The sequence below is a fragment of the Gossypium hirsutum genome, chromosome A04 (genome assembly GCF_007990345.1).
Source record: "Gossypium hirsutum isolate 1008001.06 chromosome A04, Gossypium_hirsutum_v2.1, whole genome shotgun sequence".
Taxonomy (NCBI): Eukaryota; Viridiplantae; Streptophyta; class Magnoliopsida; order Malvales; family Malvaceae; genus Gossypium; species Gossypium hirsutum.
In genome coordinates, this window is record NC_053427.1 from 1,589,113 (window position 1) to 1,714,737 (window position 125,625).

The 125,625-nt window shown below is 33.8% G+C and overlaps 12 protein-coding genes and 2 long non-coding RNA genes across 24 annotated transcripts; 2 read left to right on the top strand and 12 right to left on the bottom strand.

Moving 5' to 3' along the window:
- Positions 1–2,459: 2,459 nt before the first annotated feature.
- LOC107932710 (ribonuclease 3-like protein 2) lies at positions 2,460–5,763 on the bottom strand. Its single transcript, XM_016864796.2, has 4 exons — positions 5,133–5,763; positions 4,369–4,521; positions 3,893–4,266; positions 2,460–2,881 (listed from the first exon to the last, which is right to left on the bottom strand). The coding sequence occupies exons 1-4, from the start codon at positions 5,442–5,444 to the stop codon at positions 2,707–2,709; spliced, it is 1,014 nt and encodes a 337-aa protein (XP_016720285.1). The 5' UTR covers positions 5,445–5,763; the 3' UTR covers positions 2,460–2,706.
- Positions 5,471–11,112, top strand: LOC121227843 (uncharacterized). Its single transcript, XR_005925362.1, has 3 exons — positions 5,471–5,603; positions 10,480–10,535; positions 10,936–11,112. It is a non-coding gene; the product is annotated as an uncharacterized lncRNA (long non-coding RNA).
- An 11,839-nt stretch (positions 11,113–22,951) lies between these two features.
- LOC107932751 (uncharacterized) lies at positions 22,952–30,727 on the bottom strand. The gene is made up of 4 exons (XR_001693480.2): positions 30,589–30,727; positions 30,033–30,114; positions 28,183–28,642; positions 22,952–23,189 (listed from the first exon to the last, which is right to left on the bottom strand). It is a non-coding gene; the product is annotated as an uncharacterized lncRNA (long non-coding RNA).
- Positions 30,728–32,415: 1,688 nt separating this feature from the next.
- On the bottom strand, positions 32,416–41,030 carry LOC107932778 (1,4-alpha-glucan-branching enzyme 3, chloroplastic/amyloplastic). 2 transcript variants are annotated; one of them, XM_016864874.2, is made up of 20 exons: positions 40,591–41,030; positions 39,967–40,103; positions 38,406–39,083; positions 38,142–38,314; positions 37,962–38,051; positions 37,687–37,762; positions 37,170–37,277; positions 36,780–36,870; positions 36,535–36,636; positions 35,945–36,047; positions 35,428–35,565; positions 35,095–35,166; positions 34,882–34,986; positions 34,488–34,565; positions 34,304–34,414; positions 34,003–34,083; positions 33,799–33,903; positions 33,113–33,198; positions 32,987–33,041; positions 32,416–32,751 (listed from the first exon to the last, which is right to left on the bottom strand). In XM_016864874.2, the coding sequence occupies exons 1-20, from the start codon at positions 40,878–40,880 to the stop codon at positions 32,719–32,721; spliced, it is 2,712 nt and encodes a 903-aa protein (XP_016720363.2). In that variant the 5' UTR covers positions 40,881–41,030; the 3' UTR covers positions 32,416–32,718. The 2 variants fall into 2 exon arrangements, 1 of the variants encoding a protein (XP_016720363.2); XR_001693488.2 differs by lacking the exon at positions 32,416–32,751 and having other exon boundaries at positions 32,982–33,041; positions 33,799–33,848.
- A 329-nt stretch (positions 41,031–41,359) lies between these two features.
- On the bottom strand, positions 41,360–44,400 carry LOC107932740 (pyridoxal phosphate homeostasis protein). Of its 2 annotated transcripts, none has more exons than XM_016864827.2 (7): positions 44,047–44,400; positions 43,897–43,963; positions 42,651–42,697; positions 42,452–42,539; positions 42,154–42,287; positions 41,902–42,000; positions 41,360–41,652 (listed from the first exon to the last, which is right to left on the bottom strand). In XM_016864827.2, exons 1-7 carry the CDS (start codon positions 44,266–44,268, stop codon positions 41,572–41,574), a joined length of 738 nt encoding a protein of 245 aa, XP_016720316.2. In that variant the 5' UTR covers positions 44,269–44,400; the 3' UTR covers positions 41,360–41,571. The 2 variants fall into 2 exon arrangements, with proteins under 2 accessions (XP_016720316.2, XP_040966635.1); XM_041110701.1 differs by having other exon boundaries at positions 41,360–41,686; positions 44,047–44,352.
- A 4,288-nt stretch (positions 44,401–48,688) lies between these two features.
- LOC107932747 (cytochrome b561 and DOMON domain-containing protein At4g12980) lies at positions 48,689–52,541 on the bottom strand. Of its 2 annotated transcripts, none has more exons than XM_016864834.2 (3): positions 51,807–52,541; positions 49,320–49,586; positions 48,689–49,199 (listed from the first exon to the last, which is right to left on the bottom strand). In XM_016864834.2, exons 1-3 carry the CDS (start codon positions 52,518–52,520, stop codon positions 48,843–48,845), a joined length of 1,338 nt encoding a protein of 445 aa, XP_016720323.2. In that variant the 5' UTR covers positions 52,521–52,541; the 3' UTR covers positions 48,689–48,842. The 2 variants fall into 2 exon arrangements, with proteins under 2 accessions (XP_016720323.2, XP_016720324.2); XM_016864835.2 differs by having other exon boundaries at positions 49,329–49,586; positions 51,807–52,539.
- Positions 52,542–62,247: 9,706 nt separating this feature from the next.
- LOC107932739 (probable disease resistance protein At5g63020) lies at positions 62,248–64,519 on the bottom strand. The gene is made up of 2 exons (XM_016864826.2): positions 62,935–64,519; positions 62,248–62,792 (listed from the first exon to the last, which is right to left on the bottom strand). Exons 1-2 carry the CDS (start codon positions 64,517–64,519, stop codon positions 62,248–62,250), a joined length of 2,130 nt encoding a protein of 709 aa, XP_016720315.2.
- An 8,321-nt stretch (positions 64,520–72,840) lies between these two features.
- LOC107932738 (disease resistance protein SUMM2-like) lies at positions 72,841–74,570 on the bottom strand. Its single transcript, XM_016864825.1, has 3 exons — positions 74,381–74,570; positions 74,062–74,281; positions 72,841–73,975 (listed from the first exon to the last, which is right to left on the bottom strand). Exons 1-3 carry the CDS (start codon positions 74,568–74,570, stop codon positions 72,841–72,843), a joined length of 1,545 nt encoding a protein of 514 aa, XP_016720314.1.
- Positions 74,571–74,581: 11 nt separating this feature from the next.
- Positions 74,582–75,556, bottom strand: LOC107932737 (probable disease resistance protein At5g63020). The gene has a single exon (XM_016864824.1). It carries the CDS (start codon positions 75,554–75,556, stop codon positions 74,582–74,584), a length of 975 nt encoding a protein of 324 aa, XP_016720313.1.
- Positions 75,557–80,296: 4,740 nt separating this feature from the next.
- Positions 80,297–81,595, bottom strand: LOC107932736 (disease resistance protein SUMM2-like). The gene has a single exon (XM_041111014.1). It carries the CDS (start codon positions 81,593–81,595, stop codon positions 80,297–80,299), a length of 1,299 nt encoding a protein of 432 aa, XP_040966948.1.
- Positions 81,596–81,691: 96 nt separating this feature from the next.
- LOC107932735 (probable disease resistance protein At5g63020) lies at positions 81,692–83,063 on the bottom strand. Its single transcript, XM_016864821.2, has 3 exons — positions 82,851–83,063; positions 82,637–82,786; positions 81,692–82,558 (listed from the first exon to the last, which is right to left on the bottom strand). Exons 1-3 carry the CDS (start codon positions 83,061–83,063, stop codon positions 81,692–81,694), a joined length of 1,230 nt encoding a protein of 409 aa, XP_016720310.2.
- A 16,994-nt stretch (positions 83,064–100,057) lies between these two features.
- Positions 100,058–104,862, top strand: LOC107932757 (protein suppressor of white apricot). 8 transcript variants are annotated; one of them, XM_041110702.1, is made up of 4 exons: positions 100,058–100,451; positions 101,534–101,694; positions 102,174–102,971; positions 103,281–104,862. In XM_041110702.1, the coding sequence occupies exons 1-4, from the start codon at positions 100,175–100,177 to the stop codon at positions 104,682–104,684; spliced, it is 2,640 nt and encodes an 879-aa protein (XP_040966636.1). In that variant the 5' UTR covers positions 100,058–100,174; the 3' UTR covers positions 104,685–104,862. The 8 variants fall into 8 exon arrangements, with proteins under 8 accessions (XP_040966636.1, XP_016720333.2, XP_040966639.1 ...); XM_016864844.2 differs by having other exon boundaries at positions 103,299–104,862; XM_041110705.1 differs by lacking the exon at positions 100,058–100,451 and adding an exon at positions 101,846–101,906 and having other exon boundaries at positions 100,526–101,694.
- A 7,129-nt stretch (positions 104,863–111,991) lies between these two features.
- LOC107932777 (dihydrolipoyllysine-residue succinyltransferase component of 2-oxoglutarate dehydrogenase complex 2, mitochondrial) lies at positions 111,992–116,776 on the bottom strand. The gene is made up of 15 exons (XM_041110708.1): positions 116,593–116,776; positions 116,375–116,434; positions 116,214–116,288; positions 115,881–115,944; positions 115,762–115,789; positions 115,060–115,130; positions 114,584–114,658; positions 114,427–114,482; positions 114,303–114,347; positions 113,873–114,145; positions 113,709–113,803; positions 113,515–113,605; positions 113,297–113,407; positions 112,954–113,148; positions 111,992–112,399 (listed from the first exon to the last, which is right to left on the bottom strand). The coding sequence occupies exons 2-15, from the start codon at positions 116,423–116,425 to the stop codon at positions 112,208–112,210; spliced, it is 1,422 nt and encodes a 473-aa protein (XP_040966642.1). The 5' UTR covers positions 116,426–116,434; positions 116,593–116,776; the 3' UTR covers positions 111,992–112,207.
- Positions 116,777–123,563: 6,787 nt separating this feature from the next.
- LOC107932734 (glycine-rich protein 5) lies at positions 123,564–123,911 on the bottom strand. Its single transcript, XM_016864820.1, has one exon. It carries the CDS (start codon positions 123,909–123,911, stop codon positions 123,564–123,566), a length of 348 nt encoding a protein of 115 aa, XP_016720309.1.
- Positions 123,912–125,625: the final 1,714 nt, after the last annotated feature.

Consider the following 125,625-nt stretch of genomic DNA (forward strand, 5'->3'; position numbering starts at 1 on the left):
GTAAGACTTGTTGGATCGAGAATCGATCAAAGTATTAATTCATGGAAAGACATCAGATTGATTGCCCTCTAAATTGAGTTTAAAATCATTTAAATTGCTTTTTAGAAATATTTTTATTTTTAAAAATCTATTTAATTAAATCAATTAGATCAATAGAACAATGACTTGATTAATTCATCCATCGAGTTCGATTCTAAAACCTTGGTGTAAAAGGACATTGGGACAATTTTTAAATTGAAATATAATCTATTTTTTTAATATAAAGAAAGTGTAGAGTTGCAACTATTAATACATACTATAATTCTAATAAAAAATTACGAAAACTGGTCACTTTATGATATATTTAGAGAGTCAATTTTAGAAAATAAGAGCGAAACGTAGGAGAGGAATCGAACCAAGACTTAAGTATAAAACCACTAATATTTAACTATTTGATCAAAGGAAATGATAAAAAAAAGTCAAAAAAACATATTCTATAGGACGCATTTTTACTTTCTCTCTTTAAAATCGACCTATTTTGTTAAATATCCAAAAGGTGACCAATTTTCTTAATTTTTTCTATTTTGACATTTTCAGCAATTTTAGCCCAAAAGATTGGGTATATTTTAAGCTTTTAAAAAATGGAATTATGGACCACAAAAACACTAAATTCAAGTGGGGAAATATTCTTTAGGGATCCAAAATTAATTATTTCCTGATCTCGAATATCCTTTAAATAAAAAAAACAAAGGCAGTGGGTCCAAATTTATGCATATAATTTATTTATTTAAATTGGTATAATATCAAATTTAGCTCTTAATATTTATATTTTTTTGTTAATTTGATTCTTATTTTTTAAGTTAAATTCGACCCTCAATCTTTTAAAAAAAAATCAAATTTGATCATCAACCTTTTGAAAATGAGTCGAAATGATTTTTTTAACAAGAAGACAAACTAAAATGTTAAATTTTTAAACACGACAACTTGCATGACTATCAACGTGTACTCCATACTTTTTTATTTTTATGAACTTTTTATATTTTTATAAAATTATTTTTTGACATGACATATAACACAAATGATGTTATCTTACCATGACGTGCACATGGACTGCCATGTTTAATGTTTTAGTCATCATTTTCATTAAAAAATAATTTTACTCTTTTTTGAAAGGTTAAAGGCCAAATTTAGCTCAAAAAATAAACAAGGGTCAAATTGACAGAAAACGTAAACGTCGTGAGCTAAATTTATCATTATGCCATTTAAATTTATATCTATACTTAACATAGCTGGTGTCACGAGCTAACAGAACACCAACTTGATTTAGGAATTTACGAAAATGTCATCTGTAATAAAAATAAATTATATTATTTGAAGATATTTTAATTTTTTTATCTTTTAAAAAAACTAATAAAAAATTTGCATTTGGTGAGATTTAAATCGGTGCAATTTACATCAACAATACATTAATTTTACAAGTGAACTAAAACTTTATTTTAATATAATATTTACATTTTAATTGTTTTACGTATGCTTTATTATTTTCATCATTGTATATCTATATTATTATTGTATATTAGTGTTTTTTGAACAATCTCATTATAGGTTCTGATCATATCTACTCTTTTTGACATAATACCTATAACTACCCATAACCCCTCCTCAAGTCATAAATTGGAAGATAATATGCTTCAACGTATTCGAACCCACATCTTCTTGGATTAGAAATAATATTCATGCCAATAGAGATAAGACTCAACCGGCACACTCCACTAATAATTTAATATAAATTAAGATAATAAATAATTGTCTTAGCGCGCAAATTTTTTACAAATTACCAATGACATGTCATTTTTCAATTGGGCTATACAGTGGCAGAGTCAAAATTTTTTATAACTTTTAAAAGGTTAGATTAAATTTTTATTATTTTTTAAAGGATTAAAGTATAATTCTACTATTATTATTATAAATTATAAAGGGTATAAATTAAAAATTTACCATTTTAAGTGAGGTCATGATCTCCTGATTCTCTTAGTGGCCCCCGCCCCCGCCACTGGGGCTGTAACTCTGACTATATTAAAATAATAAAAATATTGAGCTTTTTAAAAAACTAAGAATATTTATTATTTAATATTTGATTAAGTTAAATTATGATTTTTGACTCTGCTTTGATTAAATAAATTATTAAAAATTTATAAATAAAAAATTCATGTCTTTCTCTAAACTGATTTGTCAATCAATTTCCTATCTAATGAGTCGGTTTTGGGTTTGGATCAAGAACCACCCAAATTATTGGTCCGGAAAAAAGCTTTGAACTAATTGAGCCGAGAATTTAGTTAAGAAATTAATTGAATCAGTTTTTATTTTTATTTATTAATTTTATAATATTTTATTTAATTAAATTGTTCGGACTGATCGGACCGGCAAACTGATGGCACAATCAATTCGACCACCGTTGTAGTAGATTCAAACATATTAAATGCAACATTCAAACTGATATAATTAATATATGAAAACTTGAAAATGTGCTTCCAGACAAAATAAAACATAGAACACATTGTTGGCTCTTTGGAACACTTTGTGTTCCGGCACCCGACCATCGAGATCTCGACAGTCAACTATGTTTTAAGTTCCGGATCCAGAGATGTCGAATACAATCGGAGATCGACAACAAATATAACAAAATTTACCCGGTAACTAGAGATCGTCGGAAAGTGAGGACCCGAATCACAGATATCTCAGTTCTTTAAGGGATTGAATCATACACGAAGCCGCGGAGTTGTCCGCTTCTTTTACTCTCGACTTTTTGTCCCCGGTGATATAAAAGATGCCATCTTCGGTCGGAATTTTAACTGCAGATACGAATTTCTTCTCGTGTGGGGGACCTTCGTCTTTCTCGAGCCTGAAAGTTGAAGCAATAAAGGGTTAAAGGATTAGATATTATCACGAAACGGATTCGACAATGGCCGAGAATATCGTAACAGAGGCAAAACATGGAATGAACATCTATATCATACACTAGGTTACTTGGAACCCGTAATTGTTCTTCGGGATTTCGTCAAGACAATAACAATACAAAATCTATTAACATAGGCAAAACATCATATGAAGATATGTATCGAGAACGGTATCTAAACTCCGAACCCGGATTCGTCCTTCAATATTTTAACATGGGAGAAACAAGGAACGGACATATGCATCAAGAACGGAATCTGAACTCGCAACTCGGATTTGTCCTTTGAAACTGCATCATGCCAATAAAAAGACTCGATATCTTAACATAGGAGAAACAAGGAACAAACGTAGGCATCGAGAACGGTATCTAAACTCCGAACCCGGATCCGTCCTTCAATATTTTAACATAGGAGAAACAAGGAACGAACATATGTATTGAGAACGACAACACAAGACATTTTAAGATAAGCAAAGTATGAATATATGTATCGAGAACAGGATCTGAACTCGCCACCCGGATTTGTCCTTCGAAACTCTGCATCATGTCACATATTTTAACATAGGAGAAACAAGGAACAAACATAGGCATCGAGAACGGTATCGAAACTCCGAACCTGGATTCGTCCTAAAAAGTCGCAATATGACAATAACAATACAAGACATTTTAACATAGGCAAATGTATCGAACACTATCTGAACTCGGAACCCGGATTTATCCTTCAAAAACAGCATCATGACAATCACAAAAACATCGGATGAACATTCGCATTAAGAACCGTATCCGAACTTGGAACCTGGACTTGTCCTTCAAATTTGCATCATGAAAAAAAGAGCACAAGACATTTTAACATAGGCAGAACATTGAATGAACATATGTATCAACAACGGTAGTTTTGGAACTCAGAACCCGGACTCGTGTTTCGAAATTGCATCACGACAATAAGAATAAAAGCCTTACTCGTAGATAGGTTTGGGCCATTTCTTTTTCATGCAAAGCTTGTGCAGTTTTTGCTTCGCTTCTTTGATTTCTAAAGACCCATTAATCTCGTCGATTCCGAGTGAATCAACATCAACAACTATGGATGTCGATAACCTTTGCAAAGCTTCCCTCACCGCATTAAGCTTCGCAATGTCTTTTCGATCCGAAGAACCGGAAGCAATAAACTCCCCGTCAACAAATACAGTAGCAATGTTTTTTACGCCATTATTCCAATGCTTTATGTCAACGTACTTCCCTTGCTTTTGACATATCTCGAACAATAAGCTAACCGGTTGAGGTTGTTGTTGTAAAGCTTCTGGCGTAACTATCGGCTCTAATAAACCTCTAAAGATCTGCAACATATACTTAGAAGGATATCATCAGCATCGACGTCATAAATACCAACCGAATACGAATCATAACAACGGAAAACGTTGAACTACATAATAACATACCACCCAGAGTGATATCAGATCAAATCTGATGTCAATGTAAACGGCCGCAGCCAGAGCTTCGACAACGTCAGCTAAAACCTTGGGTGCTTTCATCGATCCACCATGAGCCACCAATTCATTTTCTTTAGTAACAGCCTCAGCAAATTCTTTAACCTTACATTAGAAAAGAAAAACCAGTTGAGAGGAGGTCAGGCTCGTTCCAGGAGAAAGTATTTACTAAAAGGTATGCATATTAATCCCTATACATTAAATCAAATAGGAAATTGGGTCCTTTTTTATAAACTTTTTCTTCATTTCAACCATTAAAAATTGTTAACAAAAGGACCACTTACATTTCTATAGTTAAAAAGTAATCACCGAATGTAATTATCTAATTATTTTGTCAATCATAATCAATTTATTCTTTTATCTTATATAAATGGACTAATTTATTCATTTATTTGACATCCCACATACTCTTTTCACAAATATTCACATATATAAGTGAAGTGGTCCTACTCTGTCAACCTAGGCTCTCTATGACTAGGAAAACAAAACCCAAGTAGGCAGAATATTGATCACCATTGAGGGATCACCAGCTCGACAACTCGAAGACTAGAACCTCCACTAAACAACATTCAAATAATTTCTCATTCACATGCTTGAAGTTCTGGATATTGTACGGTCTCTTTTCCACAGTATTTCAATCTCAAATTTCTACATTAAAAAAGAAAAACAGAAGATTGAAACATAAAAAATAAAACAGAACATAAACGATGAGTTACCTTTTGTGCAAGACCCACAACATTGTGTCTTACAAACTGAAAAAGGCCATGTTTAACGGCAACCCGAGCAAGTTTCTCGGTACTAATATTTGCAGCTCGGATCAAGGACAGTTGACCGGGGTCAAGGTTGGGGTAAGCCAAGAAAACATGGTTGGTAAACGCAAGGCCAAGAGCGGCGTCGCCGACGAACTCAAGACGCTCATACGACGTCGCGTCGGTGTACGATGAGTGAGTCAGGGCGTCTTCGAGGAGGCGTTTGTCTCGAAACCTATAGTTGAGTATCCTCTCGACGGCATCTAAGGAAGCTCTCATGTCGGAAAAGGAAGTGGCGGCGTTGGCGGAGTATGTAGCGGCGACACGGCGGAGTAAGAAGAAAGGTCCGGGCAAAGAAAAGAAAAATGAAAGCAGAGTTCGAATAAGGAAACAGAAGAGTAAAAACAAGTAAACGTCACATCGAAATCACGTAATAAAGTAAGTATTTTTTATTCTCATGTCTTGTTGTATCGTATTATTTTATTTTTTAAAATTATAATATTTTTATATTATAAATTTCGGAGTTCAAAACTGTCATTCTCGATAATATTGTTCTCAATATTTAAATTATAATATTTTATCATTATACCCAACTATTTATTAATAAATTATAATATTTTTTTATGCTGGTGCTTATCTCGAGCTTGACTCAATAGTTATATAATCAAGTTTCAATTATTTTGAAGTATAACTCAAATTGTTTATGAGCGTTGATATCTCATTTACACCAATAATATAGTGACAACGCTACTCCCTCTGGAATAACTATTTATAACCATTGCCAACTTGCTTTCCTTCTCTGTCGTTCCAAGTTTATTAACTTACGCACTTTCTATTTACGTGCACAATTTATACAAATCTTAAATATATTATATTAATTTTTTATCCATACGATGTGTAGAGGCCCAAATTTACCCGAGGCCCAATAAACCTTAAAACCCAAAATAAAAACCTAAAACTCAAATTATAACCCAATTACAAACCCAATCACCTAAACCCTAATGACCCATTTATGAAATAAAAAAAACTAAAAATAAATAAAGTCCAAATATTTTTACAAACCACCAAATACCACCCCACTAATTCCAACAACCCACTAAACCACTCCACTTGCCACTAACTCCATCTCCCACTAAACCATCCTACTAACTCCAACAACCCACTAAACCATCCCACTAACTCCAACCACCCCACTTAACCACTTCACTAAACCACTCCAACCACCCCACTAAACCACTCCACTAAACCACCCTAACCACCCCACTAAATTACCCCACTAACTTCATCACCCCACTTGCCTACAAAAAAAAAAAAGAGAATCAGTTGTAAAATTTGGCTATAGAAGCCATTCAAGACTATTGTAAAGAGAGTAGTTTTTGGAGAAACTAGTTTTTGGAGAGGAATTTTTGGAGAGGCTAAGATTTGGAGAGATTAATTAAAGATCAAAGTAAAAGAGGTTTTTTTGTCTATTCTCGTTTTAAGTTCTTTGTTTGTTTATTGTTTTTCTTTCAATTTTATTTTGTTTTTTATACGAAAGTAAAAATAAAAGTAAGAAGTTTACTCATATTTTCATTACTGAAAAAGTTTTTTTTGAGGCCCGGCCGCAGTGTACGGTGGCACCGACGGCGGCCTGTGGGGGTCCGGGACCGGAGCAAAGCCGGACTGATGGCCGGATTTAGAAGGGAGGGGGAGAGTGTTATTTTTAATATTGTTATTATTTTCTATTATTATTATTATTACTAATACCACTATTATCATCATTATTACTATTATATTATAATACCTTTTCATTATTATTACTATTGTGTTTTTACTATTATTATTATATTTTCTTTTTTTGTATTTACTTATACGTTATTATTTTTTACATTAACTAATTTAATAAATATATATTTTTTAGCATATTTATTTTATTTACATATCATTACTCTTATTATTATTATTTCATCATCTATTCTATTTATAATTTTTTAAATAATTTCAAACATTTAGCTTATTCATTATTTCCCTTTTTTATTATTTGTTTGACGCATTTATCTTACCTTCGTATTTATCGTTATTATTCATATTTGTGTTTATGTTTATCTTGTTATGGTTATTGATTTTTATTTGTTATGCATTCTTTATTATCTCGTTCCATCACGAATTTAGGTTTTATCTAACCCAATAATAATTCTTTCATAAAAGTAAATATTCCGTATTTGGTAATTCGAGATAATCGTGCCCTAACTTACTGGGTTTTGACTTTTCTCATTTAACCTAAATACGGAATACTCTTTTAAATCGCAATACGAGTTTTGAAAAATTCTTATTCTCGGAGATACGAGGTGTTGTGCCTTAACTTACCGAGTATGACATTCTGTTATCTCGAGATAAGATTTTTGCTAACAAATGCAATATTCGGCATTTGAAAATTCGAGATATCGTGCCCTAACTTACTGGGTTTCAATTTTTCTCGTTTACACTAAATGATCGAATACCCTTTTAAAAAGGGTTAAAACACATGAATTTCAAATAAAGGCAAGCTCATTCTCAAAGTTCGAAATGCCGTGTCCTAACTTACTGGGCGTGACGTTTTATTACTTTGAAATGAGGGAGCCCTTAACATCCGTTTTAATTTATTCAATCATTTTTAAATTAGCATTAATACAAAGAAGGATCGTATTTTAAATTCTTTCAAGTTTTCAAATTTTCGACACTAAGACACTAATTAATCAACTAGGTACCAATTTTGGGCGTATTGAGGGTGCTAACCCTTCCTCGTGCGTAACCGACTCCCGAACCTGTTTTCTTGATTTGCGTAGACCAAAATCGTTGTTAAAATAAATCAAACTATTTATTAAAAACAACCACTTTACTAGGTGACCCGATCACACCTCATCAAAAAGGATTGGCGGCGACTCCTCTAATCGTTTTCATTTTCAAAATCTAAGTCGATCCCCGTTTTTCAAAAAAAAAGGTTTCGACACTATGCACGAATATTAATAAAATATATTATGATATATTATAGATTTTATTAATTTGTAATTCAACAATTTTTTTAATATTAAAATATAAAAAATTAACTTTAAAATTTCAATTTAAAAAAAATCATTCCAAGTGTTTTAATTTTAAAACATACTAATTTTAAAAAAACTATTTTAAAATTGAAATATTTAAAAAATAATAATATTTTAAGAAAACATTATTTAAAAAAATATTTATGGTATTACAATATTTATTTAATTTAATATATAATTACAATTACAATATTTATTTGATATACGATTTAAAAATATTTAAATAATGAAAAATGTCCCTTAAATTATATTGAAAAATAAATGAATAAATGAAGACATGAAATCATTTTTGTGAAAATTGTTTCATGATCTACAAGGGCGAATTTGGGGGTAGTAGGTGCCCGGTCCCCCTCAAATAAAAAAATTTGACCCTTTAAAATTTTTAAAATTTTAAATCAGTAAAGGTAAAATTATACTTTGGCTCTTGTAAAAATGATAAAATTTTGATTTAATATTTTAAATATTACATTTTTACTATCGTAAAAATTATAATTTAATTTCGATCCTTCTAAAAAATTTTTTTGACTTCACCCCTGATGATCTACTTAATAATAACCCTTAAAACAATGAGTTTAAATTTTTTTTTTACATTCTCATTATAAATTTTAAGAAATTTTTTTATGTTATAAAAAATTTTATTTTATTTAAAAACAGTAATATATATATATAATATGGCTAGAAAGTAAAGTCTGAATACACTTTTTTTGTTTTTAACCAACATTATATAACTGCTAAATATCATTTAATTAGAAGGTGTAATTCGATAAGAATCGTTTACCTTACAGTTACATTCGTTAAAAAAAAATTGTTTCAACCAATTAAAAAGTATCACATCGGTATTTTTAAAAACTTTTTTTGACAAAATAAAAGTTTAAACTTATGGTTAGACCTATTAATGGGCTGAACTACTCGTCTTGACTTGAAGGTAGAGTGTTCAATCGGTTAACCAACCCGAACTAGCATTAACCGAATTAACTGGCTCTTTTAAACCCTTATCCGTTAAGCGAATCGAAATTTTTTTTAAAAAATTTAACCGAACCGACCTTTTTTGGTTAATTTGGTCGGCTAACCGAAATTTATATGTTTATTGATTTTTGGTTAAAACAAGTATAAAACATATAAAAAATTAACCGATGGATCAACTTTAGTTAGTAAAAAACTTCAATCACCGAATTGCACAAAATTCTAACTTAAATTCAAATGCAGCAATCAGAATTAACAATTAAAAATCAGAACTCACCGGAATGTCTACTCTTTTTGATTTGAACAAACTCTACAATCACTCATTGCTCATGGTCATCAATGTGACAGCCCTAATTTGACCCTAGTCGGGAAGTGGTTTTGGGACCACAAAATCGAGTCACAAAAATAATTAAATGTTAAATTCTATGCCTATTATAAGTGAAAATGTATGTGTGAAAATTTCATGCTTTGATTTTGTCATTTGAATGTGAAATTAATTAAAAAGGACTTATGTAAAAAATATTGAAATTGTGATAGGTTGAAGTGTAGTGGTCAAATATTGCATGGCTTAAAATATGGGGATTTGCATGTCAAATTCCCCATTTTTATGTAAGCGGCCGGCCATGATGATGGTTGAATAGCCATATATGCATTATATATTATATTATAATAGTTAATGGTTTAAATTATGAAAAAAAAAAAGGGAAGCCATACATCCTTGTCTTGTTCTTGCCAAATGTTGAGAAAGAAAGAAGAAATATAATTATTAAATGATTTTTGGCCACTATATAGGTAAGTGGACGGTAATGGACCACCATTAAAAGGTTTTGATATTAAATTACAAAGATTAATTTAGTAATTGGCTTATTAAAATGAAATATAATAAAACAAAGCCACATTAGAGTTCATCTTTTCTTCATTCTTTCCAACAGACAATAAGTGAGAAAAGGAGATTATGGGCAGTTTATGGGTTATTTATTACAACAAGAGAAAAAGATGATAATAATGCTGATTAATGTTGTTTATTAAAGAGTATCTTAATGCTATCCAAATATGTAATCTTTGTAACTTTAAGTTTCATGAACAAATATAAATTCCTATTGTATTCATGTTGCCCAAATTGAAACGAATTGGATAATGGTTGTGTTTGTGTTGACCATTTTTGAGTAATAAAGATGTTTTTATTTATTTGTAATTAAATGATAGGATGGTTTGAGTTTGAACTTGATTTGATATTTGAGTTAGTTAATATATATTGATTTATTATTATGTTTTAATTGTGAAATAAATAGATCGGTTATAAGCCAGGGATAAGAGAAGGTCGTGGAATAATCATCTCTGACTTGAGGTAAGTTCACATGCAATAAGCATTGTTAAATTTATGTTTCTAATGCTTTAATATCGTATAAATTGTATATACATGAATATTTTAATGTCTGACGACATATCGACAAAATGTGGCATTTAGTGTGAAGGGTAATCAAATATGGTACTCAGTGTACGAAATATTGAGAATGACACTTAGTGTGCGAGATATTGAGAATGACATTTAGTGTGCAAAATATCGAATGATTCAAAGGGCAATTATAAATTGTGATTTGAATGACTAAATAGAGCAAAGTGAACATGTATGCATGCTATATTATATGAATTGTTTATGAGACGACTTTATAATGGTGATATTCGGGCTTTGAGCCTAGCAAAGCTTTAAACTGGTGAATAATATTATCGGGCTTTGGGCCTAGCAGGCTATAATGCTGGTGAAATGATATCGAGCTTCAAGCCTAGCAGCCGAAATGTCGGTGAATGAGTTCAGACTTAAAGTCTAGCAGGCTTCGTGCCGGTGACGAATTCGGGTTTAGAACCTAGCAGGCTAAATGATGATGATTTGATAAAAGTCTAAGACTATGAGACCTTGTGTTAAATCGACCATTGAATTCGTTCAATACATTAAGTTGGCCAGGTATGTGATATATACTTATGCATGTTAGATCGATTGGAATTGAACCATGAAGGTGAAATGAGAAGCATAGGTGAAAATGCCTATGTCATATATGTGAGTAAGGGTAAAACCATCGTAAATTATCGATAAGGGTGGGCTATGTGCGGAACCATCTTATAATTGCTAATTTGAACGGTTGTGTACGAATCATTGAGCATGATGTATTGTATTGAGATTATGCTTAAGTGAAATTATAGATGTGATGAAATTGATTGGTGATATACATGTTTAAATAATGTGAATGCAAAGAATGTGTGAAAGAGTAAATTTGTAATAAATCTGCTTAAGACAGCAGCAGTAACGTGATTTTGGAAAATCACCATAAATTGTGGGAGTTGAGTTAGAAGCTGAATAAATTATTCAATTAAAGCTTAATGAGTCTAGTTTCTTATAAAAGAAACCGTGTAAGCAGATAATGAGATATTTGAAGTGGCGTGGGATAGAGTCAAATGACTTCGGGGTCCCCTGTTCTGTTTTTAGAAAATCATTATAGTTTCTACAAAAATAGTTAATAGATAAAATTTATATTATTAGACTCCTTAATGAGTCTAGTTTCAAATGAAATCAACGAGAACATATTTTGAATTCTGTACAATGAGAAATTTGATTCATAGTGAAGAGTGGTCAGATTAGTCAAACAGTGAAACAGGGGAATTTTTAAGAAAAATCTGGTATTGATTGGCCAAACCAAAAATTCTGAAAATTTTATGAATAGAAGATATATGAGTCTATTTTCAGGGAAAATTAACGGCAATTGATTTGGAGTTTCATAGCTCCAGTTATAAATAAATTAGTGACTGTTGCTCAGGAAGACAGCTTGTTGTGAACTTGAGTATATGTTGTAAACATTGATAAAACATGTAAATGAGCTGCTAATTGTTTTCTTAAGAACTTACTAAGCATAAAGCTTACCCCCCTTCTTTCCCATGTTCTCTAAGGTTGCCAGGTTTGCTCGGGTTGGAGTTCGCCGAAGATGTTATCACACTGTCGAGCTAACGCTATGGGTGCAGTGATTTCAAATACTTTGAGTCTATGGCATGTATAGGTGTGTAAATATTAGAGTATGTGATCTGACTTTAACCATATGTGTTGGCTTATTTTGATTATGGGGTTGTAAATCCATTTTAATTATGCATGAATGTGCTATGGTATTACGTGATGAGTTTATAATGATTAAAGTATGAATTTTCCAAGTTTTTCTTAAGTTCTCGGTTTAGTCCCAAACCACCCCAGATGTATGTTTTGGGTCTCGTGAACCCATTTAAGGGACACAATTTTTGTGAAATGAAAAGTTAAAAATTGATCAAAATTTTATGGCTCGATTTTTTTTAATATATAGAGTTGATTGAGTTTAAGTCAGGTGACACCTCGAACCCTGTTCTGGCGAGGGATACGGACGAGAGGTGTTACATTTAGTGGTATCAGAGCTATGGTTTAGTCGATTCTCGGACTAACATGGCAAGTATAAGAGTCTAGCTATACATGCCGTAAGTAAAGCGTGATAGTGTGATATCTCCCGGCTCTTATAAATTGTTTTGCTCAGGTAATGATGTATTCCAACCGACCTATTATTAATTGATCTGAAAATGCTATTAAACTGATTGTAATATATTTGTGATATGACGGAATTGGAAATGTATGAAAAGAAGTTTATGATATGTGTGCATCAGTGTAAAGATATGTATGAGATTGTATAAAGTAAATGGTAATGAAAGATCAAATTGGGTGGAACGCAGGGAATGAGTATGATCGTTCACTAATGAATTGACGGAAAAGACCATGGTTGGACCATGACACTACATGAAATATTTAAGCTAGTGTAAGACATGTCCGGGACATGCATCGGCCTCGTAGGTGCAAGGGTAAGACCTGTCTGGGACAGGCATCGTCACCGAGATAGAGGAGCTAGTGTAAGACCCGTCTGGGACGTGCATCGGCTCAACTTGTGCTAAACGTAAGACTTATCTGGGATAGGCATCGGCACGACAATAGCAGAGCTAGTATAAGACCATAGTTGGACTATGTCATCAAGTAGGCGGTGTACTCAAAACCATAAGACGTTCTTCAATTTGATAAATAGTGACAAGTGATCAAGATTAGACGTGGAAACTTGATAAGAAATTTTTGGTAATTTGGGTAAAAGAAATGAAAGTTTGAATTGTGATAAATTCACTTATGTTTTATTGACATTCACAGGAAATAAAGTTGTATGTATTACTGAGATGTATGAAAACGTGTTCATAATAAGTTGGAAATTTGAAATGTTTGAATCAATGTGCGTAATGCTATGTTGTTTTTGAATGTGCACTTGCTTGAAAGTCAAAAGTTTAAAGGCTTTACAGTTTTCACCCCTTACTAGAATAGAGTTATACGATGAGATTCTCGAGAGATATATTGCATGAGTTTGCAAAAGTGAAATTAAAGAGTACAATAGTGTAATAGTATGGGATTAGTGAAAAGAGAATTAGACGGTTGAGTCATGATTGAATTATATTGATGATTGAGTGCAGTAGTTATAGTCGGGCAGTTACTATGACTTCTTCAGGGCATTCTATGTGTACGTTTATCTTCAGAAGTATATGTGATGGTTTAATTTCAGAAGGAATTTTTGTCATAAGAGAACATTAGTTCAGCATACTAATAAAAGAAAGTATCGTTGGTTTGTTTGGGTTATGTTCGACATTGCTATGTCATTCTTTGGTATTTATTCCTATATGTGAATATGAATATATATATATATATATATATGTGTGTGTGTGTGTGTGATGCTAATACTCTATTTCTACTGATTATTGTTCGGTTGAATATTCGTGAAGAGTATATCGTCTTTGTTATTATGGATTTCAGTAATTATGAGTGATATTGTTCTTTCTGGACGTTTTCTGGGATATTATCGGAATTGATATCATTCTATATGGGTGGTAATTTACTGATATTCTGTGTAACTACAGACATTGAAATTTTGCTATAGCGGTTTCTTATGATTTCATGTGATTATCTGTAAGAAATATTTATTTGATAGAGTTGATTATGTTTATTATGATTATAATTTCTGGCTTGAAAGGTGAGAGTATAGTGGTACCGTTATCGGAGCTATAGAAGTTGTGATTCTGCATTGGTTGCTGTTTAAACCATATTTGATTCTCTTCTCTGTTCAAATGTTTCATTAACAATCTGGATAATATCTATTATAGGGTGGAGACAGTTTTATTATAAACTTTTTCCTAGTTATTTTGAAAGGTTCAACATCATTTAAAGTGAAAATGATAGAAGATCAAGATTAAATCTGTATAGTGATATTTCAGAGGTTATCTTTTTAATAAGAAGAAAGATGTGATTTGAGGGATAGTCTAAAAGAAGAATCTTAATTCATGAAGATTTGGTACAAACTATCGAAGCAATTCTATGAGAAAAGTTAAAGTTAGTTCGATTGTTGAAGCTTCTTTTTGCACGAAGGTATTATCAACCGAAATGTCAGTGTAACAGCTCAATTTTGGGCCTAGTCGGAACAGTGGTTTCGGGACCACTATTTTGAGGCCAGAGAAAATTATTTTAGTATTATTTTATGTGTTATAATGTGATTTTATAAGTGCATGTAAATTTTGGTAAGTTAATTTTAGCAATTTCTAGTCCAATTTTGAAAAAGGACTAAATCGCGTAAAAGGTAAAAGTTGTGTTTTAATACCTAAAGGTGTTAAATTGCCTTTTATCTTAAATTGGGGGTCTTTAAAGTGAAATTAGGCCATTGAAAGTGTGATGGCAGGGCCATGGGAGACAAAATTGTTGAAAAGTCAAAATCAGCCCGATTTTAGGCCTAGTCAGAACAGTGGTTTCGGGACCACTATTCCGAGGCCAGATAAAATTATTTTAGTATTATTTTATGTGTTATAATATAATTTTATAAGTGCATGTAAATTTTGGTAAGTTAATTTTAGCGATTTCTAGTCCAATTTCAAAAAATGGCTAAATCGCGTAAAAGGTAAAAGTTGTATTTTGATGCCTAAAAGTATTAAATTGCTTTGTGTATTAAATTTGGGGGTATTTAAAGTGAAATTAGGCCATTGAAAGTGTGATGGCAGGCCATGGGAGACAAAAATTGTTGAAAAGTCAAAATTAGGTGAACTTGGTCACCAATTTTGACTAGTTTTATTATTAATAAATCAAAAAGAAAAAGCTATCATTTCTCTCTTCTCCTCCACCGAAAATGGAAGCAAAGAAAGGGGTTTTGAAGCTCTAAAATATCAGCCACTTACATCCCTTGCTAGTAAGTGATTTTTAATGTTTTTCTTGATGATTTTTACATTTTTGGAACCCCTAAAGCATGAGTTGTCATAAGAGGGGACTATTTTGCAAAATGATGAAGAGTATAGGGTTTTTCCATGAGAGTAAATGTGTTGTTTTCTGTGTTTTTATGGAAGATTATGAGTCCTAGTTGTCTAATAAACAACTTTTATGAAAGATATTGCATGAAAACACCTTAAAAAGGGCTAGATTGCTAAGTTGTAAAATGAGTTGTAAATGTGTGAAGTAGTTAAAATTATGAGTTGCTATAGTTATGAAAATGGTTCATCTAGACTCAAGAAGTAAAGAAATGTGATAAAAATTATTTTACGAGCCTAGGGGTAATTTGGTAATTTTGGCAAAATATAGGGGAAAAATTGTAAAAATTGCCCAAGTGTGTCAATGGACTAATTTGATCAGTACATTGTTTTAATAAGTTGAATGTGATGTTTTAGATGATGAAAATTGAGATTTGGACTTAGAACGGAAAGAAATCGATTAAGGGATAATTACGTCTTTTTCATCTTTGTGGTATCGAGGTAAGTTTGTATGTAAACAATACCATGCTATACATGTATTTAAATGTTATAATTACATGAATTGTACAAATATTAATGTGTATGTGATTAATAGAAATATGATACGACAAAGCCTTAATAGACGAGGAAAAAATCCCGTTTGAACCTTAGGAATAGAATAGGATACGAGTGACATGTCGCTAGGAATTATGAGTCTAGATGACTAGCTCGAGAGTGAGCATTGAAATGTCATGAGATATGAGGTAGCTTTAGCTACAATTGAGGCACTTATGTGCAAATGCTTTTCCGAGTATCCAATTAGTATTCCAAGTGTTCAACGGGTAATCCAAGGAAAGAGTTGATGATGGTCCCAATGAGGTAAGTCATTGGTGAGTATGCACTTGAGTTATGTTACGAGTTGTGCAACTATGTATACTAAGCCTATGAGAATGCCTTGATATGTGATGATCTATGATGCATAATATGTGTTCTTACCATGATGGATGAAATGATGTTGTATTAATTTTGTAAACAATGATAATGAATGAGTAACTTAGCCTTGACAGATTTGAGTTACTGCAGTAGTGTAACTTTGAAAATACACTAAAAATAGTGGAAAATGAGTTAGAGGCAAAATAAAATATGAGATTAAATTTTAATGAGTCTATTTTCACATGAAAGAAACAGGGGAAGAAAAAGAATTCTATATCGTGTGATATTTGAATTCTTGTGAAATAGGGTCTGAATGAATTCGAGATCCCCTATTCTGACTTTATAAATTCACCATAAATTGTAAAAAAATTAAGAGTCATACATTACATTCATGGATTCCTTATTGAGGCTATTTTTAAGGGAAACAAACGTCATGGTCGTTGGAATTCTGTACAGGGAGAATTTCAGTTTGTAGTGCACATGGGTCAGAGTAGTCATACCCTGAAACAGTGGAGAATTTAACTAATAAGCTGTACAAAATGGCCAGCCAAAAATTCTAGAAAGAAATTATTAAATAGACATATAAGTCTAGTTTCAAGAGAAATAGACAAGAACATTATTCGAATCTTGTACAATGAGATAATTGAACTTTAGTGCAGAAGGGTTGAAACTGTCAGACAGTGAATCAGGAGCAAACTTGAGGAATAAACTGTACTAATTGGCTAAGCCAAAAATTCTGGAAATTTTTTGGAAGAAAGATAAATGAGTCTAGTTTCAGGAAAAATTTACGGAACTTAATTCGGAGTTTTGTGGCTCCAGAGATAAATAATTTAGTGACTATTGCTCAAGAAGACAACTTGTAGTGAACTTGAGAATATGTTGTAAACATTGATAAAACAAGTTAATGAGTTGCTTATTGTTTTCATATGAACTTACTAAGCAAAAGCTTACCCATTCTTCTTTCCCATGTTTTCTAGAGTTGCTAGGTTAGCTCAGGTTGGAGGCCGTCAGAGATATTATCACCCTGTCGAGTTAACGCTATCGGCGTAAGTAAACTCAAGTGATTCGAGTCTATGGCATGTATAGGCTTTTAATGTGAGTATGTAATATTATGATTTAGCCAAAGGCATTGGCTTGTTATTAAGTTAGTATTGTAATATTATGATTTAGCCAAAGGCATTGGCTTGTTATTAAGGTAGTATTAGTCATGTAAATTGGCCTATGTCGGCTAATGACGTTATGGGCCCATATGATTATTCTTATGCATGTATGTTATTATCTCTTGTGATGTGACTTACAACATGTATGCCTAGAGATTGAATTGAGATTCATTGATGAGCTAATAACTAATGCAGGATTAAGTGATTGGTAAATAGTTAATAATGCTTCATGAATGGTTTGTGGATATGATTATGCATGCTTTGTGATGGACATGAGGTTTGATGACATGTTGATAGCTATAGCATTAATGTGGTAAAGATGAAAGAAAAACTTATTGTAATGGTTGCATGTGAAATTACCATGGTCATGTCATGTTAGGAATGTTTAAGTGCCTAATTTTGTCATGTTGTATGCTATTGTATAAGTATGCGTGCATGTGTTGTGAGTGTGACAAAATGGCTTGGAAAATAGCCTTGTATTTGTCCAGGTTTTTGGACACGGGTTTGGGATACGGGCGTGTCCCTAGCACACAGGCGTGTACTCTGATGCAAAAGATTTCCTAAGTTTGTCATGAGTTTTCGGTTGGGTCCCGAACCACCCCGAATGCATGTATTGGGCCTCGTAAGCTCGCAAAAGGGACAGATTGCATGTGAAAAGAAAAGTTTTTAATTGTTTGAGATTTCTTAGCCATTTTTAGTATAGAAGTGTTAGTAAAAGTCAGGTAGCACCTCGAACCCCATCCCGGCGTCGGATGCGGGCGAAGGGTGTTACATTTAGTGGTATCAAAGCATGGTTTAGTCGGTTCTCGGACTAACCTAGCGTAAGAGAGTCTAGCTATACTTGCCATAGTATTACTCGTGATAGTGTGATATCTCTCGGCCCCAACAGAACTGTTGGTTAATACAGGAATGAGTTCTAACCGAGCAAATCTTGATAGAGATAAGAGTAAACTTGAGATTATTGAATCAAGCTTGTGATATGCTGAAAATGGGAAAGGTATGAAAAGAAATTCATGATTTTTGCATGACCTAGTATTCATTATGTGATACTCTTGAGTTAAAGAATGTGAAATAGTGGAATAAAACAAAGTTAAGTTGTGAAAAGCTCTTTATGCATGTTAGTATTCATACGATCTTAAATGTCCAACTTGATTTGGCCAAGTGTTTATGAAAAGAAAGAAATTTGCTTGAAGTGACAGAATGTATGTATGAATGCTTTTATTGCATGATTAGTAATCAGTATATACATGAGGTTGACATTTATGTCTAGATTAATGAAGTCAAGATACTGAAATGTTATGCCTTATAATTTTAATTACAGAATCATAAATGTCACAATAGCATGAAAGTTGTAATGAAAGATCAAATTGGGTGGAACGCAGGGAATAAGTATGATCGTTCACTAATGAATTGACGGAAAAGACCATGGTTGGACCATGGCAATACATGAGACTTGATAGCCAGTGTAAGACCATGTTTGAGACATGGCATCGGCATTGAGACGAGGGCTAGTGTAAGACATGTCTGGGACATGCATCAGCCACAGTATGAGAGCCAGTGTAAGACATGTCTGGGTCATGAATCGGCCTCGAGATGTTAGCCAGTGTAAGACATGTCTGGGACATGCGTCAGCACGGTTACATGTGTCAGTGTAAGACCTGTTTGGGACACGGCATCAACACAGATGGATGAGAGCTAGTACAATACCATAGTTGAACTATGGTATCAAGTAAGCGATGTACTCAAAACCATAAGATGTCCTTCAATTTGATAAATATTGGCAAGTGATTAAGACTAAATGTGAGAATTTGATAAAACATTAAGGGTAATTTGAGAAAAAGAAATGAAAGTTTGAGTTATGATAAATTCACTTATGTTTAGCTAATATTCGCATGAAATAAAGTTGCATGTATTACTAAGATATGTGAAAATGTATTTATAACAAGTTGGAAATTTGAAATGTTTGAATAGATGTGTGTAATGCTATGTTGTTGTTGAATATGTATTTGCTTGAGAGTCAAAAGTTTAGAGGCTTTACAATCTTCGCCCCCTTACCAGAATAGAGTTATACAATGAGATTCTCGAGAGATATGTTGCATAAGCTTGCAAAAGTGAAATTGAAGAGTACAATAATGGAATAGTATGAGATTAGCGAAGACAGAATTAGTTAGAGGAATAATGTCGGACTTGCACAAATGTCTAAGTATGATGGATTCAATTAAATAAAAGTTATGACTATCTTTCTCTTCTGAGTATTCTATGTTTTCCTCTATTCTGAGGAATATGTATGGTTATCCCTTTCGGGTGGGAATTCTATTGTATGAGGATGCTAGAGACTGTGATATTAGATGAAAAGTTCTATTGGTCTAGTTAGTTATGATCGACATTTCCCCATCTCTTCAGATTTCTATTCTGATATACTGGAATGAAGTTGACAGTAAAAATCTATGTAAGATTATTCTGATGTTCTATTGATTATGGTTTATATATGCGAGAATTATATTATCTCTGTTACGAGAAATTCTAGAGCGTACAGATAGTAGTTTCTTTCTGGTTTTCTCTAAGGGATTTTTCGGATCATCTTTATTATTTTCTTTTGGATTATATTCTCGGATTTCTGGTATAGTCTTATATCTTAGAATTTCTTATATTGGTTTTTCTCTTGTTCTTGTTTCGAGAATTATCGAGCTTGGCTTATCTTTACGAGTAATCTTTGACTTGCGACATTAGAATCTGTTATGATTATGCTTCTGACTCAACTATAAAAGTGTGGAGGTTTCAGTGTCGAGATTTCTTTAAAATTCTTGGGGTAAAGAATGGTTATTCTGCAAAAGTAAATCTGAGTTATGTGCATTTAAGTTTATTCTCTGGTTCGAGAATACCGTTACGTGTTCCTTGGTAAGTAATTGTACAGTCAGAAATGATGAGGTTTTATTCTTATAAGTATGATACGGAAAACATAATTAGTTGGATTTCTCTCATTCAATAGATGTTGTATAAGTGAAGTTGTCCTGATTAGTAAAGAGACCACATCTATGAAGTTAGAATCATTTGATTCATAGTAGAGTTTCTAAACAGTTGATGATCAGAGTATAGAAATGCGGCTATAAGTGATAAATTAAACAAGTATAGCATGATTCGACTTTTAATTTGGAATGGCAGGGAGGATTTGATTTCTGGTTTCTGTTACTATTATTTCAAAGTAAGATTTGAGTATTGAGAAACTCCAGGCTATGCAGAGAATTATGTACAGAGCTCAAAGCAGTCTTTTGTCTATTCTTCTAAAGGATGTTGAACTGTCTACAGAGTAAAGCTGAATATCAGATGCACCTGAGACTATTACTTTTGGTGATGATATTGGAAGGAAAATGAGAGAGTACTGTTATGAAATTTCGTATCAGGATATCTCTTATTCCCAAGAAAAAAGAGGAATGCAAGTTGAATTATGATAGATTGATGATAGTAGTCTGCATGACTATTGTGGTTTATACAGAGGTATTGTTAGACGGGTTTGGACAAGTTGTGCTTCAAAGCTTATAGTTCTTAGAATATCATTTTTCAGTATTTCGAATTGAGCCGAGAATTTTATGGTAATTGTGGAAAGATTACGGAAATCCTGAGTATGAGTTTCAGCTGAGTTGTTTTGTAAGTTTTGAGAAAAAGATATAAGTGACTCTTGAAAGTTGAGAGCAACTTTTTCTGGTAAGATTTTCGGGGACGAAAATCCCTAAAGGGGAAGAAATGTAACAGCCCAATTTTGGGCCTAGTCAGAACAGTGGTTTCGGGACCACTATTCCGAGGCCAGAGAAAACTATTTTAGTATTATTTTATGTGTTATAATATAATTTTATAAGTGCATGTAAATTTTGATAAGTTAATTTTAGCAATTTCTAGTCCAATTTCAAAAAATGGCTAAATCGCGTAAAAAGTAAAAGTTGTATTTTGATGCCTAAAAGTATTAAATTGCTTTGTGTATTAAATTGGGGGGTCTTTAAAGTGAAATTAGGCCATTGAAAGTGTGATGGTCGGACATGGGAGACAAAAATTGTTAAAAGTCAAAATTAGGTGAAGTTGGTCACCAATTTTGACTAGTTTTATTATTAATAAATCAAAAAGAAAAAGCTATCATTTTTCTCTTCTCCTCCACCGAAAATGGAAGCAAAGAAAGGGGTTTTGAAGCTCTGAAATATCAGCCACTTACATCCCTTGCTATTAAGTGATTTTTAATGTCTTTCTTGATGATTTTTACATTTTTGGAACCCCTAAAGCATGAGCTTTCATAAGAGGGGACTATTTTGCAAAATGATGAAGAGTCTAGGGTTTTGCCATGAGAGTAAATGTGTTGTTTTCTGTGTTTTTATGGAAGATTATGAGTCCTAATTGTCTAATAAACAACTTTTGTGAAAGAAATTGCATGAAAACACCTTAAAAAGGGCTAGATTGCTAAGTTGTAAAATGAGTTGTAAATGTGTGAAATAGTTAAAATTATGAGTTGCTATAGTTATGAAAATGGTTCATCTAGACTCAAGGAGTAAATAAATGTGATAAAAAATTATTTTACGAGCCTAGGGGTAATTTGGTAATTTTGGCAAAATATAGAGGCAAAATTGTAAAAATTGCCCAAGTGTGTCAATGGACTAATTTGATCAGTACATTGTTTTAATAAGTTGAATGTGATGTTTTAGATGATGAAAATCGAGATTTGGACCTAGAACGGAAAGAAATCGATTAAGGGATAATTACGTCTTTTTCACCTTTGTGGTATCGAAGTAAGTTTGTATGTAAACAATACCATGCTATACATGTATTTAAATGTTATAATTACATGAATTGTACAAATATTAATGTGTATGTGATTAATAGAAATATGATAAGACAAAGCCTTAATAGACGAGGAAAAATCTCGTTTGAACCTTGGGAATAGAATAGGATACGAGTGACATGTCACTAGGAATTATGAGTCTAGATGACTAGCTCGAGAGTGAGCATTGAAATGTCATGAGATATGATGTAGCTTTAGCTACAATTGAGGCACTTATGTGCAAAGGCTTTTCCGAGTATCCAATTAGTATTCCAAGTGTTCAACGGGTAATCCAAGGCACTAAATGTAACACCCCTCGCCCGCATCCGACGCCGGGACGGGGTTCGAGGTGCTACCTGACTTTTACTAACACTTCTATACTAAATAGGGCCAAGAAATCTCAAACAATTAAAAACTTTTCTTTTCACATGCAACCTGTCCCTTATGCGAGCTTACGAGGCCCAATACATGCATTCGAGATGGTTCGGGACCCAACCGAGAACTCATGAAAAACTTAGGAAATCTCTTGCATCAAGGCTGCACACGCCCGTGTAGGTATAGAGCACACGCCCGTGTCCTGAACCCATGTCCAAAAACCTAGACAAATACAAGGCTATTTTCCAAGCCATTTTGTCACCCTCACAACACATGCACACATACTTATACAATAGCATACAACATGGCAAAATTTGGCACTTAAACATTTCTAACATGACATGACCATGGTAATTTCACATGCAACTATTGCAATAAGTTTTTCTTTCATCTTTACCACATTAATGCTATAGCTATCAACATGTCATCAAACCTCATATCCATCACAAAGCATGCATAATCATACCCACAAACCATTCTTGGCCCTGTTTAGTATAGAAGTGTTAGTAAAAGTCAGGTAGCACCTCGAACCCCGTCCCGGCGTCGTATGCGGGCGAGGGGTGTTACATTTTGTGCCTTTGATTACCCGTTGAACACTTGGAATACTAATTGGATACTCGGAAAAGCCTTTGCACATAAGTTCCTCAATTGTAGCTAAAGCTACCTCATATCTCACGACATTTCAATGCTCACTCTCGAGCTAGTCATCTAGACTCATAATTCCTAGTGACATGTCACTCGTATCCTATTCTATTCCTAAGGTTCAAACGGGATTTTTCCTCGTCTATTAAGGCTTTATCTTATCATATTTCTATTAATCACATACACATTAATATTTGTACAATTCATGTAATGATAACATTTAAATACATGTATAGCATGGTATTGTTTACATACAAACTTACCTCGATACCACAAAGGTGAAAAGACATAGTCGTCCATAAATCGATTTCTTTCTGTTCTAGGTCCAAATCTCAATTTTCATCATCTATAACATCACATTTAACTTATTAAAACAATGTACTGATCAAATTAGTCCATTGACACACTTGGGCAATTTTTACAATTTTGCCTCTATATTTTACCAAAATTACCAAATTACCCCTAGGCTCGTAAAATAATTTTTATCACACTTATTTACTCCTTGAGTCTAGATGAACCATTTTCATAACTATAGCAACTCATAATTTCAACTATTTCACACATTTACAACTCATTTTACAACTTAGCAATCTAGCACTTTTTAAGGTGTTTTCATGCAATTTCTTTTACAAAAGTTGTTTATTAGACAACTAGGACTCATAATATTCCATAAAAACACAGCAAACAACACATTTACTCTCATGGCAAAACCCTAGACTCTTTATCATTTTGCACAATAGTCCCCTCATTTGAAAGCTTATGCTTTAGGGGTTCCAAAAAATACAAAAATCATCAAGAAAAGACATTAAAATCACTTACAAGCAAGGGAAATATGTTGCTGAAATTTTCCAGCTTCAAAACCCTTTCTTTGCTGCATATTTCGGTGAAGGGGAAGAGAAAAATGATAGCTTTTTCTTTTTGATTTGTTAATAATAAAACTAGTCAAAATTAGTGACCAAATTTCACCTAATTTTGACTTTTCAACAATTTTGTCTCCCATGGCCGACCATCACACTTTCAATGGCCTAATTTCACTTTAAAGATCCCAAATTTAAGATACAAGCCAATTTAACACCTTTAGGTATTAAAACACAACTTTTACCTTTTACGCGATTAGTAATTTTTCGAAATTGGACTAGAAATTGCTAAAATTAACTTACCAAAATTTACATGCTCTTATAAAATCACATTATAACACATAAAATAATACTAAAATAATTTTCTCTGGCCTCGGAATAGTGGTCCCAAAACCACTGTTCCGACTAGGCCCAAAATCGGGCTGTTACATTTTTTCCCCCTTTTAGGGATTTTCGTCCCTGAAAATCTTACCAGAAAAAGTTGCTCTCAACTTTCACGAGTCACTTATATCTTTTTCTCAAAACTTACAAAACAACTCAGTTGAAGCTCATACTTAGGATTTCTGTAACCTTTCCACAATTACCATAAAATTCTCGGCTTAATTCAAAATACTGAAAACTGACTTTCTAAGAACTATAAGCTTAGAAGCACAACTTGTCCAAACCCGTCTAACATTACCTCTGTATAAACCACAATAGTCATGCAGACTACTATCATCAATCTATCATAATTCAACTAGCATTCCTCCTTTTTCTCGGGAATGAGAGATATCCTGATACGAAATTTCATAACAGTACTCTCTTATTTTCCTTCCAATATCATCACTGACAGTAATAGTCTCAGGTGCATTTGATATTCGGCTTTACTCTGTAGTCAATTTAACATCCTTTGTAAGAATAGATAAAAGACTGCTGTGAACTCTGTACACAATTCTCTGCATAGCCTGGAGTTTTTCAGTACCTTAATCTTAATAGCCTGGAGTTTCTCAGTACCTTAATCTTACTCTGAAATAATAATAACAAAAACCAGAAATCAAATCTTCCTTGAAATTCCAAATTAAAAGTCGAATCATGCTGTACTTGTTTAATTTACCACTTATAGCCACATTTTTATACTCTGATCATCAACTGTTTAGAAACTCTACTAACATGAATCAAATGATTCTAACTTCATAGATGTGGTCTCTTTACTAATCAGAACAACTTCACTTATACAACATCTCTCGAATGAGAGAAATCCAACTAATTATGTCTTCTGTATCATACTTATAAGAATAAAACCTCATCATTTCTGACTGTACGACTACTTACCAAGGAACACGTAACGGTATTCTCAAACCAGAGAATAAACTTAAATGCACATAACTCAGATTTACTTTTGCAGAATAACCATTCTTTACCCCAAGAATTTTAAAGAAATCTCGACACTGAAATCTCCACACTTATATGGTCGAGCCAGAAGCTTAATCATAACAGATTCTAATATCGCAAGTCAAAGATTACTCGTAAAGATAAGCCAAGCTTGATAATTCTCGAAACAAGAACAAGAGAAAAAGCAATATAAGAAATTCCAAGATATAATACTATACCAGAAATTCGAGAATATAATCCAAAAGAAAATAATAAAGATGATCCGGAAAATCCCTTAGAGAAAACCAGAAGGAAACTACTGTCTGTACACTCCAGAATTCTTCATAACAGAGATAATATAATTCTCGTATATATATAAACCATAATCAATAGAACATCAGAATAATCTCACATAGATTTTTACTATCAACTTCATTTCAATATATCAAAATAGAAATCTGAAGAGATGGGGAAAATGTCAATCATAACTAATTGGACCAATAGAGCTTTTCATCTAATATCACAGCCACTAGCATCCTCGTATGATAGAATTTCCATTCGAAAGGGATAACCATACGTATTTCCCAGAATTGAGGAAAACATAGAATACTCAGAAGAGAAAGATAGCCATCACTTTTGTTTAATTGAATCCGTCATACTCAGACATTTGTGCAAGTCCGACATTATTTCTCTAACTAATTTTCTCTTCACTAATCCCATACTATCCCATTATTGTACTATTTAGTTTCACTTTTGCAAGCTTATGCAACATATCTCTCGAAAATCTTGTCGTATAACTCTATTCTGGTAAGGAGGCGAAGATTGTAAAGCCTCTAAACTTTTAACTCTCAAGAAAATACATATTCACAACAACATAGCTTTACGCATATTGATTCAAACATTTCAAGTTTCCAACTTGTTATAAACACATTTTCACATATTTCAATAATACATGCAACTTTATTTCATGCGAATATTAGCTAAACATAAGTGAATTTATCATAACTCAAACTTTCATTTCTTTTTCTCAAATTACCCTTAATGTTTAGATCAAATTCCCATATTAGTCTTAATCACTTGCCAATATTTATCAAATTGGAGAACGTCTTATAGTTTTGAGTACATCACTTACTTGATGCCATAGTTCAACTATGGTCTTGTACTAGCTCTCATCCATCTGTGTCGATGCCGTGTCCCAGACAGGTCTTACACTAACACATGTAACCGTGCCTATGCATGTCCCAGACATGTCTTACACTAGGACATCTCGTAGCTGACGCATGTTCCAGACATGTCTGACACTAGCTAACATCTCGAGGCCGATGCATGTCCCAGACATGTCTTACACTAGCCCTCGTCTCAATGTCGATGCTATGTCCCAGACATGGTCTTACACTGGCTCACAATCTCATGTATTGCCATGGTCCAACCATGGTCTTTTCCGTCAATTCATTAGTGAACGATCGTACTCATTACCTGCGTTCCACCCAATTTGATCTTTCATTACAACTTTCATGCTATTGTGACATTTATGATTCTGTAATTCAGATTATAAGGCATAACATTTCAGTATCTTGACTTCATTAATCTAGACATAAATGTCAACCTCATGTATATACTGATTACTAATCATGCAATAAAAGCATTCATACATAAATTCTGTCATTTCAAGCAAATTTCTTTCTTTTTATAAACACTTGGCCAAATCAAGTTGGACATTTAACATCGTATGAATACTAACATGCATAAAAGAGCTTTTCACAACTTAACTGTGTTTTACTCCACTATTTCACATTCTTTAACTCAAGAGTATCACATAATGAATACTAGGTCATGTAAAAGTCATGAATTTCTTTTCATACCTTTCTCATTTTCAGCATATCACAAGCATGATTCAATAATCTCAAGTTTACTCTTATCTCTATCAAGATTTACTCAGTTGGAACTCGTTCCTGTCTTAACCAACAGTTCTGTTAGGGCCGAGAGATATCACACTATCACGAGTAATACTATGGCATGTATAGCTAGACTCTCTTACGCTAGGTTAATATGAGAATTGACTAAACCATACTCTGATACCACTAAATGTAACACCCCTCGCCTGTATCAGACGCCGGGACGGGGTTCGAGGTGTTACTAACACTTCTATACTAAACAGGGCCAAGAAATCTCAAACAATTAAAAACTTTTCTTTTCACATGCAATCTGTCCCTTATGCGAGCTTACGAGGCCCAATACATGCATTCGAGATGGTTCGGGACCCAACCGAGAACTCATGAAAAACTTAGAAAATCTTTTGCATCAAGGCTCCACACGCCCGTGTAGGTATAGAGCACACGCCCGTGTCCTGAACCCATGTCCAAAAACCTGGACAAATACAAGGCTATTTTCCAAGCCATTTTGTCACACTCACAACACATGCATGCATACTTATACAATAGCATACAACATGGCAAAATTAGGCATTTAACATTCCTAACATGACATGGCCATGGTAATTTCACATGCAACCATTGCAATAAGTTTTTCTTTCATCTTTACCACATTAATGCTATAGCTATCAATATGTCATCAAACCTCATGTCCATCACAAAACATGCATAATCATATCCACAAACCATTCATGAAGCATTATTAACTATTTACCAATCACTTAATCTTGCATTAGTTATTAGCTCATCAATGAATCTCAATTCAATCTCTAGGCATACATGTTGTAAGCCACATCACAAGAGATAATAACATACATGCATAAGAATAATCATATGAGCCCATAACGTCATTAGCCGACATAGGCCGATTTACATGACTAACACTACCTTAATAACAAGCCAATGCCTTTGGCTAAATCATAATATTACAATACTACCTTAATAACAAGCCAATGCCTTTGGCTAAATCATAATACTACATACTCACATTAAAACCCTATACATGCCATAGACTCGAATCACTTGAGTTTACTTACGCCGATAGCGTTAACTCGACAGGGCGATAATATCTCTGACGGCCTCCAACCCGAGCTAACCTGGCAACTCTAGAAAACATGGGAAAGAAGAGGGGGTAAGCTTTCGCTTAGTAAGTTCATATGAAAACAATAAGCAACTCATTAACTTGTTTTATCAATGTTTACAACATATTCTCAAGTTCACTACAAGCTATCTTCCTGAGCAACAGTCACTAAATTATTTATCTCTAGAGCTACGAAACTCCGAATTAAGTTCTGTAAATTTTTCCTGAAACTAGACTCATTTATCTTTCTTCCATAAAATTTCCAGAATTTTTGGCTAGCCAATTAGTACAGTTTATTCCTCAAGTTTTCTCCTAATTCACTATCTGACAGTTTCAACCCTTCTACACTAAAGTTCAATTATCTCATAGTACAAGACTAGAATAATGTTATCGTCTATTTCTATTGAAACTAGACTCATATGTATACTTACTAATGTTTTTATAGAATTTTTTGTTGGGCCATTTAGTATAGTTTATTAGTTAAAGTCTCCCCTATTTCAGGGTATGACTACTCTGACCCCTGTGTACTACAAACCGAATTTCTCCCTGTACAGAATTCCAACAACCATGAAATTTGTTTCCCTTAAAAATAGACTCAATAAGGAATCCATGAATGTAAGGTATGACTCTTAATAATTTTTGTAAAATTTATGGTGAATTTATAAAGTCAGAATAGGGGATCTCGAATTCATTCAGACCCTGTTTCACAAGAATTCAAATATCACACAATATAGAATTCTTTTTCTTCCTATGTTTCTTTCATGTGAAAATAGACTCATTAAGCTTTAATTCCATATTTTATTCTACCTCTAACTCATTTTCCATTATTTTTAGTGTATTTTCAAAGTTACACTACTGCAGTAACTCAAATCTGTCAAGGCTAAGTTACTCATTCATTATCATTGTTCACAAAATTAATACAACATCATTTCATCCATCATGGTAAGAACACATATTATGCATCATAGATCATCACATATCAAGGCATTCTCATAGGCTTAGTATACATACTTGCACAACTTGTAACATAACTCAAGTGCATACTCACCAATGACTTACCTCATTGGGACTATCATCAACTCTTTCCTTGGATTACCCGTTGAACACTTGGAATACTAATTGGATACTCGGAAAAGCCTTTGCACATAAGTGCCTTAATTGTAGCTAAAGCTACCTCATATCTCATAACATTTCAATGCTCACTCTCGAGCTAGTCATCTAGACTCATAATTCCTAGTGACATGTCACTCGTATCCTATTCTATTCCCAAGGTTCAAATGGGATTTTTCCTCGTCTATTAAGGCTTTGTCTTATCATATTTCTATTAATCACATACACATTAATATTTGTACAATTCATGTAATGATAACATTTAAATACATGTATAGCATGGTATTGTTTACATACAAACTTACCTCAATACCACAAAGGTGAAAATACATAATCGTCCATAAATTGTTTCTCCCCGTTCTAGGCCCAAATCGCATTTTTCAACATCTAAAACATCACACTTAGCTAGTTAAAACAATGTACTGATCAAATTAGTCCATTGACACACTTGGGCAATTTTTACAATTTTGCCCCTATATTTTGCCAAAATTACCAAATTACCCCTAGGCTCGTAAAATAATTTTTATCACATTCCTTTACTCCTTAAGTCTAGATGAACCATTTTCATAACTGTAGCAACTCATAATTTCAACTATTTCACACACTTACAACTCATTTTACAACTTAGCAATCTAGCCCTTTTTAAGGTGTTTTCATGCAATTTCTTTCACAAAAGTTGTTTATTAGACAACTAGGACTCATAATCTTCCATAAAAACACAGCAAACAACACATTTGCTCTCATGGCAAAACCCTAGACTCTTCATCATTTTGCAAAATAGACTCCTCATATGAAAGCTCATGCTTTAGGGGTTCCAAAAATGTAAAAATCATCAAGAAAAAAAGCATTAAAATCACTTACTATAAAGGGGTTTCTTTGCTGAAAGTTTTCAGCTTCTAAACCCTTTTTTGCTGCCATTTTTCGGTGGAGAGAAGATGAAGAAAATATGATATTTTCTTTTCTTTATTTTATTACTTATTTGTCAAATAAGTCACCCAACACTTACCTAACATGTTTGACCATTTAATTCCTTGTCTCATGGCCGGCCATCACTCTTTAAATGGCCTAATTTCACTTTAAAAACCCCCCAATTTAAGATACAAGGCAATTTAATACTTTTAGGCATCAAAATACAACTTTTACCTTTTACGCGATTTAGCCATTTTTCGAAATTGGACTAGAATCGCTAAAATTAACTTACCAAAATTTACATGCACTTATAAAATTATATTATAACACATAAAATAATACTAAAATAATTTTCTCTGGCCTCGGAATAGTGGTCCCAAAACCACTGTTCCGACTAGGCTCAAAATCGGGCTGTTACATGTTCACAGAGGTGACAGTGCGTGATTTTTAGAATTTTTATTTTTATTTATTAAATTATTAAATTATTTAAATTATTTGTACTTTTTAAGATTGTGTTGAGTTTATATATTGGATTGGGTTAATATTGGGTAGGACTTAAAAGTTTTGGGGGTGAGTTAGTGGTTGGGGCCAGATTCGGCAGTGGGCTAATACTTATATATTATAATATTATTTATTAAGTTCGATTAATTTGGTTAATTCAATTAACCGACTAACTTTGAACTGAATTCGGTTAACTGAATTAACTGTTAACTGAATTTTCAAAAAAAATTTAACCGATCCCCGACCGAATTAATTCGGTTTTACCCGAAATTTGCACACCCCTACCTGAAGGTTCACCCGAAATTTAGGATGATTTGGATAAAAATATTAGACCCAAAAAATTGGCTTAGATAAAAAATTAGATCCATTTGAATATATGGGTCAGGATTAGGCTTTGACATTCAAGGCCCAAGCCCAACCCAACTCGATCAATTTTTAAGTTTATAGTACTTTATATTATGATTTTTAGAACACATTAAAAAAAACTCATACTAAATATATTGTACTATAATATAAAACATTAAAATAATGTTAAGATGACTATATAAAAAATTTTAATAAATAAGAATTGTATAAATTTATTAATATTAAAATAATATACTATAAATAATAATAAAAATAATATGGGCGAACCTAAAATGAATTTGAGTTAAGTCTTTTATAAATATGAGTGGGTTTGGCCAAAATTTTAAGCCCATATTTCGGGCCGAACTGGGCTTAGACAAGTATAAAGTATGTTAATATCATGCTTAGGTCTAACCCAAATACGATCCGACCCATGAGCACCTCTACTGACGATGAAAGTAATATGAAGATTTTTGTATTAAAAATCAGATTGTATTTTACCTTTTCTACTCACAAAATGACCAAATTAGTACCTATTTATTAGATCAAAGTGTAAACGAGTTAGTACCTTTTCTACTCACAAAATGACCCATGAGCACCTCTACTGACGATGAAAATTCATCCCTTTTGTTGTAAAAAATAATCCTTGTAGGTTACCATAAAGTACACATGGCAAGGCACATATCAATTACTTATTATTTTGTCAACGACACCAATTTCAACAACTGTACAAATAGATGAATATTTTAATAGAAAAAATCGCTTTGCTCCTTTTAACACTATGTACATGGATTAATTTTTTTTATTTTTTTAATAGAGGGACAAAATATAATTAAATAAAATATTTATATTAATTAGATCATGCATGATAAATTGATATAAATTAAAATTCTCTAACTATTTATTTTGCTAAAAACTTTCACCCGTTCAATAAATATTAATATTTATACTTTTTTATATTGATATGATAGACATTAGATTGGTTTGAAAATTTACATGTACAATCATATTGACACATTTAACAGTTGAATAGTTAAAATATTAAACGTACAAAAATATACGAAATGGTATAAAATTATACTTTTACATCGGTGTAAGTAGATTCCTCTTCTATATATATATATATGCTGAAATTCTACACTAACCCCTAACAAACCCTTCACGATTATAAACTATATTACTCATGGTACGTTCGTCGGATCAAGATCGAACTTCTTTCGAGAGTAAAAACCATCTTCATATTCTCAAAATCCGGCTTAACTTGTACACCTGCAAAAACCGGAATGCCGATTAAGATAAAAAAGAAAAATCCCCAGAACTTGACTGACATACTGGATTTGGTAGAACAACATTTGGTTCAATGAAGATTTCTGTTCAAATGAGTCCAAATCTTTGCTTGCACCAAGGTTAACAGCAGCAAATACATAAAGTCGGAAAGGTTTAGATTGAATTGAACTCATAAAAATGAGAAACAACACCATAATTTCATCCGAGTTTTACCGACCTGTGCAGTCCTACTTGGCAGTGAAACCTTGATGCAGTTTCGTAGACCATCAACCCTGCGAAAATTCAGATGATAGATTGTTACTATAAAATACAGTAAGATTATATCAGGGAAGTCGATAACTACCTTTTGCTAATGGTTCGTTGAAGATACTGTTCCTCTTTTACAATCCCCTGACCTCCATATCTTCTTTCATCGGTGTTCAGTATGACCTGTAACACCGTACGATATTTGAGCTCCATTTTGAAATGCATAGGATGGTTACTAGACCGTAAACTATTCATGCTGCATGAGCTCGAGAATTCCTCGAAACAAACAAACACTGAACTTACACGACCACAAACACAAAAGAAGTTATGTCCATTAGTTTAGATTTCCCTCTTCGTGTATCTGTGGTCATGCCTAGTTGTGAAGAGAAACTATTGTCTATTCATGAAGAAGAAATTTCATAACCCAAGAAAAGGGTTAATGTATCATTTGATACTTGAGTTTGGCTTCAAAGTTTAATTTCGAACTTGAGTTTTTCTTTTTGCTCCAATTTGGTACCTGAGTTTGATTTCAAGGTACAATTTGGTATCCAGACCAAATAGCATCACGTGGCCCAATAAATGTTTGTTACGTGTGCTTTAGTAAAAAAATATATAGGTACTTAATTGAGACAAAGAAGAAATTGTAAGTACCAAAGGTACCAAATTGAAAGCATTCAGGTTACAAAGTCAACATTGAAGCCGAACTCAGGTATCAAATTGAACATTAAAGTCAAATTTAGGTATCAAATAGTATATTAACCCCCAAGAAAACTTATTCTTTACCTGATACTCGCCGGCTTCGTCCACACCGATGCAGTATCTTTCATAAGAATCTGTGGGGTGAAAATTGAAAACGAAAAGAAGAGGACCTCTTAAGTAGGATATTACCTGTGTATATACGAGTAATTAAATTAATAAGAAAATTATATCGTATTAATCTGTCAAATAGCTGAGCTGAATACGGGAGAGGGATCGAAGGCATTATACCATATTAGTGTCTTTCACATGGTGGATGTTCGGCAATCCTCTCGAAAGTACCTTTTCGTTTTTGTCCAATTTCATCATGTCCTAAAAGTTGCAAAGAAAAAAGTATGATTTCGTGACCAATGCCTATTTTTGCTTGAAATTTGCAGCCAAAGGGAAAACGTAATCGAATTAATGGATACACATTAGTAGTTCTAGCACATTTTCTGATTCTTAAGTTGCAAGAAGCGTAAAGAAACCTGAGCTTAGAACACGCACGTGTCAATAAAAAGGGCTCTACCCTACAGTAATTGGGTTCTGTTACCTTATCAAACCGAAATAAATCCTGATATACTCCTTCCTTTTCTAGAAGATCCCAGCATCGGTTAGCCAGCGAAAATGAGAAGTTGTTGCTCGGCATTGGGAACTCAACCCTCTGGAAAATCGAAAGACCGTTAATCACAAGAAACAAAGTCTTCTAGGAAAAGTAGAAGGAAAATCATCCTCACTTTTGGATGCCCGAACTCATTCCCCATGAAGTTCAGATACCCACGGCCACCGATCGTGAATGTAATCAGTTTGATCATCTAGTTTAATGGAAACAAAACCGATTAGGAATCAACATACCAGATAAAATCACTGAAGTTACTCGTACTATGTTAAAGTTAAGTTACTTGGACTTCAGAGTGAGTGTCACATAGAGGTATATGTTTGGCAGAGATATACTCATTATAAAAAATCGTTCTAAAATAATGCTTGATGATTTAACCGGTACGTCTTATATTATGGAGACAAAAAGGGCTAGTTCTATAGACTGTCAAAAAGAAAATGAATACGAAAGATCAACAAAGATGACCCAAATATGTAGCAAAGAGTAAAAAAGCAAGTGGAAATATCGAATACCTTGAGTGACGAAGATCCTCTTAGCAATAATTCATTTGATTGAGGAGCTTTGTCATTTCCTTGACTCAGTAAAATCTCTGCCAATGACTGCCCTCCGGATATCGACTGACATACAAGATATTAATGGCTTGTTAGCATCATTCTAACATATTTATAGCTTGAGAACTTAATCCATTCAAATAAAGCTTTTGATGTATAAGAAAAGACGGGTACTTGGTTGTGATTTTCGGCATAGACAAGCATTTTATCTGCATAATTTTTGTTGCCTAGCAATGTGCTCGTGATCTGTTGCAAAAAGGGACATAGAGTTACTGCCGATAATAGAAAGAAAAATATATACTTGGAAAGAATGAACCCCCGCTGCCTCACGTTACTTGAACTTGGGTGTTAGTGTCATACATGAGTATGTTAAACTTTATCCAAATATGTATCAAACGCGGGTGTTGGAGATGAGTATTTCAAGAAAAATTAAGATTTGGAGTAACATAGGCGATAACAACATGATGCTGAGAATCTATACTAATCATATAAGACAACAAACACAACCTTGCTCATGCTCCACTCATGGTCAGGAGTGTTCTTGAGCAAAGACAACCACATTTCCGATGCAGAGAGATTGACATGATAATCGAATCCAAGACCACCTTGAGACGTCGGTTCACATAATCCAGGGTAAAACGTCACCTGAGCATTAAAGGAGATGGGAATTAATTTTTAAGTCCACAAATGAAATAAATAAAGCTCGATATGAAAATGTTCTCGAGAATAAACAAAGTTTCACTTAATGAAAGTCTAGAACAGCCTGGTGTTGAAAATAAGAAAGACCCGAGTTGATTGAAGCAATACCATATCCAAACATGTAGAAAATAAAGGTACCGGAGATAATATTAAGACCATACATTATGAACAATCAACCATGCCAAACATGGTTTAGCTAACAGAACAGTTTCGTAGCTAGTTCATTCTAGACGAAAATTTTGGTTTCCAAAGATAGTTTAGAGAAAAAACAGTGAAACAATTTGGCTTCTCTGGAAAAGGACAGCCGAAAAATCACGATACTTACATCTTCAGCAATGGTTATTATATTAGGATGTAGAGCATGAAGTATCTCATTTGCCAAAATGAGGTATTTTACAGCATCATTGTCAACATATTGATTACAGTACCTGCAATAAAGCACATAAATAATCAAATAATTCCTTCTAGAGCACGGGAAAGATTACAGAACAATGGATTAAATAGTGGACTTAAACTTCACCCAAGTTTTACATAAAATTTCTTTGGTTTAGGTGTATATGGTAATTTTCCAGAATGAATAATATGATGTTGATTGAACGTCAATAAACATACATAACATATCTTTTAATATTTACAAATATACTATTATATTTTTACTTTCCATATGATATAAATTACATAATATATAAAAAGAAAATTAAGATATTATTAAAGTGATAAATGGGTTAGGTTGGGCCGTGAAAGTTGGAGCCCAAGTCCAGCACATTTTAAATGGGCTTAAACTTTAACCCACACCCATTTTCAAGCCTAATTTTTTTTGCCTAAACCTTCCCGGATATCGGACAGTCTACATGCAACCAACTACTTTTAACTCAGGAAGGAGGTTGCTACAAAAGAAAGATATTGATATCTTACTCTTCCAAGTCACCGGTAAATGAAGCAAAGCCGTTGTGTGTATAAAGCATTGAGGCTAGCGAATGGAAATGGAAACCATCAATCTTATACTCGGAAATCCACCTGCTCAAGGATTATCTCATCGTCAATGCTAATATGGCCTTCCCAAAAAGGAACATAAGTTACTTCCCGAAAGATCAATTTACAATTCACGAAACCAAAAAGCCAAAAACAAAAGAAGAAAAAAAAACATTCACGACATTTACCAATTCAAATTTGAAAGGAGAAAATGCAGTACATCAAGATCACCGTATTTAAACATTCGGGTGCCCCAGTACTTGTGATGTCCTCGTTTACCTAGAAGTGCAGATGGTTGGAAATAATGAAAGGAACTGTCATACACCAAATAAAAGGCGATATTCTATCCATACTGCAGTTATATGCCAATCTATTTCATTCATATAAATTCCTACAGAAAAAGCCAGAAAAGAACTACGAAGATCATGAATATTATGTCTCATATCAACATCACAAACAAAAATCCCAAGATGTCTGAGAAGGCATCATACTAAATGCGAGTTTATTACGTAAACGAGATCAAGAACCGAATACCAAACACAGCTTGATTATTGAAAATGAAAATGAAAAATGTTTACCGGTATGAAAGTAACAATCATTTGATCCATCGAAACGTGATAGTCCGACCATCTCATCTGCAGCAGAGTAGGAATGAACTATGTCTAAAAAGACCAGCAATCCAAGCCCTGAAAAAGGTTTGAAAAGGCAAGGTATTACATTTATTAACCAGAAAAAAGATTACTATATGCTGAGAGAAGCAGTATTCATTCCTAATATAACATATAAGGAGACATGACAAATACCTATCTTATGAGTATTTCTATTATAAGCATAACTTGTATTTCTCTTCAGACTACCTTATGTCAATTCAATTCTACCGGTTTAACTTATGACATTCGGGATCTTTAACACTAAAGCTTATATCCCACATCATCTAAATTCCTGTCAGTCATTGATTCACTTTTTATGATTATAGTCATACGAGTTACTTCTAGTAGATAAAAGCAGCTTTAGATGCAGTTAGTTCATCACTTGCAAATACAACTAAAACTTTAAGATTGATGTAGAAACGAGAGAATTGAAGAAAATAGTGACCATGTGCTTCATCGACCAAACGCTTGAAGTCCTCTGGTGTGCCATATCGGCTGCTGACTGCGAAAAAGTTAGTGACCTGCATCGCCATAAAAATGTTAGACATCATATATAACTATAAAATAAAGATGAGAAGCATGAAACAAGAAGATTCTCAGTCCATAATTCGGAGTTTTGAAACAAAGAAGTGGAGATCAAAGTCAGCAACTTGGGAACTCAAATTGATAAAAATGTTAAATCTTAGAGAAGAAAGGAAAGGGGAAGAATGTTCAACTCACTCTATAACCAACAGTGAAATAATCTTTATGTTCAACGATCCCAATCAACTGGATTGCATTATATCCAGCTCTCTTTACATGAGGAAGAACCTGCAATTGAAAAGCATAGTGTGAACGAGAGGAAAACAACAACCAAATCACAACACATACATATGAAGAATTCAACAATTGGAGAGGCACCTTCTCTGTAAAATCATTGAAAGAAGATATTTTGGGCTCTGATCCACTAATTCCAACATGACACTCGTAAATGCGCAATGACTTTGGGGGTTTTATTGCTGTATGTTTCCACTTGTATGTGTATTCAGGTGGCGGTTCCCAGTGAATTGCATAAGCTTGCTTCCCCTCTGCATCTGAACATAGTAAACAAAGTGCATAAAAACTCATTTGGAACTGTTGGAATGTTGCTTTTCTGGTCAATTTTATCGATCCGAGAGTACTTACCTGGTTGAATGAAATTAGCCCAAGCTGGAACTCGTTCTAAGGGTCCATCAGGAGTATTGAAATACACCCTGTACTTGCTTCCATGAGGAATAGCTGGAGTGTACTTTTTCAACCATGCCTTTCTTCCTTTGCGAGTCTCGGTCCAGTATGCCAGGGGAGGCTTCTTATTTCGGAACTTCTCTTGCCAAGCAGGATCAACAACGACATTGAAAATATCATACTCTTTTCCATTATCAATCACATCAAACGGAGGTAAATTACTTGGTGGATCATCTTTATGCAGTTCCTTATGTGCCTTATATCTGGTTTCTGCATCTGGTATTTCTCCTAACTCCTCTATGGTTTGAGGTCCATTAGGCCCAAATAGTCGCTCATATAACTTAGCTGGCAATTCAAAACGGTTTTTAATAAAGCGGTCTTCACCAGGTTCCCAGTACTCATCATTTGCTCTCTGAAAAACCTCATCAATGGTAACACCACTATCTCCTTTATCATAATCATCAACATAGTTATATTGCTGAAAATACAGTTCATCTGGTTCTTCTCCTTCCCTCAATTTATCTTCAAGAATTATAAACCAGTATCCATAATCATCATGGCCATAAAGACCCTCTCTTGCAGCATTCGTTGTAGGTGACCAACCGTTGAAGTCACCAACTAGTGCACAGTACCGAGCACCTGTTTATAACACACTCAGTTTTTACCAATGACAAAGAATACAAGAATTGGCTTGAACACAAAAATGAGTAGGTTTATTTACCGACATTCTCAAGTACATACATGTTGAGAAACTAGCTATGAAAAGTCCCATCAGGTAAATACATAATCAAGTAAACTGAATTGTGACCAACTATTGATAAGATCTAAACATATGGAAAAGCTCATATGATCAAAACTAATGTAAACATATCGAAAAGCTTAGTAAAAGTACCACAGAGGCCCTTGTACTAGGGAGTTATATTGTATTTTGCCCCTTTTATTTAAAAAATGAGCAAAATAGTCCCTATAAGTTAGATCAAATGGCAAATTGGTCTTTTTGTTAAAAATATCATCCATTTATACTATTAAAAACTAACATGGCTGACGGAATAAAAAACAGTGACATGTGACGTGCCGTGTGTACCTCATGTTGACGTACAAGGACCAGTTTTTAACAGCAAAAACAATGTAAAATTTAACAAAAGGACCAGTTTGCTCTAAGGTATAGGGGCTAATTTGCCCATTTTCTGAGTAGAGGGTGCAAAATGCAATCCAACTCCTACTAAAGGGTCCACCATGGTACTTTTACTTGAAAAGCTCATATGATGGGAGTTATACAAAGAATCCCATCCAGTAACATACTTAATCAAGTAAACTGAACTTTCGACCAAAATTAAACAAGAGCTAAACATAATAAAAAGCTAATATGATAAAGACTGATATAAACTGAATGGTCAAAACTAATCTAAAGGTATTGAAAAGCTCATATGAAAAAAACTAATGTAAAATCATGGTACAAAGAATTCGATTCAGAGCTAAAATCTGGGTTCGAATTTGATAAGAATATAAGCTATGGCCAAACCTGGTGCCCAGTCCATATAGTCCACTCGATGCTCCTTGTGTCGATGCGTGCCCAATATCTCAAATCCAGAAGCCATCTCTTGAAGATTGAGGTGGCGTGTAAAGATTTCAGCTTTAAGATCCTTCAATGATTTATACCTACAAAACATATTTAAAAAGATAATAACAATAAAATGCAAAAACTATATAATCTAAATAGACAGTAAAAATAAACAACAATCCAATGCTTAAAGAATGGAAAATAAAGGGACTTAGATCTCTTTAACAACAAAAATAAGGGATAAATAGCAAAATTATTCATGAACTTCGATCCAATATGCATTATCATTAATGAACTTTGCTTCATAAATCACTAACAATATTATCGGATTAGCATCCACTTTGCCTTGATATATTACTTACCAAATAATTCAAGTTTCATGATATATATACGAACACAATTCAAGTTTCATGTACCAAATTACAGATTAGACCGAAGTTATTTGATATTTATCCCTAAGATTAATGATCGTAAACATACACCTCAAGCATTCCAAGTTTTTTCCTTATAAATTCTTTTCAGCGAATAAAACCATGCTCTTTTTTCCTTCACTTTCTTGCTAACCAAACACTAAAAAAACCATACCTTTCACGAAGAAATTGAGCAAAGGCCTTATGGGTAATTCCTAATTTCGTCAAAAACCCAACTGGGTCAACTCCTTTCTCAGTTTCAGTCACACTTTTCTTTTTCCTGGTGAAACTTTCTCGTTGCTTTTGTTGTTGTTGTTGGGGGTCTATAGAAGAGCATTTTGTTTTTGTCTTTATTTTTACTTTTCTGGTGAAGAAGATTATTTGAGGTTTGTTTTGGGGGTGGAAATGGAGAATTGAGTTGTTTGGATGTAGAGAAAATTTGGGTTGGAGAGAAAGTGAAGCCATTTCTGAGAAAATTTTTGGGTTTTGAGACAAAGCTAGAGAGTCGACAGAGTGTTTTAGTGAGGTTTAAGATAAGAGAAGTCGGGTACCGAGTTAAATCAGAGGTTTTTGAGTTGACTCAGGCAAAGAAATTCTCCCCGTCTCTTTAAAAATAAGGGCTTTTCAATGTGGTACCTTAATTTTACTTTAATATTTAAATTGATCACTGCTTTTTTTCCTGTTGTTTGTAAATTTAAAATTTAATTCTTATATTTTTACTATATTAAAATTATTTTGTTAAATTTAAATTTATTATTACGACATTGTTAACAATTAAACCCTCAAATTTAACAAAAATAATTAACAATGTTAACAATTACATGTGAATTTTAAAATCCGAAAAATAGATAAACTAAATTCGTAATAATAAAAATATAAAAATTAAATTTGAAAAGGGTATATTTGAACTTTAGACTCTGAAAACAAATGTACAGAAGAAATCATTAAAAAGAATAAAAACTTGATAACTTTGTTTATAATTTTCTCATTGGCATAAGTGTGATTGAAGTGAGTCCCATCATAAGTGAGCCAATAACTACAAAGGCTATACAATACACTTCATATAAGTAAAAAGTTACATGGATGTGGTAATTTTTGTCAATAAATGATAGAATGGAATTGGATATAAATATATATTCAACAAATTCTTTAGCCATCAATTTGGCTGCTTCTTTGAATAGTCCCTTGGTCCAAAAATGGTGGACCCAATCCTCACATTTGTACTCCCCATTTCAATCTGCAAAAAGACCAGTGAGTGACATTCACCAATGCTGCAATCAGCATAGAGATGTTTAATCAAACACGAAATGTATGTATCGACGACAACAGAACAGATGGTATCCACATTCTAGCTTTTTCTAAAGAGTTTTCAATCGATCTGAGTCATGATGAAATTTTTAGAAGACTTGTATCTGCCCCCATACCCCCCTGACCCGACTCAACTCGAACCAAACCGACTTCTACTTTTCTTAGAGGTATTCCTTACCGCTTGTTCAAAGTCACCGGACATGCCCATCGATAGCTCACATTGATCTTCTGTCATTCCGAGTGCCTTACAAACCTCAACTCTACACTTTGATAGTGTCTATTCATCACAAGATACAAAACAACGCCAAAGCATGTTATGCAATGATGGAATATATGAAAGGAAGGAATAGAAGAAAGCCTAATTCGGGTTCAGGAGTGCCAAAATAACGAACAACATCAGAAAACAAAGATATAGGGACTAATTCATTACCCTGAAGTTCTCCGGTGTTGATGTGTAGTCCGGCATCCCTATCGTCATTAAACCAGAAAACTCCAAATGCGGACAATGCGATTTAACATGTTCTGCAAGCCGAACACAACCTGATGGATCTATCCCAGATTTTGCTGAAACGACATCAAGGCAATCAATTGATTGGTCCTATCGGCTTTTAGACAAGGTTTACATATGGAAAACATATGATTTGAATACATAACGCTAAATGATATTCCTACAAAGGTCAAACAAAATCGAACTGAATATTCCGAATCTTAAAACTAGAGGGACTCACATGGTTCTCCACTTGTATTTACTTGTACAAAAATTTTCAAAGGGTTTCTCCCAAGGCTCGAAACTGCACGGTCAAGATGGTTTGCGATCTAAACACAAGATGTATGATTGCTCAAAACTCGGCCCAGACGAAAACCGAATACATAACTTTCCCTTACATACACAAAAAATAAAGAACAAAGATAGGGCTAAGTCTTCACCTTCTCATTATCAACACCCTCAAAAAAGGCTAGATTTGGCACTCCACCTGCATTTAGAGAAACAACAAACTTAAAGAGAATGAAACTATTATATTGATAAGCTAAGTTGCTTCGATTCTTCATTTTCCTAAACATACTCGAGTGTTTTATTGTGTATTCAGACATGAGTTTCGAGATATGATACTTCAAATATATATGGAGAAACAGAGGCAAAGACAAAGGGGGGCAGGCAGTGCCCAAAATGGTAGATTTGTCATTTAATCCCTTAAAATTTTATGAAATTATATGCTAGTATAATGGTAAAATTGCACTTTGGCCTAGCAATAATTTGTGATTCATCTCTACCCCTCCTAAAGCAATTTTTTGGCTTCGTCCCTGTGGAGAAACTAACTTAAAGTTGAATATACCTGTGCTGGGTACATATCAGCATCCAACACTCACATGTGAGTCTGAATAGCATAGCTAATAAGAGCTTCATGAAAATGCCTATAGGCAGCATTTAAGGATTGTTTAATTAAAATTTATTAAATTTTAACATGTTACTTTTATTATTATTATTTTTTGATTTCTCAAAGTATCAACCGGAGCGAGCTCGGTAATTAATCCTCCGTATTCTGTAGGCCCATTAAGGGGATAGATGTTGCTCCATACCCAATGCGAGAATTGAACTCTCGACTACTAGTTAAGGTAGGAGAGACCCTCACCATCTCACCTAACTCTCACCTTACTCCGATGGTTATATGTTACTTCTATTTGATTCAAGTAAAGAAAAAAAAAAAGCATTAAAACACCTTTCCAATGCTAAACATAAATGAAAATGGCAATCTTATGCTATTTTTACAGCTAAAACCAAAGCAGACAAGGAATTATCAGTAAAAAAATTATAAATAAATCCAAACATAAAATAAGTGTTTTACCGAGTTGATGTCATGAGTCAGCTGATATCAACTCATATATAAAATTACTAAAATACCTAATCATATACAAATTAAATTATATTTTATGAGATTGTTTCTGTCTTTTTTTTCATATAATAAAATCAATAAAAATTTGACCATTTAAACTAAATAAACAAATTACATAAAGATTGGAATTTACTTTCAAAATTTGTAGATACAAATTTCAATTTCACAATTTTATGTTATAAATTAAAGAACAACTTTAAATTAAATCGTAAAAAAATGCTTGCAAAAATATTTAAATTTAATCTCAATAAGAGAAAAAAATTTGGGAAATTTTACCATACCGAGAAGGGTTTTAACTTTGTTGCTCTGTAAATGTCCAATAAAATGCCACTCAATATCCTCAGGCAGCTGCCAAAAAAATTAATAATAAAAATAGAAAATTAGGAAGGAAATTTTTTCAAAATTGGATTTATATTTTCCCATAAAAATACCTGAGGGGCTTTTTGAACAAATTCTTGGACATAATTTTCGCCGAAACAGCGGTGACCGGCGTCGTAAATTTGGCGGATAAGTGACACGGGTTTAGTCTTCGAAACGGCCACGACCCGGACCCGTTTGGGTTGAGTACCCGCCCGTTCAGCTGCCTGTCGGACTCGGAATAGGACCGATCGGAGGGCCGTCACGGCTACTCCCTCCACTGCCGGAGCCGCCATTTTTGGATTTTGTTACTACCTTTTAAGTGGTTTATAGGCCCAAATCGAGAAAAATAATATATATATTATTATTTTCTTGGTTTTTATATGGACGAGGAAATTTAGAAATGGAAGCTTAATGTTTGGTCCATCAAAAAAGAAGATATGAATTTTATTAATTATTTTACTTTATTTTGATTGGTAAATTTTATTAAATTATTCGGAAGTTTACGTTTTAGTCATTTAATTTTAAAACGTTATAAAATAGTCATTAAATTATTCTAAAGTTTTCATTTAAGTAGTTGGACTATTAAAATTGTTGTTGTATAGCTTTTTCTGTTCACACCATTTGATTGGAACGTCATGAATGTGCGAAACAAAATCTAAATAGATTTCTTCTTGGATCTCCAATATTGTCCTCATATCAAATTATATCTAAGATATATTCTACTCGTCGATGGGTATTGTACCAATTGTTGAATTGTAGCTTAGAGCTCACTAGTCGGGCTTTAAAAAAATCTTAACAATCCAGTGACTTAAATAAAAACTTTTGAATGGTTTAACATCTATTTTGTAACTTTTAAAATTGAGTGACTAAAACGTAAATTTACTAATAATATAGTAACCTTAGGTGTAATTTACCCTATTTAATTGATATTTGCCACTATACTTTAAGAACACTAGTAAATTTACCACTTAACTTTTATATGATTAAATTTTGCCTTTAAACTTTGAACTTGATTAAATTTTACCACCAATTTTTATTTTTTTAATTTAAATTTACCATTTGATATTGATTTTGGTGGTTTGAAAATAAAATATAATGAAATAAAATATTCTTCAAATATTTTTATTTTAATAGTTAACAATAAATTAATTTATAAAAATTTCAAATTTGATAAATCAACTTCGAATTTTAATTTAAGCTAAGTTTGTTTCACTAAAAATAATTTTTGAAAAATGATTTTTGAAAATAGATTAATTTTCTAGAAAAGCCGATCTTTTCTAGTGTTTGAATGATTATGTGTGAAATATTTTCCGTTATTTGATAAAAAAATTTAAAATTATTTTTTAAAAGTTGTTCTTAGTGAAACAAATACAACAAAATTATATTTGTTACAAAATATTATAGTAGCATTTCTTTTTAACAATCGAAATTTATTTTATGATAAGATAATATTTTATAATAATTAATATAATATATAAAGTTAATAATAAATAATATCTAATTAAAACTTAATTTAATTAACATATATTACATATATCAGGGTAGATATTAATAGATTAGAGTTGGAATTGATAAATAAAACTAAACATTATTTAAACAAATATTCATATTTATATAATTAAAAAAATTAATATTTTACACTATAAAACATTTATTATTAATATATTCATAATTTTAATACATATCTAATATTAAAATATTAATATAAATATAAATATTTTCAACAATATATGAATAATATTATTTAAAATTTATTTTTAAAATAAAATTTTAAGATTAAATAATTTATTAAAATAATTAATTAAATTAATAATTAATCATATTATAAAATATAAATAATTAAATATGTATTTTTAATAATATTGGAAAATAAAATATTTGATATTAAAATATTATTTATTTTTTAAAATTAAAATTTTATTATTAATATAATAATATTAGACTTGATTCAAGTTTATTTTTATATAAAAATAAAAGTATTCATAAATGAGCTATTTTCTGAAAAATAATTTACGCTTTTCAAAAGGATAAGTAATTTTATAGGAAAAAATGGATTAATTTCCATTGACCTGTAAGTTTTTTTCTGCTGATCAAGTTGGATTTAGCTCTGAGTCTGCCTGGGTATATGTACAAAAGGAAGGTTTTGGGGGAAATAAGGAGGACAATAGGAAAAGTTGCTAAGCTCGATTTTAACAAGGATAACGGGGTTCAAGGGCGGTTGGCAGGGATGGCGGTGTACGTGAACTTGGAGAAGGCATTGATATCTCAAGTGCTGGTCAATGGGGTTTTGTAGTGGGTAAAATATGAGTATCTACCCATTGCCTGTTTCTCGTGTGGGCGTTATGGCCATGTGAAAGTGTTCTGCCCTAATAAGGTAAAGAGACTAGGGGATTCAGAAGGGAGGGGTGTAAATGGCAAGGAAGAACATATGACGAACGTAGCCTTGAACCCGGTTGAGTCGACGATAAACACGAGCAACTATGGCTCGTGGATGCTAGTGGAGAGGAAATGTAGGCAACCTCCTAGAATGGCGAAGGGAAACAACGGAAAAAATTGCGCGCCTCCAGGTTCCAAGCACTGAAAGCCTTAGTAGAGGAGGAAGGGGTGCAAGGGAAGGGGACTGGGTTGAGGACTGATAGGGGCCAAAGGAGAGCTAGCCCAGTAGTTCAGTCTTTAACAATAGTAACAGGCTCATCTCATTTGGGCCTGGAACAACAAAAGGAGGGTGAGGGTCGTTCAGCTGATGGGGTAAAGGGAATCCAGGGGCCTATAGATAAAAGTGGACATGGAATAATTATGGGCCAACAAAGGTCAGGCCGGTTGAAGCTGAGAATCGGAGAGGGGGTCAATATGTCGACTATAGGCCTTCAACAGTATTAGTTCGTAAGGAAAAGTCAGGTTTTTTAGAACTAGGACATCATTGACTCATTGGAAGGGAGGGGCCCAATGAAGCTTGCCCTAGGCCTCCGGTGACGGTAGTAGCGAGCGATACAAAGGCCTTGGTATTTTGAATAGACTTTGGCAATTTAAGGAGTGGAAAGGGGAAGATTAGTGAGATTAATAATAATAAAAGACTTAAAAAGACCATAAGAGAGAAATGGAGCCCCTTTAAGGCCTCATCCCCTAAAGTTCCCTAGACAGAGTCAATTAGAAACATTGTTGAACTTCTCCAAAGTTAGTTGCAGTAAGATTTGGTAACAGAAGTTCTTAAAAATGTGGGGTAGACCAAGGATGTGCAAGACAGTGCCCATCAATAAAAAGGAGTGCCATATTTGTTTAAATAAATGAATTCTGGAATTACTATATTTATGTGGAATTGTCAAATGTGCGTAAACGTAAAGTTTCCACATATTTTCAGAGAGTACAACATAGACCATAGGCTCAACATTGTTAGTCAAATGGAAACAAGAGTCAGCGGTGATAAAGCAGATGGGATAATTGAAAAATTAGGATTTCAATATTCGCAGCGGATCGAAGCAAGAGGCTTTTTTGGCATAATCTGGATTGGATGGAAAGATTTGGTGCGCCTCGACATTGTTCAGAATTTTGGGCTACTTGTTGATAGCTTTGGATTTTCCTTTCCCTCTCGATGAATCATATTCGAAGTTAACTATGGATTGACACAAAACATATAGCACTATCAATTATCAACCAATTCACAATTAATTGCGAACTCATACAATTTTTTTAGTTTAGTCCCTAAAACCAGGGTTAACATTTCTTTCAATTTAAAACTCCGGTTTGAAATCTGATTTCACAATTATTCATTAGGAGCCTTCTAGTTCTTATTCCTATCATCAATTTTACATTTTATTCAATTTGGTTCCTAATGTACAAAACTATCAATCAAACTTTACAATTTAGTCCTTTTCTTAAACTAAACTTAATTTCTATCGATTTAACACCTAAAACTTCAAGAAATCAACAATGAAATCTCATCAAAATTTTAAAAATTGATCCTTGGGTTAGCTTAATCAAGCTTCCAAGATAAAAAAATCTATAAAAATAAAAAATATAACCAAGGATTTACTTGAAATTTAAAGCTAAAAGCTTAAACCCTTACGAAGATGGCAGTCCCTTATTTTTTTTCTTTCTTTGCACGGTTTAAAAGTGAAAAAAATTTGATAACTTTCCTTTTAATTTATCTTTTATACTAATATTAACCACTAATTAATCTTAATTAATTTAATTAAACATAAGTTAATTAGTATAATTAACCTTTAATCATAATTTAGTGGTGTCATCATAACGAACTATCACCTATTGAAAAATGATTTAATTATCATTTTGGACGGTTAATTATAATTTAAGTCCTCAAGTCGTTTTATAATAAAAAATCTATAGCGATTAGATTTTATAATTTAGTCCCTAAGCCCTAATTAATCACAATTTCGGCTAAATTGATTATCCAAATTTCAATTCACTTATATAATAATTCTGTAAATATCTTTATTTAATATTTATGGACTCGTTTTACAAAAACAAGATCTTGAAACTATAATTTTTGGTACTACTGGAAATCGAGTCGTTACAAGTATGACATATAAGACAAATAGTGTCATGTTAACATGAAGTATACATGGTTTATCAGACAGGTTATCATGCCAACATCATTAAAAGATTATTGCTTCAATTAACATTTTCATCAAAAACGATTTGATTATTTTTGAAAAGTTAATAACTAAATTTAATTAAAAAATAAAAAACAAATTATAAAAAATTATAAATTACATATTATAGGTTTGTCAATCATGTAAACCAGACATTGGTTTCGAATCCCCAAAGAACTACTTCATTCACAAGTAAAAATCGGGTATTAACATTCTACATAGGACAAGGCATATAAGTGAAAGTCATGAATCAAAGCTCATTCTTGAACTTCAATTGTCCTTGAACTTGATCCTTCCTTAGTTTGCCCCTTATTATCTTCTTCAATTTCAACCCTTCTTGGACTTGATTCTTCCACCGTTTTTTTGCAACATTTTTTGTATAAGAATATAGCCCAAGTGACAATCTCAAGAGCCAAAACCACCACTCCTAACAACACTAAGATCCCATTGTATGTCCATTTCCAAGTTATATTATTAGGCTTTAGTAACTTAATCCCTTTATAGATATTCACTGGGATCATTACAAGTAATGCATACCCAAGGAAATGGTGATAAACATTCCAATGCTTTCGATACTCGTCTTCTTGGGTCGGCTTGAATTGAAATGCTAATATCTGCAACCGTTTAAAAAAAATCAATATTGATTTAATTCAAAATCAATTCGACTTACCCAATTAACAGATCTATTTGCATTTAATGAATCAAATGACGAAAAATAAAAAGAAAGAGGTTACTTGGGTTACTTGCAAGGTAGTGAACCCAAAAATGCAAATGCCGAGGACGCGGTGCGAATGGAAGGTATAGTATTTGGATTCATGTCCGAGGAATAGTCCAAGTCCCCAGCCAGCGGTTCCAAGGATGTAACCAACAACTTGGCAACAGTAATGAAAGTAGTACCAGCAAGGATCAAGTTTAATTGGAAATTGTTTGAAGTACCTTGCAACAATCACTCCAAGAGGCATCAATGTTCCCCATCCTATGATGTTCAAAATCCCATGGATCTATCAAATGAAAAAAAAAAGAATTAAAATCGATCAAAGTTTATTCATATGAGACATGTTCAAGGATCGAGTTCCTTGTTTAAGCGTAAAAGATTGCTCAACATTTATAGGGTTTGAAGTCGAAAAATGAGTTCGGATAAAAAAATTGTATATGTTTAAAATATGAGTTGAACTTGAACTCCAATATTTAAAGTTTCAACCTGACCCAATATGTTTTTAAAGTTTAAACTATGTTGTATTCTTTTACTTTATTTTTTGACACAATATTTAGAATTATCCATAGCCTCCTAACCCTTAAATAAAAGGATAATGTGTTTCAGCGCACTCAAACTCATGTCCTCTTGCATTGACAACAATATCAATGCCAACTGAGTTAATGCTCAATCGGCTGTTTTCTTTTATATTTATATAGGTATAATCATAAATTTAACCCTTAACGTTAACTTTTTTTGTCACTTTAGCCCTATTTTTTTATTACTTTGGTCTTCAGCCTTTAAATTTTAGTCACATTACTTCTTCTTTTTACGGGTCAAAGTAATTAAAAAAAGGGATTAAAATGATAAAAAAATAAACTTTAGGAGCTAAAACAATATAAATATTAAAAATATGTTAAATTGTTTATGTTTAAAAAATTAATAAAAAAAATGATGTTGGTAAAAAAAATAAAATTACTAAATATTAAATAAAAATAATATATTTTTCTAAAATAATTAAAAAAATGGATAGTCTTAAACAAATTTGGAGGGATTTGTGCAAAAATTGAAATCCATATTCTGAATCGAGTTTAAACAACTACGTGTAATATTAATATCAATAATATTAATACCATACATGTCTCAACTGATAAAGTATTTTGTGAAACTGTGATTCTACGTCATTTTTATTTCTTTCCAATAAGAAAATGACTAATTAGATTTTTTTCTCCTGATTTTCAGTTTTTTCCTTCTCAACAAATTTAAATCCAACTAAAAATACTAAAAATTAGGAGAAAAAATCTAATTTGTCATTATCTACTTAAAGATTTATTATCAATAATTTAACGATTTAATTAACATTTCCATTCCAAAAAAAATACAATTTGACTAAATTTTGAAGGTTGGGAGTCAAAATAATTTGAAAAAAAAAAGACTACACTAACTAAATAAATAAATATTAGAAGCTAAATTTATCATTATGCCTTTTTATAAATTATGTAATATATACTAAAATATAAATATTAAAAATATGTTAAATTGTTTATTTTTAAATTTAGTAAAAGAAAAAAATATATGAAAAAATAAAAAAATAAAAAAATATTTTTTTTAAATAATTAAAAAAAACCAAACTTAAGCGAGTTTAGATTGACTATTTGCAAATATAAATAGACTGTATAAAATTCGAAATCCATATTCTAAATCAAACTTAGACAACTATTTGTTATTGATACCATTCATATTCCAACCTGATCTCGACCCATTAACATCTCTAATACATTACCTATAAATTATTTTTTTATTTATCAAATTTGGGTTTTTGTCTCTATATTATATTCTACTTAAAGATTTATTATCAGTACTTAATTTAATATAATTTAGTCCTCCTATTATTATTAATCATGGTTGAATCTAAATCATTAACACCATTAGATGACTATTTAAAAAATTACATCTATATCAGTAATTGAGTCTTAACTCAGTTGATATCGATATTATTGTCAGTGCAAGAGAACGTAAATTTGAATAGGCTAAAACGCATTATTTTCTTTAAATTAAAGTAATATGAACTAAACCCATCCCCAAGGCAAGTATAGTTTTCCTTAAAATATTAATGTTCCTTTCGCACTCAAATTTGAATAATATAGAATAATGTAATATCTGTTAATTTTGAAAAACGAGCAATTAAGGATAATTAATTATAGTGTTAATATTTTTCGTCAATTGATCATAATTTTGATTAGTATAATAACAAATTTGGCTCTTAATATTTATATATTGTGTAAATATTGATAGAATGCGTTAATGTGATGTACTAAATTTGTTAAATTAAGACAAAATTAAGAAAACGTGTAAACTTTGAAAGTTAAATTTGTTGTCATATAAAAAATAGACAATTGACGAAAAAATATTAACAATGTAATTAATTTGTCCTTAATTACCCACTTTCGAAATCAACACGGATTAAATTGAAAGAGACAAATTTAATCAATATGAAAACTGAGAGGGACTAAAGTTTTGATTTTACCTTTCTCATATGTCGCCTATGTTGTCCAATGTTCTGACAATCCCCAGTCTCCAAATCCAAAACCTCTTTGCTGTCTAAATTCCCCAAACTCGTCTCATGCATCTTAGGTTCCAGTCCATCTACACAATACCCAACTTGCCACACATGGTTCAAACTCGAAACATTGTATCTTTGAGGTAGAACCAAAGTAGCAAACACAGAAAAAAACCCAACATCCTTATCATCAACAACCGTCATGTTTTGAACCATGAAATCAATCCCCGAAGGTTGAAATTTACACCCAAGTTGTATGTCTTTGGTGATATTATAAGTGTTCACCGATGGAGTAATTTGGTTTGGGACTTTAACAGCAATTATAGCTCTAGTCCCAACCATTCTTGGTAAGTCAGGGTTAATGCCCCATGCTAACCAACCCATGTTAGTGATCAACTTGGTGCCTATGAGGATGTTGAGTTGGGTTTGGTTGTGACTGGTTTTGTGGTAGTTCCAAGCGAATTGAGCTTGTAATGATGAGAGTTTTTTGCAGTGGGTGGTGTTTGTTTGGTTTTGCATCTGTCTGTAAGCTTGGGTGTGTAAGAAATCACCATTGCATGGATTCAAAGGTTTGGAACTAGAAACAACAATGGAAAGATGGGATAGAGAGATCAGTATGAAAATTGTATTCAAAGCAAAGGATTGCATTTTTGTTTTTCCTTTTTTGGATGGGTTGATCATGATAGCCCTTCCCTTTTATATATAAAAGTGTGTGAGAGATATATGTTTATGTACGTCATTGACATCCCATCATATCTTGTTGAAACAGTGGTTAAAGCTACCATTTGGCACTCAAATAACATAAGTCCAAAATTTTGGGAGGCCTTGGCTGCCACCAAGATTCGCCTGTGCCAGGTAACCCTCTCCCCCAATCATAAGATCCCAACATCCCTCCCTTGTGGTTGCTTCAATAGGCTATAGTAGAATCTTAATGTTACTATATCTTAATCTAAAATCAAATTCGATTAAATGAATCAATTAAAATGATTTGAAATTTTTAAAATTTAAACCGACCCAATTAAAATCGATTCGATCAAAATCAATTTGATTTATTTAATTGATATGTCTAGTTTCGTAGTTCCATCCTTAAGATGCATGATTCTAATGTTACTATATATTTTCACTGTTCGATCAATTCAAAATCAAAGTTGATCAAATGATTCGAATTGAATTGATTCAAAACTTTTAAAATTTAGGTTAACTCAATCTCGATTGATTCGACCAAAATCAACTCGACCTACTCAATTAACATGTCTAGTTTCACACCTAAGATACGTGGTTAGTATAATAGCTAAACTATTATGTTTAAGTTTAGGTTAAATTATTACTTGAACCTTGAATTTGGCAACAAATTTAATATTAGAGTTTGAACTTTTCTTTGTCCAAATTAGTCCCTGAACTTAGTATTTGTTCCCATATTGGGACCTGAACTTGGTAATTGTTTTCACAATAAGGCTTGAACTTTAGGGTTTTTAAGGAAATAACAGGGACTAACTTAGACAAAAAAAAGTTCAGATCCCATGTGGAAACAATTGTCAAATTCATGGACTCGATTTACAAAAAAATAAGTTAAAAAATTTGATTAAACACTAAATGGAATGATGAATTATCCCCAAAAGTTAAACCAAGTTTAATTCCACAACAAGAATCCATAAGTTTCGGCTGCCTTTAGTTTATATATGCTTTGCCCCTTAAACTAAGAAATCTCTTGAACGCTTTTGCTTTAATCACACAAAAAAAGAAACTGGGAATAGAACTTGCCTTTAGCCTTTAGCCTTTTTACCCTTTGTGGGTGCTTCTGAAGCTTAAGGCTATGAGTAGAGATGTTATTTTTCAATTTAATTTAATTTATATTTATATTTATTAATAAGTTAAAATAAATTATAAGTCATTGTACTCTTTGTAAATTTAAAATTTAGTCCTTTTATTTTTATTTTTAGGAATTTAATCCTATTTTTTAAATTTTTAAATTCAGATTCAACTGGTAATACTGTTATTATTTTGCTAAATTCAAATTCATTACAGTGTCATTTTTTTTAGTTACATGATTGCCAAGTAGATCCTAACAAAATTTTAGGCCCATTTGATAGGCTCATTCTGACCCAAAAAATGAGCAAAAAAATTTATTTAAGCCCTGCCTGGATAAAAATGATAAAACTTGAGTCCAACTCGGATTAAAATTTTTTATATAATTTTTTTAGAAATATAATACAAATCCTAAACCCTTTAATAAATTAATACAAACTCTAAAAGTAAAACGACTTAAATATATTTTGAATGAAAGTGTAATCATTAGGGTAGTAATTACATTCTCTTGTAATTGTCAAGAATTGTATTTCCTTAAACGTGTTTGACTAACAAAGTATAAATACATTGTAGTTCTCTAGGTCATGTTTGGCAGTACAAATTGTAATTACACGGTTACATCATTTATATTTTTTTAAAAATATTAATTATTATAGAAAAATATTAAACAAGTAAGAAAAAATAAAATTAAATCATTATATATATTATGTTAGTCCAAAAAAGTAGTTGATAATACGATTGCTACTAGAAATAACAAGAAAAATAAACATTATATGCAATTTTATCTAATTAGAACACTAAATAGTTTGTAGTTAGGGGCGAAGCCAGAAAATTTTTTTAGGGCGCCCAAAATTAAATGCTATATTTTACGATAGTAAATATGCAATTTCACCGTTTTAATATTTATATCTTTATAATTTTTAAAGAATTAAATCAAAATTTTATCATTTTTAAGGGGTCAAAGTGTAATTTTACTTTTACTAATTTAAATTTTATAAACTTTAAAGGGACCTAAATGAAAATTTTTCTATTTTAGGTGGCTACGCACCTATTTGTAGCTTTGATTATAAAAAATTATATGAACTTTGGAGAAAAAAATTATTAACTTTTTTATAATAAATAAATTAAATAAAAAATAATATAAGGTTTATAATATATAAGGTTTATAAATTTTTTTTATAAAGTGTAAAATACTACCTTAATTTTTTTGAAATAATTTTCTTAATAGATAGAATTACTTAAATTACTTCTAACATCTTTATTAATCAATTATTTTTTATGTTGTCGCATAGAAAATATGTTTTATGTTGAAAATCATCTTTTTTTACAAAATTATAATTATTATTTAATTTAGAAATAATAATTTATATATATGTTTTAAGAAGAAAAGTTTTAACCATAATTTAAAAAAACATATTACATAATTAAAATTAAATAAATTTCAAATAAAAAATATATATCAAATTTATATATGAACTTTGGTCCATTGTGCAATTTGATACATGAACTTTAATTTGGTGCAATTATACACGTGAAACTTGAACTATAGTTCACATATATTCTAAAGGTGCTCATGAGTCGGGTCGCGCTAAACTAAAAATTCAGACCCATTTACTAAGCCTGGGCCTGGCCCAAAAAATGGGCCTAAAATTTTGTCCAAGCCCGACCCAGATAAAAATGCTAAAACTCTGGCCCGACCTGGCCCACCCTTATTAATTTTTTATATTATTTTTATATAATTTTTAAATATATAAAATACAACAAAAATACCAAAAACATCAAAATAAATACTTAAATAACACTAAGATAAATGCAACTTAATAAGCAAATGCCTCTAAAATAATAACAAAATTAACAAATGCCTTTAAAATAATAGCAAAATTAACAATAAAATAAGTTTTATACAATATCCAAACAATAACAATAAAATAATAGCAACATAATAATAAAATGGTAGCAAAATAAAGAGAAAACAACAAGAAAATAACATTAAAAAAAAGAGCAAATTTTTTGTCCTTTAGTGAATTCGGGTCGTGTCGGGCCTAAGCCAAAAATGCCTTACTCGAGGCCTGGCCCTTTTTTGAACAGGTCTTATTTTTTTTATCCAAGTCCATTTTTGGGGCCTAGCCCAAATTCTCCCACATTTTGGATGGGTCTTTGGGTCGGGTGACCTGACCCATGATTAGGTTTATATTCATAAAACTTTGATTTTGTTCCGATATATCAATGCAAAATGGTACTAATTTACATGTTTTAGAAACCCTAAATTTTTTATTAAGGGTTTTAATATGCATTGTTTAAATAAAAATATGAGTTATTTTCATGTTAAGTCCCTTTCTTTTTAAATTTATTACAATTTCATCTCTTTTTTTAGATTCTAATTTATCCACCTTAATCCCTAATGCAATTCTTTTTTTTATATTTAAGTCCTTGTCATGTAGGTTTCAATTCATTTAATTTGGTCCTTGAACATTCCAAAGGTATAATTTTCATAGTATTACTAATTATCTTATCATTTTTATATTTCTAAACTATTTTTAATTTGTATGATTAAATTTTACAATTTTTAAAATTTTGCATGATATAATCACTAATTAGTCTTAACAATTTAAAGAAATTTGGTTTCTTTTTTATTTCCCCTTATATTATTTGTAAAATGTAAAAAAATTAAAAATAATATATTTTAATTAATACATACAATATAGTTAATATATATGTATATATATGCAAATTTCCGCATCAATATTCTTCTCTCTTGGAAACCTGCTTTTTGCCAATAGAAATGTTGGCCTACTTCCACATCGGAGATATCGTATAACTTGTTTATTGCGTTTGATATACCATTTATATTGCCCTATGATAGAAATAGAATTTTACTTTAAAAAAAAAGGAATTATTTTGATTCAATCTTCTCTTGTGTACTCAAAATTCTATATTTTTTACACCGATTAAACTAATCACACAATATTCACAGTTTTTTTTATCTCTTTTGTGCGATTTAAGATATAATAATCGATTTTTTCATAGTTCTTAATCATTTTATTTTTTTAAAAAAAACCCAAAAAAGACACACATGCATAAATAAAACTAAAGAGTCATCCAACATAATTTGGTGAATGACATTCGGATAATCCAAACCATAGGCATCCTGAAAAATCACATAAACAAAGTCATCACAAAGTCTATGGGCCTCCTCAATGATTTGGCAGTACAAAGGTAAAACCAAACATCAACTATGAAGTTTATTAAGAACAGAAAAGCAGATGGACTCATTAGTAATGTGGTGGAATCCATGCTCCCTACCCATCCTAAGACCTCCAACAATAAGGCCTCAGCTGAATGAGCATCAAAGGCTCCATCGAGACGTTGTGCGCACCACCGCACCGAAGGCTGCAACAGGCTCCTTAGAAATCTAGGCTGCATCAACACTGATCTTGTGCTGCTCACCAAGCAAGGCTTCCTACATCAGAACTCTTGGCCTCCTAGGCAACATGGGGGCGCAAATGAAATTGTGAACTCCGAAGTCTTTCAGGAGGGTCGGGGCACTGCTAAGATCATCTTGCGGTACCATTGCCTTTCCTTGAAAAAGCTCCATGTCCTAGCATTCCATAGTTACCAGAAGACCACCAAGAGGCTTGTGAAAGCCTAAATCCTACTAATTGGGACCTACAAAGTTATGAATGGCGAGAATCTACCAGTCTCGTTTTGGATAAAAATGAGAAGTAAATAGATTACAACTATACACACGCAAGTGTTAGACTTATGCAAAAATATTCAGAAAAGAAGACTTTCTTACTTTTTATTATTTCTTATTTAATGCATGTAGAAGTCTCATGCATTTATAGGCATACGTACAATAAAGAAACTGCTAGAACAGACTAACTGCAACTGATAACCATACTAACAGTCTTAACTACTTTGATAACTACTCTAACATTCCCCTTGCTTATTTGTTTTTGTAGTACAAAGATCTTTCGATGGCAGCACTCGAAGAGCACGTCTGAAGGAAGAAAATTGCTTAGGCGTGATTGGTTTTGTAAGGACATCTGCAATTTGTTGAGCAGAGGGAACAAAATTGACTTGTAAACAACCAGCAAGTATTTTTTCACGAACAAAATGATGGTCTATTTCAACGTGTTTCATTTTAGTATGATGAGTAGGATTTTCAGCAACAGATACTGTAGAAGAGTTGTCGCACCAGATGGTTGGTATCTTAGACATTGACATTCCAACTTCATTTAGCAACTGTTGAATAGATAGGAGTTCAGACACGCAGTTAGCCAAGCTGCGATATTCTGCTTCAGCAGAGGATCGAGAGACTACAGACTGTTTCTTTGAACACCAAGCCACCGGATTTGATCCAAGATATACCACATATCCAGAAGTGGAACGCCGATCTTCAATGGAAGAAGCCCAGTCAGCATCCGAATATCCTACCAGTTCTAGTTGTCCTACTGTAAGACACAAACCATGGTCCATGGTGCCAGCTAAATATCTTAATACCCGTTTGACTGCTCTCCAGTGAGTGTCACTTGGTGCACTCATGTATTGGCTAAGTTTATTGGTGCAGAACGACAAGTCAGGCCGTGTAATACAGACATATTGAAGCATGCCCACAACACTTCTATATAAGTGCACATCAGCAAATGGAGGACTGCCATCAGAAGCTACTAGCTTAGGCGTGCTTACCATCGGAGTTGGTGTGGATGCTGCTCCAAGCATTCCAGTCTTCTCAAGTAGTTCAGTAACATATTTCTTTTGACTGAGCATCAGCCCCTGTGAAGTGCGTCGAACATCAATGCCCAAAAAAAAACTGAGTGCTCCCATGTCCTTGAGAGCAAATTTGCTGTGAAGACGCTGCACAGTATCTTCAATGTCTTGATCATGACTTCCAGTAAGGACAATATCATCAACATATACCATGAGTAGAAGACACTTCCCATCAAACACACGAATGAACAAGGAGGAATCAGCTTTAGATGCTTGAAAATCGAGTTGAGTCACGAGATACTCCTTAAGAGTCTGAAACCAGGCACGAGGAGCTTGTTTCAAACCATACAGTGCTTTATTTAGTTTGCACACCAGTTTCTGACCAGAGGCACTTGGGACTTCAAAGCCAGGAGGTTGGTCCATGTATATTTCTTCAGTAAACTTACCATTGAGGAAAGCATTGTTGATGTCGACTTGGCGAAGAGACCACCCCTGCATAATTGCAAGTGAAAGAACAGTGCGGATGGTGGAAGCTCGAACCACTGGACTATACGTATTATGAAAATCAAACCCAGCATGTTGAGAAAAACCTTTTGCAACTAACCGAGCCTTGTATCTGTCAATGGAGCCATCAGACTTTCTTTTTACCTTAAACAACCATTTGCACCCTACTGCCCTCCGATTCTCTGGAAGGGAGCACAAAGTCCAGGTATTATTTCGTGCCAAGGCTTGGAGCTCACTATAAACTGCTTCCTGCCAACACTCAAACATCATTGCCTCATGAATATTGGAAGGATCATCTTTTGGGGAAGAAGCTGCTGTACTAAGATACACCTTTGGCTTAAAAACTCCAGCCTTGCTTCTGGTAATCATGTGATGATTGTTGAGTGTCAAGGGTTGGAGGGTTTGCTCCTGTTGTTGAAGAGAAGTCGACACAGGTGCAGATTGTGGGGATGGTACTGTTTGTTGAGAAAAAGGTGGTAAAGGTGATAAAGTAGGTGTATTATGTATTATATTATGGGAAGCAGATTGTGAGTGATACATTGAATGGGATGGAAAAGGTGTAGTGGAGGTAGGTGTTGAATGTGATGGGATAGGTGTAGTGGAGGTAGGTAGCGTATTTGGTGGAGGTGTAGGCAAAGTGCTAGAACACGACACATGAGGTGAAGGAACAACTAAAAGTTTAGCACTAACTTGTGGACTAGAAATAGGTGATGTGACTGGTGAACAATAACTTTTGTATGGAAAAGTAGTTTCATTAAAGGTGACATGACGGGTGACATAGACTTTGCCATTGGGGTCTTTACATTTATAACCTTTATGTACTGAGGAGTAACCTAGAAAAACACAGGGTATTGAACGAAATTGTAACTTTGTTTTGGTAAATGGCCGAATGTTGGGAAAGCATAAACAACCAAAAGTTCTAAGGTAAGAATAATCGGGTTTTGTTTGGAATAGTTTTTCATATGGTGAGACATCACCCAAGGGATGAGAGGGTAACCTGTTAATCAAGAATACGGCACTGCAGAAGGCTTCATTCCAAAACATCAGAGGCATTGATGCATGAGCTAACATAGAAAGACCTGCTTCAACAATCTGCCTGTGTTTGCGTTCAACAAGGCCATTATGAGCAGATGTGTAGGGACAAGTGAGTCGGTGCACAATACCTTGTTGATTAAGATAAGTTTTCAATGCCTGAAACTCTCCTCCCCCATCTGTCTGCAGAGACTTGAGCTTTGTTCCAAGTATTCTTTCAGCTTGGCGATGAAATTGTGGAAACACAGTTTGAATTTCAGTCTTGTTCTTCAGAAAATAAAGCCATGTATACCTAGAATAAGCATCGGTGAAGGCAACGTAATATCGAAAACCATTGGAAGCAATCGGAGCTGGTCCCCAAACATCAGCCACAACCAGTTGTAGAGGTGACGTATACACAGTTGCTGATTTTGTAAAAGGAAGCTTACATTCCTTACCAAGATGACATGCAACACAATCAACAAATTTATTACTATCAGTAAACGGTATATTACATCGTATAAGTACTTTTGTAAGATTAGCACGACAGGGGTGTCCTAGTCGATAGTGCCAAACACTAAGAGGAAGTTTGACACTAGTCGAAAAACAATGAGCAGACTTAGAAGGCACATGAGCTCCAGTAGACTGATTAATATGAAGCCTGTATAACCCATGATGAACGGAACCACGAAGTGAAATCTCCCTTGTCTTCAAATCACGCACCTGGCACTGATCAGGGAAAAATTCAAACATGACCTTATTGTCTTTGGCAAACTTGGAGACAGATAATAGATTTTTAGTAATTCCAGGAACCAGTAACAAAGATCGCATGTACAGAGGTCGAGAGTGAGTAAGCAAGGACGACTGTCCAGCAGACATAACAGGCAAAGCCGAACCATTGCCAACAAATACCTTACCTGGGCCTTTGAAAGATCCAGCATCACCAATGGAGCTGGCTGAATTTGTTAAATGATGCGTGGCCCCTGAATCCGGATAGCAAGAATTATCAGCTACAGTTTCAGGGGTTGCTACATACGCCTGAGGTGGTGTTGGAGCTGTGCCAGAGGACGGCATGGGAACCTGTTGTGGAGGACTACCAACAAACGGATTAGTCCAAGTAGAAGATGGAGAAGTGGAAAAACACCAACCTGATGAATTTCATTGAGGTTGAGAAGAAGTGAACCAAGGCGTAGTAAAAGGACCGGAACCAGCCATGCTGATGTTTGCTTGTGGAGGAGGCCTGTAGTTGGTACTCTTGTAAGAAGAGTCAAACCGATGATAACAGCGATCAACAAGATGACCAGCCTTCCCACACAACTGACATTGAATTTTCGAGTGAAAAGAACGCCCTCGCCCACGCCCCCGACTCATAGACGATGGTTGATAAGAAGGAATGGAATCATTAGAAACTGTGGAGTCAGACGTTTGATGCGACACCACATTAGCTGAACTAGAAATTTCAGTACTCACAAGCTGTTGTCGTGCTTCAGCATCAAGAGGCATAGACACTACTCCTTGAACCGTGTAGGGAACTTGGCTGGAAGTAACAATGGTAATAATAGATTCATAGTCTGGAGGAAGTCCATTGAGAATTGCAGTGATGTGCTCATGCTCACTAATGATTTCACCACAACTGGCAAGATGATCACAGCAGCCTTTAATCTTGACTAAAAAATCTTTCATGCTCATTTCACCCTTGCGCTGAGAGTGCAAAGTCCGCCGATAAAACATCAACTTGGAAGTGGTTTTACTCCCATACAAGGCGACAACCGCTTTCCAGATCTTTGCACTTGTATCCATGCCAATAAGGTGAGGGAGGACGGACGGACTGATAGAAGATAATAGCCACGAAGCAAGTGCACTATCTTGTTGCTCAAAATGTGCAAACTCTGGATTTTCACAACAACCCCCACTGTCATCGGAAATAAGCTGAGTAGGAGGATCTTGATTCTCATCCAAGAAACGCTGAAGCTTGTGTGCTTTGACTGCCAAAAGAACTTGTTGTCGCCACAACAAATAGTTGCTATCATCAAGAAGAATACTGATCTTCTTTGATGAAAAAATCCTACTATCGACAACTGCATCAACAGAACTGCAAGCCATACTGAACATACACAGCGGAAAATCAAGCAAAAAACACCAAGAAACAACTTACCTCTGATACCATGTTAGACTTATGCAAAAATATTCAGAAAAGAAGACTTTCTTACTTTTTATTATTTCTTATTTAATGCATGTAGAAGTCTCATGCATTTATAGGCATACGTACAATAAAGAAACTGCTAGAACAGACTAACTGCAACTGATAACCATACTAACAGTCTTAACTACTTTGATAACTACTCTAACAGCACACAAAATAATCAAGTTAGAGCCATCATGATTTAGAAGTACTGGCTGTTATTTCCTTGCTAGTGGAAGCGATCATTTCTTTGGCCTTTCCTGAGGGTGCAGAGGTGGATTTAAATTTGAAGCTACAGGCGTCCTTAACAAAGTCACTGCCCCAATCCAAACCTGCCCACCAGTCTAATTCTCCTCTGATTTTCTTCAGGAAATCTACACTTTCATTGTCAAATGGAAGTTGCCTCAAACATGGGCACCGAGATACTTCGATCTCTATAGGAGAAGAAAAGGACTTGGGTAAGCGGCAGATGGTTTCCAGACTTGGCAAACAAGTCAAAGAAAGGGTCTTTAGCTTTGGGAAAACTTCATCTCCTACTATCTCCTCCTCACTTATAACTTGTTTCATAGACTGACAGTCGAGAATTGTGAGGATCTCAAGATTTCTAGCATAAGCAAGGCTATTCAGGTTTCGCAACAGTGGACAAACACCTACATGAACCTGACGAAGGTTGTGAAACTCACCCCAATCTGGCTTTCTGATTTCTCGAAGTGAACAACAACGAAATATCTCAAGTTTCCCTAAATTTGGTAATGCATGGATAGCACATAGTGAAGTCAATCCCGTGCAATCGATAAGTTTATTCATGTATGAGCTGAATATCTCGTTTGGTGTATGAGCTGAATATCTTTTCAACAGAGGACTGACAAAATATGGTGATACAAATCTTATTCATGTGACTAAATCCCTCCAACACCTCCAAGAAAGCAAGTTCATCATCAACTGAAACTTTCACTTGATTAAAGTACTCCATCACCCCATTCATTTTACTATACACCTGCAACAGTGAAAGAGAAGACATCACCTCCTTCGGTGGGATTTTAAGATGCATAGTATAATCCAGTAACAAACACCTCAGGTTTCTCAAATTCGAAAGGCCCGTAGGTAGCGTGGTTATTCTTGTTAATGACAAATTTAGGTACTGCAGGATTCTCAATCTTCCAATCTCCGGAGGCAACTCAACCAATCCTTGATTACCCGATAAATCTAAAGCTGTCAAACCTGTCATGAACTCGAAGAAGCCACCAAGAAATGCGTTGAGCAGTGTATCTCTTATGAGCAGAGTCGAGAGATTAGGGCAAGTTGGTGGGTAATGGATGATCTCTCTGTCACTACAACCCCACAAGGAGACCCAACTTGAGTCTATCCATTTGTTGAATTCTTGATCGGTAAGCCTCCCACTTCTTGCTACCAAAACCTTGTTCTTATTTTTCTCTTCGTCACGGGCTAGCCACAGTGCCATGTCTCGGATCATATCATGCATCCAAACAAATTCCATAGATTCATCAGCTTCCAACAAACATGAAAGCTTTAAAGTGCTAATAATGAATTCTCCTTGCTCGCGTGGACTTGTTCCATCTAAAAGACCCTCTCCTATCCAAAGGTCGATAAGCTCATCGACGCTTATCGTGCAGTTCTCTGGGAATATAGAACAATATAGAAAACATTTTCTAGTGACGGAAGAGGTGAGGTTGTCATAGCTAAACTTGATAGGAGGAAACACTTGATCTCCCATACCTGAAAATTCAGACGGGTAGCTTTGCAACATCTCAACTGCACAGATCCAATCATGGTAACTCTTCCTACTAGCCATGACACTCCCAACAGTGAGCAGTGCAAGTGGCAGACCACTGCACCTTGCGGCAACAATTTTAGCTAACTTCGGAATCTCTGGATTATATTTTAAGTTGTGCTTCCCTACCGTCATCGAAAATAAACTCAGGGCTTGTTTTGGTGGGAGACATTCCACTTTAATTCTTTCTTCAGCTCCTAAGTAACCGCACAACTCCTCCGAACGGGTAGTAAATATTATTTTGGACCCATTTTTCTTGTCTGGTAAGGGGATGCCTAAACTGGTGAGTTGGGATTTGAAGAAGCTCTTCTGAACATCATCCAATAGCAACACAAACCTTGTACCGCTCAACAGCCTGAATATCTCACACGCTCTGTCGTTCTCGGTTGAACACTTTTGCCATATGTCATCTGAGATCTCCAATTTCCTCCGAACGATATCTTGAAATTCCTCAACTTTTGTTGCTTTGGATTGTGTAATCCAAATCACGCTATCAAACTCATGGTTCCGGATCGAGAATTCATTGTTGATTTTCTTCAAGAGGGTTGTTTTACCAACCCCACCGATTCCGTATAAACCAATAATCCCAACGTTTCCATCCTTAATTTTTCCCCATACGGGTTCAACCTTGGAGTCTAGGCCAACGGTATTCTCCATAGGAAATTGAGCCACCATCTGAGGGCGACGCGGGGGGGGGGGGGTGGGAGGGGATGGTTGGGGGGGCAGCCTTTCAGTGACGGTTGCAAAATCCCCTTTCTTTAACAGTTCCTTCACTTCTTCTGCCTTCTTTAACACTTTCTTCCCGATCTTCTAGGCTGTCTGCAAATTCCTGGGACAGAGGCCATGATGTTTCCTCTCAACCTGAAGATTTCCTTCACGGATAAGGGCAATTACTTGCTGCTCAATGGTTTCTACTCTGCTCAACCATCTTTCCACTCGCTTCGTAACCATCTCCAGTTGTGACCTCACACCCATCTCTACTCTTTGCTTCACGTCATCTCTGTGGTCACTGAGGTCATCCATAGCAGTTCTCAACTCTTCTAGGCGTTTGCCGAGGTGTTTCACATTCGCCACGTGCTTGACACCGAAATCCCACAAACCAGGGATGATGTTAAGGACTGGGCTCACGAAATCCATTTCTCAACGATTCACTAGAGTTTATCACCAAGAAATAGATGGAAGAGATGACATCGATAATCAAATGAAGCTAAGCTATAACCGATTTTACCAAGTTCGGAGTAATTGATATTTCTCTAACCAACATGCAATAAAAATAATTAAGATATATAAAACAATTCATCAACTCCGGAATATACGATGGTATTCATTAAAAAAATTGAAAGTGACATACCACAAACTCTTACAGGCATCTGCCGAGTTGTTTCACATGCACCACATGCTTGGCAGCGAAACCTCATAAACGTGGGACGACGTTAAAGATTGGGATCCCAGAATCCATTTCTCAACGATTCACTAGAGTTTTTTTTTTCTTTGTTCTATCAACGACCCTAGAAGGTCTTGCTATAAATAATAAACGACCATAGAAGCTTCTGAGAAGATACAACAAAGCCTACGGTTAGGGGAATGAAAACAGTAACTTTAAATACTATGTAAAGAATGTATAAATATTAAAGGTTAAAATTATTATTATATTAATTTTAAAAGCTGCCGTATTAATTTATTAAGTGACTATTTTACTAATATTAAATAACTATTTATGTAATTTAACTAATTTATAGTGTGACTTTCATGAAATTTGGCATATTACTATTATAGGCGAAACTAGAATATCGTCTATGACTAACCCTTGCTGTGTTGATTATTACCATTAGCATAGCACATCTAATCATGTTAAAGAGAATCTTTTTTGTTTGATATGATAATTTGAAAAGAATCAATAGTTTGGACAAAACCACAGCCATGGAGGAGAGTTTCTGCTTTTGAAAAGGTTGCATTTATAATCCCTAGATGAGACCTAATCGATTCCATGTGATAGCACCTGTCATCTCTTATGTTGTTAGAAAATATGAGTATTACATATATAATAAGAATAATTATATGTTATTATTTAGAGTAAATTACACCATACTAATACTCACTCAATTTTAGGGTAATTAATAAAACAGTCACCTAAGTTTTATTTCAGTCACTCAACTTTAAAAAATAATAAAACAGTTCTTTTTAACCATTTTCTATTACTGGAAATATGACATGGCATTAACGGCAGGTTAGCTGTCACTATAATAGCCATTTTTAACCCTAAATAAGACTGGGCAATAGAAGAATAGAAGAAGAAGAATAAGAGAAGAAACAGAGAAGAAGAAGAAGAAAAAGAAGAAGAGGAGGAGGAGGATGAGAAGAAGAATAAGAGAAAATGGAAGGAGCTTTGTGAAATCTCCACAGCACCGACACCTCCATGGCCAACGCCCTCCGCGGCATCAGGGACATCTTCAGGTGGTCGTTCCATTGAGATCTCCTGAAGCTTGATTTTTTCTTCATTTCTACAGTTTTGAGAATGGATTTGGCTGCTGCAACGTCTTTAATTGAAGGTCTTGGTGGAACTGATCTGTAAATAAAATAATAGAAGAATAGACTGTTTTCGGCAATGGTTGGGACAATGAATCGGAACTTAAATTTCATTTTATGTGGAATCTTGTTCTTTTAAAGAATCATTCAGTTTTTGGGTGTTTTTCACCATTCGTATTTGTGGTTGGTTATAATAGACATTGAATAGTTCCTCATTAATTTAAAAATTCTTCAGCGAGTGCCTTAAGCTTATTCCGCATGAAGAATCGCCGGTTGCAGATGGGCCTGATCGAGTGCTGGGATTGGCGTCGATGGGTTTAAAGCGGAGGAACTGGGGATGAGTTGTGGAAGAGGAAATGGAGGCTTTTCTGGAAATAGAGAGAAGAAGAAAGAAAGAGATGAAGCAAATGAGAGACAACAAAGGGAAAAGAGATGAAAGCTTCTTTGTTGCTGCCATGGAGGTCTTTGTTAACCATTAAACACTGCTAAATGAGCTAAGCGGATAACCCTAAGGGAAAAATCATATACGAGATCTGAAGGTAAAAAACAGAGTAATGGGTGTTATATGCCATGCCACAGGGTGTATTTGAGAAATTTCATTTGACTACTTTGACTCAAAAGCCAAACACTGGTTTCAATTCAAGGTTATATCTTTTTCACTTTCCTTTCAAATTTCTTAGCTTGTTTGGCTGCTGGGAAAAAAAAAACCAATTCTCTTTCTTTTATCATTTCATGATAACTCTCTCAACAGCAACAAAGATTCTAATATATGGTTCCTTCTAATTCGCAACAAAAATATGCATGGCTATCTTTCTATTCTTCTGCTGCTGCTGGTTATTATTATTATTATTAATCTGTTAAAAAGGTTTTTTTTTTAATTTTTTTCATCCAACATGGCAAGTTAACTGGCCACGTCAGCTAGTTAACTTGCCCTATCAGCAGTTCTGTGAAGGCATTAATGGAAACTGTTAGTTAGTAACTGTTTTGTCACTTTTTTTATGACGTTAGTGACTGTTTTTGTTATTTTTTGAAAGTTAAGTGACTGAAATGAAACCTAGGTGACTGTTTTGTCAGTTATCCCAAAGTTGGGTGACTATTGGTGTAATTTACCCTATTATTTACTATTATGATAGTTCAGTCTAAATTAAAAGTGATCTAATTTGATTAAGGTTTATTGGGCTTTAATTATTAAATAAAGTATGGGTCAAATATGCGTAGATACTCTAGTTATATATATTAGGGTTATGATCCCAAATTACATACAATGTAACTTTTCTAATATCCTATTTTTAGAAAAGAGAGAGTCACCTTCTCTAGATTTGATTTAGAAGATCAAAACCTCAAGATCCGTACATTTCAAGAAATCGATGAATTTTCAGGTTTTCTTGATTTATTCTTGATGGTTTGACATGATATATCCTGGTTTACAGTTCTAATTTTATATTAGATATTACTTACGGTTCTAACAAGTGGCATCTGAGTTTCGTCATGTTAAATCATTGGGAATGAATCGATTCCACATGACAACACCAGCCATAACTTATGTCCTCACCATAATCCGAATTCTTAGAAGAAATTGCCACAACATTGAGATAGATATGTTTGAACATGAAATGTGTTTCATTCTTTTTCGTTGGAGGGATTTAACTTTCCACCTATTATTATTATTATTATTATTATTATTAAAAGGTAAATTATACCATAATTACTAAATCATGGATAAGATTTCGTTTTGATCATTTAACTAAAAAAGTTACAATTCAGTCTGTAGCACCCCTCACCCGTATTCAAAGTTAGAATAGGATTACGGAGTATTACCGGACTTAAAAAAATAATTAAACGTTCATTTCACATACATTTTCAAATTTCATGCAATTATCATTCAAACTCAATCACATTGTTCCTAATACGAGTCTAAGAGGCCCTAAACATGCTTTAGAAGTGGTTCGGGAGATAACTCATGAAATTTTTAGAAAAACTTAGAAAATTTTTCAATATAGAGGGGACACACGCTTGTGTGGCCCGGTCGTGTGAGAAAACACGCCCGTGTCGCAAGCCGTGTGGACATTCGAAATAGGATCACATAGCCGTGTCTCAGCCCGTGTCTGACCCGTGTAACTCTCTGACTTGGGTCATATGGCCAACACACACGCCCGTGTGGCTAGCCCATGTGTCGTGAAAATGGCCACACACGCCCGTGTACCAGGCCGTGTGCTAAGCCATGCCAAACCTGTGGGGTATACTAACTTAGGCCACACGGCTAAGTCACACGCTTGTGTGCTGAGTCGTGTGGAGCATACTGACTTGATTATTAATTCAACACTAGGGGACACACGGCTGTGTAATCTGACTGTGCGTCGCACACGGCTAAGATACACGCCCGTGTCTCTACCCATGTGGACAAAAATAGGCTATTTACCAAGCCAATTTGCCACCAAATTTGTATATACCTATATCAACTCAACTAGCACAATTCATGGCATAATAATAAGCATTCTATTAATCTCATTCAAGCATAATTCATACAATTTCAATACCAACCAATATGAAACACATCAATACCACAATAAGCCATTTGATTTCATACCAACACTTATAATCTCAAATCCTCAATATGAACACTTCAAATTTTGCATCATTTAGCCTAATCTCACAAACATTCCAAATTCAATTCTCAACCATTTAATACCCTTAATTACCAAATATCAACAAGCATAGCATACGCAATATCAAGCACATAACAAGAGCCATAAGCACATATATGTACACAACCAAATCAACCAAATTAAGCCAACTCTCATGACTATATACAAAACCAAATACTTAACATTTACAAGCCATTTTAAATGACTAAATTCATTACCAATTATTTATCAAAATGACCAAAGTTCCTATACATGCCATATATTCATAAACTTAGATTCAAAAGTACCCAAAGTGATAGTTGGATAGTGTGATGGAGTCTCTGATGATTCCCGAATCTGAGCTAGCTTTAAGTTCACTATAAAACACGGAAAAATAAACAATGTAAACTATAAAGCTTAGTAAGCTCGCATGAAAATAATAAGCAAACTCACCATTTAGTTACCATTGAAAATATACATATAACATACTACAAAATATATATAACCACAATGTTAACATATATTCAATCATCTATTTAACCATGAACTCAATTCTTTCATATGTTCAATGCATATTCAGTTTCCGTACATACCTGTATTGATACGTATCTATTTCTCACTATTTCATATCTTCGATAGAACCGTTGAACCATTTGGAATAATACAGGATACTCGAGAATCTCGCACCCTAAGTGCCAATATATATATATAGTCGAAGCTATCTCAATATCATATCTCAATAATGCTCGCTCTCGAGCTATCAACAGGTCTACTTACACAAGTTGACGGTTATAACGTAGCTACACGGTACTGCTCACACAAGCTAATGAGAATCCGCAACACATGCTGGATAACTCAGCCACCAGTAAAACGTACGGATGAGCACCCAAAACAATAATAACCCCTAATGACATGTCATTCGTATCCTAATCTATTCTTAAGGTTCAATCGGGATTTCTAGTTGTCAAATCGTCATCGAACGTATCTGCAAGGTCGTATTTACAATTGATGCAATATCAAAGCATTTAAAATACAATTATAACAATGCTTATTACATACGAACTTGCCTCGGATGCAAAAACGGCGAAACGAGTTGATTAATCCAAAACATTGTTCTTTCCCCGATCTAAATCTGTATTTCGCCTTTCTTGATCTAAATGTAATCAAAATTAAACTATTTAATAATATCTCTATTCAATTTAGTCTAAAATATACATTAAGGAAATTTTACACATTTTCCCCTAATGTTTCAAATTTTTACAATTTAGTCCTTATTTCATAAAATCACAAATTCATGCAATTCAACCACAACCCATGCTTGCAGAATTTCAATTAGGTCCCTAACAGTCTATATTTTCCATTTATTTCACAATTTAACAACAAAATTTACACATTTCACAATTTAATCCCTAATTGACAATTTTGTCAAAAATTACTTTACAAATATTGTTTATCTAACAACAAGCATGCATTTTCTACCATTAAACATAAAAATACATCAACATTCAACAATGGAAAAACCCTAAACATTTAACAATTTTTCAAAATAGTCCCTGGGCTAGCTAGACTAAGCTGCAATGATCTCAAAAACATAGAAATCATCAAAAACCGATTAAAAATACATACCATGCAAAGAAGGAGAAGTATCCGAACTTCAAAGCCCTAAAGATGGCTATTTTCCTCTTTGAAATCGGTGAAAGAAACAATTTGAGAAGATGATACATTGTTTTTACATATTTTACTTAACTTAATTATTGAATTACTAATTTAACCTTACTAATTAACCTTTAAATCACTTAATAAAATGTCCATAAAAGTCCACTAACATTTTGAATGGTCTAATTACCATTTAAGGCCATACACATTAATAATCCATAGCAATTTAATACCTTTAGCTATTAGAACATCACTTTTGCACTTTACGCGATTTAGTCCTTTTACCAAATTAAACACTTAAACGATAAAATTTCTTAATGAAATTTTCACACAATCATTCTGTCATGATGTAAGCCTCAAAATAATAATAAAATAAATATTTTGACATCGGATTTGTGGTCCCGAAACCACTGTTCCTATTTGATTAAAAACAGGCTGTTACACAGTCTTTAAATTTTTCGAAATTGGTTTTTTTTCTTCCGGCTATTAAGTGTCATTTTTTTAATTACTATAATAACAATTTTAGTTCTCAAATTTTATATTTTATTTTTGATTTAAACTTAATTCTAGATAAAAATTATAAAAGAAATTAATTTTACTTAAAAATAGAATTTCTATATAAAAATTCTAAAAAAATAAAATCTTGAAAAGGTGATTGTTAAAGGTGAGAAATAAGAAAATTATAATTCAATAGTATCAATAACAAATTAAAAACAGAACAAATAAAAAAAGTTAGATTATTACATGCACTTCTTCAATGTTTCTCGGAATCAAATTAGTAATTCTTCAAGTGAAGTCTCATACCCTAAAGGACATTTAGAACTAATATTACAGAGACTCGTGAAATCGACTTTGATACCATTTTTAAGCAAAAAATACAAGATATACTACAAAATTTTCCTTTCCAAACTCAATTCAAAATTTTAATTCTTTAAATTATACCTAAATTATAAAAACGAATTATATTCTGAATATTTTTTTCTGACGAAAAAGCCTCGTCCAGCAATAAAAGAGATAAAAAAAAAACATAGAACGAGTAGTTTTGCTTAATATTTTTCTATATTTTCTTAAAGAACATGTATTGAATATTTCTGTACAGAAAACACAGAAAGAAATTTTGGAAGGTTTAAAAGTAATTTTTCCCTCATTTTCTCACTTTATATATTTTTAAAATTTTCTAATTTTTAAAAAATAATTTTAGTTTTTATCATTTTATATACGGTCAGAGTCAAATTAAGGGAAAATATAAAAATTAAGAACTAAAATTGTTATTATACCAATTAAAACAATATCAGTTAACAGTCGTACGATAAAAAAACAAATTTTGAGTAAATTTATTAAATAATATAGTTGCGTGATTAAGTTTATTAGAATAAATTAATTCCTTTAATTAAAGTTAAATCAAATTTAGAGTAATTATTAAAAATGTGAAAGTGACGTATACCCAAAATATTTTATATAGGATATAATATTTTACAAATGTTAAGGTTAAAAAAAAAATCGAAATTGAACCCATGTAATGGTTTCATGGTCAAGATTGTTTATTGTTTTAGGTGTGGCCTAAGTTCGAGTCACGTAAGTCGTGTTTGTTGTTCGAGTTTTTTCCTATCATTATAATTAAAAAAAATCAAAACTCAGCACAGTGATATTAATACAAACTATAAAGTCAAATTGACTCGGAATCCATGCTTCCCTAGCCATCCTAAGTCCTCCAACAATAAGGCCTCAGCTGAATGAGCATCAAAAGCTCCATCGAGACGTTGTGCGCGACCAACTCAAGCCATGCCATCAGAATCGCGCGCCATCGCACTGAAGGCTGCAACACGCTCCTTAGAAATCTAGGCTGCATCAACATTGATCTTGAGCTGCTCACCAAGCAAGGCTTCCTACCTCAGAACTCCTGGCCTCCTAGGCAACATGGGGGCACAATCTTAAGTCTTTCTGGAGGGTCAGGGCACTACTAAGATCATCTTATGGTACCATTGCCTTTCCTTGAAAAGGCTCCTTGTCCTAGCATTCCATAGTTACCAGAAGACCACCAAGAGGCTTGTGAAAGCCTAAGTCCTACTAATTGGGCCCTATAAAGTTATGAATAGCGAAAATCTACCAGTCTCGTTTTGGATAAAAATGACAAGTAAATAGATAACAACTAAACACACGCAAGCACACAAAATAGTCCAGTTAGAGCCATCATGATTTAGAACCACTGGCTGTTTTTTCCTTGCTGGTAGAAGCGGTCATTTCTTTGGCATTTCCTGAGGGTGCAGAGATGGATTTAAATTTGAAGCTACAGGCGTCCTTAACAAAATCACTGCCCCAGTCCAAAGCTGCCCACCACTCTAATTCTCCTCTGATTTTCTTCAGGAAATCTACACTTTCATCGTCAAATGGAAGTTGCCTCAAACATGGGCACCGAGATACTTCGATCTCTATAGGAGAAGAAAAGGACTTGGGTAAGCAGCAGATGGTTTCCAGACTTGGCAAACAAGTCAGAGAAAGCGTCTTTAGCTTTGGGAAAACTTCATCTCCTACCATCTCCTCCTCACTTATAACTTGTTTCATAGACTGACAGTCGAGAATTGTGAGGATCTCAAGATTTCTAGCATAAGCAAGGCAAGTCAGGTTTGGCAACAGTGGGCAAACACCTACGTGAACCTGACGAAGGTTGTGAAACTCACCCCAATCTGGCTTTCTGATTTCTTGAAGTGAACAACAACGAAATATCTCAAGTTTCCCTAAATTTGGTAATGCATAGTTAGGACAAAGTGAAGTCAATCCCGTGCAATCGATGAGTTTTAATTTTCTAATGCATTCTTGTATGGTGTATGAGCTGAATATCTTTTCAACAGAGGGGTGACAAAATAAGGTGATACGAATCTTATTCATGTGCCTAAATCCCCCCAACACATCTAAGAAGGCAAGTTCATCATCAACTGAAACTTTCACTTCATCAAAGTACTCAATCACCCTATTCATTTTACTATAAACCTGCAACAGTGAAAAACAAGACATCACCTCCCTTGGTGGAATCTTTGTAAGATGCATAGTATAATCTAATAACAAACACCTCAGGTTTCTCAAATTCGCAAGGCCCGTAGGTAGCTTGGTTATGCTTGTTAATGACAAATTTAGGTACTTCAGGAATCTCAATCTTCCAATCTCCGGAGGCAACTCAACCAATCCTTGATTACCCGATAAATCTAAAGCTGTCAAAACAGTCATGAACTCGAAGAAGCCACCAGGAAATGCCTTGACCAGTGTATCTCTTATGAGCAGAGTCGAGAGATTAGGGCAAATTGGTGGGTAATGGATGATGTCTCTGTCTCTACAACCCCACAAGGAGACCCAACTTGAGTCTATCCATTTGTGGAATTCTTGATCGGTAAGCCTCCCACTTCTTGCTACCAAAACCTTGTTCTATTTTTCTCTTTGTCACGGGCTAGCCACAGTGCCATGTCTCGGATCATTTCATGCATCCAAACAAATTCCATAGATTCATCACCTTCCAGCAAACATGAAAGCTTTAAAGTGCTAATGATGAATTCTCCTTGCTCGCGTGGCCTTGTTCCATCTAAAAGACCCTCTCCTATCCAAAGGTCGATAAGCTCATCGACGCTTATCGTGCAGTTCTCTGGGAATATAGAACAATATAGAAAACATTTTCTAGCGATGGGAGAGGTGAGGCTGTCATAGCTAAACTTGATAGGAGGGAACACTTGATCTCCCATACCTGAAAATTCCGATGGGTAGCTTTGCAACATCTCAACTGCACAGATCCAATCATGGTAACTCTTCCTACTAGCCATGACACTCCCAACAGTGAGCAGTGCGAGTGGCAAACCACTGCACCTTGCGGAAACAATTTCAGCCAACTTCGGAATCTCAGGATTAGAATTTAAGATGTGATCCCCTACCGTCATAGAAAACAAACTCAGGGCTTGTTCTGATTGTAGACATTCCACTTTAATTCTCTCTTGAGACCGCACAACTCCTCCGAACGGGTAGTAAATATTATTTTGGAGCCATTTTTCTTGTTAGGTAAGGGGATGCCTAAACTGGTGAGTTGGGATTTGAAGAAGCTCTTCCGCACATCATCCAATAGCAACACAAACCTTGTACCTCTCAAGAGCCCGAATATCTCACACGCTCTGTCGTTCTCGTTTGAACACTTTTGCCATATGTCATCTGAGATCTCCAATTTCCTCCGAACGATATCTTGAAATTCCTGAACTTTTGTTGCTTTGGATTGTGTAACCCAAATCACGCTATCAAACTCATGGTTTCGGATCGAGAATTCATTGTTGATTTTCTTCAAGAGGGTTGTTTTACCAACCCCACCGATTCCGTATAAACCAATAATCCCAACGTTTCCATCCTCAATTTTTTCCCATACGTCTTTAACCTTGGAGTCTAGGCCAACGGTATTCTCCATAGGAAATTGAGCCACCAGCTGAGGGCGACGCGGGGGGGTGGGAGGGGATGGTCGGGTGGGCAGCCTTTTAGTGACGGTTGCAAAATCCCCATTGTTTAACAGTTCCTTCACTTCTGCTGTCTTCTTTAACACTTCCTTCCCGATCTTGTAGGCTGTCTGCAAATTCCTGGGACAGCAGCCAAGACATTTCCTCTCAACCTGAAGATTTCCTTCATGGATAAGGGCAATTACTTGCTGCTCAATAGTTTCTACTTTGCTCAACCATCTTTTCACTCGCTTCGTAACCATCTCCTGTTGGGACCTCACACCCATCTTTACTCTTTCTCTCACATCATCTCTGTGGTCACTGAGTTCATCCATTGCAGTTCTCAACTCTTCTAGGCGTTTGCGGAGGTGTTTGACATGCGCCACATGCCTGACACTGAAATCCCACAAACGAGGGATGATGTTAAGGATTGGGGACACGATATCCATTTCTCAACGATTCACTAGAGTTTATGACCAAGAAGTAAATGAAGCTAAGCTACAACTGATCTTAACAAGTTCGGAGTAATTCATATTTCTCTAACCAGCATGCAATAAAAATAATTAAAATATATAAAACAATTCATCAACTCCGGAATATACGGTGGTTTTCATTACAAAGAAGTGAAAGTGACATACCAAAAACTCCATTACCAAAAGCTTTAAGTAGGCTTATATTATTACAAAATATTTTATGTAGGATACAATATACTTTACAGCTAACCAGTGCCTGGTTTGCAGTTGTTAAAAGTAATAAAAAATTAATTTAATTGTTTAAAGGATATAAAGATATAAATTATAAAATGCTGAAATTATATTTTCACCCTCGTACAATTATATAATTTAATTTAGATTCCTTAAAAGAAAATTTCTGACTCCGTCACTACAATTAATATATATTGTCTTTAAAATTGTAATAATTTGGTACTTCTGCACTAGCATAGTTAGTTTTTGTAATATTTTTATTAATTTTTATTTTTAAATTTTTTTTTAATTTATATTTGACATGTATCATTATGAGAGGAAGTTGTATGTCATCATCGAATTAGTTATTAATGTCACATCAATACAAATTAACGATGGTAAGATGCACCAAATTATTTGACAAAATATAATGTGTAAATATTGGGAGTTAAGTTTTTTAGAATCAATACTAAATTGACACAAAATATAAATATTGAGGGTTAAAGTTACTATTATACTAATATTAAAAGCTGCCACGTTAACCCGCTAATGACTAAAAAAAATCAAAATCAATAGTTAAATAACTATTTTGTGACTATTATTATAACCGAAACTAGAATATCTACCATCAATAACAACAACCAACCACTTGTTGTGTTGATTATTACCATTAGCACATCTAATCATGTTAAGAGAACTTCTTGTTTAATATGATAACTTGAAAAGAATCAATAGTTTGGACAAAACCACATCCATACAGCAAGGACGAAACTAGAACAAATTTTTAAGGGAGATCAAATGAAATTTTAATTTTTTATAGTCTATATCTTTATAATTTATAGACTAAATTGACATAATATATAAATGTTAATAGTTAAATTTGCCATAATATCAATTTTAAAAGTTGTCACGTTACTCCACCGATGACCAAAAAGACAAAATTGAATAGTTGGGTGACCATTTTGTAACTTTTTAGAGTTAAGTGACAAAAGAAATACTAATAGTTAAGTGACTAAACTTTTAGCTCATTTGTAGTGCGACTTTCATGTATTTGGCATATTATTATTATAAACTACACCATTAATCACTAAACTATGGATAAGTTTCGTATGGTGGTCATTTTAGTCATTAAAAATGTAGAACTCGTTTGAAGAATCCATGAAACAACATAATTTTGAGAGGGCGAGAATGTTGTAGGTACGATAAATAAGGTGGTCGTAAGGGTTGGTTAGGAAGTTAAGGTAACCGGCTTAGAAAACTTTGTAGAGGGTGGAGTGCTGCTATAAGTCACAACTAATGAAGTCTTCAAGTGAGGCGAGCTTATAGACTAGGTTATTGAGATATCCAAATTGGTTCGTTAAAACGATGATAGACAATGAAGGTTTGTAATTGTAGGGTGAGAATATGCGAAACAAGTTTTATTTTTGTTTCAGCTTTCGCCTTTCCTTTTTTATAAACATAAAAAAAAGTTTTAACAAAAATTATATAATTTAACCTAAAATTTTTGTTTTAAATGATAATTTAATCTGCCACGTCCGTTATACCGTCAATAGTAATTAACGGTTCAATGACAAAAATGTTACAATATATTAACGTAAGTAACTAAAACGTAATATTTTAAATATATATAATTAAACTGTAATCTGAAAATAAACAAAACCGGGTATTTTAATAGATTATCTTCTTTCTATCTAATGTTTTTCTTTCTTTTCCTTCCTTTTCCATTTTCCTTCGCTTTTCTGTTTCTTTTTTTTTTTTCCTTTTTGTCATTTTCTCTTCACCAAACGCTGCTTGTCGGCCACAATTCATTAGCGACAAATCTAAACAAAAGTTCACTCGAAAAGTCCCCTTGATCAGCTTTTTCCATCCATTGAATTGGATTTTCCAAAAGATTCCTCGACTTCCTTAGATTTAAAATGGAAATTTGGACTTAACCCAAGTTGCATCTTCAGGAAAACAATTGCTCAATTGAACCAACACTTCAGTCACTGCTCTGTTTTTCCATTTGATCATGTGCCTTTGCAGTAGTACCGTTCGCATCAAGTTGTGGTAGATGTTATAGAGACAGTACATGTTTTTTAGTTGAGATACGTGGAAAACAGGGTGAACTTTAGCTTCCTCTGGCAGTAGAAGCTTATAAGCAACAGCTCCTATGTGCTCAACAATCTGGTATGGCCCGAAATACTTGGCGTGCTAACTTCATATACTACTTGTTTACCAAGGATTTTTGTCGAAATGGCTGGAGTTTGACATATACAAAACCCCCCACGTCATACTACCGAGCAGTGCTATTTTTGTTACTGTTGTTGCATCGATCCCAATGAAATTTAAGCAATTGAATTGCGGCCTCCCTAGTCTTTAATGTCCTGTCTCGCATGGCAAATAAGGCATGTGTGTAGGTGCAGGTTGTTGGTAGATAATTTCGTAAGGAGTTGTCTTCGTAGCAGTGTGAAATGATGTGTTGTACCACCACTCGGCAAGTGGAAGCCATTTTCACCAATCCCTTAGTCGCTCCCCTGACACCCATCTTTACTTTTTCCTTCATTTCATCTCTCTGGTCACTGAGGTTATCCATTGCAGTTCTCAACTCTTCTAGGCGTTTGCCGAGGTGTTTCAAATGCGCTACATGCTTGGCACCGAAACCCCACAAACGAGGGACGATATCAAGGATTGGGCTCGCCAAATCCATTTCTCAACGACAATCAAATAAGTTGGGAGTAATTGATGGTTCTCTAATCAACATGCAATGAAAAAATACCATAGAAGCTCCTGAGAAAATACAACCAAGCCTAGGGTCAGGGAAATTGAACAGCAACTTTTTAGTGGGGACTCCTTTACAAAAAGCTTAAGTAGGTTTATATTATTATGTTCCTAAATCTTCAAATTTATATTTAGTTGGTATTTAAATTTTCGAAGAATTTATATTCGGTCACATTATTATTATAATGAACTATCACCTATTGAAAAATGATTTAATTATCATTTTGGACATTAGGTTAATTATAATTTAAGTCCTTAAGTCATTTTCTAATAAAAATCTATGGTGATTAGATTTTATAATTTAGTCCCTAAGCCCTAATTAATCATAATTTCGGCTAAATTAATTATCTAAATTTCAATTCACCTATATAATAATTCTGTAAATATCTTTATTTAATTGATATGTCTAGTTTCGTAGTTTCACCCTTAAGATACATTATTCTAATGTTACTATATATTTTCACCGTTCGATCGATTCAAAATCAAAGTTGATCAAATGATTCAAATCGAGTTGAGTCAAAATTTTTAAAATTTAGATTAACTCAATCTAGTTTGATTCGACCAAAATAAACTCAATTGACCTGTCTAGTTTCACACCTAAGATAAATGGTTAGTTTAGCTAAACTATTATATTTAAGTTTAGGTTAAATGATTACTTTAAGCTTGAATTTGGCAACAAATTTAATATTAGAGTTTGAACTTTTCTTTGTCCCAGTTAGTCCCTGAACCTAGTATTTGTTCTCGTATTGAGACCTGAACTTGGTAATTGTTCTCATAATAAGACTTGAACTTTAAGGTTTTTAAGGAAATAACAAGGACTAATTTGGACAAAAAAAATTCAGATCCCAATGTGGGAATAATTGTCAAATGCATGGACTAAATTGACAAAAAAATAAGGTAAAAAATTCAAACTCAAAAAATTCGATTAAATACTAAATTTGGTGTAATTATACATGCGAAACTTAAATTATGGTTTATTTATATTCATGAAACTTTACTTTTGATTTAATATATCGATACGAAATGGTACTAATTTAATAATATTATTAGTAATTTGTAAAAAATTAAATTAAATCAAAATTTTATTTATAAAATCACACAAAATCAAAATTGAATCACATCCGGATTATTCAAACCAAATGATAAATCAATGTTGTCCTCAAGGTGTAAGGGGCTAACCGATGCGCAAGCCCATTAACCAACCTATAGGCATACTGAAAAATCACATAAACAAAAGTTTATTAACAACAGAAAAGCAGATGGACTCAATAGTAATGTGGTGGAATCCATGCTCCCTACCCATCCTAAGACGTCCAACCTCAGCTGAATGAGTATCACAAGCTCCATCGAGACGTTGTGCGCAACAGGCTCCTTAGAAATCTAGGCTGCATCAACATTGATCTTGAGCTGCTCACCAAGCAAGGCTTCCCACCTCAGAACTCTTGGCCTCCTAGGCAACATGGGGGAGCAAATGAAATTGTGAACTCTGAAGCCTTGGTGGAGGTTCGGGGCACTGCTAAGATCATCTTGTGGTACCATTGCCTTTCCTTGAAAAAGCTCCATGTCCTAGCATTCTATAGTTACCAGAAGACCACCAAGAGGCTTGTGAAAACCTAAGTCCTACTAATTGAGACCTACAAAGTTATGAATGGCGAGAATCTACCAGTCTCGTTTTGGATAAAAATGAGAAATAAATAGATAACAACTAAACACAGGCAAGCACACAACATAATCAAGTTAGAGCCATCATGATTTAGAAGCCTTGGCTGTTTTTTTCTTGCTAGTGGAAGCGATCATTTCTTTGGCCTTTCCTGAGGGTGCAGAGGTGGATTTAAATTTGAAGCTACAGGCGACCTTAACAAAATCACTGTCCCAATCCAAAGCTGCCCACCACTCTAATTCTCCTCTGATTTTCTTCAGGAAATCTACGTTTTCATCGTCAAATGGAAGTTGCCTCAAACATGGGCACCGAGATACTTCGATCTCTATAGGAGAAGAAAAGGACTTGGGCAAGCGGCAGATGGTTTCCAGACTTGGCAAACAAGTCAAAGAAAGCGTCTTTAGATTTTGGAAGACTTCATCTCCTCCTATCTCCTCCTCACTTGTATCTTGTTCATCTCCTACTATCTCCTCCTCACTTATAACTTGTTTCATAGACTGACAGTCGAGAATTGTGAGGATCTCAAGATTTCTAGCATAAGCAAGGCAATAGTTTGGCAACAGTGGGCAAACACCTACGTGAACCTGACGAAGGTTGTGAAACTCACCCCAACCTGGCTTTCTGATTTCTCGAAGTGAACAACAACGAAATATCTCAAGTTTCCCTAAATTTGGTAATGCATGGACAGCGCATAGTGAAGTAAATCCCGTGCAATCGATAAGTTTTAATTTTCTAATGCATGATCGTTTGGTGTATGAGCTGAATATCTTTTCAACAGAGGGGTGACAAAATATGGTGATACAAATCTTATTCATGCAACTAAATCCCTCCAACACCTTCAAGAAAGCAAGTTCATCATCAACTGAAACCTTCACTTCATCAAAGTACTCCGTCACCCCATTCATTTTACTATACACCTGCAACAGTGAAAGAGAAGACATCACCTCCTTCGGTGGGATCTCTTTAAGATGCATAGTATAATCCAGTAACAAACACCTCAGGTTTCTCAAATTCGAAAGGCCCGTTGGTAGCTTGGTTATGCTTGTTAATGACAAATTTAGGTACTGCAGGATTCTCAATCTTCCAATCTCCGGAGGCAACTCAACCAATCCTTGATTACCCGATAAATCTAAAGCTGTCAAACCAGTCATGAACTCGAAGAAGCCACCAGGAACTGCGTTGACCAGTGTATCTCTTATGAGCAGAGTCGAGAGATTAGGGCAAGTTGGTGGGTAATGGATGATCTCTTTGTCACTACTACCCCACAAGGAGACCCAACTTGAGTCTGCCCATTTGCTGAACTCTTGATCGGTAAGCCTCCCACTTCTTGCTACCAAAACCTTGTTCTTATTTTTCTCTTCGTCACGGGCCAGCCACAGTGCCATGTCTCGGATCATTTCATGCATCCAAACAAATTCCATAGATTCGTCACCTTCCAGCAAACATGAAAGCTTTAAAGTCCTAATAATGAATTCTCCTTGCTAGCGTGAACTTGTTCCAACTAAAAGACCCTCTCCTATGCAAAGGTCGATAAGCTCATCGACGCTTATCGTGCAGTTCTCTGGGAATATAGGAAAATATAGAAAACATTTTCTAGCGATGGGAGAGGTGAGGCTGTCATAGCTAAACTTGATCGGGGGAAACACTAGATCTCCCATACCTGAAAATTCTGATGGGTAGCTTTGCAACATCTCAACTGCACAGATCCAATCATGGTGACTCTTCCTACTAGCCATGACACTCCCAACAGTGAGCAGTGCAAGTGGCAAACCACTGCACCTTGCGGTAACAATTTCAGCCAACTTCGGAATCTCTGGATTAGAATTTAAGATGTCCTCCCCTACCGTCATCGAAAATAAACTCAGGGCTTGTTCTGGTGGGAGACATTCCACTTTAATTCTCCGTTGAGCACCTAAGTAACCGCACAACTCCTCCGAACGGGTAGTAAATATTATTTTACACCCATTTCCCTTGTTTGGTAAGGGGATGCCTAAACTGGTGAGTTGGGATTTGAAGAACCCCTTCCGCACATCATCCAATAGCAACACAAACCTTGTACCGCTCAAGAGCCTGGATATCTCACACGCTCTGTTGTTCTCGTTTGAACACTTTTGCCATATGTCATCTGAAATCTCCAATTTCCTCCGAACGATATCTTGAAATTCCTCAACTTTTGTTGCTTTGGATTGCGTAACCCAAATCACGCTATCAAACACATGGTCCCGGGTAGAGAATTCATTGTTGATTTTCTTCAAGAGGGTTGTTTTACCAACCCCACCGATTCCGTATAAACCAATAATCCCAACGTTTTCATCCTCAATTTTTTCCCAAACGTCTTCAACCTTGGACTATAGGCCAACGGTATTCTCCATAGGAAAGTGAGCCACCATCTGAGGGCTACACGGGGGGGTGGAACGGGATGATACCCATTCTGAGGGCAGCCTTTCAGTGAGGGTTGCAAAATACCCATTTTGTAACAGTTCCTTCACTTCTGCTGTCTTCTTTAGCACTTTCTTCCCGATCTTGTATGCTGTCTGCAAATTCCTGGGACAGCAGCCAAGACATTTCCTCTCAACCTGAAGATTTCCTTCATGGATAAGGGCAACTACTTGCTCCTCAATAGTTTCTACTTTGCTCAACCATCTTTTCACTCGCTTTGTAACCATCTCCGGTTGTGACCTCAAAACCCATCTCTACTCTTTCCTTCACATCATCTCTGTGGTCACTGAGGTCATCCATTGCAGTTCTCAACTCTTCTAGGCGTTCGCCGAGGTGTTTCACATGCGCCACATGCTTGACACCGAAATCCCACAAACGAGGGACGATGTCAAGGACTGGGCTCACGAAATCCATTTCTCAACGATTCACTAGAGTTTATCACCAAGAAATAGTTGAAAGAGATGACATCGATAATCAACTGAAGCTAAGCTACAACTGATTTTACCAAGTTCGGAGTAATTGATATTTCTCTAACCAACATGCAATAAAAATAATTAAGATATATAAAACAATTCATCAACTCTGGAATATACAATGGTATTCATTAAAAAAAGTGAAAGTGACATACCACAAACTCTTACAGGCGTTTGCCGAGTTGTTTCACACGCACCACATGCACTCGATAGTAATGTGGTGGAATCAAATGAAGCGAGCTACAACTGACTTTAACAAGTTGGGAGTAATTGATGGTTCTCTAATCAACATGCAATGAAAATAATTAAAAAATATAAAAACAATTCATCAACTTGTTTTTTGGTGGTATTCATTAAAAAGGTGAAAGTGAGAGATACGACAAATGATTAAAGCACAAACGACCCTAGAAGGTCTTGCTATAAATAATAATAAAAAAAGACCATAGTAGCTCCTCAGAAAATACCACCAAGCCTAGGGTTAGGGAAATGAAAACAGCAACATTTTTGTGGGGACTCCTTTACAAAATGCTTAAGTAGGTTTATATTATTACAAAATAGTTGGTACTTGTTATTTGTATTTATATTCAGTCACATCGTTACTTTGTGTCATACTTTTTTATTAATTTTTTTATTTTTAAAGATTTTTTATTCATGTTTAATACATGACATTTTGAGGGGTTATTGTATGTCACCACCAAATTGGTTATTAAAGCCACTTTAGTATAAACTAACGTTGCTAGTACGGATGTATCAAGCTATGTGACGGAATACAATGTGTAAATGTTAAGGGTTAGATTTTTCAAAATCAAGACTAAATTAACACAATATATAAATGTTAATGATTAAATTTGTTATAATATCAATTTTAAAAGCTGTCACGTTAGTCCACTGATGACTAAAAAGATAATATTGAATAGTTGGGTGACCATTTTGTAACTTTTCAGAGTTAAGTGACCAAAAAAAAATACTAGTAGTTAGGTGACTAAACTTTTAGCTCATTTGTAGTGTGACTTTCATGTATTTGGCATATTGTTATTGTTATTGTTATTATTATTTTTATTATTATAAACTACACCATTAATCACTAAATTATGGATAAATTTCGTATGGTGGTTATTTTAGTCATTGAGAGTGTAGAGCTCGTTTGAAGAATCCATGAAATAACATAATTTTGAAATGGCAAGGATGTTGTAGGTAAGATAAGGTGGTCATAAGGGTTGGTTAGGAAGTTAAGGTAACGGGCTTGAGAAACTTTGTTGAGGGTGGATTCTTATAAGTCACAACTAACGAGGTCTTCGAGTGAGCCGAGCTTGTAGGCTAGGTTATTGAGATATCCAAATTGGTTCGTTAAAACGATGATGGAAGATAAGGGTTTATAATTGTGGGGTGAGAATATGCGAAACAAGTTTTATTTTAGTTTCAACTTTCGCCTTTTCTTTTTTCATAAACATAAAAAAGTTTTAACAAATAGAAAATATAAAAAAAAAACTATCTTAAAAGAAATGAAGAAGTGAGGAAAACAAGAGAGAGAAGCAAAATAGAATAGAAAATAAAGAAAAAAATATAAAGTTAAAAAAAATAAAACAAAAAGATTAAATTGCTCAAACAAAAAAAATATGGAAGCCAATTATATAATTTAACCTAAAATATTTGTTTGGAATGATGATTTAACTTGTCATGTCCGTTATACCATTAACATCAATTAACGGTTCAGTGACTAAAATGTTACAATATGTTAATGTAAATGACTAAAACGCAATATTTCGAACATACGTAATTAAAATGTAATCTGAAGGTGAACAAAAGTGACTATTTGGATAAATTAACCTTCTTTCTAATGTTTTTATTTCTTTTCCTTCCCTTTCCATTTTCCTTCGCTTTTCTGTTTCTTTTTTCCTTTTTCCTTTTTGTCATTTTCTCTTCACCAGATGCTGCTTGGCCACAATTCATTAGCGACAAAAGTTCACTGGAAAACTCCCCTTGATCCGCTTTTTCCATCCATTGAATTGGATTTTCCAAAAGATTCCTCGACTTCCTTAGATTTAAAATGGAAATTTGGACTTAACCCAAGTTGCATCTTCAGGAAAACAATTGCTCAATTGAGCCAACACTTCAGTCACTGCTCTGTTTTTCCATTTGACCATGTGCCTATCGAGCATAACAATCGGTTCCTTTGCAGTAGTACCATCCGCATCAAGTTGTGGTAGATGTTATAGAGTCGGAACATGTTTTTTAGTTGAGATACGTGGAAAACAGGGTGAACTTTAGCTTCCTCTGGCAGTAGAAGCTTATAAGCAACAGCTCCTATGTGCTCAACAATCTGGTATGGCCTGAAATACTTGGGGTGCTAACTTCATAAACTACTTGTTTACCAGGGATTTTTGTCGATATGGCTGGAGTTTGACATATACAACCCCCCCCCGGGGGGGCGGTCATACTACCGAGCAGTGAAAATTGAATTGCGGCCTCCCTAGCCTTTAAGGTTCTGTCTTGCATGGCAAATAAAGCATGTGTGTAGGTGCAGGTTGTTCGTAAATAATTTCATAAGGAGTTGTCTTCGTAGCAGTGTGAAATAATGTGTTGTACCACCACTCGGCAAGCGGAAGCCATTTTCACCAATCCCTAAGTCGCTCCCCTGACACGCAACCAAGATACGTCTCAGCACTCCTATTGACTACCTCGGAAAAGCTCCTTCCAAAACGTGCTGACAAAAATATTCTGTTGGTCAGAAACTATACTTTGAGGAATCCCATGTAGTTTGTAAACACTGTCAAGGCTTGGGCTATACTTGTTGTCGTAAAAGGGTGTTCAAGAGCAATGAAATAACTCTACTTACTAAGCCGGTCGACCACCACCAATACAACACTCTTCCCGTTAGGTTTAGGAACACCTTCAATAAAATCTAACGAGATATCAATTCACACAGCAGTTGGTATTTGTCAAGGTTGCAAAAGACCAGGATATTTTAAATCTACTCTAGACCTTGTAGCCAAGTATTTCTATTCGAGTGATCAACTCACTTTGAAGCACTAGCACGACATAAAAAGCAGCAGTAGATATTTGAGAAAGGGCATTAGCTACTGCGTTAGAACAGGCAATTGCGAATCTCACTTTAGAAGAGGAGGAAGCGTAGTTGGTTTTGGGTCCTGAGGATCTCACCCCGATTAATATTGATTACGAGCTTTGTCTTGTCGGGAAATTTTTGGTTGAAAGAGCCATAAACTTTGCGGCTATGGAAAGAACCCTTTTTATCTCTATGGCGGCGACTCCGGGGTGCTAAGATTAAGTCGATCAATGGGAATGGGTTCTATTCAGGGATTTAAATTGCGGTCGCGTTTTCGGTCACGTCGCGTTTGTCGCGGTCGCGGACATAACAGACGCTATTGCGGTCACTGCATGTATCGCGATCGTGATTTTTTTTCAAATTCGCACAACTTATTGTAAAACATAGTAATTATAATTATAATTATAAAAATTCACTTTTAATGATTTTAGAATGTTTTCTAGCACTTATAAATCTTTATTAATATGATATGAAAACACAACTTTATATATGAAGTCCATGTCATATTAAAAATTGTGTCCAGAAATTTATATATATATATTTAAATTTAATAAAGAAATTTTCAAATAATTATTTTAAGACAAATTTTAACAATGGATAGGTGGATAAAAGCACAATTTACATGCCTATTTTCTAGTGGTTAAAATGGACGGTGGCTGCCCCTAATTAATGAGTAAAACAAGAGTCAAAGAAGAAACAAAACAGAGCAGCATGCCAATTGCCAATAAAGCCACAAACAAAAACAAAAACAAAAAAATTAAAAGAAAATGAAACGATTCTTTCTATTCCCTAACCCTAACCAGTAGCCTCCAAGGCTCCAAGGCTCCAACTCATCAGACTATCAACAAAAATGGCCAAATCTCTACTGCTATTGAAACTTGAAAGTGTGAAAAACCAGGTAAAGGAATACTGGCTTAGAACTTAGAAGGGCTGAAAAAGAACTGGAAGAAACCTAGAAGTACTTCGAAGAGGAAATAGATGGGTTTGCTTTTCAGATTCAAGTCCTCGGCAGTTGGCTCGGCTCCTTGCTTTCATCTGCTGCTTGTTGTTTGCCCATATATAAGAAACAGAATTTCATATTTCTTTTTCTATTGGTTTTGAGTTTTGATTACTTTTTTTGTTTCTTTGACTTCTTTTTACTTTTTTTTTATTGAAAGCTCTCTGATTTTGCACTTTGCAGGTGCGGGAATATATTCCCTTTTGTTTTTTACTGTTTCTGTCGATTTTTGTTTGAGGGGATGACTTTTTTTTTTAAAATTTACTGTAACGGAAAATAACGGGAATAGCGGCCCGTTATTGCCGCAATTGGCCGTTACCCGTTAAGTTGCGGCCGCGACCCACCGCTATTGGCGTGACTCCGCTTCACACCGCTATTTTCAGCAAAAGCGGTTTCGGACGGTGCCGCTACCGCTATATAACGGCCGCTATTCTGATATCGGCTCACTATTTGAATCCCTGGTTCTATTTGATCCAGTTTTATCATGTTGTGGATTTGAAGAAGATGATCTCTAGCAGTCCCTGGTCTTTCAATAACTGTTTTCTTCTAGTTCACCAGTTCACCCAGAGTGAGAATCTCAAGGATGTCAATTTTTACTACGCGGATTCGCGGATTCAAGTCCATAATGACTTTTTTATAACTTTGGAGGACCAAATGAGTCATTATACCATTTCAATTTATGATTCACATTCACTTCCTCTGCTTTCCTTATTTTTATTAACTTGTTTTTTCCTTTTTTAAATAATGACAACATTGTTTAATTGAATATACCATTTATTTTTGGTTTTATTCATAAATTGGCTCTTAAACTATACCTTAATTCTCATATTGATCCCTAAACTTTTTTTTAGTCAAAAGTGAACCTTTAACCATCAATTTTATCTCAATTTATCCTTAAATGGGACGAAACTAATAGTTTAAGGACCAGTTTTGATTAAAAAAAAAACTTCGAAGCAAATGAAATCTTTTGTCACTAAATTAATGACTTAATTATATTCACCATTTATTAGAAAAACATTAATAAAAATTTATTTTTTTAATATAATCTCATTATAGGTTCTTATCATATCTGTTTTTTTATACAATGTTTAAAATTACCCATAGCCCCTCCCCAACCCTTAAATAGGAGGACAATATACTTCAGCGCACTCGAACTCACGTCTTCCTGTACTGACAACAATACCGATACTAATCGAACTAAAATTCAATTCTATCAAGATCGGATACCGCAAATTTCCATTTATATAAAATATATATAATGGTACGTAACAAAATAAAAATAAAATGATAATTACATTCATAATCATAACTATTCTCACCCCCACATTTTCAAAAAAAAACTAATTCTAGATGACTCTTTGCAAAATCTATGAAGCAATTGGTCATATGACTGTAGCAACATGAAGTAATTTTGCTAAGAAAATTTCAGCTATACCATTACATGAACTAGAAGAAGTGTACTTATGAAGAAAAATATTTTCTTTCACTAAATGAAAGAAAAATAATACACTTTATATATACTTATATATCGAAGTCACCTTTATTGGTTCTTTTTTTTTTATTGTATATACGAATATAAATCACGAACCTCAAAAGAATTCGTAATCGAAATCAAGCGTAATTACACATTCCATAGACACACAACTCGTTGGGAGCGCACCGGTGATTGCACCCACCGCAATGCCTTTTATCGAACGAGACGTTGACGCACTCTCCCCGGCAACAAACCTCTGTGTACTTGCACTTGTTCTGGCACGCCCCGCAATTGTTGCTGTCCGTTACCAAGTCCACGCACTTATTGTTGCAACAAGTCGAGGTGGCGCCGCAAATCCCCTCGTTGTACTTGCATTGGTTTGCCGCTCTTGGGTTATTGGCTTGAAGGAAACGGCTCACTCTTGTCGATGGCAATGGTGATTGATCTGCCATTGCCATTGTTATGGTGAAGCTTAGAGCTATGGTGATGATAATTTTTGTGAGTTCCATTTCCTTCTTGAGTATTTTTCTTTTTGGGGTGAAGGAAATGGAAATGTTCAAGGCTTGGATTCTAGGGGAGCTTGTTGGATATATATATTGAGAGTTTTTGGTGAAGAAAATGAGGAGTATGAAACCTTGGGTACCTAATTTATAAGAGAAATAAAAAATTCGGATTTAACTCGATTGATTTACATAATTATTTCAAAATGAAATTTAATAAAAAATTATATTTAATGTACAATTAATGTAACGTGTAAATTTGTACACGAATAGTAAAAAAAATAGTAGTCCTTTTAATAATATCGTTTTTAAAGCTCAATGATATAGAAAAAACTTGGATTTAAATCTTGAAAATGACATCGTTAAAAAAGACAGACGCGAACCTTAGAAAGATTAGTCTCTATTAATCGAATCCGATTTTTTCTCGTATTTTAAAATAAATTTTAAAAATAAAAATAAGAGGAGTTGACCAAAGAAACAAGAAAAGAGGTAAAAAGGTGGGATGTGATGCATGCATGGAGGGTGTTGGAATTGGAGAGATTAATTCATTAAAAAAATTAGAAAATCTAGGGTTTATTAGTTTTTAAGCAAGTTTAATTATTTCTCATTCATAGATCCCAAGTTAGGATCATAAATAATTAAGGGTTTTGTTTAATTTTTAATTATTAAATTTAAAAAGATTAAATTATGCTATTAACCTCTGTACTTTACGAAAGTTTTGGATTTAATTATTATACTTTAATTTCGTAATTTTTAGTCCATTTTCTTTTCGAATGATAACTGTTAAGTTCATCAAGTTAAACTTTACTCCTTTCAAAATATGATATGCCAAACATATTATATCATATGTATAATGTCATATTCGTTTGTCATTTTCATATATTACTCATTAAAAATCTTGTTAAAGGATTAACGACTGTCAAAGTTCAAAAAGTGTAAGGAATTAGAATGATCTAATTGAAAAATATAAACTAAATCTACAATTGTACCTATAAGACTAGTAATTGAATTTACCCAACTGCCACTTTTAAGTCAAGACCAAAATTGGCCAATTTAAAAAGTATAAGGGTTAAAAAATTATTAAATTAAAGTATAGGGACTAATAACAAAATTTAACAAAATATAAGCATATGCTAGTGCTATTATCACATCACATGGTAGCGTAGAAAGTCAAAGTGGGGGGCAATTTTGACCATTTCTAGAACCATTTAATGAACCCCCAATAAAAATGTGCTCCCATATGGCTGGCTTGAGGAAATTTAGCCATGCCCTCAGGCAAAGCAAAGGAAATAAAATTAAAATAAAAAGACGGTCCAAATTTTCATATCAATTCTCACTATTATATTCAAAATATTCGGTACTCTAAAGTTAGAGACTTGATAAATATTTTATAAAATATAATAAAATATTAAAAAAATATTTTTAAATTTTTTAAGATTATTTATGAAATAAAAAAAATATATTATCAGTATACTAAATGTTAACCCTTATATTAATCACAATAAATATTATGAAGAAATTCAACCATATTTAAAGGATCGTGTAACTTTAATAAAATAGTGTTACATGTTAAATTATGAAAATTCGTTTGATATTTGAAAATAAACGGAGAATAATCGGGAATGATATCTAAATTAGGCTTCCTTTGAATAGACAATGAGATTAGCTACTATAGCGAATGAGAGGTGAGATATATGTTTGAATCCAATTACAACTGTAACGGTGAAATGAGAATGAAAAATGATTATTAATGATATTAAGTTAAATTTTATGTATATATAAAATAAATAATTAAAATATATATGTTGAAATAAAATATTTTAAATAAATATTACAATTATTAAAAATAATTTTATTAATAAATAATTAAAATTTTATAAAAAATCATAAATTATATTTTTATTTATTATTATATTATTTTTTAAAATAATTATTATTCATATAAAATTATTTAATTATAAATATTATTTTTTTTCTTTTCAATTTTACAATAATAAATTGTATATATTTATTAAATTACTATACAAATAAAATTATACACATAAAATTCTAATTGTGATTCAAATGTATACTTGAAGTTTTAATTTTAATTTAATCCTATGCATTTAAATAAATAAATACATTAATTTATTTTTATATTAGATAAATATAATTATTTATGTGTGCAATATATAAATAAAAAATGATGTTATATCAATAATTGTGTTATTAATTTACAAGAATTGAATCAAATAAAAATTATGTATAAAATTGCACAAAATCAAAATTCATGTATAGAATTACACATTAAATTATAATTAATGTATAGTTTTGATATTTTTCCCTAAAAATAACAAGTAGAACCAGTTTAATTTTCAATGCTTATATATTTTATTAATTTAGAAAATAAATCAACCATATATTATTTAATATAATGATTAAAAAAATATTTAAGACTTCATCAAAAGTAATAAAATAGAAAAAAAGGAACTTTTGGATAGGTATAATTTTATATAATAATTTATATTACAATTAATTACAAAAGAAATCATTTAAGACTCCATCAAAACTAATTAAATATAATAATAATAATAATAAACAACTTTTCAATAGGTCAAATTCTATATAATAATTTATATAAGTTAGTAGTTGTGTTATCTTTTTCTTTTTTTAGTCTTGATAAAGTCTTAAATAATTTATTTTTGTAGTTAATATCTATATATCTATGTGTCTACATTGAGAAAGGATTGTATGAAACTGTAATTTCAGGTCATTCTTATCCCTCTCCAATAGGAGAATGACAAATCAATTTTTTCCTCCTGGTTTCTAGTGTTTTTAGTTGGAAATTTGGAAAGGTATAAGAATGAGGTAGAATCACAGTTTCATACAATCCTTTCTCATCTACATTTTTATCTATATTTATCTAATTTGATATTTGTATTTAAATATTTTATTTGAGTTAGTGTCACTCTTAATTGAATCACTCACTCAATTATGAAATTAGAGATATGTTCATTCTTTTATATTATAATTAATATTATTATGATGACACTTTCATCTTTTTATATTTTTATATAATTTTTAAATAAAATAATTAAAAATTACAAATCCAATGATCAAACACATGTTCAATAATATCAATACGCAAGTTCATTACCCACATTTTGGTGTAAGAAAACCTAGTAAGCATTTAAAGTTTTAACCAAGTTGATGTCACCCTCGACGAGTCCCTACTCAATTGTGAATTTATTAAAACACCTTTATTTTTACAAAGAGATAAAATACATATGCATAATGGGATTCAAATTCAAAACGTCATAAATTTTACTCTTTCAATTTTATTTTATTTTTGGTTGAAAAGAGAAAAAATCAAACTAAGTAGAGACTACTCTTCGTGTTCCTACACCACTATCATCCTCTATTAGAGATTTCATAAAGAGACTCATACAACACACTCAAGTCGAATTGCCTACCCAAGACTAAAGTTGTCATTTTATCTACTACTTGGTTACCTTTTCGATAAACATGCACCACATGAACATCCCAATCACATTGCAGCAAAACCATGATAAATTTGAAGCTAAAAGAGAGCCAATACTAGCTGCCACTTAACGTGGTTTGTGAAACACCTAAACTTAAGCTCAAAGGATTTGGCACCTACAATTTGTCTCAATTTTTTTTTTAAATTTCAACAAAAACCAAAGTACTACGTTAGCCTAAGAAAATAATAAATTGGGCCACGTATGTATGTGTTTATTGTGTAACACAAGTTATTAGAAAATTGTATTGTAAGAGTATGTTATGCCCAATTAAACTAATTTAGCTTCAATCCCAAGTAAGATTTGACAGTCCAATCTTGATACACATTTTGATACCCCAATTAAAAAATCAAATTCCGATTTCACCCATATATAATTTGATTTAAGAGTAGACCTAATTAAGGTGGTCCGGCCTGAGATCATCTGAAAAGTGAGAGGGTATAAATAAAAATATAGATTCAAAAAATAAGTTTGAAGAAAACAACAAATGGGTTGGGCTTTGAGGAAGCTCTTTTTGGCTCAGCCTAAATTTGCAAAAAAAAACCCTGTTACTTTTTGCTGTTGTTTTCACTGTTTTTACTACTATTTTGTCACTGTTTTGGTGTTGTTTCGCTATTATATTATTACTATTTTGTTGTTATTGTTTAAATATTGTATAAATTTTATTTTATTGTTAATTTTTTTTACTATTTTATAGGTATTTGCTTTTATTGTTAATTTTGCTACTATTTTATAGGTATTTGCTTGCTAAGTTGCATTTATGTTAGTGTTCTTTAAGTATAAATAATTTTTAAGTTATTTTCAATTTATTAGGAAATATTTATTTTAATATTTTTAGTGTATTTGATGTATTATAAAAAATTTAATACAACCGCGCAAGGCGAAACTCGGATTTTAACATTTTTATTTGGACCGAATTTGGGCAAAACTTTAGACCCATTTTTTGGATTGGGTCGAGACCAAGCCTTGAAAATGAGCCTAAAATTCTATTGAGGCTTGGCTTGAACCCGATAAAGCTTTTGTATTTGTAAAAGTTCAAAAACCTCAATACTAAGATTTTTAAAATATATATTTTTACAATATTTATTTTTCTTAAAATTTTCATTTTAAATTATGTCACGTAAGATCTGATGAGTTATTTAATAGTTAAATTAACGATTTTAGTAATGGAAAGACCTAATTGGTATAAACTCGATAATTTAGGGATTAATTGGAATTATTTGAAGTTTAAAGACTGATTTAGAATAAATACCATAGTTCAAGGATATTCGGTGCAATTAACTCTTGATTTATTCATAAAAAGTTCGATTAAATTAATTTGAATTTAAAACAATTTTAATCTTAAAAAATATTAAGTTTTTATTTTGAATCACCTAAATCCAAAACGATCAAAACATGAAATTATTAGATCCAAGGCTAATCCAAATTCAAAATAACCAAACCTAAAGGTGACCCGACTCAAAATCTATCTAACTTATCTAATTCATAAGCCTAGATTAAACCAAATATTAGTACGAGTAAAATATTCAAACTCAACTATGTTATTATCGTATTCAAACTCAACTATGTCATTATCGAATCGAATAACGACATAAATAACTCGTAAGCTAGATTAGTTTTTTTAGCTTTATTTAATTATTTTGCTATTGAAGTATACTCATTTTTTTAGCTTAATTTAATTCTTAAAATATTAATTAGTTATAATTTTTGGTCCAATTTTTAACAAACATTGAAAAAATTCCAACCAATTAAATTGCACCACCTGTCTTTGTTTTTCTATTTGGTAATATAATTTATAATTTTTTTCGTTAAAAAGAATAAAATATTATTATTTATTTTTCTTAATTATTAATTTTTTATTCTATCTTTTTCACTACACTTGACATCAAGCAAACCAATCCCAGAACGTTAATTTTCTGCATCCAACGACAATGAATTGGTTATTTTTCGATTTTAACCGAATTAACTGACTGAATCAAATTAGTTAGATTAGTCAATTGATCATTGAATTTAATTTGATCGGGATTAATTAATTTTTTTTAAAAATTTCGATTATCAAATAATTCGATTCGAAATTAAGTAATTAATCGAACTTAATAATATTATATATTTTAATACTTCTATCACACACATTTGCGAGTGGACATAATGTATATATTATAGATATACAAAATTGGTGAGAGAAAATATTTTATGTTAAATGCTAATTTATTTAAAGTTTACTCAATAATTGTTATTAGTGTAATGATAAAAAAATTTGTTTATAAATTTATTAAACACAGGTTCAATTTTTTTTGGTAAATAAAATAGAGATCAATTATAGAGATAAAGCAATTGCACTATAAGTTGAGACCCCTTCAATCTGAACTTACTCATTAATATCTGTAGGAATTTCCTTAAACCTGATAGACCCATACGGATTCTTTTGCATTGCACCAGCCAATATGTGAGCTGAAGCATTAGCTTCTCTTGCTACCTTCTATAAAACCACTTGCCACTATCTACTACAAAGTTCATTTATTCTAATTACTAAATCTCTATTCAACTTACCACGAGAATTGTTCGAGATTGTTGAAAGGGCGTGGGCACAATTCGATAACGTTATTATCCCATTTAACATCCCAAGCCAAAATAAGGGCATCATAAATCGCTCAAAGCTCTACTCAACATTACATCTAGCAATATTCCTACCCACACCTTCAAGCCATCTTCCCATAGCATCTCTCACCACAACAACAGCAGAAGCAAATCCCAAATTCGAAGATCTTGTCCCATCACACGGGTTCAATTTTTAGTCGTGTTAGTTTTATTTTTTTACTTAAAAACTATATAAAAGTATGAAAAGATAAAAAAGTCATCAAAATAATAATAGTAGTCATTTAATAAAATGGTATATTAGTCATTTTCTAGTCGAGCTTGTACCTGATTAGTCATTTAATAAAAGACATGTTATCTTTATAAATTCATTAAGTACAAGTTTAATCCTTAGACGTGTTAATTTTAGTTCTTTTTATTTAAAAATTATATAAAAGTGTGAAAAACAAAACTATCATCAAAATAATAATAATAGTCATTTAATAAAAGGATATATTAGTCATTTCCTAACAGATTTGATACCTGGTTAACTCGTGACACAAAGTTAGTTAGAGGTTTTATTAATAATAAGTATAGACATATACAATTGACGGAAGTAATAAAGTGTGCATGATAAAATTAAAATATATCAAAATATCAAAATAAAATTTTAGTTAAATGGTAAATTAAAAGTTTTACTAATGTAATTGCTTTAGGCTTGTTGTAGGCTAGAAGACTTGAGTCTAAACTTACGATTTCATGAAAATATCTGCTTGCTCGTATGTTGCTTGATAAAATGCCTGTTAAAAATGTTGGTTCTTGGAATTCCATGATATTTGGCTTAGTTCAACAAAGGACATTTTAAAGAAGCATTGGATGTTTTTCATGACAATTTTTTTATTGAATTCTTGCCACTTTCGCTGCCCATTTTTGCTTTAAGTCATTGCTAAATATTGCTGCCCTGTACTCTTGTTTGCACCAACTGTTTCATTAGTCTTCTGATCTTCATCGACCAAAATAAGCTGCTTATTGCAATCTTTTATTGCTGATTTTTGCTTCAGATAATCGTTGTTGATTTCTTGCCAAAATTGTTGCTGATTGCCCACCCGAATAGCCTTTAAATGCCCATTAAAATTGCATCCAAATTATCCTTGTTTTCAGCATTTTAATTGCTTGAATGTGTATCAACACTAGCTATATGATGTGAGCAGTCCCCTTCCATTACTCATGCTTACTCGTGTATACAGTATACCAGGTTTGCTCCTTCATCGAAAATGAAGATCATAACTCGGACTACATTTTGCTTAACATTTATATTTGTCATTGTCCACATCCTAATTCAGTAGCCATATCTGTCTTTATTGAGTCCGAAATTTCAACTCAACATTTTTACTATAACTATTATTAAGGGTACAAATGAGTTTCAATAGCCTCGCAATGCAACAACTACTACCTACGGGAGCGACCTGCAAATAGTCTTGAGGCACGACCACTTTATAACCTACAAAAGATAAAAGGAGGGCTTGGATTCAGAGATTTGGAACTGTTCAATCTTGCTCTTCTTGCGAAAAAATGCTGGAGAATCATACAGGAACTAAAGGCTCTTTGGGTTCGTGTTCTAAAAGGATTATACTACCCAAATCACTCTTTCTTTGAGGCTGGTAGAGGGTCGAGAGCTTCCTGAACTTGGAGTAGCCTGATAGAAGCTAAGGCATTTATGAAGAATAATATGTTTTGGCAGATTATTAATGGAGATCAAGTTCAGATTTGGGGGGATAGATGGATTGCGGGAACTGAGAGCTGTAAATTGATTGAATTACCTCTTGAGGATGCAACTGAAAGCAGACCAATAAGAGTTGCAGAAATATTAAGAAAAGATGAGATCTTTCTACCATTGGACGCTGGTCATCAAAAGAGGAAAAGGAAACGATACAAAAAGCCATTATATATGACATTGAGGGTGAGGACAAACTTGTTTGGCCGTTCATCCCTTCAAGAAAATACACAGGGAAATCAGGTTACAAGTTTCTGTGCAATCAAGTACAAGTAAGGGAAGGAGCAAGACCATCTTCCTCACGTATCATAGACAACAAAATTTGGAAATTGATATGGAGGTTGAAGGTACCCTGTAAACTGAAGATCTTTTTATGGAGATGATGCTCTAATGCCCTACCTACTAGACTAGGGTTATGGAAGAGGAGATGTCTGCCTAGCCCTGTTTGTGAGATATGTGGAAGTGAGGAGGAAATAGTGGAACATTTATTGCTGAGTTGTAAGTAGGTGAGAGCCGTTTGGTTCGAAACTTGTTTTGGGCTGAGAATCCTAAGAGAAAACATCTCCTGAGAGAAAACATCAGTACTTTTGATTCTTGGCTCAATCAAATGATCGAATCTTTGAGGAATGGCATAAGGGGAAAGGAATTGATTACTAGAATGGTTTATATACAACATGGTACATCTGGAAAATGCAATGTGAAAAAGTTCTACAAGGTAAAAATGTGGATGTAGGGTACACAATTAGGAAGATGAAAGTAGTAGCTACTGAGATGGAACCATTGGGCAAAGAGAGCCTGAAGATTCGGGGACTGACACAAAGGCATGGAACAAACCAGAGAAGTGATGGCTAAAAATTAATTGCGATGGAGCTTTTGATAAAGACACTGGCTCTCTGCAGGACTGGGAGTTGTGGTAAGGAATGCTCTTGGAACTTTGGTTGATGGGGAGGGATCAAAAGTGATAACTGATAGCCCTGAAGTTGTGGAAGCCTTAGCTATGAAATTAGGAATTGAGCTTGCACTTAAGAAGAATTATGATAAGATTATTCTTGAAACTGATTCGAAGATTGTTGTTCAAAAGCTCAAGCAATAGAAATCCAGGAATAGATGAAAGCTTAGGTCCATACTTCCTCGGGTGGATAGTCTCCTGGCTCAGATTCAATAGGTGAAAGTACAGTTTAATAAGCGAGTTGCAAATAGGGCAGCAGACTTGGTGGCAGCCCAGTTGGTTAGCTTGACAGACCACCATCTCCCCCTGGTGCTTATCCTGGACAAAGATGGTCTTCCAGGCCCTCCTAGTTGCTCCTCAATCTTCCCCTAGATTTGCATGAGGTAATGGGATTATTTCTTGACTGATATTTCTTGACTGATGTTTTGATGTTCTTGGTTCATTTGTAATGGAAGGACTTAATTGAAACAATCCTTTAATTTAAAGGCCCAATTGGAACCATATCAAAATCAAGTTCTTCTATCAATCTAACATATAACTTTGTCGTTAAACACCAAACTTGGCACTTTAATTAGTAGAAGAGTCTAATTGAAACAACATTTTAGTTGAAGGACTCAATTAGAATGATACTTTAATTTAAGGAATTAATAAGAATGTTTTGAAATTTATCAAATTAAAATTTTGCACATAATTTGGGGATGTAAGGTACAATTAACCCTTCTTTATGTTATGCTTGTATATTATCTATTTGCAAATTGAGGGAAAATGGGAAAAAAGAAACCAACCATTTTAGCCTTTTAATTATTTGTCTTATGCTTTCCAAAACCAACTAATTAGCATAACAAACATTCTCAACATTTCAAAAGTATATATTTGTAGGTTAAAATATGTAGAGTAATTGTAATTTTCATAAATTTAGAATTTAGTCCTTATACTTTTAAATTTAAGAGTTTAGTTATTCTATTTTACATATTTTAAAATTCAGGTTCAATTGTTAACACTATTAAAATTATTTTGGTAAATTAGATTCATTACAATGCTATTTTTTTAGTTACATTGTAACCAAGTGGTGTTTTTTTTTAATTTTAAATTGTCATGCAAATAAATTTAATTGAACTTGAATTTTGAAACATGAAAAGTAGTGAGACTTATGAAACATTTTAACCATATTTATATTTTTCATTAATCTTTTGTAAATAAAAAGGCTAATATACTAACCACGAGAGTTATATAAGATGGCAAGGGTGGAGTTAGGCGAATCTATTGGAGCTGCCAGGGTATCCTAATTTTGGTTTAATCTTTTAAAAATTACATTTTTACTATCAATTTAAAGGCCTCTTTACGGTATCTTAATTTTTATTGCATCAATAAAAACTTAAGACAAGAGCATGAAATTTAAAATATTTTATGGGTAAATATCATATTAAAACTAATAGTTTTTATGGGTAAATATCATAGTAGTTTAAGGACTTTTTAAATATATTATTCAAATAAAATTAAAAGCTAAATTTTGGAGAAAATTTAAAAAATCCCTCCCAAAAAAAAATCAAGACAAAAATAATATAAATAATTATTAACCATAATAGTAAATTTAGGGTTCAACCTTTGCTTTTCATTTTTTTTACCAATTTAACTGTTATTATTTTAACTAAGTTTGGCCGTTGATATTCTAAAAAGAGTTAAATTGTTCTTTTATTAAAAAAGTTGACTAAAATATTAATTTTTTTTAATAATATTGACGTAGTAACTCTTGTATACTTCAAGCTAAAATGATATTATTTATCTTATATATCACGTCAATAAATAATTTAAAATTATAAATTAAAAAATTATAAATAGTTCATAAAAATTAGCATAAAGTGTACGAGGATGGACATATGAACTATCATATTTAAATTTTTAATTAATATTTTTTAAAAGATTGATGGTTAAATTTCACTCTAAAAACTGTTAAATTTAACTAAAATATAAATAAGACAAATAAAAAAGAAATATAAATATTAAGGACTAAATTTATTATTATCCCTAATTATTACAAGGGCAAACAATTTCTTTAGTTAAGACGGGTCTCCTTGGCCTTGGTTGTTTTTCTTTTCAATAGAGAAAAAGCAAAGCAAAACCCCATCACAAAGAATCTCTCTCCTTTCATTCTTCCAAAAAAGAAAATCCCAAATTTCAAAACAAATCCTAATAGTATTAGCGATGGATCAAGAGGTGGTCGGACGCCACGCGCTGCTCTTCGACGACGACGCCATGGCCGCCTTCGTTAACTCTCCGGAGGCTCTCGTTGACTGGAACTCCCTCGCCATCGATCGCTATGATGTGCGTCACCTTCTCTCTGGACCTCCTCCGCCTCGAAAGAGACGGCGCCACCTTTCATCTCCTTCCGTAACCGCCGATGATAAGTTGGAGTCCGATCTCGATCGTGAGCGTTATCTCGATTTGCCTCCTCCATCTCCGTCGCTGCCCGATCGGCAAGGTGAGAAACGATAAACAGTTATTTCCTTTTTAAAATTTTTAAAAAAAATTAAGTATTATATTATTGCTTCTATAATTATTAATTATGAGTTTTTTTCCTGCTATTTTATGAAAAATTAAGTTCCAATTTTTGAAGTGAAAAAGAAAAATATTATTGTTATCATTTCAATCTTTAGGGTTCACTTGGATAAAGAAGTTAAAAATTTAACCTTTATGGATAACAAAAAGACATTATTTTCTTTAGGACAGAACTGTAATGTGGTTGGTTGCTTTTTTTGCTTGAAAGAGTGACCTTCAAACAGTGCCTTAGCTTCTGTTAGATTGTTGTTTATTCAGCTTTAGTTACCTAAAGATATTAATTGAAAGGAAACGAGTGCTTTCTATTGCTGTTTTTTTGGTAAAATATGAGCTAATTAGTATCTTTAATTGTTTAATTCCTTGGTTCATGTCACTGTTGAGGTTTTGAGCTTCAGCACTGATTTGTGGGAAAATGTTTACAAAGAAATAGATGGATTCAAATATTGTATTTGATCGTAAGCTTGTTTTAAAAAATCATTACAACTTAAAAACAATATGCTTTATGTTACTGTTAGAGATGTTAGAGACTTAAGAGCAATTAATGTATCTTCCTTGTAGATATTAATATATGGAAAGATGAATTGGCTATTAAGGTTTTGAGCTTCAAAAGATGTTTAATGGAAGTTTCCTGGGTGTATGAATTGTTAGGCTATGCCGTTTGCCTGTACTACTGTTTGGGTTTTGGCCTATTGAAACAAAATATACTTTTATGCTTGGTTTTTGGGATAATGGTGTTGGGTAAGCAATTGGTGATGCGTTTTCTAGTTTGCATGAACATTATATATGTTGCACTGCTTTTCCAAGATTGCAGGAAGGAACCTAGTTTGCAACAGTTACGTGTTTCCAAGAGACAAGTAAGAATGTTATTACCTTACTCTAAGCATATCCTGGCTAGTTTCTCTTTATGTTTGTCGTTGGTGGTGTTTGCTTTGCACTTCTAAAACAATAATGGCATTAATAGCTTTATTTAGAAATGATTTTGATTCTGGTTTATTTTGCTTCCAGATGGAGATAATAATGAGGAACCTGCGGCTGCTGGTGGTCTCTATAATGCTGTTTCCTTTTCATATGGAAACACTGGTGAATCAAACGAGCAAAAGGATGCTGATGTGGAATCTAGTTTTCGGCCACCCTTTCCTGTTCCTGAAACCTTACTTCAAAACCTAGTAAGTACATGCTCAGCTTCTTAGGATACATCTTTACTTACTTTTTGTATAATCTAGATATAATTGTTTGTTGATACTTATCCAATGTGGCTGTCTGATAGTTGAGTAAGGTGCGTGTGTTATTCTAAGGCTTACGATGTCTAAGTTTCAGATGCTCGGAGCGCAGATGCAGTTCTTGTTTCCTTTTGATGTCATGACAAGGGTGCATGCAGGTGGGATTAGAATGATAGAAATTTGTTACCTTACAGGAACCCTATTCACTTGAGCAAATGGGATGATACATATCTTCCTAGGAGTTCTCTATTTCTTGATCTTTGTGCTTATCTGAATATATGTGAGATTCTGTGGTTTTCTTTTTTCATTTTTAATTCTTTGGGATTATTCGTAAGTTTTCAGTCACTCTCGGAACTTTGCAATTGTTAAATTTCTCATTATTTACTTGAACTCCCTTTTTTGTTCTTTTTCTGTCTTTTCTTTAGCCTCCTACGGAGAAAGTACATCAGATTATGGCAAGGACAGCTATATTTGTAAGCAAACATGGTGGGCAATCAGAGATTGTTTTGAGGGTCAAACAAGGAGACAACCCAACATTTGGCTTCTTAATGCCTGATCATCGACTGCATCCCTACTTTAGGTTTCTTGTTGATCACCAAGAACTTTTAAGCAGCAATTCCATTGATGAAGAGAGCAAAGCCGACAGTTCTCTTGATCAGGCAAGTAGTGGTAGAGGGGGTGGCGCTTTATCTTTGCTTGGCACTGTCTATGGTTCCGGAGAAGACGAGGATGGTGAAACGGAGAATGCTACCAAAGCTAAGAGAATGGAATCTGGGGAATCTGGGGTTGCTATCAATAAAAAGTCAACTGACGGATCAGATCAGAAAGAATCTTCTTTAAGTGTTAGTAGAAAAGATGATACTGTAACTAAACATTTGGCCCCTTTGAAGGAAAAGGCTTCTCTAATAAAACGAAATCAATCTATAACATCAGTTAAGCCTGGAACAATGACTGGGTTGAAGAAAGAAAGTGATGCTTCCGCAGCTGAGAAATCACGAGCTTCTTCTTTGCCACCCATATTGAAGGTTGAAATACCTGTTGTCGAGCCTCCATCTGATTTAAAGAGAGTGGTTGATAAGATTGTCGAGTTCATTCTGAGAAATGGTAGACAGTTTGAAGCGGTTCTGGTTGAACAAGATGTCAAGCATGGGAGGTTCCCTTTCCTGTTGCCATCCAATCTATATCATCCATATTATTTAGAAGCTCTTCAAAAAGCTGAAAAGGTACGATTCTCATGTTTCGCTGTTCCGTATAATGTTTTATATATTTTATGAGATTCTTTTTTGTAAGACATCTTATTTTCCATACATATATGCTCTCTCGCCTGCACAAACACACAAATATCTGCGTCAAGTTATTCCTTTCAATTTTCCATCTATATTTCCGTTTTCTTTAATGATTGATTTAGATTTGCATATTCATTCTAATCTGATTGCAGTTGTGCTCCGATCTTATCTTGGTAGTAAATTCTTTGCTTCCATCTTTGATTCTAAGTTGCAATATTTTGTCACTGTTTCTTCTGCTGAGGGAAGATGCCTCTTTGTCTGCAGTCAAAGTTACCTGGTAAAGGATTCATTTCTGAGAAGCGTGATTCATCTGGCCGTGGGGTAGAGAAGAAAGCTGCTTCATCCCGAGAAAGTGATAGTGCATCTCTTGGATCTGACATACCGTATAACTCAGATAGGAAAGAGAAGTTTAAAATGGTAATCAGCAAATCAAAGAAGGATGGACAAGATCCCCCTTCTTCCAAAGCTACCCAGCCTCAAATCGGAGTTAGTGTGGATGCAGCTGCCGCAGCTGCTATTCTTCAGGCTGCCACAAGAGGCATTAAGAAACCAAATTTAGAGATTCTTTCGAAGACATCATTAAATGGTAGCAGTCAGGTCCCAACTAGTGAGGATGGGCATGTCCCAAGTTCTGGTCAGAAAGGCGAGCCGAGTGTTTCTGGTCAGGTTGCTAATGCTATTGCAAAGACAGCAGCTATTGCAGCTGCAAGTGAGGCTGATTCGTCCGAGGCATGTTTGACAAAAGAAGAAAAACTGAAAGCTGAACGATTAAAACGGGCAAAGATGTTTGCAGCCTTGATAAAAAGTGGTTCTGCACCACTTAAAACCGAATCATTGCGTGGCTTATCTGCCGAACCACCTGAGTTAGGGGTTTGTGGTTCGGGTGCTGAGGGTGGAAGCCTTTCTGTAAAAGAAAGGGAAGGCAGCTCAGGTGCAATGGATATCGATACTTGTGACAAAAATGAAAAGATGAATTCTGGTATTCATCATAATGAACGTCGATCAAAGAGGAAGTACCGTTCAAGATCAAAAAGACATGAAGCAGATAGCGGACAGGAGGAAGAGCAAGAAGAAAAAGAAGATAAAGTAAAGGACGGACACTCGGGTAGAAAACGGAGATCTCATCACCAAAGTAGGGATAGGCATAAGCATAGAAAAAGACATTCCTCTTCAAAACATAGAGATTCACGACATCGGCATAAGCATGATAGTAGCACCGATGATGAACAAAGTCACAAGTCCGACCACGCTGATAGTGACTGTCTTCATTCTCAACACAGACGGAAAAGAGATTGCCCTTCAGATTCTGAACACCAGAGGTCAAGATGTCGTGGCTCCTCCGAGGATGAGCATCATCCATCTCAACATCGTCACAAGCATGATAGCTCATCTGAGAATGAGCATCGACGCTCTAGACATCGGCACAAGCACCATAGGTCTTCCGATGATGAGTATAATCATCGACGGAAGAGATCTCATGCTGGAAAAGAAGTGGAATTGGAGGAAGGAGAGATATATGCGAAATCAGATCAATCGAAATTGAGTGAGGGAAATGTTGCAAGTAGGGAGGCTTCTGCAGATAATATCAAACCCGAATGCAGTGGAGGGAAGGGCTTCTTCCGTGCCGTCTGCAACCACCACGGTTCCTAACGATTTAAGAGCCAAAATCCGAGCTATGCTGATGGCGACCTTGTAGTAAACAACACTGAACCTGTTTTCTTGTTTCTCTTTGTATCAGCTTTGGTCTTTTCTTTTTTGAATATTAGCATTATACTCTTATATAATAGTGGCTTAAGATTCATATATGATCAAATTAATCAATTTTTAATTGATTTCCCTTAGTGTGATAGATCATGTACGTTTTACTTAGCGTTTTTAAAAATTACCACATTTAAAAAATAAATTAATTTTTTCTCTAAATAAAAAATAAATTAGTTTTTTATTAAAATTTTATTCATTTTTAAAACTAAAAATTAGTTTTTTTATTAAAGTTTCATTTATTTTTACAATAAAATTGACATGATTAATGGAATAATTAGACAATTGCATATGGTATATGTGTACTTTATTTTGATCTGATAGTAAAATTAGATGGAATTTATTACATCATAGTATTTTTACCTATTATATTATTTTTCATTTCCTATTTTAGCAAAAATAAAATAAAAAATAAAAATCGATTCTAGGTTATTTGTTAATTTTTGAGTTCAATGAATAATTAAAGTTGATATCCCAAAATAGTTTTAATTTTTTTCGTACAAAAATTATTAGTGATCAGCCTTCCTAGCACAAACGCACCTCATCAATATAGTGCGACACTATTATTTGCATTTTATGCATAATAGGCTTATAGGCCTAAAATGAGTCATATTATCAAGGTTCGATTTCTTTGGGATAAGGACAATATTTGTATGATTAATGTCTTCCAGAGAGCCATCATTATTCAGAATATTCAAACAATAATCAGTAACACCGTAACTATAATGTGCCAAAACTGTTGATAAAACAGAGCTGGCAAAACCGTCTTCTCCAGGTGCCTTTTTGTAGGATGCATACTTCGCATCGTCGCAGCAATCTCTTATGCCGTAAAACACAAGTTCAAGAATCCATTCATGCCGTCAGTAACATGAATCAGAATCCTCGAAAGAAGCCTGCAATTATCACCTCACCCTTTGGAGGTAAACAAATCTGTGAAATACTGGCAAGCGATTTGTTCAATAGCATCAATTCCCACTCTCTCTCGTCCCTATCCTTCTTCCAGGCTATTAATTAACTTACGCTTTTTACGTTGGGAAGCCATTCTATGAAAAAACCCTGTATTTCGATCACCATTCCTCAACCAATTAGTTCTTGCCCTCTTCCTTTATCAATTTGCAGATTCAACTGCATTTTCGTGATGATTAACTCCTCTAGAGTCTCATCATCCTGCGAAGCATTATTAAGTTTGGTTAACCGAGCAGTTAATCTTTCTAGTTTCATACGTGAGGTCTTGCAAACATCCCTAGCCCATCTCGCCAAACCCCTCCCAACCTACCGAAGTCTGTCAAGAACCGATCCCTCAACATTCTCCCATAGTCGTCACACCTCACCCCCGCAGGCCTCCTCAAGTATCCATGCAGCTTCAAATTTAAAACCTCAATACAAATTCCCTTGACTTGCCATTCCGCTACAGGTATTAAGTAATAGAGGGCAATGATCCGAAATTGAATGACCGCAATGCTTTAGGCTATAAGTGGGAAATAAATCATTCCATCCCGGAATAGACACCCTTCTATCTGATCGTTTCCGAATATTGTTACTCGATAATCTCCCATGTTCCCAAGTAAACCATTGCCCTTCATAACCCACTTTCTACAAGTCACAATCATCAAGAGCCGAGCGAAAAGCCTCCATAGACTGTTCCTCCTTTAACCTTCCACCTTTTTTCCCATAGGAATACATAATCTTGTTGAAATCCCCCATAACTAACCACAGATTCCCATTATCAAAGGCAAGATTTCTTAACAAATCCCACGAATAATACATTTGGCTCTCCACCGGATGTCCATAGAAGCCAATAAATCGTTACCAAGTGTCTTCCATCGCCTCCTCTATCAGCACATCAACATGATTCATAGAAAAACTTCTTAATACTACTTTAACACATTGCCTCCATCCTAAAGATAATCCATCCCTAGTGCAATCGCTACTAACATCTATTCCCTCCACCATCCCCCATGCCCTTCGCACTTTCTCCATCTTCGAACTATGTAGCTTAGTTTCCATGAAAAAAGCCACATCAGGATTATTCTCCTTCAACATATGCCGAAGGCGACACCTTACCTAGGGATTCCCCATTCCCCGAACATTCCAGCATAAGAGTTTTATTGCTTCTGGTTGCCCTGCCCTGCAGTGCCAATTGATATCTCAGAATCAATGAAATAAGAATGTCCATCAGTAGTTTTCCCTAAATCCATTTAACTAGAAATTGAAGAAAATTGAGAACTGCATTGACGCTTCTTCCCCTCTTCGATCTCCATAAGGCAGTCTTCCTCCCCCAACTCTCTATTCGGGTCTATATTCTCTAATCCACTAAAACCCATATCCAACATCCCTCCCATATTCAGTCCAAGATTGGCCCCCGCCTGTCGCAGGAAATCTCTATTTCGAAACAGACCCTGTATATTCACAGGTTCTGCAGCAATCCCTGTACCCAGCGATTTCTGCAAGTCTCCGATCTGTGGCCCTTATCCCTTTTCATGTAACTAAGGACTAGTCGCCACCATCGCTTTCCTCGGTACTGCCTTAATCGAAAGATCCCACTCAAATACCAGTTCTTTCTTCCCATGAACAATCTTGGCTGGGCAGAATCTCTCAGGATGACCTAATCGACCACACAGAAAGCAAAATATCGAAAGCCTTTCATACTGAAACCTCGCATACGTACACCCCTTGTTCGCCAAAATAAGTTTCTTACGTCTCATCAATGGATTTCTCACGTCTATCCTAACACGGATTCGCATATAGCCCCCATACCCTTTATTCAGCGACTTCGCATCATTACTCTAGGAATTGCCCCAGAAAATCCCTAAACTTTCTAGCCATTGTTTCTGACATCAACCCCATCGGGAGATCATGAATCTGAACCCAGAAGTCCACCCAAAACAATGGTAATGCCATCGGATCATCTCTTTCCTTTATTCGATGAAAAAGGAGTAAATGATTATTGAACGTCCAAGGGCTTTCATCCAAAAACCTATCAAGATCAATCTCATAGTAAAACTGAAAAAGAAACCTCTTATCACCCAGATCGGTAATCGTAACACCCCTGTGAGGGTGTCATAAATTTGCTAGAGTGGTGCGCATCGCTTGAATTGAACAACACTAGCCGAAAAACAACTACTCACCACAGCTTAGTTTGACTATTAAGTACATTATATTATAAATATAAAATGACTATTAAGACATTAAATTAGAAATGATAATGTATTTATGTTATATTATTTAATGTAAAATATAATTAAAATTATATTTTTTATAAAATGATAATTAAAATGTTAAAATCATATAGAATAAAATTAAAATATTTTTAAATTATATTCATAATAAAATATCAAAATATTTTACAAATTATATTTAAATCAAATAATAAAATATAAATTAAATTGTATTTATACTAAATTTATAAATAAAAATTATAAATTTTTTGAAAATTATATTATATTAAATAAAGACATATTAATCTTATGTTATGTGTATTAAATAAAATAAATAATAAAGGAAGAGTTGAAGGGGTAAAATAATAATTACCCTTATTTTTTGACTTCTAAATCAGTCCACTAGAGCTTTTAACTTCAGCTAATATTTTGGGTTACGGTGATGTGAGAAATGCTCACTGGTGTGCTTGCCAAACACTACAACTGGAGCTGCATTTCAGTTCAATTTTTTTTACTCTTTAAATCTCACAATATTGGAGCTTACTGGTGATCCGAATGGCCCTTAGATTCATCACCTCCTCCTTCAGATCTACCTGCCATGCCGCCGCCTCCCTGCCAGTGAGTGAAAGCGCCGCCAAACCCTCTTCCATGCTTCTCTCACACCGTCGAATATGTCCTCTCCGCTTAATCTACCACCAAACCACCACCAAGAGATCTATTTTGAATAGAAAACGTGCTATTAGAAGTAGACTAAAAACATGCTATCAGAAGCAGACTAATCAAATAATAAGATTTGAACACTTAAATTTTTATTAAATATATTACTTTTTAAAGATTAAATTGATTGCATCTCTTCTGTATTCAATGGTTTGAAGAAAAAAGTATTCATAATTATATGGGAATTAAATTATTTACATGTATTTATCTTTATAATATTTTATACAAAAATAATTTGAATGCACAAGTATTATATAGATTGAGAAATTTTTTTATTTATATTATTTTTGTATATTTGTTTAGGGCATGTGTTCGTATATCTGTATTAGAATTGCTCATAGTCGAGTCATCTGTTTAGGTCCAAAAGCTCATTTGAAAAATGAGAGAATTTAAATAAAAATATAAAGCCCAAAAAATAGATTTGGAAAAAATTTAAGGCATGTTTTTTATATGGGTCAGGCCTTAGGCAAGATTTTTTGGCCTGTGTTTAGTCCGACCCGAATATATTATGTTATAAAAAAATTATATCAATTATATATGTTAAAATATATTTATTTTTATATTTATATTAAATTACTTACTCAATAACAATTAAACACATTACCCAAAACTTTAAAAAAAAATTAACCAACTAAATAACTCAACCCAAAATATAAAATTTTAAAAATTATATTAATACAATAAAACATTTATTATATTTATGGTAGTGTTTTTTAATATAAATATTTTTAAATATGTTAGAAAATTTTTATTTTAGCATCTTTAGTGCATTTAGTGTATTATATTTTTTTTAAAATATATTTTTAAATAAAAATTAATCTAAAGAATCAAATATGAGCGGGCTAAATCAGGCTCGAGTTTACCTTTCTTAAATAGGGGGTACTTGGGCAAAAAGTTGGCTTATTTTTTGAGTCGAGTCAGGTTCGAACTTAAAAAATTAATCTAGATACCTTGTATGGATCCACCCTCAAACTTGATCCGGCCCATGAGACTATTAAAAATGTTTTAGTGACATGGAGTTAGAAAATTAAAAATGAAATAAAATAAGCACCATGTATTAGTTACTTCAACTTGCTAATAACCCAAAAGAGCAAATGATTTTTTTTGGTATAAAACAAGAGAGTTAAAGTCATGAAAACTATGATAAATCGTTGAAGCACATAAAGCCTATCGTTTGATTTCCAAGGATAAGTGAATATTGTTCATAAGCCCATCTTGAACTTGGACAAATTGGAGGAAATGCTTGATGTCATCAAGAGCTGGTTGGAGCTTCCAACACCCACAAATTGGAGGAAATACTTGTCACTTTCAGGGAACCTACAGACAAATATTATGATTTTTGAGGAAAATAAGGATAGAGTGAAGAGTGAGAAGTTTGGCCTGAATTTTGCTGGCAAATTTGTTGTTTCGGATGGATAGGAGTTGAGACGATGGTTGCTCCACTAGTTATGCCATTTCACCTGCAATAGACAATGCAAGAGAAAGCCCATTCTGAGACGGGAATTCTTGATTGATGGCTAGGGGAAGGCATTCATTATGGAATCATGGCCTTATGACTGCCCTTGTTGGAGAAGGATCAACCATTCTGAAAATGAGCTCATTCTTTGATCTCAAAATCATCTAGAGAGTCCAAGCCGCATAGGTGTAAACATTCTTTGAACCGATGGAGCTGATGTTGCTTGAGTTGAGCCAATGAAGGAACTAGGATGATAGAGAAGAAATCTGAAGGGAGTCGGACCAAAGGACAAGGGAAGAACCGAACCAGACTGCCCGAACAAAATTGCATTCGGGGAAGAGGTGTTCAATGGATTCCCTGCTTTGGAAAGACGCCTTGAGAAGAGCTCATTGGTTGGAAGGCAATTTGTGCAAATTTTCCAAAGGAAGATGATAATCTTATAAGAAAGTTTGAACCTTCATAAATTAATCCATGGTGATGCTGAGGTCGCAAGTGTTGAAGGATCAGACTAACACTGATGGCCATAGGCACTCTTCATAGAAAGGGTCCTGCTGAGGAGGTCAGAGGCCCGATTATGATTGAGAACGTTGAAACATTTCTTTTGATCCCAAATTTTCATGATGAGGAGGGTGCAAGCATTAGCCTCGATTGTTGGGATAGGTGGTTTAACAGTATCAACAAGAGGGAGATCAGAATACGTACTAATCCAACAGCTTCTACCTTCTTGGAGTTGGATATCCTTATCTTGAAAGCAAATGTCTCTTTCTCTAAGGATGCCTTCCAGGTTCAAGAGTCAGATGATTTAGGCTTAACTGATTCAAAGGGGTGATGACTATAGTATTTGGCTTTTAATATATTTGTGAGGAAACAGTTGTGATCAGTCATTATGCGCCATGCGAGAAGGGCATCATTGAAGGTGTTGGTCTCCGTAATACCCAGACCTCTTGCAAACAATGGTGCATAAATTTTGTCCTAATTGCAGATGTGAAGTTTTCTGCTACCAGGGCTATGCCCTCACCAATTGCAAATATAGTTTGGGGCCCCTGAAAACAGGTAAAGCAAAACGAAAGAGAAGTCAAGATGAACTTAAGAGTCCGTTTGGTTGGCTGGCATTACCATTCCATTACAGCTTAATTCTGCGAACCCACCAAAAAATCATTGTTTGGAGTTAGTGGAATATTCTATTACGGTTCGTGTTAAATACAGACTTATGTAGAGAATAGGGAGTATTTCTATTCTGTGTCATACCCATTGAAACATTGATTCGATGCCCAACCCATTGAAACATTGATTCGATGCCCAAGAATTCCATTTTGCTCTCCTCATGTTCTTACCTCAGAAATACTCACTCAGCCCGACAGCCACTTTTTCATCTCATCGCAGCCTCTTTCAAATAAACTTTGTTCAAAAAAAAATTGCTTAAACTTTTCTTATTAAATTTTTTTTCTTTAAAATAAAATAACATCATTTATTAAACCATTTTTTTTTAAATTTTAACATTTTCTAAAAACACTAAAAGTACAGTTACTTCTTTTTCACAATTAAATTATTTTCTATTTTAATTATCTCATTTTTTTAAATTTTAAAATTCAAGTCCAATTATTAATACTTTAATTTTTATTGTTAAATTAATTGTGTGACATTTTAAAATTTAAAAAAAAAACTCATTTGATAGTCATTTAACTAAAAAATAAAATAATAAATCTAAATTTAACAAAATAATTTTGACAATATACTTAAACGAACTAAAATCTTAGAAAATAAAGCAGACTAAATTCCAAATTTATAAAAAAATACAAAAACTTGTGGCATATTTGAACATAAAAGAAAACAATACGCTAGAAAACGGAATCTAAAAGCTTAGAAAAGAAAAGAAAACAGGAAATATTGTATTTCAAATACTCCAACAATGGCCATCCGTACTTTCAGAAAGTAATTAAAAAAAAGGGTGAATCAACAAATGCAACCCTACAAAAAACTTGAGGCATTTATTCCTCTTGTTCTTTTTATTATATATATAGGAATAAAAATCAAATGCTGTGTGCTATAAAAACCATGAAATCTTACTAACTGGTCTTCATAGTTCATACATCGAGTAGCAGCCTGCAAGGGTCTTCAACGACGTCCTTGATACGACGCAAGAAGAAGACAGCCTCTCTTCCATCGATCAACCTATGGTCATAAGTGAGTGCAATGTACATCATCGGTCTTGGGAGTACAGTACCTCCAACAACCATCGGTCGGGACACTATCGAGTGCATACCTAAGATCGCCGACTGCCAAAAACATTTGCTTATGCATTTAAGATTCTATTTTTGGACACGAGAATGTAATCGAGATAATTATGCTTAGCTTTTGAAAGAAAATAAAAACCCTCAAAATGATCATTGTTGAGTCTGAGCTTGAACAACTCAAGCTATTAAGCAAGTCAGATTCAAGTATCCTGATACTTGAACTGAGCTTTCTATTTTTAATTAGTATTGAAAAGCTAAACTCAAGCTCGAATGTAAATAATCAAGTTTAAAATCAAGCAAGGGAATGAAGCTCATTTTTACTAAATAAGTAAGCTTAATTAAGTGAGCTTTAACAGTTTGATATTAATCTTGAATCAGCTTGAGCTTTAAAAGTGAAAATTGATCAAAACTTGAGCTAAGCTTCAAGCTTTAAATTTCAAGATAATCTCAAATTCTAACTTCTTATGGCTTGAGCTCAGCTCGATCAAACCACTAGTTCAAACTCGGAGTCTAAAGCTAAATATGAGAAACACCTCAACTAAATATGGATAATTCACTAGTTTAAGTGCATACAGATTCAATTTTTAAACACTAACCTGAGGAGGGTTGATAATGGGGGTACTCAATAGACTTCCATAAACACCGCCATTGGATATTGTAAACGAGCCTCCAGCCATTTCATCAATTGATATGGTCCCATCATTTGCCTTCTTTGCAAGATTGTTGATTGTCTTCTCTATCTCAGCAAAATTCATCTTATCAGCATCACGGACAACTGGAACGACAAGTCCCTGCCAAGAAAGATAAAGTATCCATAACATACATTCATATTAGATGCTAAATTGTATCTTGAAATAGTATAAAATACTCATGTATCCAAGTTTCATCAGCAAGCCATTAAATGGCTAACTTGTAGTTTGGCAAATCAAAGACTGTTACCTTAGAAGTTCCAACAGCAATGCTGATATCTATATAATCTCGATAAATAATATCATCCCCGTCAATTACGGCATTTACAATAGGCTGATGCTGAAGTGCACTAACAGTGGCCTGAAACAATGGAATGGAGGAAATGGTAAAGGGGATAAAGAGAGAAAGTTAGTGAAGGTAGACCATGAAGGCAGACATAAGCAATTCAAGAAAAAATCATTGCTTACTTTAACAAATCCTGACATAAATCCCAACTTGACACCATGTTTCTCAACAAATGCATCCTTGTAATCGGAGCGGAGCTTCATCAAATTAGTCCTGTAATGAAAGGAAAATTGATAAGGAAATAAAACAAATCAACAGTATCAGCTTTCTTATGAATACAAACCAAAATAGAAATGAGAGGGAAACTTGCACTTACATGTCAACTTCATTGAACGTTGTCAACATTGCAAAAGTATTTTGAGAATCTTTCAATCGTGTAGCAACTCGTTTCCTAAGCCTTGTCATAGGAACCTGTAAATCACTAAGACGCTTACATCATTTGTCCCAACGGTGGATGTAAACAGATATGAAAAGACTTACCCTTCTTTCCCTTTCCTTGGGTGGAAGTACAGGTTCAGAAGCTGTTCGTTTTGGAGGTGGTGGAGAAGGGGCTTTAGGCTTCGCCGCAGCAGCAGAAGCTTCAACTTTAGCTTTTGGCTTATCCTCCTTTACAGCTTCAGCAGGAGATGGCTCAGAAGCAGCTTTTTCGGATTTCTTTTCAGTGGGAGCAGCAGCTGCTACCCCCTCAGCAGACTTTGAAATGACAGCAACCCTAGTACCTGGTTCCACAGTTTCTCCTTCCTTGGCTACATACTGGCAAGAATTGTAAAAGTAACATTCAGGATTGAGTCCACTCCGCTCATACCCAGAAATGAGAAGATAGGAGCCCAGGAATAAAGAATATGCTAGACATTTGCATGTATGCATGTGTGAATTATGATCCAACAGTCAAGATTTATTCATATATTACCTCTTGTATCACACCATCTTGGGGGCTGACAACATCAATTGTTACCTAGTGAAAATAAACACAGGTATTAGGGGTGTAAATCCATCTCTTCTCGACAGATGAAAGAAAAGGTGAAGAAGAGTACCTTATCTGTTTCTATTTGAGCAATCGGTTCATCCGCTTTTACTCTATCACCTGGTTCTGCTCCCAGAAAATTCAGATAAATTCACAATCAAGCACTTACAACCATGGAAATGGGTACATCTAGTGAATGATACAGACTACTGTAGCAGAAAACATACTTTTCAAGAATGTTGCCAAAGTTCCGTCACTGATTGATTCTCCCATAAATGGGACAACAGCATCAACGAGATCCCCTTCATCACAAGCAAGTAAACACGGGGTAAAGATGGGTTTTTTTTTTTCAACCAAGCACCTAACCCTCATCAACATGTATTTTTACAAGTGAAAAATGCACTAAGCCCAGAAAAGGTGGAGCTGCAAGAACGAAAGAAGTACTAATTTCTTCTTTGGATAGGTTGCCTAACTAGTACTTCTTAATAACAGCAAAATTGGTTTTTGGCAACAGTTAGATATTGATCATCTATTCCCGATAAAATGTTGATGAAATGAACAACTAAAAAGCAGAGAGCTTAAATTCTTGCAAAAACCAAAAACACAAACCCATATATTGATAACCATTTTAGAAAAACAAAAGAAAAGGCTAATAAGCCTTTGGCCCTATAAATATCATCGTGGACATTAGTCAATGCCATACCATCTCCAGAAGAGAAAGCCCTGCATGATGTTTGCATGATAGCCTCCGGTTGGATGATACAAATGGCATCTCTACAGATAAAAGAAAATCTGTCAGAGAAGTGGATTTAAAGATTAAAATAAAAAATCATCACCTAAATAATCTAATTTCTGGACAAAAAAGGGTCAACTACTTCACACTGAAATTGGCTTTCTACAAAGATAGATATGGTAGTTATACATGCAAATGTTGGATCAATCCAGCAGTCAACATAGACTAATGCAAATATTGGATCAATCCAGCAGTCAACATAGACTAAGGGTGAGTTTGGATGGACAGTGCGTTTACCTGCAGTTAGTATAAAAACAGCGGTGGCGGTGAGATTAGATACTGTAACAACACTGTAGCGTGAGACAAAAAGTAGGCTAAACGCACCGCACCGCACCCAATCGTCCATCCAAACCCACCCTAATACCCTCACTGTGCCAAGCTATGTTCCTCAGGCTCAAGTGTGAGTGTTAAGAATATGTGTTCAATATGGATTTGAATATTTGTTTTGAAGGATTTGGAGGGTTCTTGGAGAAACATATCCTTGTATACATGTTCGAATATATATCGGACATGGATGCAAATATAGTTACTTTTTTACTGTCAAGTAATGACTAATTGTGACAGTATAATTCCAAACATTGATTTGCATAACGAAGTACACAACGGACTAACCTTGTTTTTGTTAAACCAGCAGAACATCCTGCAATAATTATGAAATAACCTTCATTAACAACAAAGACAATCAACACAATTACACTATCATGAGAAGAAGAACCATTCAAAAGATTTACCAGGCAGAACAAGATGAGAGAAGTTCCGAACATGAGCGATCCCTCTCAGTTGAACTGATAGCATCTGTTAAAAAACTTGAAATTCAAATCTCATGAGAACAATTACCAGTTGATGACATAAAATCCAAAACTTAAATGATTGATCTTGCATTACTTTATCATTGTTTTAATGTAAATGTAAATTCAACAACAACATTTTACTAAATAAATCAAGAATCTTTCAACATCAATTATAGAATTTTAGTATCATCAACATCAATAAAAATGCAAGGAAACTTAAACTACATGCATGAATACTAAATCCTAATTCATTTTTTCAATTAAACAATTTACCTCTTCTCCAGCATTAGAAGAAACTCTGGAAGCCGAAACACCAGGCCGAATCGCCTGTAATGACTTTCCTAATATCTGAAAATAAAAATAAAATCCAGATTTTTAACTAAATAAAGTAAAATTATAAAGGAAAAAAAACAATAATAATAAAATGTTCTAACCGAAGCTGATGAGCGTCCGCTCGCAACTTTTCTCCTTAAAGCGCCCAACATTACTGACTTCTATTTTCATATTTTTTTCACAAAATCAGAAGCAAATAAATCAATATCAGTAATCTAAGTGCAAAAGAAAAAATCCAAAAAACATCAAAATATTTACCAGAAATGAATGAATGAGTGAAAATTAAAAAAAGAGAATCAAAGAGGAACAAAGGTTTGACCTGATTTTAAGCTTTGCAGACAAATTTGAGAGTTGTAAAATACAGTCTTTTTTTTTGGAATTTTTTAAAAATAAATTAGGGTTTTTTTAGAGAAGAGAAAAGAACGAGCGAAAGAGAGAGATGAGAGACTGTGACGATGCACGTTTTGCGGGGCTGCTGGATCCAATACGGCAACCTCAATTAAGCTCTCTTACGTGGCGGTATTTTATTTGTAGATGCCTGAAACAGTGATGATTCGTTTCTTTTTTACTTTCAGGAGTCTTGGCTGAGAATGGAAAGAAAAGTTGAAACGACACCGTTTTGTGAATTGAGAAATTGGTCTTTATTTGGGTTTAAAAAAAATAGCAAATTAAGGCATATCTCGAGTGAGCCTTAAATCAAATCAAGTCGAAGAGAATGGAATGAAAATTTTTAAATTAGTCGAGTTGACGAATCTCATTTTATTATTTTAATTTGATTTGTAATTATTTTTAAATTAAGTCGGATCGAATGAAATTATTTGAGTTAAATTTAAAAAAAAATATGTCAAATTAAAATCTTATTACAATATAATTAACTCCATGTGAGAGTTCATAAATTTAAAATTATATATATTTGAAAACTCTTTCAAAGTAAAATGAGAGAGAAAATAAGGTATTTTAGTATGATTAACTTGAATATGTAATTTACTTAATTAGGTTCTCAAAATTATTATTTTAGATTTTTAAAAAAAATTTTAACCTTTTCACATATTCCTTAGTTGTTTTATAATTTTTTGTTTTTGAAAATTTTTATAAATATTTTGATATTTCAAAAATTATTTTGAATTTTAATTTATATTTTTTTTGTTGAGAGAGATTAATTTGTTCATTTTCAAAATTTACAGGGACAAAAGGGGTAATTACACCAACCTATTATTTAAATTATTCCAGTTGTTCGAATTTTAAAATTCAACTCATCTCGAACTTAAAAAACCGAATTAATTGTTCTAGTTGACTCGAAAAAACCAAATAGCTCGATTTGATTAGTTCAAAATTTGAATTTTTTCCAACCGAATAAAGTTTTGTTTACCCTTAGGCCCAACCTTTTAAGGGTTAAAACCTTTTAAAATGGTCATATAAGGGTTTAACTTTTACAAATGTGCTCAAATAAAGGCTTTCACACACTTCAGCCCAGTTGATTCTAACCCAAAAATGTTGCCTAAAATGCCCTCTCTGTATTTTATTTGATAGGTGCTTTAAGTGGACAAAAACTACCCCTGATGTTATTTTTTTCCCGTACGATAAGGGTATCGTAATACGCAGGGGAGGGTAACACGATATCCTCATCAATCTACTCAAGGGGTTTCCTTGGGGGGGATTTCGTGATACCCAAGTGTGGGTATCCCGATACCACTATAGATGGCTCATTTTCTTCCTCGTTCCGAGCCTGACGGAGGTGTTGCAATGTTCAAGCTCCGATGTCGCGATACCTCTGTTTGTGGCATGGTTTCCACTCAATTTTGGGCCACCAACATGCTCCTACACCACTCGATCACTCATTAAGGTCCAAATGACACCCTTGGCCAATTTTGGTCTTAAAATAGCATAAAATAAGCATAAAATGCATGAAGAGCTTTATTAAATCTAAAGAACAAAAATTAAACGAAAACTATGAAAAATATCAAAATTACTCGAGAATGAGCTCATTAAGTATAACGTGAGCCTAATTTGACATATCAAATTACGACAGATCAATATGAAAGGCATTATGGTTTAAAATTTAAACCCATTGGATGTGTATGTTTGGTTGAATATTAGAGGTGATCATGGGTCGGTCGGGTCAGGTCCATACAAAATTTTAGCCCTATTTTCTAGGTTCGGGCTCAGCCCGGCCTGAAATATGGGCCTAAAAATTTATCCAAGCCCAACCCAAAATAAAATTGCTAAGCCCTACCTGTCCCGACCCATATTAATTTTTTTAAGCTTATTTCATTAAATAAAAAAATAAAAATATAATAAATCAAATACATTTAAAAATATAAAAATAAATATTAAAACAATAAACAAACAAAAAATGAGACTAAAATAATTCTTAAAACAATACACAAATTGAAAATATAATAAAAAGTGGTTATATTAAAATTGAAAATAAAAAAGTAAATATGATTAAAAAAATTATTTAGTATATAATTCGGGCTGGCCGGGCCCGGGCCAAAAAAGTTTTACCCGAGGCCCAGCCCGTTTTCTAAACAGGCCTCATTTTTTTGCCCAAACCCATATTTCGGGCCTATATTTTTACCCGAACCCTCCCATTTTTCGGGCGAGCCTTTGGGCCTGGCCAGGTAGTGTAACGCCCCAATTTTCAAGAATTTTGTGAATGTTGGCATAGGTTTAATTATGTTTGTGGGCCTCTAAAAGGCCCAAGCTTAAGATAGAACCCGGTAATTTTAGTTAATTTTTGTTCCATAAGAAAAAGGGAGTGAAATTATGAAATAGGACCTATGTGAAAATGTTTAAAAATGCTATAGGCTAAATTGAAATGGCCAAATAAATAGGAGTGCAAAATAGGAGGATTTGCATGACAAACCTCCCATTTTACATGAAGTGGCTAGCCATCATGTTTTTGTAGACAATATGAGCACTTGATATCCATAATTCATGGTACAAATTGATAATGGGTTAGGTAAATATTCCATGATAATGGATTAGGTAAATATTCCATGATAATGGGTTAGGTAAATGTTCCATGATAATGAATTAGGTAAATATTCCATGATAATGGGTTAGGTAAATGTTCCATGATAATGGTTTAGGTAAATGTTCCATGATGGGCATTTCATGTCTTTTGTATTAAAGAATTAAATGGATGAAATATGAAATTTTATTAAAAGAAAAAGGGGTGAAAAGAACAAAGTTTTGTCCATCTTTGTTCATCATAGCCGAAAGTTAGAGAAGAGAAAGGAGAGGAGAAAGCTCTTGAATGTTTGGTCACTTGGGGAAGAAAATTGAAGGTAAGTTCATGGTAGTTTGCTTTTATTTTGAGGTTCATGAGTTCTTCTTGATTCTACCTTAACTCTTGAAGCATATTTTGGTTTTTAGTTGTGTTGTGAGCATTTGGTCATGAATTAAAATGAAGGAAATGGTTGTTGTTTCATGTTCTTTTGATGAAAAATGGAAGATAGGTGAAGTTGAGCCAAACAAATGAGCATGCATGTGCCTTAGATGCTAAGGGGAAAAATCGGCTAACATGTTGTGCTTTAAAATGATGAAATGGAGATTATACTTAAGTAAACTCATAGATATGTGATGATTGATTGGTGATATACATGTTTAAATAACATGCATGCAAGTTATGTGTGAAAGAGTGATTTGGTAATAAATCTGTTTGGGACAGCAGCAGTAATGTGATTTTGGAAAATCACCATAAATTGTGAGAGATGAGTTAGAAGGTGAATAAATTATGTAATTAAAGCTTAATGAGTCTAGTTTCAAATGAAATAAACGAGAACATATTTTGAATTCTGTATAATGAGAAATTTGATTCATAATGAAGAGTGGTCAGATTAGTCAAACAGTGAAACATGGGAAACTTTAAGAAAAATCTGGTATTGATTGGCCAAACCAAAAATTCTGAAAATTTTATGGATAGAAGATATATGAGTCTATTTTCAGGGAAAATTAATGGCACTTGATTTGGAGTTTCGTAGCTCCAGTTATAAATGATTTAGTGACTGTTGCTCAGGAAGACAGCTTGCAGTGAAATTATGATTATGTGGTAAACATTGACAAAAATTTGTTAATGAGTTGCTTATTGATTTCTTATAAGCTTACTATGATCTGTAGGTGTGGTTGGCCGAATATTGTAAGGGGTTAATACGTAGTTTGTATTTGAATAGTTAGATTAACGTGTTAGTAATCCAATTGTCGGCGGTTCGTGTGTGGATCTCGTCAGCATATCGTCGCAAACAGGTGTGTAACTAACACCCTCTTTCTTAGTCTGGATCGGCAAAAGTCGAAAAGCCGAAATGCCGAAAATCGGTATTTTATAGATTTGCGAGTGTGCGAATGCTCGTGAGGTAAATCGATTAGTGTTTTTGGTAAACTGCAAAAATTTGGACTGCAAAGTGCATGATTTCTGTGCCCTCGATATTTTTGGGCTTAATGTGCCAAAATTGGAATGATGGGCCAACGGGCCCAATTCGGTAAGAACCCTCGGTACGTGATTCTGTTAGTACGTGAAAAGTAGGAATATGCATGAAAAACCCTAAAATAGATAAATTACTGAAATACTTTTAAAAGTGGAAAATTTACAGTTTTACCCCTAGTAGATAAATTACCGAAATACCCCTAGGGTTAAATTGACCTAAATGCATGTTTGATTGTTGTTATTTACTGCATGCCATGTTGTTATTATCTGATGCATGGGACTGGGATATTGACGGAGGAAGTACTGAAAGTGGCTTGTTCACGTACTGGAGGCTTTGCCTCAATTTACTGTTAACTGAGCAGCAAGGCTGCAACTGTGGAGTGTTGGGCTGGGTGGGTTGAGCTATTCCCCACATGGAGTGTATGGCTGGTACGGGTGGAGTGTAGTGGTTGGTGGGTTGAGTAGTCTCCCCAAATGGGCTTGCATATGTTTACTGATGTTGCATGTATTTTGAAATGGGCCTATGGGCCATACTGTTATATGAATAAGGGGCTAAGGCCCAGTTTATTGTAATCTGAAAAGGGCTCTGGCCCAGTACCATTGTTACCCAAATGGGCTTGCATATGTTTACTGATGTTGCATGTATTTTGAAATGGGCCTATGGGCCATACTGTTATCTGAATAAGGGGCTAAGGCCCAGTTTATTGTAATCTGAAAAAGGGCTTTGGCCCAGTACCACTGTTACCTGAATGGGCTTAGGCCCAATGGGCTTGAGCTGACTTGGGCTTTGAATGGGTTTTCCTTACACACTGAGTTTCCCCAAACTCACCCCTTTTATTTTCATCCACGCAGGAAATCCCCAACCATAGTGGGCTTGGAGTTGTGAGGGAATTCGGAGTGGCCACCCGTTCTGAAAGTTTGATTTTCTTCTGGTGAACTGGACATCCTTTTAATTACGTTTGAGGTTTTGGGCTTTTAAATGTAATAAGGCCGCTTATTTATTTTTGATGGTTTTTATATGTTTTATTAAGATAGGTAATATTTATATTTAACTGTTGAAATTGGATAGCTTTAGGGCGCGTTTTCAAAAACAGTAATTGTTTTCAAAATAACACGAAAACAAGCAAAGCTTCCGCAATGAAGATATTTTCCAAAATTAATCACTTTTCCTAAAAAGGACTTAATCAAATCGGTTTCCTAGAAATATACATGACGTTAAGGTATGGCAATGGTGGTTTGCATGTCTAGGATTGGATCCGAAGGGAGTTTGGTACTTAAGCAGTCCGATGGACTCACCTCCTCTTTTCCGGTTTCCTACCTGGTGCACAGCTTCCATTCACTTTAACCTATAATGAAATTATCTTTTAAAACACTAAGTAAGTTTTTCTGGATCAACAATATAAAATGTTTTGAACGCTTCGATGTGACATGTCGGATCCGATCATAACGTCTGGGCCGGGTTTTGGGTGCTACAGGTAGCCCAACCCATGATCACCTCTATTGAATATATGTTATGGAAGTGAAATTGGTTGCTCTGATATTTATAGGTTGGTGTCAAATTGGTACCATTTAAAAACAGTATGTCATGTCGTTATGTCAAGCAATAGTTGCTACGATGAGACCAAGTTAGCATGTGGCTTCGCGACGAGGAACCCCCAAATTTGTAACATCAACTTCAAACTTGGAAAATATTACAAATTGGCCCTAATTCGATTTTGGGTTAGCAATAGAGCTTTTGTAAGCTCGTATAAGACCAGGAAATGAATGCATATCGTTTTATACAACTATTTTGCTTATATTTAGTTGTTTGATAGTTTAAATCGAGTGTAAGATAATTGAAGTTGCTTTGACAACGAATGTGGCACATTGTAGCTCAGACCCGACAATCGGGTCGCGTATGGGGTGTTACAAGGGTACAATATCGAGACTTATGTGTCAAGTCTCGATACCTAGCAACCAAGTCTTGAAACTTTGGGTTGAAGTACCGAGACTTGTAGAACAATAAGCACAACCATTTGGGAGTAGTATAGTCTTGAGACTTGCTACTTTATGTATCGAGACTTGACCTTGCATACTGCATTAAATGCACGAGATTAATCTTCCAACGATTGAAAATTCCCTCCAACGGCTCCAAACGTCTAAAAATCAATTGGAGGATATGAATACAAGTCAAGAACAATTGAAGAACATATCCAAACATTAAAGATAAGAGAAAAGCTTAAGATTATTTATTTTCTCATTTTTCTCTTGTACATACTCTCCGAGTTCATATTATAAAATATTCCATCACCCTTATTTCATTTCTTTAGTGAGCCAAACTTTGTATACAAATACCTTCTTAGTAATCTTATTATCTTTATCACCAATTATAAATCCGGAGAGTTTTAGTATAGCCACAAAACTAAGAAAGATTCTAGTTTAGCCATAAGAAAAAAGATGGTAGGAAAATAATTTTATTATTAAATAAAGATAAGTCTAAACAACATAAAGAAAAAACATACAGACGAATGTAGGGCAAAGTAAGAAATCCTTGGTTTTGATATAACAAAGTAGCGAATGTAGGCAATTAGGATCGAAGTATTATAAAATTGATTGTGTAAAGTTTTTTTTTCCTTTCTCTTTTATTTTAAAAAAGTTTGATTTCTTTTAGCATTGACAATAATAGGACGAAAATGTCAATTTATGTAATAAAATAAAAATATATTTATTTTTTTATAATTTAAATTTGTACGAAATTGCTTGAGATCGAGCTCAAACATTACCAAAAATAAAATACAATTATGATTGTTGAATAATTAAACTTATTGTAATACTTATAAGGTTATTAGAATATAATATGTTTTAGAACGATTTTCTGCATGACTTCAAGGGAAACCTCCTAACCCACTACCTCCGCCAGCTCCTCCACCAAACCCATTACCGGCACCAGCTCCACCACCACCAACGAACCCACCACCAGCTCCAAACCCAAATCCAGCACCCCCACCTATTCCACCTCCAAATCCTCCACCTAATCCACCACCACTTCCAGCACCAGCACCCCCACCAAATCCATCTCCACCTCCTAAACCACCACCGAATCTCGGACGACGATGAAACAGTGTTTTCTCATCTTCAAACCCACCCGTAGGCATCCTGGCACTACTACTAGTACTACTGCAAATCACAAATGCACCAACAAACAAAACAACAAGAAGCTTATAGCACACCATTTTTTGAATGCTTATATAATCTATATATATAACACTTAAAAAGATGAATAGTATGAAGAAGTGAGCACCCGAAGGAAGGTTTATATAGCAAAAAAATATATGAAGCCATGCATGATGCATGAAAGAAGGTTGGGCAGCACAGGTGAGGTCTTAAAAGCATCCACTCAACTCTCTCATCACTTGCTTTTATGATTCAGAATCCAAATTGCATGGACTTTCATTTGCATGTTTTCTTTTCGGCAATTTGCAATGATTTTTTGCTGTCACAACTCACGTATCTTTAGGGTTCATAAAAGTTTTCCCATGCATTTCTTTGACTTTTTTAACGTATACCATCAATGTTCAACGCTACCACGTCTGCTTGTTGTGAGGTTTTGATTGGAAGCTTTGCCGTAAGCTCAAAAAAATTAGTAAAAGTTTCTACCAAATCAACCCCTTGTAAGTTATTTTATGCGTGGGAATGAATAAAGATGATATATGTCGTATAAATAAATTTATTGGTATATATTACAAATTTGAAAAATATTAAATTATTTAGAAAAATCATAAAAATTATAAATTTATTTTTTGGCATTATGAATTTTATAATTTTTAATTAATCATTTTTTAAATTTTTTTAGAATTTTTACAAAATTGGGTTTTGAATAGTACTTTGAGCATTTGGTTAGAAAATTGTGTTTTCATTAAGAATTTGAGTAAATAGTTTATGATTTTGGTGGTTGTTAGAAGATATTGTTATTTAGAGAGATATATTGTTATGAGGTGAGGGCCGACAACAATTTGTTGGTTTATAGGTAGAAAATTATACCTATGTGCCCACAAGTTCATATACTTGGCATGGAATCTAAATCAATCTTCATCAGTTTTTTCCTGCAAGTCAATCTTGTGAAGTTTATTGAGGTTCTGAGGTGAGGGCGGAATATTTTGTACAAAGTTAAATGGGCAAATCATTCAATCAGATCCATGCATCTAAACTGTTGTATAAACAATCAACGACACTCTGACATGCCAAATATTATGATTCATCAAAAATTCAGTCGGGATGCATTCTTCAATTCTCAGATTAGAGTATGACATCCATCCAAACTGCAATACAAAATTATAAATTTCATTACGTACCTAATAATGAAAGTCAAATCCTTATGTAATTATTATGTAACTGAAAAATTCTTAAACTAACATTGGGTTCTGGTCGCTGATCTAACAGTAATCAAATATCTTGAACTTGAAGTTCATTTGATATACCCACATGGCTCGCGTCATTGGTCCACCTATTCAAATAATATGTTATTCCAAAAAGATAATATGATAACTAGAATCTTACCTTATTATGAGTAGAAATTGGTGAGGGAAGTTTCCTCGGGGACTAAAAAATTGTAAGCGGTATCATTCCCATGATTAGACAAAGAGTATACATCCATCGATTTTAATTTTTGGTGCTTCAGTGGCTCGGTAGAATTCTCAGTAAAATATAGCCAAAACAATTTATCCCTAGCCGAGTCGCATAGCTTCTTTTAGGTCAATTAGTTGTATGAGCCACCTTAAATATACCTTATTTTGAGATTTATTTGGCATTAGAAAATCCCCGATCAACCTCAATATAAATACTCAAATGAATTGATGTCTTTTAACCTCACTAGAAGAGTTGTTGAGATGTGAGAAATTATCTTCTAACCATCCCATATTTGTCTAGCTACCACTAAACCTGCCTGGC

What these genes read in the sequence shown, in the direction of transcription:
- LOC107932735 (XM_016864821.2), bottom strand. Translation starts at nt 83,063, where the DNA reads ATGGATTTCGTGAGCCCAGTCCTTGACATCGTCCCTCGTTTGTGGGAT. An exon ending in ACAAAGCGAGTGAAAAGATG is followed by an intron (nt 82,787 to 82,850) that starts GTTGAGCAAAGT and finishes GGAAATCTTCAG; the next exon opens with GTTGAGAGGAAATGTCTTGG. An exon ending in AAAGGCTGCCCTCAGAATGG is followed by an intron (nt 82,559 to 82,636) that starts GTATCATCCCGT and finishes GTTGGCCTATAG; the next exon opens with TCCAAGGTTGAAGACGTTTG.
- LOC107932777 (XM_041110708.1), bottom strand. Translation starts at nt 116,425, where the DNA reads ATGTTGGGCGCTTTAAGGAGAAAAGTTGCGAGCGGACGCTCATCAGCT. An exon ending in GCGGACGCTCATCAGCTTCG is followed by an intron (nt 116,289 to 116,374) that starts GTTAGAACATTT and finishes TTTTATTTTCAG; the next exon opens with ATATTAGGAAAGTCATTACA. An exon ending in AAGATGGTGTGATACAAGAG is followed by an intron (nt 114,146 to 114,302) that starts GTAATATATGAA and finishes AATTCTTGCCAG; the next exon opens with TATGTAGCCAAGGAAGGAGA.
- LOC107932739 (XM_016864826.2), bottom strand. Translation starts at nt 64,519, where the DNA reads ATGGTGGCTCAATTTCCTATGGAGAATACCGTTGGCCTAGACTCCAAG. An exon ending in TAGTCACATGAATAAGATTT is followed by an intron (nt 62,793 to 62,934) that starts GTATCACCATAT and finishes TACCAAATTTAG; the next exon opens with GGAAACTTGAGATATTTCGT.
- LOC107932757 (XM_041110702.1), top strand. Translation starts at nt 100,175, where the DNA reads ATGGATCAAGAGGTGGTCGGACGCCACGCGCTGCTCTTCGACGACGAC. An exon ending in GTCGCTGCCCGATCGGCAAG is followed by an intron (nt 100,452 to 101,533) that starts GTGAGAAACGAT and finishes TTTTGCTTCCAG; the next exon opens with ATGGAGATAATAATGAGGAA. An exon ending in AAACCTTACTTCAAAACCTA is followed by an intron (nt 101,695 to 102,173) that starts GTAAGTACATGC and finishes TCTTTTCTTTAG; the next exon opens with CCTCCTACGGAGAAAGTACA.
- LOC107932736 (XM_041111014.1), bottom strand. Translation starts at nt 81,595, where the DNA reads ATGGCACTGTGGCTGGCCCGTGACGAAGAGAAAAATAAGAACAAGGTT.
- LOC107932747 (XM_016864834.2), bottom strand. Translation starts at nt 52,520, where the DNA reads ATGATCAACCCATCCAAAAAAGGAAAAACAAAAATGCAATCCTTTGCT. An exon ending in ATAGGCGACATATGAGAAAG is followed by an intron (nt 49,587 to 51,806) that starts GTAAAATCAAAA and finishes TTCATTTGATAG; the next exon opens with ATCCATGGGATTTTGAACAT. An exon ending in CTACCTTGCAAGTAACCCAA is followed by an intron (nt 49,200 to 49,319) that starts GTAACCTCTTTC and finishes AAACGGTTGCAG; the next exon opens with ATATTAGCATTTCAATTCAA.
- LOC107932710 (XM_016864796.2), bottom strand. Translation starts at nt 5,444, where the DNA reads ATGAGAGCTTCCTTAGATGCCGTCGAGAGGATACTCAACTATAGGTTT. An exon ending in TTGTGGGTCTTGCACAAAAG is followed by an intron (nt 4,522 to 5,132) that starts GTAACTCATCGT and finishes TTCTAATGTAAG; the next exon opens with GTTAAAGAATTTGCTGAGGC. An exon ending in ATCTGATATCACTCTGGGTG is followed by an intron (nt 4,267 to 4,368) that starts GTATGTTATTAT and finishes TATATGTTGCAG; the next exon opens with ATCTTTAGAGGTTTATTAGA.
- LOC107932740 (XM_016864827.2), bottom strand. Translation starts at nt 44,268, where the DNA reads ATGGCGGCTCCGGCAGTGGAGGGAGTAGCCGTGACGGCCCTCCGATCG. An exon ending in CAAAGTTAAAACCCTTCTCG is followed by an intron (nt 42,698 to 43,896) that starts GTATGGTAAAAT and finishes CTCTAAATGCAG; the next exon opens with GTGGAGTGCCAAATCTAGCC. An exon ending in CAACACCGGAGAACTTCAGG is followed by an intron (nt 42,001 to 42,153) that starts GTAATGAATTAG and finishes TGTGATGAATAG; the next exon opens with ACACTATCAAAGTGTAGAGT.
- LOC107932738 (XM_016864825.1), bottom strand. Translation starts at nt 74,570, where the DNA reads ATGACGGTAGGGGATCACATCTTAAATTCTAATCCTGAGATTCCGAAG. An exon ending in CTACCCATCGGAATTTTCAG is followed by an intron (nt 74,282 to 74,380) that starts GTATGGGAGATC and finishes CTATATTCCCAG; the next exon opens with AGAACTGCACGATAAGCGTC. An exon ending in AAAGAGAAAAATAGAACAAG is followed by an intron (nt 73,976 to 74,061) that starts GTTTTGGTAGCA and finishes GTGGGGTTGTAG; the next exon opens with AGACAGAGACATCATCCATT.
- LOC107932778 (XM_016864874.2), bottom strand. Translation starts at nt 40,880, where the DNA reads ATGGCTTCACTTTCTCTCCAACCCAAATTTTCTCTACATCCAAACAAC. An exon ending in TCAATGATTTTACAGAGAAG is followed by an intron (nt 38,052 to 38,141) that starts GTGCCTCTCCAA and finishes TTTCAATTGCAG; the next exon opens with GTTCTTCCTCATGTAAAGAG. An exon ending in TAATAACCATTGCTGAAGAT is followed by an intron (nt 35,566 to 35,944) that starts GTAAGTATCGTG and finishes TTTAATGCTCAG; the next exon opens with GTGACGTTTTACCCTGGATT.
- LOC107932734 (XM_016864820.1), bottom strand. Translation starts at nt 123,911, where the DNA reads ATGGTGTGCTATAAGCTTCTTGTTGTTTTGTTTGTTGGTGCATTTGTG.
- LOC107932737 (XM_016864824.1), bottom strand. Translation starts at nt 75,556, where the DNA reads ATGGATATCGTGTCCCCAATCCTTAACATCATCCCTCGTTTGTGGGAT.